This window comes from Melospiza georgiana, chromosome 1 (assembly GCF_028018845.1).
Source record: "Melospiza georgiana isolate bMelGeo1 chromosome 1, bMelGeo1.pri, whole genome shotgun sequence".
In the NCBI taxonomy this organism is placed as follows: domain Eukaryota; kingdom Metazoa; phylum Chordata; class Aves; order Passeriformes; family Passerellidae; genus Melospiza; species Melospiza georgiana.
This window is the reverse complement of record NC_080430.1, coordinates 39917275-40061453: the sequence shown is the minus strand read 5'-3', so window position 1 is coordinate 40061453 and position 144179 is coordinate 39917275. Positions and strand designations below refer to the sequence as shown.

Genomic DNA, 144179 nt, shown 5'->3' with positions numbered 1-144179 from the left:
CACTATGATTCTTTCACTCTAAGTAGATTATCATAAAGTGATATTGGCAATTGCCAAGGCAATTGCACAGGGTACAACTCTCTCCATCAGCTGAGCAGGCGTAATTGGATTGAAAACCTGGATGCATTAGTCTAATCTAATACTATACAGAAATGTACAATCAGTTATACATCATATCATCTCAGCACGGTGTCAAATCAATATCTGTTTTCATCAAGAAAAATGTGCAGGTTGTGCTGGAGATATGACTAATGGGAATGCTATTTGGAGTGTTTGGAGTGCAGTTTGCACTGTAAGGAATGATGACAATTGGTTTCATCTGGAGTAATTACAGCTCAGTGCCCACCAGTTAGGCAATTACTCAAAGGAAATCCTCTTGAGGGAAGAGTATCTCAGCTTTGACAAGAAAACATAACCAGTATAAATTCCTTATGTGTGGTAGAAAAAACATCTATTCTTCCAAAAGATATAAAAAGCAATGTAAGAAGAAGAATGGATATTTCACCAAACCCCACAGTATTTCATGTTTTCTGTGTGAAAAAAATTCCTAAATCTCACAGTGTCAGATTTGGTCTCCCTGAAACAATTCTTGAAAAGATAGCAAGAGAGGAAAGGCAGTTTTGAGAAAGTTCTCAGTCATCTGCATTTCTAATGCACCATGTCTGCATTGGGTAAGGTATGCATGTGGTGACTATGATTTATGGCATACACTTCATGAAGCAGTGTGGCAATGTTGTCTCTTGAACAGTTCTGACCTCCAGGAAGGCCACTTTAAGTAGGAAAACCATATTTATTTCAAGAACATGCCTAGACTATGAATTCAGGATGTTACCAGAGTGGCAATAGAGGTGTTTTGCATGTGGTACTTCAGAGTGCAAGTCCAGAAAGAGAGGCAGTAGGAGAAGGATGGTAATAATTAGATATGTTTGAGAGAGAGCTCTCTATTATCAAAACCCCCTTGTTAAAGAGTAAGGAGACAAGAAAGATGAGGAAAATAAACTCCTGAACAAAAGAGAGAAATGTAGTGCCAGGTGGTGTTCCCAAGACTGTTCCTTGGATTAAAAGACCACCTCCCATTTCGGTCTTCTACAGTCATGAGCAGAAGCCTGGATTCCAGTCCATCAAATCTCTGCAGAACTACACTAAGGAATTAACTGTTCAATAAAGCCCTGTTTGCATTGCAGGATTCAGCCTGCAGAAATCAAGTCTTAACAAAACCTATTGACAAAGCTTGCAAAGCAAAGACATTACTTTGGTTTTGTTTTTAGTTTTCCCAAGACTACCTTGAAGTAAAATCACAGTTATGGCACTGCATAAATAACTACTGATGTTTCTTCTACTTGTAACCCAGAGGAGGATCAATTCACAAAAAGGAAAAAAGCTATCTTTTGTGAAGTGCTTTTAATAGCTGTGGAAAAATGAAATACCTGACACAAAGAGACATAAGGGTACTTTATTGCTGAATATTAGTACCTATTGTGTGCATAACGGAGCTGTGAAGCACAGACTTTTCAGACAAGTCTTGGAAGTTTCCAGACATTATTACAGCAGGGCTTATTGAAAACTTCACCCCCTCCTCTGGGGATGGCAGAGGACTCTGACATGGGGGGGCTTCTGAACTACTGAGTCAAACCTGCCTTTGATGAAGCTTCATTTCTCCCTAGATAGCTCTGAGGTATTATCTCCATCCAAAAAATAATTTTACATTTGTGTAGAACTTTTTAAACTGCAGAATCCTCTGTTTCTTTCTCTATTTTATATGAAGAGAATTTTAACCCTCACCAAAAAAGTATGATGCGTATTTTCAGTAGAGTTGAAATCCACCTTCAAGAATTACTGCTAAGATTACCGTGTGTATTCAAGCTCCCAGAAAATAAAGACCATTTTATCACATATATTTATTATAACTAAATCATGTCTGTTATATACAGAACACAGTACCTAATATGTGTCTAACTACAGATTAAGTCTAACTACCATAGCATTTTTCATTGGCTGAACTACATTCTTAATAGAGATCATAATTTTGGCACTGATGGCAGTAGTAATTTCTTCAGTAAATCACAATACACTCCCTAAGTGGAAAGAGCTTTGCAATTGCCCAAATAAATGGAAAAATAATTTTGCAGGATCAGTAAAGGTAGCAATAATTGTTATAAGGCTTATTGTAGTTATTGCAAAGAACCTCAATTGTTAAATATAGCCAATCAGAAGTAAAACAGCAGAGTGGAATCCATAACAAACATAAGTGCAGCACAGTTAAAAGAACAAATTTTTTTTATTGCTAAAAAACAGGAAAGCACAGAAAGTGATGACGTGACTCCTTCAGAAGCAATGAAGTGCAGAATGTCGGGTCACATCATCATGATAGAGGTATAAATAATTTTGTCCAAGGTCCACTTGGAATTAGGCTGTAATTTATAAGCACAAAAGGGTTTTTAAAAATTTTTCTAATTAAAAAGGCCACTGATGTTCCAATACACAGAGATATTAAAATGTTCCAATACCTGTATGTGTAGGTGCACAGTCCCTTTATTATTCTCCACATTGTTGCTTACTTTGAAGGCAACATGGAATCACACCAGCAATACTGGAAGATATAAACAATATTTAGCCATAAAGCAGTGCATATTATTATAGCATGAAAATTAAAATATTATTCTAAATAATTTCCTAGTCTACATAGTGCATAACACAAAAAGGGAAGCTATATATGGCTCATTGTACAGCCTTGAATGTATAATATGAAAATTTAAATTATCTCTTGTGTTTTTGCCAAATGTGTTTCTGAATTACATGGCAGTTTTCATTTTGTCATCCTTGAGTGCACAGAAATGTTGAGGAATTTCTCTGCAACGTGGTTATCTCCAAACCCCTGTAAATTAAGAGCCTGAAAATTTTGTTCTTATATTAGAAGCTGTTTTCCTATTTCATGTATGGAAGTCTGTATTTTGGAATAAACTAACATTCTTCCTTTCCTCCAAAGTTGTTTCATATCTCTGAAGTTTATATTTCAATCCAACCATGAATGCAGGACTAGGAAGAATATTTTACTTTTGTGAACAAACTTCAACATTTAAAAAAAAGGGACTGAATATAATTTCTTTTAAGGCAGCACTTCAAATAAGTCAGTTTCAGTTGTACACAAACAGAATTTAATGAACAGAAGAAAATAGAAATATAATTTTAAATTTTAAAATTAAATTTTATGACAATGACTCCATTGATGAGGAATTTAGATAAGGGCATCAAATGTACATTGGAAGAAAATTAGATGGTATGAAACAGTGTTTTTATGAATGTTCCTTATTGGGTTTTGGGGGGTATCTTGCTTTGTTTTGGTGGTGATTGTTTGGTTTAGGGATTTGTTTTTTGGTGTTTTGTTGTTGTTGTTGTTATTTTGTTTGTTTGTTGGTTTGGTTTTTTGGTTTTTTTTTACAGCTGGTTGTCCCTGTGGCTAGGAGTACTTTTGTAAATTTGTAAACTTTCATTTAAATTTAAGAACCAGCAATTCAGGATGCCAGTGCAATATCCTTCAAAGAGCGCAGGCAGCAGTTAAGTGAGATTTCAAATGCAAAGTGCTGCTCAGGATGACTTTGTGTTGTCTTTGTCTATACGCTCTTGCTTTCAACATTATAATCAGGAATGAAACCATTTGTCTTACTAGAATAAACCCATAGTGAATTGAAGGTGTTCTGGTGTTAAAAGTGACTCACAGTAGAGCTGGTAAACCTGACCACTACACTTTGTGTAGATAACTGGCTCTCTTCTAACATAACCTTTTACCATTTTTAAAAAGGCTCTTCTGCCAGCTCCCACATTCTCTCTTTCAGTTCTCTGCCCTTCCAATTTTCTTGATTTAACAGTGGGTAGTGACCTGCCCTTAAGCAGGATCAATGAAATTAAGCTGGTTGGAAAAAATCTGCAAGCCTGTTCACTGGGGGAATGACAGCCCTGCCCTCCAGAGCTAGAGCTGCCTGCAGGCACCTGGCAAGGCTGGGGGCTGATTGAGGGACAAGATTCTGCACTGACCAGTGTTCCTGGAGCTCCAGTGATGGAGCAAACAGCTGGCATTCCCAGCACCCTCAGCTTTGCTCAGCCCATTCAGACTGCTGCACCTTGGCTTTGACAGGTAGGTGAGAATGCCTCTGAAGCCCTCTGGCTGTTGGCTTTTACAGGGAAACCTAAAAGGGTTGTGTTGGTGCTTCCATGTTTCCCACCCAGTTGCTAGCTCTGAAATGCTGCTATGCCAAAAGTGCACAATTGTGCTTTAGACTACACATATTTTAGACTAAGCCATCACAGTGAGCCTGTCACTCAGTGTAAGTACTGAAAATGCCCTCCAGCCTTTAAAATGTTCTGGTAACTGCTGTTACCAGCAGTCCTGACTTCTCTTTGATAGTAGCTGAAATTATGAATGCTTTTACATTAGTTAATGTCAATCTCTGCTGGTTAATACTTGATTTAATTACTGACACATTGTTCCAGGTAGCAGCACACCCTGACAGGTCAGTGAAACTATAAAAGCAGTGAAGAAGGATAGTTAGCCAGGGAGTAATTAGCTGATTTTATTTTGGTAATAAACATGTTTAATTGAATAAATAAAAGAGGATAGAAGTGATCTCACTTGTTTCTCTCCAAGGAACAGTATAAAGGCTGATCATGCATTTGGTGCTGGGCACTACAGAATGAATCTATGAGAAAAGTAACACCTTAGTCACAGAATAATCACATACTAGGGAGAAAGTACTGTGAGTGAATCACCCATTTAATCTAGCAAGCAAGGGTACAGAAAGAAACATGAAGCTAAAGGACAGCACATTCAAACTAAAAACAAGACATAGGTTGTTCTGGTAGGAGTGATTGACACAAACTGTCTAGTGAAGTGATAGATTCTCCATCTTTCAATGACTTCTAGAACAGGCATGTTCTCTGAAGATGTGTCATTTTTTGGCAATGACAAGTTACCCAGAGGGCAGTCTAAAGAGCAGTAGATGATGAGCTAAAGATCCCCTCTGGCCTCAAACTCTCTAAACATGGTACACTGCCACAGATCTTACAGGCAAGGCACAAAATACAAAGATGCTACAGCTTTCTTTTGCCAGCTACAGGAGAGAAGAGGAACAATAAGGACCACAGTGCAAACTGAAGCCTGAGAGAAGGGAAACTCCTGTGCAGGTATGTCTGACACAGAAGAGGCCGTGGGATGTAAATAGATTATAGTCCCAGGGTGCAAAGAGGATGTATGAGCTTCTCTATGATGCTTTACACATGAGATTAGCTTAAGTGTACATTAATTCAGATGGAATATGCATAAACCAGAGCAAATCCACAAAGCTGCAACATGGAAACAGCTGCTGTACTCTTTAATTACAATGAACCTCTTCCATATGAGATGCTGGGGATTTGGGATGAAAATTAGAAACAATTCTGTAAAATGTTGTACTGGTACTTGTGCATCTGCAGTCCTGAAGGCTCATGTGGCAGGTGCCTGTCTGCATATCCCCATTTTGCTGGCCAATTCCCTTATTTTTCTAAGTGTAAGGCTCTGACAATCATACAACATATTCATGTAGTGTGTAGGAAAATGCTTGGTGCTTTAGCACTGGGAACTAAACGTGCATCATTTCAAGGTCTTGACCTAAAGACATAGGTCATGACCTAACCACACTGCAGGGTTGGTCACATCACCTTCATCTAGAGGAAAATACTGATTTCCAGCCTTGTCCTTGCACCCACATAGCCTCCCTGTCTGTTTTGGGAAGATGTGTGGGCAGTTTCTGGCATGTGCTGCATTTTTATGCTTCTACAGAGAGACAAAGGTGAAACAGCAAAGAGGTGGTACTGTCTGATTTTTTCCTTGAAACAGGAAAATGTACATGTGGAAACATCTACAAAAACACAGCAAAATGTGTAGCTACACCAGGTAGTTGCGCTTCTAAACACTTTTTTGCAAAAAAATCTTTACAGGATATCTGGGTGAAAGTGAGGGGGCAGAGGAAGTCTCGAGGGACCATTTCACAGATCCCCCAAATCACCAAGGTTTTAGTCCAACAGTAAGATTTGTTTCCAATTTCATTCCCAACTCCCACCCCCTTTTTTTTAACAGAGCGTTTGTTACATGCTATTTTGCTTGTACTGCTAAAATAATCCTTTTTTTTTCCTTTCTAAACAGGAGTAAATGTGATCATTATCTTGCAAAGGCTCAAGTCTGTCATTTCCTTGGCACTGCCATTACACTGATGGTATCAGTTGAAGAGAACGAGCTACTCTGAGCTATTAAAGATTCATCATTAGTGTAGAATCCTATTGATTTTCCACATCTTTTTTCTAAGGCTAAGCTACATGGACAACCTATAATATAATCCCTGACCATCAAGTTTAAATTGGAAGTGCTATAGCTTGTTTTCAGCTGCCTCAAAGTAGAATGAATAGCAGAAAATATTTGCAAATACTCAATATGTTTGAGTGCTAAAAATGGTTTTCTGTTCCATGGTGGATAGGCATTTTCAGATTGGTGTTTTTCAAGGGGAGTTAGAGATACAAAGTTGTTTTGGTTTTTTGTCTGCTAGACATTCAAAAAGCAAGACCTCTTCCTAAAATGTTCTATTCTGTTCTCTCCTTAAGATCCAGCCTCGATTACCTGTAGGTGGCCCAGAAGGAGTTATTTAGGTATTAGTTAGGTATTTTCCTCCAGTTTCCATCTCTTTCCTTTGGTATCAAAGGTCTGCTCAGTGTTAAGTATGTCTCTTCTTTTTGTTTAGCGTTATGATGAAATGTGGCTCAGTGGCTCAGTATGCTCTATTGCTTCTTGGATTAGCCAAGTTCTGAGTGGATTGTTCTTTGAATGTTGCCTGCAGATTCATGAGTACATCCTTCCCTGGGATAATTTTCTCCATAATCTTCTTCTTTACCATCAAAGGGAGTGTAATTACAACAGAGAGTGGTGTGACAGATGTGGGTATTATAAACAGGCTATCATTGCTTTCTGAATGACTCAGGCATTCGTTTTCCCTCCTACCAAACACTGATGGAATGTTCCCTGTATCTCTGTATTGTAAATTAGAATCTTGGTATAGGTGCTCATTCATTCCAACACTGTATTTTAGCCAAGTACCAATAACAGTACATTGCAATGTATGATCCCACCTCCCTTCCTCTGTCTGCTCATTTGTTTCTGCCTCCCTTCCCCTGATTTACTTGCCACTGGGAGCCTTTATTTATTTTCAAATGGAAATCTGTCTAGATTTTCTTTTACCATGTACATCATCCAATCTTTCATTTACTGCCTCTTTATGCATTTCTTGGTGCTGTTTTATTTTTCTGTTAATAGAGAACTGTCTAGAACTTTTGCTCCTTTTTCTTTGTGTGTTAATGTAGCTGTTCAAATCACACAGCCCTTGGCTCACTTCTCCTCAGAGTCCACTTTTTTATTATTACAAATGTGTAGTGAAATTGGAGAAGCAATCTGCCTTGCAGTACGTTTTACACTTACATGAACATGCAGACTGAAGGCATTTTATTCCTAGAGGTGCCACTTTCTTGTAATTCATTTCGTGCTAAATAAAATGAAGGGCTACCCATTTTACCTCTGACTTGGAAAATGAAAAACACAAGAAAGCTCCAAAATAAAATAAAATCTCCATTGACATTTAAATGTCTTCTTTTAAAGGGAAGAAAAGAACTGTAAGTATAAATTTTTTTGAATCCAAATGGAGCTAGAGGAACCCAATGTCCATGTATGCTTTAAAGTTATTCTGACAAATCTAGTCCTGTTTTTTATCCTTGTCCAATTGAGTATACTATATAGTGCCACTATAGTATGGAAAGTATTCATCAATATTCTTGCATGTAGAGGCAACTTTCCTAATGCTTTGGAATTCTCGCTTATTTTATATTTATTTTCTCACTCAGAAATTCAAAGTCTGCTGTCTGGGCAAGTATCCTGGAACACTTGGTTGTTAAGCACAGAGAATCCTGTTTGCTATTGCAGAATGAGAAGGATGTCTTCCTGCCAGCACCTGAATGCACAGTGCCAGTGCCTGAGCCCTCAATGAGACCTTGGAGGTTGAAAACCACCTTCACAGGTAACTGATGAACCAGCCAAGGAAAAGACAAAATTTGAGTCTCTCTTGCCTACTCTGCTTTCAGTGTCTCTTGTCTCCAGATTTGGGCTTCCAGTTCCCAGGCACAGCCCCAGCACTTAGAGGGTTTGACAGACAAACTTTTACTCCTGGCTGGAAGGCATTACTCTCTAACAGAATGTCTCAGTTTGGAAAGACAGGAGTCTGCTAAGGAAGGCAGCAGCCTCCCCTGAAAGAGAATGTAAAAAGAAAGAGAATGGAGAATGTAAACCCTCCCCACCCCTCCAAATTGCTATAAATTTTAAATTAAGGGGCTCTCAGACAAAAGATATGGGAGCAGGAAATAACAGTTCTTCAACAGGGAAGAAAACAAAAGGATAAAATAAACAATGCAGTACACTAGAACAACACTGACAGAGGTCAGAACTCAACCTGACGCCCTGTTGGTCATGGTGTTGGTAGCAGTCCAATTGGAAATGTGGCTGCAGTCCTCCTGGAGTGTCAGGTGTGGTTCTGCTGGAGCACTGATCCTGTAGATAAGGATGTAGTCTTCCTCTGAAGATCCAGTGGAAGAAGAGGCAACTGCTGTTCTGCTGGGGAATTCAGTGGAGAAGCCGTGCTGGTGTTTCAGAACCCAGACTATATCTGGGTAGGAATGCTTGGCTCCTCCCTCTGGGCGGAGCATCTCATGATGGGATGTTATAGTTCTTATCAGTCATGCAGTGACATTCAATAGCCTGTTATCAGCAGATGTCCCCTCCCAAGGGAGGTGTGATTGTGGTCACTCAGAGACAGATAAGGAAAACTGCCCACTTGGCAGGAGACAACTGCCATACAGATGGTGATGGAATAAATCTTGCCTTGCAATCTGGAACACAGAGTTAACAACACATGTGGGCAGCCCTGGGCTGGAACACCTTCAGCTTCTACAGCCTGTAGGCCTGAGCCTGGGAGTCTTCCTGTTCAGTACATAATAGGGCCATGAGAGCACCGAGGAGAATCCAGCCTCTGACTCCTTAAAAACAGCAGTGCTCAGCCTTCTGTCTCTGTATGAATCTGGACCTTGGAGAAGTGAATCTGAGAGCATAAACCAAACAGTGGCTTGTCTCTACCTTAAGCTGCAGAGTTGCTTTGCCAGTATTGCCTGATCCTAAAGCGCAGACTGAAACTTAGTTGGAGATTTTCCTGCATTTCTTGCAGACATGTCTGTGTATGTTGGCAAGAAATGCAAAGGATTTGCCAAGTAAAGAATTCCCTAGTCCAAATCTTCCTCTAGCCCCATCCCAACCCTTGCAGGGCAATGGTCCTTGCAGGAAGCAATTTTGTAAAGGCCTTTTCACAATGTGGAGAAATAGGCCATTTCCCACAGCTCCTGCCATCCCAGTCCTGTGCAATGGGATCCCTCAGGCCCTCCTGTATGAGTGCAGACATGGAAATGTGGGCTAAGTCTCTTTTTGATTACTTGTTTTTATTGCAACAGTTTTTATGGGAAATGTAAACATTATGGACTCCATCCCAAACTAAGCCATGCTCCAAGCAGTCTTGCAGCACTGGTCTGCCATACACTTCCCTATAGTCAGGAACAGCCTTTATCAGGTGAAAAATACCTCTTTACCTGGCACAGGGGACATGGGACATACCATTCTTTCAGGGAACAGAAATAAGAGGATACAGCTCCTGGTTCCAGTCCTAGCAGCAGCTTTGTGAGTGAATTGGTGAGTGAGATTTGTTTGCAGTTTTATAGAAAAATTGTGAGCAATAGTCTTGACTGGAGAAGAAAGACCTGCATTTGCAAGGTAATTTATTTGGGATAAATCACATCAGTGACTCCAGCCTTCTTCAGTGGAGCTGTTTACATGAGGTGCCACCGAAACAAGAAACAGGAAGGAAGGACAACTTGAAAGGAGGGAGGTGATCAATTTTCTTTTTCAGTGGCTGCTGTTGCTGGGTTGGCTGCATAAGTGACTGTTTAGCTGTGCAGTCTGTTAGAATGAATTTCATCTCAGATCCAAGCATTTTTTCCACATTTTGGGTTCATATTTACATTTGTTAAGGTTAATAGACCTGACAATTTCTTCATGTTCTCACCAGGGAGCAGTCACTGACAAACCGTGGGAGAGACTGAAACAATATTCTCCACAGAAAGGAAAATCTGTGCCTCACAAGGCTGTTACACATTCCTCCCTAGTCACAGTCCTCAGCTCTCAGTGGTGAAAATCCATGTAGTGCCCCTGAATTTACCTCAGCAGTGCCAGTTGACACCACTTGTAGCAGCTTATCCTTGTTACTTATCTTCCTCAGTGTTCCAGCAATTGCAGTGGAGCCGTAGCATTTTCTAAACCCATTTTTTTCTTTTCTTCTAGAGTGTTTTGGCCAACTCTTCTGTGTTTGTGCTACAAAGCCCCAGATTCAAGTGTTCTACCTTGCCTTTTAGATGCCATCTGCAAAAAGCCATTTTTTAAAAGAACAGGTAAAAAGTAGACATCAGGCAAGAGGCACCTTTGGGCACTTGTAACATTACATGCCTTTAAAAAGAAAATAGAATAGGAAGCCAGGAAATTCCTTCAGGAGAGAACTGAATTGAATTTTTAAGGTTAGTAAATAATCTGGGGAAGTATGAATCTGCATTTTTCCTACTGCCATCAGGGCTCTTAGGATATCTGAGGCAGGGACATTACTGTGTCCAAGAGCCTCTCCTTTCAGCTTTCTTCCCCTTCCCAGACTCCACAGAGAACTATCCAGGCAGACTTTAAAATTCAAGAAGGCAACTAAGACCTAAGCAGTTACCTCTTGAGCTGAGCTGAACTAAGTGGCCATATGCCTGCTCCTAGACTAAAATAAATGTGGGCTAAAATGCATTAGCTAAATGCAGCAATTTAAGGTAAAATATTTGATTTGCATTTAAAGCAGTATAAGTGGGGGGTATAGGCAGGTCCTGTGACTGAGCTGATGTGTACTACCCTGATGTGTACTACTGAAGGAATCAAATCCAGTGCATCCGTCCACATAGAAAGTACTCACTCTTCTCCTTATGCCAGCTTCAGTACAAGGAGGCAGGAACTCCTTGTACTGAAAATTGGTAAAAGTGTTTAAAAGTCCCTACTTTGCAGACTAGGTTTTAGGAAGACTCATCCCCAAAGCTCACTTGGTGTTTTATAAGATGGTTCCATTGCATTCCTTCGTGCTCTTGCCTTTAATGAAGTCTGGCCCAATCACTGCAGTGCTCACCAGTAAAAGATCTCCCATCACAATGCCTTAACTTTAGAGATCTCCATGATAAATTTCCCCCAAAATGAGAGGATAGTTAGAATAGCATGGCATGGTCAAATTCTTGCTCTTAGCAGCCTTGTGAGGAGAAGGGTGAGTTGGCCCTGGTCAGCACCTGCTATTAGCTTCTGTGACAGGCCATACTGCTCTTTCTGTGGGAGTCCAAGCAACAAAAGCTGCACATGACCAAGTACTAATCATAGCTCTTTATTTGCAGATCATCCTTCCTTGCACCAAGCCTATCTTATTTCTCTGCCTCCAGCTCCACCCCATGTATCCTCTGGCATTTTGGAAGCCCAGGAGCAGAAGGCTTGCCATCAGTACACCTTTGTAATCTGATGTCATATTTTGTTTGCCCTGTGGTTTTTGTTTCATCAGGAAGTTCTAGTGCACATCCTGTCTGCAAAGTTTTAATTTAGTCCTTTGTTGGACAAATCTCATATGGTGACTAATGCAGGAAGAGAGATTGGGTTAAAGTCAAATAATGTCTCAAAGATTTGGCCCCAAGTGAAATAATGCTAAATATAAATGCAAATAGGAAAGGTAGACTGGGAGAGAGAAAAAGTGCTGGCTTGCATACAGCTTTTCTTCAGAGATAAATAAATTCAGAACATTTTTAGATACAGGCTGAATAGAGTATAATGCTGTATTTGTCCTCAGCTTTTATCACAACTGAGAAGAGTGAAAAATTGCCTCATCTGTAAGGGCTTGGAATATAATGAGCAAGAATGAGCTTCTCTGTCAGTCCTAATAGCTTTCCCTCTGAACAGATAGCTGCAGTGGGGGAGATGTCACTTCCTGCAGTAACCAAACAGTACTAGCAAACCACAAGTTTGCCACTGCAAACCACTGAGTTGCATTGCAACACAGCTGCCTAGTAAGAAATACTGACCCCTTCCATGGGATGCTCTGGAGCATCAGCTACAGGCACACAAATACAGCTACAGATGCACATAAAGAAATGCGCACATAAATGCATAAAGAGAAGAGAAAAAGGCTAAAAAACATGTACCCAACAAACTGTTGTGCTCCATAATTTTAAATACATGTCATAAAACTTTGTTGCAACTAAACTTTACATAGAATAACACCAAATTTACTTAAAATATCACTCTATACTACAGCTATACATACATCTAAAACCAGAATATATATGTAATAACCATATATTCACATATGGCCCATATACGTATTCACAAATTAATATGGAGCAGCACTGAAGAGGTTATTATAAGTCCCTAAGGTCCCAAGCTTTATTTAACATCTAAAGAACAGTAGTTCATGTTCTTACATACCACTAGATGGTGACTTGTGTAATGAGTTGTTGACTTTTATCCTACAGTACCAATTTCTTTTTTTATTGGAATGAAACAGAATCACAACATTACTGTCTGTATTGTTAATAATTTGCCCTGAAATACATTTCCATAAACATCATGCTGGTTATAGGGGGTCTAAGGCAAAGCTATGGAAAGAAAGGTGAACATGTTCCCTGCTAAACTCTATTTGGGATTTTTTAATATCTTTGTACAATTCAAAACTTTTGTTTTGTTAATTGGAGCTGCAGGATGTCACGTACCAATGATTAAGCTACAATTCAGATGTCTCCTGAGACAAAAAAGCATCCAATTACAATTATGTAATGCCATGTGCATCAGCTTGTATAAACAGTAAGCTTTCACACATCAAGCAAAACTGCCTCCCCCCACGTGTGCTGTGTTCCCACTCAGTGCAACCTCTCATTTTAGCTATCTGCTATTAAAAGGCTACTTCAGAATCATACTTGGCACCTTTCCCTGCATGGCTGCAGCTCCCACATCAAACAAAAGCGCTTTGTTTGGCAGCTGTAGTCTTGTTCTTCAGCTGGGCAGGGGATCAGAGTCTTATCAATAACAGGCTGTACCAAAGACTCACTCACCACTTTTGTCCAGTGACACTTGTTGCTATTATTACCCTTTATTTGGCATAAGTGAGGACAGCCTTTAGCCGCAGATAAGTGGTGAAAGTTCAATGCTATCAATGCACTGAGTAAGGAAAAGTAATATTTCTCTCTCTCCCCTTAATGCATTATTGAGAGTGGAAGCTATTTAGAGCTGAGCTTGTCTTTTTTGTGTTGCATATTTTACAAAACTTCCTTCAAAGAGGAGACCTGTCTCCAGTTGTTTCACCCATGCTGCCAATCTTTGTCAATAGCAATGCAAGTAATAGTAATAATAATAATTCACTGCAATAAGAACCAACTTGTAGTTTGGTTGTTATTTAACAGACTGTGATCTATACAGTGTAGCTTTCAAAAACAACTGAAGAATGAGATTGTCTTGAGGACCTTGGATCCTGAAAATCTGACTCCTAAGGAGACTTAAAAATCCACAATCCATTTTTGGCCTATACAATAGACTCTCTTTCTGAGAGTACATGATTAGTGAACAGTGTGTAATGGCTATTCCTGTAATTTGTACCTGGGGGGAGAGCAGGTACCCCCTTGCTTTGCCTGTACTGTCCTGATGGATGACTGCACTACACGGGTCTTGTTCTCTCCACCAAATCAAGTTTTCTTTTCTCATCAAGCAAACTTCAACCTGTGAACTAGCAGTTCTTTTCTGTGAGCATTTACACAAGCTAAAATTTTCTTGTGCAAAAGGGAAAGCCGAAACAAATCTTGGCTGAATCAAAATGTACTTGAAGAACCACAAAGGCATCTGAACATCCTTCTGGTCTTCACCTACCTCCACTATTGATTTGTTATAGCAAGGCCTTGTGCGTGGCGGGGCTCCTAGCATTTCTGGTTCAGTGTTTATTACTGCCTAGCCAAGATGAAACATTTCTGAAACAAGATTAGCATCAAGTATTTGCACCATTAGTATTTACAAGCAGAGGGTTAGCTCTAGAAATAGCTCCATCAAAAGATGTCAGAGCAGGCAGCTATTCATGGGAAATTACTTGCAAGGGACACATTCTCCCCTCCTCAGTTGTGCTTAATGTTTTCTTCCTACCATCAGATTCACTCTCCAGTTCAAAGCTTAAATGAGGAAAATACATAATTGCTTCCTAGAGTACAGCTCTGTTTATTTTCTGCTACCTCTCTGCTGCAAAACTGCCTATTGATTTCCTAACGTGTGTATTTCTGTCCTAATGACTAATGACTAAGCCTTAAGCTGTGCCAACCCTGGCAAAACAGGTTGTGTCTGTGCCACACTGAAGAAGTGGACATAAGAGGAATTCTTTTTAAAATTTAATTGATATAATCCCTGATCATATTTTGCTAAGCTGAGACTGCTTTTATGTTCAGCTCTGTGGGGACAAAAGGGATGGGAAAAGTCCTGGGAGAGCAGAAGCTTTGGAGACACATGGAATTTATGCTGAGTCCATAAACTATTGATCCAAGACTATTTATATCCCTTGGAATATCCTAAATATGAACATGTTTTTTAAATCTAGCTTTCTACCCTGACAGGGTGTGTGTTTGAGAGATCCAACAGTCTTTGGTTTTTCATTCTGAGAAAACAACAGCCAATATCCTGGCTTTCAGAATGGATACACAGCCAAGCCTTCTGAATGCAATACAGCTAATTTGCAGTGTCCGGCTGGGAGCCTGGTGATGCTGTAACCTGAACCTTTGATGTGACCAAAACAGGCCTCACACAGGGTACATTTCTTTTGAAGCAAACACACAAAAAGCAATAACAAAACCAAAACTCAACCCCAACCCAAAAGCAAGTAAAAATCTTGGATAAGGGGAAAACAAAAATAAAATTTAAAATAAGACTATTCCTTATCTGGTTTGAAACAAGAGCTTTTTCTAGACCCTAATCTATATTCTACCTCTCTTTTCACTACATCTTGTCAGATGAATTTTGAAATGCAAGTAAAAAATTGGTAGTTTAAAAAAATTGCTCCCATTAAACTATTTTAGAGGGTTATAATCTAGTCAAAAATATGTTCTAAATCTAGCTTACTTTTACTTGCTAAAGGGAGTTTTGAAGAGTGACATGCAGTAGCAAACTATACATGCACATGCCTTGTAACTGGTATCAGCTGAAGAGTTAATCCTTATAGAAAACATACATAACATCGACTAGAACTCCTGTGATTTTCTGTTTTCCTGTTGAATAAAGTGTCTGGGAACCATGACTGTGATACATTGCTGCTACTAATGCTGTAGCCTGTCCCTTTGTTTAATTACTGCAATTAATCTTAATCTGTCTTTGTTTGGCAACAGCTAGGTTAGGAAGAACCAGCTGAATGCTTTTCCAAGAGACTGCTGTTTTGATCACTAAACTCAGTCTTTTCTTTGGCAGATGAAAATATCCAGCATTTTATTGCAATCCGTGTATGTGCTGTATGGTTCCCCAAAATACAATTGTGTATTACTTAGAGAGTGGGAAAAATATTTACTACAAAGGGATTTTTTTTGTATACACTGTAGAAAAATGAAATTCAGTGTATCAAGAACATTTTGTCCTGTTCTGTCTGTAAAAATGACAGCTGTGTTTCACATTGTATGAACCACTCACATAAGCATTTAATTCACTCATTGTAAATCGAGCTACATAAAGATGATGTAATAATTAGGTCTGAAACAGATGGAAGTCCTACTTTAGATAATACACTCACAAAAATAGCATTTGCTTGCTTCCTTCAATTCTATACATTTTAGTCTGTGAAGATGTACTTCTAATCAGATGACAGTAGCTGAAAATAATAGAATAGGCAAGGTTTGCAGAAAATGTTCTGAGACAGATCTTCATTTTTTTCAGTACTGCATTTTTTAGGCATCACTGTATATATGCAGAACACTGTGTATGCTTTCTGGGCTGTGATTCTAGGAAAATACAGTGAAGGAGTAGCAATCTCATGGAAACAAGCTTAAATTTACTGAGTATAACTTTACCCCATATAGGCTGAAGGACTATGAGCTATAGTAGAGGTGGCCTTTGAGTCCTAGTAAAATATTTGTATTGTACTTGAATATCTGTAAGTAAAAGGAAAGGGGGAAATATAGTACTTGAATATCTGCATATAGGCCTTGCCCCGGTAGGTCCCAGTTGCTCTTGATGGGCTGCAGCTGTGATGTCCTTAACTGGGTGGCAGCTGTGGCTAATGAAGATAACTGGGATAAAAGGGGGGTGGGTTGGCCAGTCAGGGAAAGCCTTGGAGGAGTCCTGGTGAAGAAGCAGGAACAACACTGCTGTGAAGAGCTGCTTGTGAGAAAACCACCCGGAAGGTATGGGACTCTAGAAATATGATAACAGCAATAAGATAACAACAGTGAGCTGCTGTGGTCTTGGCTGGGCAAAGATCTGCCCCATGGGTCATTTGGTCTTTCCCAATCTTTAATTATGTGGAGAACAAGACCATGCACGCATAGGGAGAACGTGTGGAACACACTGGCCAGATAGTCACAAACAAAGGTAAGTTCTTTGTTTCAGATGGGCCTCCAGCATCCCTGTAAGAAGCAAAGGTTCTTTTGCTCTATTTTCAGAGCTCATTTTTATGAAAGCCCAATTAAGCAAAGTTTCTGCTGTTTTCAGCTCCTCTGGACATGAACAAGAGGTGGAATCCCATCTGCCACAGGAGAACTTCACCTGGGAGAAAACTGGAACCTAATGCAGGATTGTGCAGAGCAGGCATTGCCACATGAGTGACCAGGTAAACTCAGCTTCTGCAGGTTTCAGTGTCAGCCTTGGTAAGAAAATACTGAGTGTGGGACAAAGGCATCAGGTATTGTAAGCACTCCAGAATAAAATTGGTCGTGGTACATTTGCCATTTCTGTGTGGTAAGATCTGGGGATATAGGGACATGCCAATGTTTATGACATCATTACATGGCAGTGGATAGTGTGCTCAGATCATGGGATCTGGACAATTTTTTTTTCAGAGTGAATATATGCCTGACCTCTGCCCCAAAATATTTTAAACAGGAAAAAACCACCTGGATTTTCTGACCCTCTGCATATCTATTTTTCTTCAGCATGGAAAAGACATGGACCTGTTACAGCAGGTCCAGAGGAGGGCCATAGAGATTATCAAGTGGCTGGAGCACCTCACCTATGAAGACGGGCTGAGAGAGTTGGAGTTGTTCAGCCTGGAGAAGGGAAAGCTCCAGGGAGACATGGTACCTTCCAGTAGCTAAAGGGGGCCTGCAAGAAAGATGGGTGAAAAACTTTTTAGCTGGGCCTGTTGTGATAGAACAGGGAGCAATGGTTTTAACGTGAAGGAGGGTTGATTTAGAGTAGCTATAAGTAACAAGTTTTTTACAATGAGGGTGATAAAACACTGGAACATGCTTGCCCAGATGTGGTGGATGCCCCATCTGTGGAAAAATTCATGGTCAGGTTGGATGGGGCTCTGAGCAACCTGATTAGTTGAAATGTCCCTGTTCACTGTAGAGGGTTTGTATGAGAAGACCTTAAAAGTTCCTTCTAACATGAACTTTTCTATGATCTCATCTCTGTCCTACTGATGGCCAGTTGTCTCACACAGTTCTGCTTGCTGTGAGGTGACCTTTTAATGTTTACACATTGTGCTACTTCAGCCACAATAACACAACTCAGTGAAGAGTTGGGGAAAACTGAAAGGGTTGCATGTATTTGTTTGGAAAATAGATCAGTGTCTGTAAAATCTATGTGCTGAGGTTTTATGTTGGTGTGTGATTTGCTGTTGTCTGGTTCATGCAGGTAAGGCTGAAGAAATCCCTCTTTGCACCTATAATCCCAGTCCTTTAACAAAGGGCTCTCTGCTCCAGGGAGTGCAGTCGTGTTTCAGACCATTGCTCAGACTCAGTATGAATGAGAGCAGATTAAAGAAACAGCATTAATACCCCTCAGTTTAATCAGCACAGAGTCACCCAGCTGTGTGTGGGCAGCCACCACTTGCTCCCTGGAGGCCCAGTCCAGCACTAGGAGTACACATGCTTGTGCTTTACCAAACAAGTTTCAGTCTGTGCTTGCAAGATGTTCTCCACAGGGATACAAGTCTAAATCCTACAGATGTATAGAAAATGACTCCATGAGTGATTGGTTCCAATCTAAGGATTTTAAAAGTGAGACATGGTGGTTTTGTTCACTTGAGGAAACATTCAGCATTTATTTATTGTTATAAAAAAACCACCAGCAGATTATGATCACTATTTTCTTTTCTTATTACTCTGGCAATCAAAAACACTACAGAGAAGACTGTCTTTGGCCCAAAGAGCTTACAAGTCAAGCATGGGACAAGAGATAACCTGGATGCCTCCATCACTTTTATCAGCTGTCTCAGAAGTGAAATTAAAAAATAGATGCTTTAATTTTGTTGTTAAAAAAAATAAGGAAGGAAATAAAATCTCAGAATTTAATATAGTATTTGCACCTGACTGTGAAAGTGAGCTTGTTGTAAGTGCCTGAAAAAATGGAAAGGAAATGAGGAGCTGGATTTTTCACAGAGCTGTTATAAATTCCAGTGTTGGTATTTCTCTGATCCAATGACTCACAAATAGGCATCTTCTGTCGAGACTCTTGTCTCCCAGGAGGAGAAGAGCACAAACACACTGTGAGGCTTTGTACTGTTTGGGACAAGGGTGTTATTCATGAGAGGGGCTGAAATCAGACATCCAGATCATGCCAAAGAAGTTTTCATGCATCCTGTGTGCTACTCCATGGCACTTCTGCTATATTTGTGATGCATGCTCTGTAGAAAAAAGTATTTTGTGTAAGCTTCAAAAAACAGTTTTCTTCACTGCTGCCCTTTATCTTCACCTGTCAGTCACACTGCTAACTGCAGGCAGAGGCTTGTTTAGCATACTGCAGAGATGTGTCCCTTTGTTCAGTTTACAGATTCTGCACCAAGGACTTGTTTGTTATTTGGCATTATTAAGCAGCTGATTTTGCAGGAGTACATTTGAGCCATGGATTGTTTGCCAGCAGTTTGTAATAAGCCAAGAATGAGCAACAACATATAATCAAATCCATTATGACTACATTAAGATTACAGTAGAGAAAGGAAATTGAACAAACAAAAGTATTGCAAAAGTACAGCTAAGAACAATGAAGATATCTGAGCAATGCTGTAAACACTTATTACTACTTACATAAGGTCCACATGTCTGTGTACTCTCAAGCCTGAGACTGAACAGACTTTCCTTTTAAGGCTGTGCTCAGATAAGGTCAACCACTGTTAACATGGAATCATATCAAATACAAATTTGTTTCTCAGCCGCTCTCTTAGGAAAACTGAAACCATTCCTTAAGTGGCCAAAATCTCTCTTCAGTCCTGAAAATTTTTATTATTGAAGAAACAAGAGAAATGCAGGTAAGATGATAAAATTCCAGAGGAATATATCAACCTTAGGGTAAATAAATATTTAATATAGACAAATTTAAAATAAAATAGTAAACACAATACATAATGGAGCATCAGTATTTAAGACTGCAGATACATTTGTTGATGCAGAAAACAAATAATGAAGTAGGTGTAGTGACAGTTCAGGCCTAAATGGTCACCCTCTTCTTGATGTGGAGAGGGAATGGAAGGCAGAAAAAGTAAATACAGGCCACTAGCAGAGAGGAGGTAGAACACCAGACTCTACAGAAGGTGACTGGGAATAGTTTTGTAAGTCAAATGTGTTTTGCAGTTCTCCCTTATATGACATTTGCTGTGGGAGAGGCGTTGGAGGTGGCTGACAAGAGCAGCGTCTGCCCTGCCCTGCACACAGCACGCGCTGCTGCCCGGCCCACGCGCTGCCAGCGGCTCTGGCTGCCACAGCGCACACACCAGGGGCACTGCAGCAAGGGCCAGCCGGCCACACAGGCATCCTGGCTACAGAAAAACATTGTTTCTAAGGGCATGGTCTCATGCAATAACTGCTACTGCATGACAGGCCAGAAGTCTGTTTTTCCCTGCCAGCATCTTTTGATGAGAATTTTAATAGCAGATTTTGGATTATTTGGCCATTAAGTGGATTGAGACTTAGCTCAATCAGCTACTCTGCCATTAAGATCAGTGACTTTCCTGGGACTGAATTTATCTAGAAAAGAATTATTCACTGTGCTCTCAGAAGGAAGGATTGTATTTCAGTATTTTGGTAGAGAAGACTGCTGAGGCATAACGAGAACACAGAGAAAGAAAATATATAGCATGCTGTGCAAATGATATGGTCCTCCTTTCTTCTCTGCATAATTCAGTCCTTGCCAGATTTTAGCAGACAGGCTGCACTCAGTTTGCCTTTCAGAAGCTGATGATTGGAAATGCCAGCGCTCCCCTATTTCCCTGCAACAGGGGAAATGCACCTCCAGACAGAGCAAATGACTCCCTCAGAAGGGAGACTGAATAGGTAGAAATCATTACTTTTCCCCCAGGTTTCCCCTCTGATCATTTTGTCATTTAAGCTTAGCATTGTAGGATTAAAACAGGAACTATCTTCAGGATGCAGAGGCAAATTAAGCTTATTGAGACTGAAGAGATGATCTCTTTTGGTCAGTACATTTACCCTAAAGTAAAGCTGGTGGGAAGCAGTCATGGATCTGTCCCACTAGGACAGACCTGGTTGTATCTGGGGTGGGAGAAGGGAGAGGGAATTTCTACCCTCTCTCTGCAGAACTCTCTGCTCTCATGTAACTAGGCAGTAAAAATTAGTTGGAGGGGAAATCTTATTCTTCTTAGGCACAGTCCTCTTGATTACAGCCAACATTATCACTGCCTTCTGGCAATTAGGTCAACGCCTTTGAAAATTAAATCATGGGGAAGGTTGCTGGGTTTCCACCAGTTCAAGATCTGAAATGCCTTTCAGGCTTCACAGAAAGAAAACAACGGAGCTTTTCTTCATACTCAGAGAATGGCACAATTGTGACCTTTTTTTCAGTTCAGTGTAAACCACGGGAAGATCAGCTTAGAGCATGGAGCTGAGTTGCCTTGGAGAGAGGCTTTGTTGGTAAACTCTGCATGGGGAATGGAAAGCCATCAGCAGTTTTATGTCTGGGTCTGAGCTCTATTCACCCTTTAAAAAGTATCTGGGCACAGGTTCTCTGTGCAGAGAAGAGATGCAGGGACTGGACAAGTAAAGCCCAGGACTGTGCCATTCCCTACCTCAGTGTGATCAGGGCATGAGCAGCAGCCAAAGCTCTCATCACAGAGATGAGCTAAAGGCATTATAACAAAAGGGCACTGGAGATTATGGGGCTCCTGCTGAGGCACTAGCCCACATTGCTGTTCTCTGTGACTCCTTTACCATGTATTCTTGATGATCTATAAATTAGATTAAAAGCAGATAGCTAAAGCCTGCTCTATAGGATCTATAGGCTGCTGAGGCATCTGTGCTGGTATCCTGCTCTGGGATCAGGTGCTCTGAAAAAAAGGCTCACAAGGCTCAGTAAGTGACATGCAAATAAAGAAACTCCTCCCTGGTCCCCTCTCACAGAGACTTTGCTCAGATTCAGCTTTGCTGCATTTAGAGGCATTCAGAATTCCTTCTTTTATTTCAAGGGGGGAATTTTTGTATAGCATTAAAAGAGCAAGTGGTTAATGAAGCATTTTTATGATGAAAAGTAGTTTGTGCTTATGTATGTGCATTTTTTTGTAAATATGAAAATACAGCATCCTCCTACATGTATTTACCTTAACATCAGTGTATACACATACCAAATATTTGCTCAGTTTCCCCCACAATTTAATATGGAGATCTCTAAATATCCCTTTCTTGGTGTGTCCTCTCTTCCCCTCTCTCATACCACTTCAATAAAAAGTCAAAATCCACAAGAATATAATAATGCTGTACAAACATCTAAAATGTGAAAAGAAGTGAGAGAAAAACAGTTTCCCTTATACAAAACTGTGAGGGATAAAATGAAGGCTCATCAGCTCTGTGCAAAGAAGCAGAGATTCAGGTCAGGTATAAACCTTCTCCAGTGCTAAAGCAGATCAGGTTGTGGAATTAACCACCTGAAAAGATCACTGAGTCACATCAAAGGAGGGATTGTGGAGCTGGAGGCTGTGGAAATTGCATTGGCATTAGGATGCAGCGACAGAGCCCCGGTAAGGCTGGCTCAGCTGCCTGATCCTGCCACCTCCACCGGGGGTCAGTTTTTATTTCATGCACAATTTAATGTGACTTTTTGCCTTATCTGCATGTAACAAGCTTGTTGTGCAGCTCCTGGTGTCCCCTGAGCGAAGTCTCAGGCTATGGCTGAGCTTATCCAGCGTCCAAGAGATGGGGAGAGATGACTGGCCCAGCTGCTGGGCTTTGCGCTCTCTGGGAGCCCTGGAGGGCCAGGAGAGCTCCCTTGTGGGCAGGGCTGGCAGCAGTGCAGGGAGGAGTAAGAGCTGTGGCTCACACCTGCAGCAGGTGAGATGTGAGACCAGCAGCGTCACACAGAGCTGTGCCCCATTCCACTGCTGCTCGTGTTGACCACAGCTAATGAGCTGGAGAGAGCAAACAGCAGAGATGTTGGAAAGCAGCTGGCTTGGCATGGCTGCAAGCACATCGAGCACAAACACTGATCTGTCTCTGCCACTTCCACATTGACCAGGTCACCAGGTGCCAGCAGCCAGGGCCAGGGGAAGGAGGATTCTTGCTCCACCAGCAGCAGCCAGACCTGCTCTGGGCTGGGGACAGGGAGTCTCTGTGTGTGCAAGCAGACGGTGTCAAGGACTTCACGTGTTTATGTGCTATGTATTATAACCTGTGCTCCTCTTACTCCAATTTCCTTACAGATTTTTTCTGCTGTGTCTTTCTCATTTCCATGACAGTACCACATTCCCAGTGACACTGACAGTTGCTTATCCCTGGGATCAAGAGGAAAAAGGTCCCTGGTCACAGTAGTGGTGTACAGTGATCCTAGCTGAGCTGTAGTGTGATGTCTTTCACTTGCCCAGCCTTTTTTCAAGCAAAAATTGGTTTCACTGAATCACAAAATCACAGAGTGGGTCAGGTTGGAAAGGACCAAAGTGGTATCATCTGGTCCAACCTCCCTGCTCAGCTAGGGTTGTCCTAGAGCAGATGGCACAGGACTGTGTCCAGATGGTTCTTGTGTCTCTCCAATGGGAGGGACTCCACATCCTCTCTGGTCAACCTCTCTGAAGTTTCCCCTCTCTGAAGATCCTCCTCCAATCCTGGATCAGGATGCACTCAAGTATCAGTGACAGACAGACTGACTGTGTTATGTATGCATAGTGGCTCTATACAGCAGTTTGGAATTAAAAAACCCCAACCCATGGTGAGTTTATCTGTCATTACGCACAAGGGCAGTGTGTAATGTCTCCTTCTGGGACCCAAGCTAGGAAGGATACTCTAAGGGGTTACAGCCAGGCACTGGACAGGCTGCAATGAGAGAGCTGTGCCTGGGTGCAGTCAGCATCACTCCCACACGAGCTGAAACTTGGCACTTCATCCTGGCTGCTCTCAGTGACACTGTCCCATCCCCAGTGTAAGGCAGCAGAGCTGGAACTGGTTTTAGACTGATGGCAGTGAGGTTTTCCCAAACTAATGTCCCAAGGACTATGAATGCTTAAAACAGAGATCTTAAAGAACTCCTCTCTTTTTCAAATCCAGTAAGTCTTTACTACAGAGGTGAACAGAAAGACAAGCCTTGCAGGTTGAGCACATCTGAAATGGAGGTTTGTAATGAAGGTAGTGGGTTCCTAATCTGTGTGTCAGGGTGCTTCAAGCTTGTTTTTGAGCGAGCCACCAGTGTGTATACAGTCAACAAGGAGGGCATAGGAGGCTGTAATCTGTGGTTTGCAGTAATCGTGTGTTCTGTGCACTGCCAGGTGCTGTCCTTCTGCTTAGGGAGGTGTTGCTGTTGCTGTAGCTGTAGCTGGTCTCCCGGCTGGACACTCAGCAGCTCTAATCCTGGAGAGATATCCGTGCTCAGCTTGGTTGTGTTTGCATGAACAATCATTGTTATATCAAAAGAAGATAGATAAATTGCTAGTCAGAAAATGATTTGAAAGGAGTTTCTGGGAAAAAGGCTGTGCTAAAAACAAACACCTATTTATGTATATGCATAGTGTGAGGATTATCACATAAGGAAAGTAGGATATAATGCAGTTAAATGTGTGTAATGCCTCTCCACACCTCCACACGCTACTGTTGGAATTAAGTTCCTTTCTCCTATAAACTCCTCTCTGCTCTGGCAGGAGAGGGTCCGGAAGGCAGCTGCCTGCCACTACTAAATTAATTGCACAACCATTGCCTACATCCCACTGGTCTGCAGAGACTTTCTATTTTCATATTTTCAGTTTTCAGTCCTATAAAAAAACACTTTAAAGCCCAAAGACAGTTGACATGCCACAGATAATTACAGCCTCCCTTGGACATAGCTGCATGCCTTTCCTATTTATCCTACCTTGCCTAAGGGGAGTATCACTTGCTATTAAAACCAGGCCTGAGTCTGCCATTAATATCATTTACTAGACTAATGTGCTGTTCTTCTGCTAAAGAAAACCCAAAGTCACAGAATCTCCTGGAAAACAAAAAAAAATATTTAACATATTTATAGATCTCTCATCATTGCTTATTATAGGCTGTTGCCTTCTGCACAGACTCAAAAAAAGCAGTGTGCACAAACATTAAAGTGAAAAAAGCATGTAGTATCTTGCATGCTTCTTTGGTTAAAAGGTTGTTTTTAAAAGCTGAAACAAGTATATGTTCTGTGTGTGAATATGGAGCAGAACAAATATGGAGCAGAACAGTACATCATAATTTCAACTGAGATTCCAACCAAGAACCCCCAGTGTACTACCTGAATAAAATACCTCATTATATTATGCTTGAAAACACTTTCAGTGCCTGTAACTAAGATCTGTGTATGCCAAGTTTTCCTTCATTTGAGGAGTAATTAAATTATTCCCACCTTCCTGGAGATAGATTTGCAAGTCAGATAAATTACATCAACAACCAGGTAATTAGACAGAATGTTGTCATTTACAATGGTATTTATTTAATCTACAATCTTCTAGTTACAGCTGACTGGACATTAAGAAGGGGGATATGGACTCACAGGCTGTTTAAAAGCATTGTGTCCATGGTGCCTGAGTAGATCTAAATTGATGTAACAATTTTCCATTATATTTCCTTCATATTTCTTGCTGTCATGCTTTGCATCAGCTCCTTGCATGTCTCCCACTTTCATTAGGCAGTGCCTGAATCACTTTCTCTGTTCCCTGCTATGTGATTTTTCTGTCTCCCATTCTCTAGCCAAACCCCCTTCTTTATTTCCTCCCTGTGATTTGAAAAATGTCTCATCCCATGTTCTGTGCCGGAAGGTGAGTTTGGAAAGGAAGCCACAGGTCACAAAGCCTGGATAATTCACATACAAATATATTTGCACTAAAGGTTAGATACTTGCATCATCCACTGTTCTACCCTGGGGTGCCAGATAGCTAATGTGTGCAGTAGCTAAATAGCAGCTTGATGTTTTTTTAAAGGTTACATTGCTTTTAGCTTATCTGCATTATGCTGGGCATGGTGTTACTGGCATTTCATGACACCAGCCTTACCTTTATTCTGACAACAATACAGAAATACCCAGAAGCTACAACATGATATAAGCCCTTCATGATGGTTATGCTTAAGGTAGCCTTACCAAAAATTGCAGATTTAATTTCTGTCAGAAAAATAAACTTTTCTGAGGGCTGTGGTATAAAAGTGAGCTCTCTTCTCATTCTCCTCTACATCTTAGCAGTCATTTAGCTCAGTCTGAAAAACCAAATGAGATGATAATAATAAGATTTTCATGTCATATTTTATTCAATCCTTTTTATTGAACTGAAAGGAAACAGTACAGAAGGTAGAACACTTCTTCAGCTGTAAACTAGAGGAGGGAAAAAATGCAGTTTCTCTCTTTGCCCAAATGGATAGAAAAGAAAAAAAAAAAGCCCAATGTGCCCCCTCACTCCCATTCTTATTCCCTAAAACACAAAATTAATAAAAGGGAAAGAGCCAGAGGGCAGATGAGCATCTGTCTTTTTTCTATGTCTGTGAAAAAAAAAAAAAAAAAGATTTTTTTTCTTTTGACTTAAAATATCTGGTTCAGCAACAATTTTGGATGTTGGAGAAATTACCAACAGACTTTGATTCAGGCCAGCACTTTGAGCCACATCTGGAAGGCAGCTGAAGGCCTGGTAAATGTAATGAGTTGAACATTTCTATGCTTCTAAACTAAGCTGGTTTTATCTATGTGGCAGTGAGAGCTTCAGATTACACAAGTGGGACTCTGCAATCTGCAGAGTTCGGGAAATGCTGTACCAGGGCTTTCAGCCCATCCTTCCTGCTCCACAGATTATGGGTCATTTGAGAACAAAGGAGATCTGTGGAGATGAAACAGAGAAATTTGGCATTAATGTGTCACTACACATGAGAGAACAATTGTTTGTTTTGATTCTGCACGAAATCCCAGTGCAGATGATGAGAGCATTTCCTCCCCTGGAATTCACCAAGACTTCTGGAAAGAAAAACGTGGCAAAGGACACTACTGAACATGATCAAACATGTAGTAGTCAAATAAACCACAATTTTGATTGAGATGGCAGATGGAGTGAAGTACTAATATGGGGGTTGTTTAATGTGAAATAGATTTTAAAATAGCATTTCCTAGCATCAGGATTTGAATGTGAGGCTGAGAAGGAGCATCTGAAATTACATGAAGATGAGACTACAAGAAGATTTGTTCATTATTAGAGTTAGGTCAGGTAGCTGGACCTAGAAGGAAATTGTAGGAAATATTGATTGGTGAAGAAGTAGAGAATCTCCTGTGGGAGTCCTGTTGGCCAACAAGCTGAACCCTAGTGCCCATTTGTGCTGCTACAGCCACAAAGTCAAACCAGATCCTGGGCTCCATCCTCAGGGACACTGAGCAGAGACAGAGACATGATCATTCCAGCCCATTCAGTGAAGGAGAGCATTCCAATATCTAATGAAGGTTTATTTTGCTGTAGAATTGAAGAAGGGAACGATAAAGAAACATAGCCGTGGCTGAAAATAGGTAAGAGAAGGGTTTAGGTTAGACAACAAGAGAAGTACCAAGACTGTTGTATGACTCTGACTTATGAAATTGCTCCATACAAAATGTGGCAACAGGTGTTGCCAAGAAATCTAAGGGAATAATGCCTTAGGAGTTAATACCACTAAATATATTTGTCTGGTTATACCTGTTTGAGTTCAGACAGAAAAGACATTAGTGGTCCTTCCCATCCCTTAACCTATTGTCTAGTACCAGTACAGTGAGAGGGATGCAGCCATCCTGCTGTACTGTGTGCCAGGTTAACCGGGGACAAGCTGAAGTCCATGAAGATCTCCCTTTAATGTCACTAGGAAGGTTTTTCCACTGGTGCTAGGAAACAGCTTGCTTTACATTTCAACCCCATTTGTGAAGCTGTTGCTTGGATGTTAAATAAAAATATGGTACCTTATAAAAAAAATAACTAGCTCTCTGTTTTCCATTTAGAGCATATTATATTGTCAGAATAGCACAAGGAATATATTGCCAGAAAGGGGAAGAAAAGAGCCAATGAACCCTCAAGGTGTATCACTTTATCTCTTTTGGTAAATAGACAATGGTTTATTCCTTGACAAGGAATATTCATTCACCTTCTGCTTTTTTATTTTTTGTTGAGTGAGTGGGCAGGCTGTGATAAGGGGTACTTAGTTTGACATTGCATGTATTTATGACCTACAAAACTTGATATAGACCAGAAAGAGTGGGCAGGGGATGGAAACTGAGAGCTGGCTTAGCAGCTGAATATAGACCTAAGAGCCAAGAAATCCTCAGTACTAATTGTACTGCCACTACTGATTTATGGAGTGTCCTTGGGCACTGTTAAAACTTAGCAAGGGTTTTGAGGTGGAAGAGAGCTATGTGTTTCTATTAAGATGGCATAATGAGGCTTTAATTAGGGAAAAATTGGCTACTTCTCTGCTGAGATGGAATAACTATTGTAGATGTGAATATATAAATACTCTACTGAAGCTGAAAAGGAAGTTATTGTTTCCTCTGACATGAAATCTTGAGAATGGGCCATAGAACAATTTCAGCATTTCAACAGAGATTGTATATAGCTTTGTATATGCCAGTGTCACCATCAAATGCAAATACACTTTAACTAATTTTAATTTATAATTAGTTTTGATGGAAAAGATTGTTTTCATTCCGGGGCAATTAATATAAGCCAATATGTACTCAAGACAGGTGGAAACTTGGCCATATTTCCTTCCCACAGGGCCATTAAGCCAACTTTGACATTTTCATACATTTTTAATTAAATCTCTATGATCTTTGCAGGCCAGTGTTTGCTCTGACAGTATTTTTAAGCTTGAAATTCAAAGGTAGATTATTTAACAAATGTGCACAAAGATTAAAAATTGAATCCCTTCAGTGTTGAGATTGCATTGTCTGTTATCTCTGTTTTGAGTAAAACAGATGGTTCATATTGCAAATGATGCATGAATAGGACTTCCCCAATGTGATGCAAATGACTCTGTGAAACTGGCATTGTATGGAGGAAAAGAGGCTGATGTTAGTAGAAACTTCTTGGACAAACATCAGTAATGAATATGTTCTTTGATTATGTTTCACCACCCGGTAAAAAGCAAAGCATGTTCAGAAAAAATAATCAGAGAGAAAGATGTCCTTTCAGAGGCTGATAGTTTCAGGGACAATAAACCAGTCAGCAAGCCAGTGCCTGGTGCTGCTGTTGGTTCCCATGGTCACCTTTGGCAAGTGCAGTCACTCGGTGTCTCTGGGTCAGCCTCTGGAACACAAGGGTTGCAGCCTCCTGCTGTTTATCATCTTTCTGATGCATTCACACCGTGTGTGTTTGGGGCAGACATTTTCCCCCAGTGGCTGGCACAACCACTGGATGCTGCTGTATTCCAGAAATTGAAAACAAGCAACAGTGAGATGGGAAAAATATTTCCCTGGGCTTGGATGACCTTCCGTGTGCACTGGCTTGTACGGAATAGATATTAGAACATAAAAAAGCCATTTCATTTGAGCAGAGTTTCTCACCTCACTGTTCCCAACAAAGTATTTTCTTGAAATACCTTATTGCTACTTTAGGTAAATGAGGGTCAGGTCTAAATTCCTCTTTAAGCTCCCAGTTTAGAACAGGCCTTAATTGAACTTTCAGTCAGTTCCTACAACTGTCAATATATGTGTTTCAGTGATTAAAACGAAATACATTCCCAGGCTGGTGTAATGCTGACCAGATTTGCATAATCTTTACAACGACAGATTCTTACAGTTTTTGAGGAAAATTCAGATCTATCACAGGAAACCAGTATGCAAAAATGGTTTGTATTATCCTTAATTATGGTCTTGACAGTGCCCAACAGCCTTGTTTTAAAATGGAGTGCCCCAATCACCATGTTACCAGCTTCTCTATTTTTTGTGTGTTTTACTTCATTTATTTCTGTTATCATAGATCAGAGAACGGTGTTAATTTTGGAAAATAGTTATTAAGTTATTTATTTGGGTGTTTGGGCCTGGTGGCCTAAAGGTTTTACAAATTTATGAAATGTCTGAGAGAGCAGCTGCAACAGGTTGAGCTGAATATTGGGAAAAACATGTTCATAAGAAATAAGAACCCCAAACTCTTGCTTGTCCTTCTATTTGCACATCAGTCTGTCTTGCAGATTTTGGTCACATGGGTTCATTTTCATGTGTTTATTGCACCTACTCCACAGGCACCCCAACATGGTCAATATGTGGCCTTGCTATTAAGCGCCATAATTGATTGCCAATTACCCGCTGGAAAACTTTCCTTTTCCCTGTTCAAATCATGTTGTCAAAGAACACTAAGCCCTCTTCTTTCCACAGCTTCTCACTTGATGGATCTCAACCTTGTTTTCTCTGTTGATCTTGATGCAGAGCACACAGGTGCAAAGACCCAAGATTGATCCTACCAGAAAGAATCTGTGAGACCTTGGGAAAAAAAGAGGATATCCAGGATCACCAGCTGGGAAGGCTTGGGCTGAGAAATTATTGTGACAGAGCATGTAAAAAAAGGAAGGTATGGAAATTTGAAATTCTAAGAACACGCAGAAGTTTGGAATGCCATGAAAATTTGCCTTGTTTTAGTTGTTGAATATTATATAATCTGTCTTCTCCTTGCAGGTGTGCCTAACTCCTGTATTAATTACAGTTTTTGTGGCATACTGGGCACTCCTGTGCATATTTGCTTCAGAGCTCACCAGCCTGGAAGACATGGCTGAGGTTTGCTCCTTGCCTAATAGAAAAGTCTGATCTTGAATAGGTCTGTCTGGCCACTGTAGTGAGTGATGCTGGCAATCCTCATAAAATGAAATGTTCAATATTCTGTGTGTAGAATCACATCCATTTTCACAACATCTGGAATGATTCCCCTGACACTTCAGGGTTCTTTAGCTTAAATGTTCCGTGAAGACTGTGTACAACTAACACTTGCTGCTTTTCTTCTGGAGTGCAAAGAGAATGTACAGTTTTGCATCCATTTGTGTGGCTTCTGGGACTTTTTCTGCTTTTAACATTCTCTGGCAATGCCTCATCCTGAGTCTGCCTTTGGCGGCAGCCACAGCACTGAGGGGCCATGCAGGCAGAATAAATAACAAGGCAGTGCTGAGAGGCTTTCCTTGATAAAAAATTGCTGTAGGCTGGGCAGAGAGGGCATATTTCTTTAGCAAAGAAAAAGCTCCCATGGCTGCTGCCGTAGGAAACGGATCTATTATTGTCACTCTCTGTTCTGGGAGGGGACAGAAGAACTTTTTGATTTTCTTTGGTTTCTCTTGTACAGTCTGCCACAGCAGTCAGCATTAGCAAAGCCAGACCTGTGCTCATCTTTTCAAAATATCACTTTTATTTCTGAATACTGATTACTCAGGCAGACTGCAAGGCAGAGCTGTGAGAGTTTCAAAAGCAGGGCAACAGATTGTTGTACTGAAGCGGTAATGACACGAAAAATGGAGGCAGGGTACAAGCAATCCACTTAAGGGACCTGGAAATGCTGTGAAGAAAAGGATTGGGGCTGAGAGACAGATGTTAGATGAAGGAAGGTTTTTACTCAGCACTTGTTAGACCACATCTAGACTACTGTGTCCAGCTTTGCCGCCTGCAACACCAGAAAGGCACCAATGACCCAGAGCAAGCTCAGCAGAGAACCTCCAAGATGATTGAGGCAGGAGCACTTGCCTTATGAGGAGAGGCTGGGAGAGGTAGGCTTCTTCCATCAGGAGATACAAGGGCTTTGGAAGGACTTAACAACAGGTGTCTGATGAGTACAAGGAAGTCATGGAAAAGATGGAACCAAGCTGTTCATATTTGGGCACAATAGTGGAGCACAGACAGTTGAATTCTCATGAGATTTAAGGAGAAGATTTTTCACTGCAAGGACAGCCAGGCAGCAAAGCAAGGAGGCTGTGCAGTCAGTTCTCCTCTCTGGAGACCCAACTGGATAAACCTCAGGCAACGTGGTCTGAAGCTTACCTTGTTTTATGCAGGGGCTTGAGCCAGAGACCTCCTGACCCTTTCCACCTGAGTTACTCTGTGATCCTGATTACCAGCCCCTCCATCCTAGTAAATATAATAACTGCTCTGCACAGCTCACTACAGCTCAGTCATCACCCAAAACAGCCACTACATGAACTCTTAACCTCAAGAAAAAAATGTGCAAGCCCCCAGGATCCTTGCAATATTATAATTTGTTTAAGAAGCAAACCTTGAAATGTTGACCTCAATGTCTTCAGTAGAGTTACAGCAGTTCAGAGCTGTGGAGAGTGTGAAACAATGGTTTCAACTCAGAAATGTGTTGTATAAAGCCTGAAATCTCCTGCTCTCAGGCCATCAAGGTAAGTTAGTGCTGGGTGCTCTACATGGCTTAGGGGTCCAGCAAAGTCAAAGACTGGGGTACCAGGAGAAGTTTGAGATGTTCTTTTCGTTCAGAGTGTGACAGAGGAAATGGTGTTGATCTTCTCATGCCCTCTGGTTTGCTGTTATTATATATGTATGATGGTTCTCTGCTTTGAACCTCACACTTTCAGATGTAAATATAAACCACAGGGCTGGTGCTTTGTATCAGTGTTAGAGAGAGATAAACAACAGCTACCAGTTGGAACTTAGCACTTGAGAAAACACAAAGGAAGGTAAAGAAGTTACAGAAAAAATGGTCTGCCAGGTTTAGCATAAGAAGGACTTTTTGAGTCATAGTACAAGCAGATGAAGTAGTAAAAGACTACTTTCACTTTGCAAAGTGAAAATAGGACCATTCATAACTTCAATAGACAAAAAAAAAAAAAAAAAAGAAATTGACAATAGATATTTGTATTTGGAGAAAAGCAGGCCATAAGCCTATGCCACTTCAAATGTTTTCCAGTCCATTGAAAAGTTAAAAAAAATTACCATGTATTTAAGAAGAATGTTCATAAATCACCAGACTTTCATCAAAATATATAGCCAATTGCTTCAGTCCTTTGGTGATGGTACAGTAAAAAGGAAAAGTGGGTTTGTATGGACAACCACCTTGCTATCCTGATGTGTGTCTCTTGCAAGATAAGAGAAAAATAAACAAGATTTAATTAATGAAGATGTAAATAGATGTAAAAGGTGTGAATACCACTTCATGACAGTCAATATGATGCTGTTAAAAAACAAATCTTGTCAATACAGCCTGATTTTACTATGAATTATGTGTTTGGCTGATAATCACTGTCACGTAGACATAAAAGATTTCTATGGTTTAATGTGTACTGTTTGCTGGCACAGAATAATTTGAGCTTTTCAAAAATGAGCAACTGCATGGCAAGGTTGCAAAAATGAGCAATTAGTGTCAATAAAGCTTGGATAAGATTAATTTAGAACTCGCTAAATGGCAGATTGCAAAGCTGTTGCTAACATAAAATTTTCTCTGAATGAGTATGTTTCTAGTGGCATCCCATGGTGGTATGTACTAGAAACAGTGCTGACCAACCAATTTCATCAGTGATCTGGAATTAAATGCAACAATCCTGTTGATTTAAAACAAACCGGTGAATATCACATATGCTGCTGGAATAGAAATTATAATGCCATGACAACTATATGAAATGGTGCAGGGAGTTTAGGTGTATGAGTGTAATCAAATAAAGCTTTTTCATGTGGCTGAGACTGTATCTGCAGAGTTGTGGAAGCAGTATTGAAAAGGAGAGTCTCAGAGTTGCCACAGTGCAAGCAGAGTATCCCTGTGATGCTCTGGCAATACAAGCAAATGTAATGCTCATCTAAATAAACATGAGATAAACAAGTAGGAGCAGGGAAGTCATTCCACTGGAACTGAAATATTGCATGAAGTCCTGATGCAGGCATCTTGAAAAACATTTTGGAAAATGAAAATGTGCAGAGATGATTTGAGGCCTGATGAGTTTGAAAAAATAGTTTATTTGTAGAGGGCTTGATCTATTTATTGTGAAGTAGCTTGATAGCAGCTGAAATAGGGAAAAAAATGAAGATAGGGGACAGTGAATACTTAATCTAGTGAGAGGATTTCAGGAAGAAACAAGAACAGGGTTATTAAGCCCAAATTTTGGAAGCCAGAAAGGGTTGTAGGACAAGAAGATCCACTATTTTTTAACATTGGGGTATGAATCTTTGAAAATAAATTTTAAAAGGGATGGTAAATCTGTTTCTGAATCTTAACCTCTATTAAGAAGAAAATGCCTTGAAAAATAGTTTTTAGTCAGACAGAGGTCACTTGGTGTGGTAAAAGAGAAACTCAACATTAATTTGGTTAAACAGACAAGAGTCACTCTGAGACCTTCCCTCCTGTTACCACTTAAGTCTCAGAGAAGTCCAAGGATGGGCATGTGAGGGTAATTTTGTGTTTGTGCCTTTTTTTTTTGGTTTAAATGCCTGTAGGGTTTACCCTGACCTGTGGGGCACTCTGTGCTCTAGCAACACTGGTCATACTCATCCTTTTTGTTGCATGTTGAATGGTTATCACAGTCTTTCTGAAACGAGAAGAACTCTCTGTGTCTGTCCCCAAATTCCCTCCAGGCAGGGAAGGAACACTAGGAAAACATCCTGCCAACAGAACTTTTTTTTTCTGAAACTTGTAAGTAAGAAACAATTTGTGAAGGAGGTGTGAGCCATTGTGTTTTCTCTCTGGAAGGATCCCTTTCCATATTATTGAGATTGGTCTTATTACAGCCATCTCCAGCTGGCAGGAAAGTTATGTATGTACTCAATATCAGCAAACATCAATGAAATGAGCCCTTAGAGCCCCTTACTGTGCTTGAATCACCTTTATTGATGCAGTGGGATGCAAACTGCATTTCCAATAACTGTAGCTGATGGACCTCAGGACCAGATGGAGGAAACTGCCTGCGACTGGGGAGAGCAAATTTAAACTGCTCCCAAGTGCCCCAAAATAACCTCTCAAGCAGTCATGGTTACAGGAGCAAAAACAGAGCCAGCACTGCTACAGACATCACCCAGCCAAAAGCGCTCTTCCAGAGAGGCACTTCATCTGCCTGCATAAAGCAGGGTTGGGAGTCACTCGCCTAAATGTAGGTCACCTGGGCTGAGTGGTGACCAGGAGAGGTCAGTGCTGAATGGGCACCAAAGTGTGATTCAGCCCACCCTAAAATAGACATCTAAATTAAGGCTCCACAGAAGTGTCTTCTCTCTCTCTTGGCTGCTCAGGGAGTTTTCTAAGTGGCTCAGCTACAGACTGCTCTGCTGCAGATGTCTGCCTTCATTAACTTTTAGGGTCTTAGGACCAACTCAATTTCTGCCACCTGTCAGCACAAGGAAAGGGCCCTGATGGGCCACAGCCACACTTGTCGTGTACAGGAAAAGGAGCAGATGTGATTTTATTGTGTTCCACATGCAAAAAAAAGCACATTCACACTGGCTGGTGAGCACTTACTGCAAGCAGTGCAGGGAGGCATTCTGGGCTCTGGTTATCCAGTCTTTGTTAGCAATATTTGGACACTGCTTATAAATGAGTGAAAGTGATTTCTCAGCTTTTTCCCTGCTTGTTACACATGAGGATGGATCCAACCTTGATATCAAAAGGTAATGCTCATTCCACTTTCCAGCTGAGGGCAAACCAAAAAAGCCAGTTCAAACTTTGCACCAGTGACATGTGGATAATATGGTGGTGCAGTTTTTCTGTGTTTTCTGATTATAAATGGCAATCTGAAGTTAAGGTAGGGCTTCACATTCCCAGAACCAAAGTGCCACCAGTGGCATTGTCAGAGGGCTGCAGAGGGAGTGATGGGCTGGGTGCTGTTGCAGCTCAACGCTAGGAGATGAAAACAGCATTACTGGAAAATTTGCACAGAGCTCTGGGGCTTCCCATGTCCTGTTGGATGCAGAGCTGTTTTTGAAAGCTATAAAACCAGTCAAGTTACTTGAAAACATCTCATTTTGTCATTCACTGGGAAAAATATTATCTCTGTTAGAGATGGACTGTGAAGCAGTATAACAAAAGCAGAGATTAGTTCAAGATTCCTGGCATTTTTTGAGTGGGATATAATTTTACTTGTGTGACACCATTTCCCTGCAAATGGAAGACTACAGTTACAATGTGATGGAAAAGAAGAGGGGAATTTGCTAGACTAACAGAGAATAATCTGATACCAAAGAGAAACCTCTGACCTGTAGATTTACACAGTTCAAATAAATGAGAAGCTGGCCAGTAAGCCTCTTAAAATGCCAACAATGCTTGAAAAGGGCTAACGAGCAAGTTGCCATGTAAAAAATGGCATTGTAGGTGATGTCAGAAGCAGCTCTGTGAGCACCTTCAGAAAACCCAGACTGCCATGAAGTTTTACATGAAAGAGGACCTTAAATTCCTAACACACATAACATGTCTTAAAATAAATATTTTTATCTTTCCAATATACATCTTCTGTCTTTCATTGTGGTTCTTGCTTTCACCTCTTGGCTAAGACCAAATTAAGAGACAATAGTAAATATCAGTTTCCCATTCTCACATATCACATAGGCCAGAAGACACTGAGCACTGTGCCTAAAAATATTTTCAGGGACTAGACACAGAGGATGTGTGATGGAAAGGACCTGAGGACATGCATTATTTCTGTAGTGGAATAAAGCCTGCAGTAGTACTAGCAAAGGGAAGCATCCTGGTGGTGGGACCAAATAAAATGGGACAAATATGTATGGCAAGCACAGCATGTCTCTACCCACACTCTGTCAAGTGAGACCAGTCAGCAGGCAAAGGAGGGTACACACAGGCAAGTCAGGATCTGTTCCAGTGGAAGTGGATATTGGGCTGGGCCTTGTTAAGTGCAAGCACAACTGATTAAGCAAAATTGCACTATTGTGAACCATGGAAATTGCTAATGCCACAAAGGGGAACGGTCTGTACCATTTGTGCTTCTCCCAAATGCATTTGCTGGAGCCAAGATGCTGCTTGTGCATTTGCAGTGCTGCTTCCCTTTGTGCTGGAATTGTTTCACTCTGAGTTCATGCTCCCGAAGCCCTGCTCTGCCATTTGCCCTCAGTGTTCCTCTCTCCCCCGAGGTTTTGCTGTATCATTGCTCTGACATGCCCACTATGATCATACCCAACATTATCCTGTCTGATTTTTCTTCCTGACAGCCACTCACAGGAAATTCTCATCTGAAGGAGGATTTGTGAAGACACCGTTGCCTCTGTGTGTTGTCTCTGACTTGTTCCCTTTTTGCAGTTCCTGTCATAGCTCCTTGCTGCTCAGTCTCAGTTCTCTGATGAATCTAATCTGCTCCTTGACTGAAGATACCTTCACAGCTGTTACCACATAGCAAGGGAAACAGCTCCATCTTATTACTCTCTTTTAAAAGCAAGAGCCTCGTGCAGAATGTTTGCTTTCTTGGGGGTTGGACTAGATGATCTCCAGAGGTCTCTTCCAACTCTAATAATTCTGTGATTCTGTATTTCTTCCCTTTTAAGTCACTCCTTCCTTTGCAATCTGAGGTGAGGAATTTCTCAGCCCAGCTTTGGACCCTGGGGTTTGGAGAGAACTATCATCTCTGTCAACTTTCACTCAGTCATCAAAGTCACCTTTTTAATTTGGAAAATGTGTTCTCTGTATTGGTCAACTTCAGTAAACACCTTTAATGTGACTGTATGTGTGTGTGTCCATTCACACTGAGGTAAGAGCTTGGAGGCAGCACTCAGAAGATCCAGCAACCTACCCCCACATCTCTCTCTTTCCAACACAAGGCTTCATGAAGTCCCACATTTTTCTACAGATCTACCCCTTACCTGTGGTTTCTCTCAGGTCCACTGGACTGAGTGTCCAGCTCCTCCATTTAATTTGCTTCATCCAACTCCAAAGAGTTTATTAGCATGAGCTAAATAAACCCCTTCAACACCTTCATATTATTTCTCATTGAAAACCCCTCTTTTTTCCTTCTAAAAAGGAGATGCTACAGACACATTTCCACCTCCTAATACCCCAGCCCTTGCTTGGCAACTTCTTCCTCAGAATCAGTGGAATTTTTCAGTGTGGATGTGAAGGGATAACCACACTCCTCAGGGTCATATGGCCCCTAGCCATGATGTGCAAATTCCCCTCCCAGCTCTGCTAGAATGCTGACACATTCATTACAGAGCTTGGAGTTGAACAGCGAGGGGCAAAAATCCTGCTTAGTGAGGTGCTCTGTGAACACATTTTTCCCTGCAATGAAGCAGAGAACAGGCTGAAATGTGAAATGATCCTCACCACTTGTACTAGGGCTTACAGTGTAGTTGGACTTTATTTTTAGCTCTTTACCACTTTCTTTTTTGGCCATTTATTATTTATTTCACATCTTGAGAGAGGCCACTCTTGCTCATCCCTCTCTGAACTTTCAGGTAGTCAATGATTTCAGCTCATGCCTTAGAATAGATATGGTCCAATAAGCCTGACTACTGCTGGCAGACTCCCAAAGTTTCATTTGCTAGAAAATAAGCCTAATGCCCATTATTTTATCACCAAGGTACTTCAAGTTTCCAGACAGTTTTCAAATTTGAGATTAGGAGGATAAACAAGCCAGTTGATTAATTACAAGAGGTGTTTTGTACATCTGACAAAAGAGTGCCTGTTTGCTCATGTGGCTACTGTGCATGGGAACAGGCGGCTCTCTTTGAAATTCCTGTTAACAAAGAAGAAAGACTTCTAATCTGAGGAAGCAATGGAGAATGAGCAGAATGAGGACATCCCCACTGTCCTTGCTGGTGGTTCTCCACCTCTGGATCCTGGATGACCACACAATGAACCAAGCTGCCTTTCACATGTTGCTTTTTATTTCTCACTATTCATTTTGATGGACGCTAACAAAGTCCCAGCATCAAATGAGCACAGCCAGAGCTCATCTTCACCAGAGGGAGGTTGGGAAAGCCTGTCTCCTGCTTTCTGTGAAGGCACACTCACCTATAGCAACACCAGTGATTCCCAGGATCTGTGTTGTTCCCTTGCTGCCTTTGTAATGGTCTCTCACCCCAAGCTGCTCAACCTGCCCCCACCTGTGGCAAACTCAGCCTAACCATGGCATTAGAAAGGGCATCATAGGAACCCTTCAGTGTCTGCCAGGTTTGTGTCAGAGATGCCAGGGTCCTTGTCTCTCCCTCCTAACTTGGGGCTCCACAACTCCTGATAGCACTGACTTCATGGGGCTGGGACACCTTTCCTTTCCATGCAGGAATGCTGTCTTTGCAGCTACAGTCTGTGTCTGCTGCCCTTCCTCCATCTCACCAGCAAAGGTCCCCCTCTCTTAAGGTAACCCCAGCCCCAGACTGAGAGATACAGAAGGAGAAGGGAGGAGTAGGCCTGCAAAGGTTTTATCTCTGGCACCTTTCTAACAGCATCCTATCAATTTCAGCAACTTCTTCCAGCATTTCCCCACGGACAGAAGTTTTTAGTTGGCTTGTAACAAGATAATTTTTTCACTAAGTGAAATCGGTCTTGCTACCAGAAACAGAAGCAGTGGCAAATTACATCTGCTAATTCCTATCCCTGCATCATTCCCAAGTGGTTAAAAGCTCTGAGTGCACAAGACAGCAGGGAAGGGGGAAGGGTAACTAAGTGATGCCACAAAAAATGAAAGCTATCTTGAAACAGAACATTAGAGTATAATTGAAAGCAGCTGCACTTTTGAGTTTAATGCCCATCCTAGATACAAAATGAAAACAGTAGCTACAATTGTAATGAAATAAAGGCTTAAAACAGTCCTAATTAAGAGTGAGATCTCACATATCACAGACCTGGTCTTCTCCTGGCTTCTGGAGAAAGGAACAGGGGTCACTTGGCACTTGCCAATGTCATATCCTGACATTCTAAAAAGTTCTAGTAATATACCATTCAAAGACTACAATAGCTACAAAAGGTGACTGAAAATACTATGAATGACCAAAAGTTAAAAGTTGGAGATCTCAGAATAGATTAATGTTCTATGCATAATAGTGGGACATAAATAGAAAACTCAAGTACTTGAAAATGAATGAAGTAAATAAAGTTCTAAATCAAAGAAGAGCTTGCAGTAAAACCCGTTCTCCCCTCCAACACCCCACCCTGCTCTGCTGACAAAAATGCCTAAAACCCACGCACACTGAAAAAATGCTATCTCCTCTAAAGCAAGGCAATAAGATAGACATAGAAGACCATGGAAATGAAGACAGTGCATCCATTTTCAAGTGTTTTCATGACTGATGATGACAGATCCTTTCCTGGCTGTGAGTGGTATAAGAAGGAACTAATAATTTTCTTTGGCTTTTCTCAGGCATACAGAAAATAAGGCAATGAAGCATAGATAATATGGTTTGGCAAGTGACTTCTCTGGGTATTGAGTAGGACAGATCTTTAGCTGGCATATATCAGCATAGGATCATTGCCTTCATATTAATTTAACATCTGCCCCAGTTTATTAATGCTTCTGTTTCTGTTCTTTCTTAATGGACATTCATACATATCCTAACAAAGAAATCCCCAAAGGAGCTGTCTTAAATGAATGGAGCAAAACAATTTACCCCAACAGTGGAAAAAATATTGGAATGATATTCAAGAATTCCAAAACAATGTGAGTAACTCAGCCTGGGATTTGTTTGAAAGAAAAATGAAGATTCAGGGCAAGGCTAAATTTATTTCTGCCAGGACATGGCTGCCCATTCTTGTACCTCTAGCCTCTATGCTTGTATGCTTCTGTCTGCTAAACTAAATCCAGTGCTAGTGTCCAAAACCACTCCCCAATACAAGGACTGCCTAAATTAGATTAACCATCAAGGAGCAAGCATGTGTCTAATCCTGTACTTGGATTCTTCTATAACTATTTCTTTGTTCAGTATTCTGTCCAAATATATTCTAAATATAAAATACAGTGTTTGGTGTTACATATGAGGAATGGCAGGGGAGAGTGGGGGTTGTCTTACCTCTCAGTCAGCAGCTACTAGCTCAACATATTCTTGACCATCTGATTGCTTCTCCTTGGACGTGAGAGTATTTCCTCCCACAGGCACTGAAATCTGTACATTTGGAAGCCAAAGCAATAGGAATAAACCCTTTCATTGTTTTTTTGGGTATTGAAGCTTGCCTCAAAAGTCCACATCTGTCTCCCCTGTTTATTACCTACTTAACTATTGGCTGTTCTCTGGCTCTCCTGTCCTTCAGTCCACTGGCAATTCATCTGCTCATAATGAGGTGTCAAAAATGATTGATAACGCCTCTGTAATTATCTCTGCCTGCTCTTTAAGAACATTCAGGTGAGACTATCTGTCCTTGCTCATATGTGAGCATTCAGTTTGTCACCATCATTTTCTTTGTTCTTTTTCACCAGCCCAAACAACTGCTTCCTTAATTGTTTTCTCACTTTCCCACCAACTGAATCAAAAGTACAGCTCCAAATGCAAAGCAACAACTTCTGTACTTGCACATATCTTGCTTGTGAAATCTCAGTGAGATCGGTGATAAGTGCAAGATACAAATCAGAGCTCATGTTAGCCTTAGAGGAATGTGCTGTATGCTTCAATCTACTCCTGGTTAATATGTTTGGATCCCAAATTGGCTTGGATTCCCGTGCTTTCATCTGATGTGCCAGTCTGGGGGCCAAGTTTCTGTATTAGAAGACAGATTTTACTCTTTGATGGGGGTAGCCTCTGAAGGCTTTTGGTTGAACTCCATGCCCAAAGCAGATGGCAAAGTCAGTTGTACAACCCAGGACCTTAATTTGGTGTGGATGAATGCTCTAGAGCACCTATATTACAATGAAAATATAAAATTATTTGTTTTTGAGGTACACAGGGACATTTCATCCATTTATTCAGATTATGGTGCCTTGGAAATCATTACAAATTAAGACAGAGGAATGACCAGGACTGATAAAGCCTGTTTTCACTGAAAAATGAGTGTAAAATAAATACTGATGTTTAGAATGTCAGGAAACTTATCGTGAATTTTGTCTTCTTAGGAAAGATTCAGTGCATTCTAACAAACAAAAACTAATTTTCTGCAGGTACCCTTGATTGTAGGTGAGAATCATATGACTGCACCATTTTTTCCACTGATTTTTTAGGAGTGTAAAATAAATGACAAATTGAAGGCAATGAAACTGAACAGCAAAAGGTACATGACGTAATTTTAAAAGTATTATTATAATTCTTCCAACAGACTTTGGTGCACAGATGAACCCATCATATAGATAGATAGATAGATAGATAGATAGATAGATAGATAGATAGATAGATAGAGGAGGTGGTTTTTTTTTTGTTGTTGTTGTTTTTTTTGTTTTGTTTTGGTTTTTTTTGGTTTTTTTTTAAATATATATACCAAGGCATGTACAGTGAGCTCTTCATCCTGGTATTAGAGAGGAGGCTCCACTGAGCATATTTATTGGGTACTCCTCAAGAAGTCTGGTCTCATCCAATCTTAGACATCTAAAGCAAAGACTTTTATAATAATTAATTGCTCCCTGTAGTCTCCTTCCAGTCAATGGAAAAAACAAAGCATGGCCTATCTCTCACTTAGGTATCACCCTCACAAGAGGAGGAATTGTACTCTAAATTGTGTCTTTTTCTCCCACTTGGGAGATAACTCCACTTCAGCCAAAGGATCCCTTCAGAGTTTTCTTCCTCTGCATTCCCTCGGATTTGATGAAAAATCTGGCCTGGTCATATAGAGATGGGTTTCTCCACAGTTGTTTCAGAAGTCTGTTTAAGGTCAGAAGAGAGATTTGGACAAGAGACTAAAGGTTATGGGTTTTATTGCCTTACTTGTGGAATAGGAGAGTTTCTACTGGTATGAGATGAGAGCACAGCCCCTAGCACCCTTGCTGCCATTCTGAAAGGGAATCAGTACTAGAGCATGTCCTGCTGTTTCCTCTGGCTCAAGCCTAATGGAATGTGCACAAAGTTTATTAAACTGATCCTTCTATCTGTTCCTTTTAAGATCTGTTTTTGCAGTTCTGATGGAGTGCTGTGAAGAAGGGCTACAGTTTCAGTGGCATCATTATTTTTTTATTAAGTTCGCCCACATCATGCAGCAATTGGGTTTCCTGATTTGGAATCCTGAAGGTTCTCAATATTCTTTCAACCTATCCATCATGTTAATGTCCATACCAAAGACATCTTCTCCAGCCACTGGCACAGATCGTTATGCACCCTGCACTTCAGCCCTAGGCAAGTCCCCTTCTATCCCAATCCAGTTATCCTGGCACAGATGGATTCTGCAGCTATTCTAACTCTCAGTCAGTTAGAAGAAAAGATCTAATGTTGGCACCAATGAGAATTTTACATACATACCACTTTTTGTCCCCAAACTGGAGAAAGCACACTAAACTACCCCTGCTGGTTGGGAGAATGACATCCTGAAAACAGGATGCTGCTGTGCACATTGCTCTGCATAGGCAGTGGGACCCGCCCAAAGTGAACAGCTTCCAGTTTGGGTAATTTTTGTGACCAGAGTGATGAGCTCTATACAGTTATCCATGCTGGAAACATAAACATGTATATACAAAGCACTGGAAAGATTATTTTTCAGCACATCAAGCACCTTGTCTAAAAGAAAGTCAGAATGCTTTATTCACATGAAGCCAGGCCTGGAAACATGTTTATTCAGGACAGACATTTTAAATCCCATTTTCAATGCACATATCGCATGGTGGTTTTCCTTATTTTGTTTTCTCTTTCTCTCCTTTTCCCTTTCCTTTCCTTTCCTTTCCTTTCCTTTCCTTTCCTTTCCTTTCCTTTCCTTTCCTTTCCTTTCCTTTCCTTTCCTTTCCTTTCCTTTCCTTTCCTTTCCTTTCCTTTCCTTTCCTTTCCTTTCCTTTCCTTTCCTTTTCCTTTCCTTTCCTTTCCTTCTTTCTTTTTTCTTCTCTTTTCACAGTGGGGGGTTTGTTGTTTTTGGTTTTTTTAAGTGCATAAATATTCAAATTTACATTAAAACTTTTAAACCATATAGCTTAATGCCTAGCTTAACCACTTAATGCTTTCTTTATTCACTTGGGGTTTTACTCTTGAAGCAGACATCTTGGGTTGCAAAACATCTTTCCTTGTGTTTTTCAAAGACATTTAGATGAATCTGAGCCTGAGCATGAAGGCACAGTACAGATTAAATTGGCGCTTGTTAAATCTTCAATAAAAGCAACAATGTTCTGGAGCATCTTAGTCCTGAAGGCCAAACTGTGACCAAGGAAATGCCCAGCAGCAGGAAGCAAAATTACACACATTCATAAAGAGCACAGTGAAATCCCCTGCACAAACCTGTTCACTCAGCCCAAAGCAGCTACAAACTACCCTGTGTTTGGCACTGGTCATGACACCCACACAGTTACTGCAGGTCCCCTGCAGGATGGCAGCTAATGAGGTGCTGGTAATGCACCACCTCACCAAACTGGAGTTTTCAGAGTCTCCCACCCTGGGAACACCTGTGTGGGGAAGGTGATTGCACAAGGCACAGCTCTGACCCCTGCTCTGGGCATGCCCTTGGGCCCCATTCCTGCCACTCCCCTGGCCAGGGAATTATTACCAATATTTTCCAGGTGCAAACACAAACACAAATCCTCCCTGCCAATTGAAAATTATTTAGCTTTTGGCAGATTGTTGCTGCAAAAAGAAGCTTTGGAAGCATTAGTGGTACAGTAAATAGTGCTGAGAAGGCAAGTGTGTAACCCTGAAAAAATAGCATGTTATTCAACTATCAGGAGTGACTGACATGTTGTTTAACTGCAGCACTTTCTTGTTTTAATTAAACATCTTTCTTTCTTTCTTTCTTTCTTTCTTTCTTTCTTTCTTTCTTTCTTTCTTTCTTTCTTTCTTTCTTTCTTTCTTTCTTTCTTCTTTCTTTCTTTTCTTTTCTCAAAGGTACTGTCTGGTAACTTTTCTCAAAGGTACTGGCTAAGGAGCATAATGATTAAAATAAAAATTGATTATTCAGATTTGCTGAGGACAAAGAAAGAATTCTTTCTCAGTAAATTTATGGTCTTCCAGGGACAAGAATCAGCACTAAGTGAAAAGAAACCCAAGTAAGCAATTAACAGCAGTGACAGCAATACCAGAGATGGGAGCTCAAAACACCTTAAACATAAATGTTCTTGAAGTGCTGTGCTGTTTTAGTTCAAACTGGCTGGAAAATGAGAGCAGTGCACTTCTTCTTCAGAAACTGACTTCAAACACTGAATTCTTAACCCTTGCCACATAACTCACCCCAACCTTATTCTCAAGGCATAATCTTAGACACACATCTTCACAATCAAAATTGTAATTGTTTTACATTGTTGAGAAATAGGCAATTGGAGACAACATTCCTAACATGTCAAATTCAGTGCCATATTTGGAAGAAAAAGGATTAATCTATTACTAGTACCATTTTCATCCACTACTTACTGTTTTGTTCCTTTTTTCCTCTCAGGGCCATTTCATTGTGGGATCCGAGAAGTCATGCCAAGTCTGGCACAGCTCAAATTTCAGCTAGAAAATCACAGGAATGGCACTTTATAGGTAAAGTGATGCAGAATCGAAGATGGAGCACAAGAAACTGATAACCTTATTTTGATCTTTGGTCATGGTAAAATACAGACCGAATACTGATGTGGAGAACTCTGATGCTTGAATAGCCTGAAATGACAGTGGCCCATCCTAGTGCAAGAGCAGAGAGAGGTTTGGGAAGAGCTGTTCTTTCTTGAAATGTAAGTTTCTTTGAGCATATGAAGTTATCTCTATAAATCATGTTGGAAATATGCTTAAAATCTGCCACACTTGTGAGTAATTCCAGTTTTACACTGCCATAGATATATCAGTACTGCTTATTTTTAAGGATAAAGTATAATTATTAAAGACAAAAAATACTCTACATAAAGAAAGTTATGTGTTACATATAATAAATTAGATTAGAAAAGGTCAGATGACAGCAAAGCCTAACTATGTGCCAAGACTCCCAAATACTCATTCAGCTATTAACTGGGCACTTCACACAGAAGAGCCTTGGCTCTTGGCCATTACATTTGACAGTACAAACTTGGTAACTCCAAGTGAGTGCTCTTTGAGGGTCAGATGGTTGCTGCTTTGGTTGGCTTTCCACATTTGTCAGAAGCAGCCAGTCTGACTGCAGACAGAGACCAGAGCCACATGCGTGGCTCCTCTCCACTTCTCCAACATTTGGCAACGCGTAGCTGGCAACCACCTTGTGAATCAAATGACTTCTGTCAGACTTTTCAAGAAATGCAGAAACTGGAGATTAGAAAAGGAAGGCAGCCTTTTGTGTTCCCTCCTGGTGGTAAGGATCCTTCTTAGAAGCAGAATTTGGTTTTCCGGGAAGTACTCCTTATAACATTTTCCTCTCAACAAACCTTGCCAAAGTAATTCATGCACAGCATTCACAGTAAAATAGGATCTTACCATTAATCACCTCATTTAAAAAGGAAAGTATCCTCCTTATGTGCTTGAGGATTTTGCCTTTGTTGGGGTTAACCCACAGGTCTCCTGTTAGCATTTTCTGCTCAATTAATTCTTTCAAAGGGATTATTGAATCTACACAGATATTGTGTAATCTAGGTTAAGTCAGGAAATAGCATAATGAGAAGCAGTTACATGGAGAAGGGAGGTCAAAAAAAGCAGCAACAGGAACTCAGAAAATATGAGGATATAAATAAAAGGACAGGTGCTATCTTCAGTCCTGTAATGTGATTTGGACTCAGTAATTGACCTAAAAATAGAGGAGACTAAAAGAAAACATTCTGAAAAGCACAGTAGAGGCCATAATCTCAGCTGGTGTAATTCAATGTACTTCCAGAGGAATGAGTACAGAAGTGAATCACTACAGCAGAATAATAATAACCTATATATTTATAGAAGAAGTGGCAAAAATAGCACTTGTCAAAAAACATTACTCAAAGCTAAAGCAAAATGCTTATCGAAGTAGACCACATTCTGTGAAGAGAGCTGTGATTACTATATTATGATTACACTAAAGCCAGGCGATGCATAGACTCAGTTAATTTTAAATGCAATTTAAGCAAGAAATACTTGGTAACTATGATACAGATGGTAACAATCCCAAAAAGGAAGGGATCATGTTTATATTTTCCTCCATGGCAGTATTTTTGGAGTGACAATGGCTAAGTCAGAACAAATACTTAAGTGGATCCTGCTCAGCTGGGTATATATCTGATCACATTTCAAACCTTGCCAGTTTTGCCTTGGATATAATTATCTCAGGCTCTGAAGAATTACTGAAGGAATTTTACTTATCAGTGGCAACTGGCGATTTTAAAGGAGGGGCATTCCCCATCAGCCTGCGGGCAAAAGGAAACCAAAGGCTGAGATTGCCTTAGACAACATAAACCTGACTTTTACATTTCTTGCTTTGAAATAAGATATTAGATCTTCAGTCTTCCCTGTTTCAAAACCACCCTGCTCAGCTCCTAAGAAATTTTACTGTTGAGAAAACTTGAGAGACAGAATAGATGAGGAAATGCTACTTTCCTCTTTGGTTGATTTTTTTTTTTTTTTTTCACTTGAATAGAAAACTTTCATAAGTTGGAAAAATTCCGCTCCAAGAGGAGTAAACAGGAGGAGAAACATGCTTTCTGGCTGGCATCCTTCAGGCCAACAATACTGCTAAATCTGTGCTTTAATCACTGACATTTTATGCAACCGTCTATAATTAAAAGCAGAGTTTTCACCCAAAATGTATCTTATGCAAGCAACATATGTTTTATGCAAGTGAGCTTAACTGTTCCCATGCACTGAAGGAGCAACTCCATTCCTGGAGAGCTGAGACCAGCCTCCTTCCAAGGCTGCTGTGCTCCAGGAAGCCGAGCATTACCCGTGCCAGGCTCGTGGGGAGCGATGCCCTCGCTGTTGTAAATCAGCGCAGCACGGTACTCACTACACTGATTTAAACCCCCAGAGACTGTGACTCCTGCAGGAGCAGCACTGTCTGACTGCTGAGCCTTCACGCAGTGCCAGGATAATTGCATCCAGAAGCAGTTTTCACCCACAGTGGGTAATGCAAAGCCCCGTGGCAGAGCCGGCTCCACAGATGCGCTGCTGGGTCGCTGCATCCATTTCACACTGAGCAGCTCCCATGAACCATTTCAGGATGGTGCACCTCAGCACAACAGAGCTGTGACAGCTGCAGAAAGGGCTCTATTGTCTCTTTCAATAAGGTTAAGGAATAATTCAATAGCACAAAAATCACACTGTTTAATTGAAAGTTTTCATAGCTTTTAAAATGTTAACAGAATGGCATTCCAGCCTTCCCAAAGATCAATGAAAGCTGCATGTGTGTGTTATTTCTTTGAGAACTAGCACAGTCACGAAGTGTTAGGGTTATTGGCTTTAAATGGAAGCCAACAAATTATAAAACATCTAAACCAACAGCTTTGATTCACACTACTTGCTTTGCAGCTGAATAGGCTAAAATGAAATAAAACTAGTATATATGCCTCAAGGTTAAAATATAATTTTTCTATGGAGTAGTAAAGTAAGACACTTTATTTTAAACTGAAGAATAACATCAAAAAACAACAACAACAACAAAAAAACCTCAGGAAAAGTTAAACACTACTTGGACCTGTTCACAAAATATCAACAACTTCTCAAAAAGTAAAGAAGGCAACTTTTCCACATCAGATTGAACCAACTCTTCTCAAATGCTTAGAAATCTCTTCTAAGAGACAAGAATTGGCACCAACTTCAATTTCGTGCTGCAACATCACAAAACACAGTTTTGTAGGATAATAGAGCTCTTCTTGTTCTCTTAATATTTTCTCCTTGGCTTCTTTTGTGCAGAAATGTCCTGAAGATTCTTTTTCCATTACTTCTGTTTTGCTTGAAATACTGATCTGTTGCTGATGTACTCTGTGAACCCATTACCTTATCCTCTGACTAATGTGTCGCTGGCTGTCCCTGCAAAGCTGACACGATGGTGCCAAGATGCCTGTAGAGCAGCAAAAATGTTTTCATGGTTTGATTATTTATACTTAATCACTTTAGAAATACCAGAAACCGTGCAACTGGTCACACGTTGTGTCACCACTTCTATTACATTCTATTAATGTAGATTTTGTTCAGGTCTTTTCTAGAGTGAACCTGTGCTTTATGTACATGAATATACTGAGTATACTGTGCCTTCTGTGCACAAGAGGCTTCTTGTTCCTCACTGGAAATTCTGACACTAGCCTTGCACATGGTCACTTAGGATGGTGCACTGGCACTGAAATGCTCAGGAGGTCTCACCGGGTGATTTTGCTCTCCCAGCAGAGACAAGGGTGTCTGGGGCTGTGCAGTAACACAAATTGCAGCCCAAATCTGCAGCAATGACAGATGTGATTAGCAAATCTGTCCAAACTCTATGCAATAATAGGCAAACTCTTTCTGATCATCTAGTGACAATCATTACATTTGGATTGTTTGAAATCCCATTTATTCCATATTTACCAATTAATGTTTTCTCCAATTTGCCAGAAGACTCTGCCTTAAATGTTGTCAGTGGGCTGGAACAAGATTATATTGAAAAGTGGACAGTGGTGTTGGGGCTGTTTTAAGACAGACTTATAAAATAAGCAGTTGATTGCTAAACCAAGTAGTCTCTTCTATGACTATCAATATTAGTGAGATGATGAATACTATTTGCTCTCAAAAGTTGAAAACACTGTATCCATTTAAACAGCAACAGCATTGTTTTAGCTGTCATAAGGCCTCTGGTAAAATACATGGGAGAAGTTGACATGTTTTTGTAGCCAACTGACATAATAGGGAGAAAAAGAAATGAGCAAGAATTTTTTCAGTTTCTGCAGTTTGAAAGATCTTGTCTATTGGGTCCCCCCCCTTTTTCTCAGCTATATTCACAAGTCTAAGAAAAGACAGTACCTTTTACTTTTATAACAAGTACATTAAGCAAGGGGGAGCAAGTGAAAATGTGCTTGAGGGCTTAAGAGTAATGCAAGGTCTTTGATAATTCAATTCAAAACCAGCCAGCTGGAAAACCTTGAGTGAACTTTAGAGTTCTTTAATGGTAGATAGGGATGATCAGGAAAAACATATGGCATCGCCCCATATATAAAATTTTGCAAATGTTTTGCTGAATGTCATACCCATCATCATCAGTGGAACATCTTAGCAGATGTTCCCAACACTGACAGGTCTCAGGTGAGTGAAAATAGTTTAGACAGCTGGGTGTATAAGGAGATAACATAAAACACAGTTTATTCCATCATAAAATTCTGTCACAGAGTATATTTTTTTAATCCTAGTCTGTCTCAAGGTTTCCTGTTGTTTCCCCAACCCCCTTTCCTAGGATAACTGCAAATACAAGACAGGAAGGTGAACTCAGATACTCCATATCATGTAACAAGCTACAGAAGTTTGTCTCTGAGCAAACAAGCCATTCTGTTGTCAGCTACTTTTGAAGAGGTTGCAGATGCACAAATTGATCTTCATGCTGAATTTGATGAGCAAAAGTGGAAGCACTTCAGTATGTCACATATTTCTAAAGCCAGACTTTCCCAGTCAGATGATTAATTAATACTCCATTAGGATATGATATCTGATACCAAGACCTTTAGTTCTAATGAGTAGCCAAGAATTTGGATACTCTGAGCCCTTCATCCTCATTCAAGACGCTGAAGTAAACAGTTTTCCTCTGGCAGTAGTCTTAGAAAACAGGATATAAAAGCAATGTCCTCGCTTTAAAAGTGGTTACTAGCAAGCTGCATGTGTTTTGGAGGAGCGCTTTAGGCTTTGCTCTTACAATGCCAGAGTCCCTCGTGCCCTGTGTGCAAGAGATACAGACAGCACATTGCCTGTAGGAAACAGCACTCTCAAAACGTGAGACTCCTTATCTAAGCACACTTCCTCCCATCACAGGAATCACAAGTGGGGAAGACAAACCTGGATATATCTGCAGATTGCTCCCCAGCCCTTGGGCCCTGCTGGGGTATGTCATTGGTCTGCATTGACACAGAGGACTGAACCTTCCCTTCAGTGAATGACAGGAAGGAAAAAAATCAAAGTGGAAAGGGAAGAAACACTTGCCTCAAACACCCCCACACCTGGGGGGTCCCATGGGAGATGATCTGGGTGAGCACCACAGCAGTCCCATGCATGGTGGGGAAGGTTCCAGGCATGCAGGCAGGAGCAGTGCAAACTCTGGCTGATGACCAGGCTGACAACGCACCAAACTGGTGAAGCCATGCCTTGCCCTCACCCCAGGCAGAGCCAGGAAAAGCAGCTCCCATCTGATCGATTCTCACCCCACCCATAGCAATATTCCAACATACCCTCACTCAGATCTGTGAGCACCAAAGCTCAGCACAAAAAGATGGGGTCCTGGGCTTGTCTTCATTCTCCCAGGCTGCCCTGCACTTTTAAAATAAAGAATTCTTTTTATTAAAGAAAAATGCTTTGACTTCTGGCTTTTACCATCTTCCTAACAGGCATTTACAATCTCTGTCTTCTTCAAGAAGATGCTAAAGGATGCCTCCTTATTTAAGAGAAATTTTTAATCCCCTTGACTTCCAAAACAACCTGAATAATCCAGCCTTAAGTCTCCTCATCAAGGCCAGATTTCTAAACACAATCAGACTTTTGCTTGAGGTTTTGCAAATTTGGTTTTTAGTTTCCGTATACTTAGAGCTGCACAGGTCAGTTTGAAACTCTGGGAAATTAAAAGAAATTAAAACCTCTACACCAAATATTCCTTCCATTGTAGCTGACATGCGTGAAGATAGATATTTTGTATGAAGCTTGTCTTCCCCATCAATTTGGTGGCTAAATTACAGCTGCTGGGTCAAGGACAGATGAAGAGGATAAAGCTAAAACCTTCTTGGTTTTACTCTCCTTTAGATCAATTTGAAAGATAAAGAGTTTAGTCTTTCACACTTTCCATGGTTTAATAAAGGATGCATCAAGGACGTTCAAGTTCTTGCATCTTCATGAAGGACTGAAATTGATATTAGAGACTTTACAATCTCTTTTATCTGAAGTTAATTAGCCGCTGAAAAATAAATTAGCAGAGTCTAAGACAATTTGACTTAAAAAAACCCCTTTCTTTTATTAAACATCCTCTCATTTGGCTGTGGCAATTCACTACTTTTCTATTTCTCCAATCACTGTAAAATTTTGCAGGACTTCATTTCCAAAAGTGAAAAGAAGAAAGAGGGAAACAATAAAAAGTGAACCATCTGTTTTCTGAACACCTTTCCAATCAAGCTACACAGATTCTTTCCTTCAAAAGTGAGCTTCACCCAGGTATAATTGTTTAAAAATTGAACAATATTCTTATACCAACAGGAGTTTCTCAGTCTTTTTTGATATCAAACACCCCAGCAGACCAGCCTCCCATCTGTTCCCATCTAAGAATTATGAGGTCCTAGGGCTTACATTCATGGTGCTTGAGTACATTTAATAGAATTAAGGGTAATAATAGACCTGAGAAATTCAAATTTCCTTGATAATGGTGGGGATCTTAGGTAGAAACAGCCACTGTATCTAAAATAAGTTACATAAACCTGCAAAATAAGGTTTTTTAAATGCAGGATTCCTGCTTGTAAACTATTTATCCATAAATTCCTCATGAGAGCAAGTGATATAATCTTACATTATAAACACTAAGCTTAATAAAACTCTGGTTTAAAAGTTTTTAACTTAAAGCCTGAAACTGATATTTTAAAAGTAACTTAATTTTTTAAAAATCTTGTTGGGCAAGGGAAATGCCTGTAAACTGGTAGGGAGGCATGTCTTCAGTCAGCTGAAGAACAAATTTGCTTTTAGTAAAGTCTGCTTTACTGGTCTTGCAGTATAGCAACAACATTTTCAGTATAGTATTAGCTTTGAAACAATAATATTGAACCATATAATTCCAGGAAAAAGAACAGGAGTTATATTGGCCTTCACAGGCTTTGGGATAAAACAAAAGACAGGTTTGCTCCTACTTTTAAGATGGAAGAGTTCATGTTTCTTCTTGCCCTTCTATGCACTGATGAACAATGTGATCTTTTCAAAATTCAGTGAAGATCCTAATTAAAATTGGATTCTCTTATCTACAAAGCCTTGAAGCTGTCATAATTTGAGTGCTATTCTTCTTGATCTACTGAGCCCTGACAGCTTAAGTCAATGTTGAATTAAACTTGTGCTAAACCATCCCCTTTATCAGCATCTTTTTCTCTGATAGGAATCCCTAGGCACAACTGAAATAGGAGAACCTTTAAAGTAGACTGGCTAAATAGTCCCCCCAAATTACCATGGATTTCTTTCCCTCATGCTCAGGGAGGATGCTGGCAGTTAAAAATACTTTCTGCAAGAGGACCTTTACTGTGATAAATGAGAACTGCTCCTTTGATTTTAATGGAATTACATTAAACTACTGCAGGTAAGGATCTGACCCTCTACACCTTTGGATGTCACCCAGGCAGGCATTACAGCAGGGCAAGTGGTGTCCCAGCTTAAAATTTTTAAAAATACGTACAAAGCAGATAGAAACATACAAGGGATGACTTCGTTATATACACTACATTTTCCCTGTGTTTCAAAGGGCACATGCAGCTGGTTTAAAAACCTTTCAGTGGGAAAGCAGAGAATGGACATTATTTATGATTCACCTCCTAGAAAGAAAAACCCTCCTCAGCCCTTGATGAAGGCTGGGCAGGGAAGAGCCAGGTATCAGCTTGAAGAGGAAAGCTGTAGGGTAGCACTACGGCAGAGGCAGATCAACCCAGCAGCCACCAGAGAGGCTGGAACCTTTTCTTCCCCGCCCCACTCAGTGGGAAACAGCCTCACAGCAGTGCTGGTGTGGGATGCCTTCCACCAACCCAGCTCTCAGGAGCTCCAGCTTCAGGAGTGTCCAGGCAGAAACACTCTGGCCAGCCCAGGTGGGACTGGCTAACTGATCATCAGAAGCATAAACCTCCTAATACCCCTCCTAGCTCAGCTCTGCCCCAGACAGCCTTTCTGGAGCAGAGAAAGGATCAATGGTGTTAAGGGAGGTGGAACACAAGGCATGGTGTCAGCAAGGGTTGGGGAAACTGAACAGGGGAATTCCCTGCATCTCCCCTGCCCTCCCCAGCACCTGCCTGAATGAATGCATATCTCCATGCAGAGCATCCTCTCCAGGCAGGCATCTTACCTCAGCTTCTCCCTCCTATTCCTCCACTCTCTGCAGAGAGTTCAGGGCTTCTCCCATACACAGATTGCCAAATTTCTGGGGTTTATTGACTTTTCCAGGCACTTCTGTAACCCCTTGCCTCAAATGAAGTTCTGCTTCATCCACCTCAGCCACTCTTTTCTCCCTGGAAGCATAACTCACAGATTCTCATCACCCTTCACCTATCCCCTCTGAATGACATCTTCACTCCAACAAGAAATGAAGTTTACATGAGGAAACACACAATGTTGGAGAGATGAGTAGATAGTTTGCCTCTGACAGACACAAAGAACCCCCAGAATGTGGCTGCCAGGTGAACAAGGTGTGTTTTGCTCAGTTGTGTGCCCTGCAGTCAGGCAGGGATGTACCAAGAACTTGGCTGACTCGTTCCCTGGGGAGTCTCCCAGAGAAAAGTGAAGTGACAGACTCTGATGTGACATGTAACATACAGTAATTAAGCGCTTCTTCATTACAGCAGAAACATTATGGCATTACTGATAAGTGAGGATTTAATTACTCCTTCGTTTTTACAGAAGAGGCTCCAGTATTAAACCAGTAAGAAAAGCGAAAACAGAATATACACGAACCACTTATATGAATACTTCAATAGCACATGATTATGGCAAGTACCCTCTGACCTTCTCCCACCCACTCTCCAACAAGTGTGCAGAGAGCTTCCCGGGGATATTCTTGCCATCCAACATTATCAACTGTACACACAGTAACTCACAACATCCAGCACAGAAATTCTGCTCTCCCACTAGCAAGACCTAGCTGAATCAAGTGTTGCTGGACCCACAGAAGTGCACACACACACACACAATCTCACACACACACATGTGTACGGGAACAGGGAGCTGGAACAGCTGAGGTCCATGTGTCATGAACCATTGTGGTTTTCCACAAGGGATGAGAATTTGTGTTTCAAACCAAGTTCATCAGGAACAGCATCATCGGGCCTGCAGCGAGGGGTGCCATCTGCCAACTGTCCCTGAATTCAGGCAGCCCACACTGCTCAGGCATGTCCTCAGTTTGTGTGGAGAAGCTGGTTCTCCGTGGAGCTCAGTGCAGCACCTGCAGCAGAAGGAGCACACTCGTCAGACACCCAACACTGAGCTCACGTAACGTGAGCAGTCGTCACCCATCCGCCTCTGCAGCTAAAACTGACTGCCGTACCCAGAGCTGCCATCACCACGCTGTGTCAAAACAAATCCACTGGCAGCACATGGAAAGGCATTTCAAGACTGATTAAAGACTTGCCTGCAGGATTTTCCAAATGTAAAGCCTATTTAATCATTGCATTTCTGTGTGCTTTCAGGAAAAGCAACTCGGCTTTGAATGACTCACCCTTCTCAGCCCAAACCATTTGTTCTCTGTGCTAAGTATGGCATCTATTTACTCAGGCAGTCAGGGGCCAGGCATGAAATGTGTGTCAGGTCTCCTCAGGTCTATGATTATGTACTGTCCTATTTTTAATTGAGGTAGTTTCCATTAAAGACCTTTTTTCCACACCCTCAGGACAGCTTGGAAATTCAGAGCTCGTTCCTCCCAAATCACCTCCAAGTGGTGCTCACAGAGGGAACACAATACTGCAGAAACAAAAATAATTGTGGAAAAATACTGGAACACAAGCATTTAAGCAATAGTGGTGGGTATTTTCCAGAAGCCTGCTGACTCCAGCGATTTTGCTATACAGTAACTTTGTGGGTGATGGCTGCCTGAAATGTGATCCATTACTGGAAGCTAATTACATGCAGTCAACCCTCTTAAATCCCTTTTTCTTCACTCTAAAAGCCTGTCCTCATATACACATACTTAGGAGATTCCAGAGGTCTATGTGGAGCCAAATACAAGAAAGACACTACATGCCTTTTGTCATATAAACAATAACAAATTAAGGAAATTGTCATGACTATCTGCCACCAGGGTAAGGAAAGGATGGTTCCTCATTGCCATGCTAGAAGTCTGAGGGTGCACCACTGCAGAGCTGTGTGCTGTCATTATTTAGATGTTAAACCCAAATCAACCCTTTCAAAAGTACAAAAGCAATTGCCAGTATGGTGGCTCAGTTCACCCTGAATAATAACACATTTATTAAGGAAATGCTGATCTCACTGAAGGCAATTTCAAAACTTCTGACTCACATACAGTCCAAAGTACATTCCTGAACTTGGGAAGAAAGCTTGCTAACTAAGAAAGCACAATTTCAAGTTCAGCCAGGAATTTTGGTACATTAAACAGGGTGAGAACCAAATGGAGAGATGGATTTTCTTTAATTATCAATTAAAAATCAATTAATTATTATTATTTTCAGCATTGCAATTTACATATACTATCCTGCAACTACAGTTTCAGGGTTGCCACAGCTTTTGAAAACAAAAAGATGTTTCCATGTACTTCAGAGCTTCTTGTTTGAAGGAATACCTTTTCACCTCACCCAGCTCTCCTAAACAGATCATCCTTTTTTACTTCAGAACTTTAGAATAGAATCAGCAAATTTCACTTTGTTAATTTCTTGATTAGCACTGTTTTTTAAAAAAGCTTGTGCATACATACATCATTTACTCTGTAAAAATCCCTAATATATTAATCAGTTAAAAAAAACATGAGAAAAAACCAAATCTCTGCTGACCCATGAATGTATTCACATTTCCCAGTGAGGTTTATCATTAACAGCAATTGGAAATCTTTTCTGATTAGTGAAAACAAGCTTGCTTGAAGATTCAATCTGAAGAGCCATGAAGTTTATTCAACCACAAATGTAACACTAAACAACAAAAGACTAAATACAAGGGAAAATATTCTAGTTTGAGTACAGCTGCAATGTGGTTAGACACCCTTGTCTTGAAAACCAAACAGGCTGTGCTGGTCTTTTTCAGTTTATAGTACTGGAAAGTTTGATGTACCAAAAATAAATTGAATCATTCTGAAGGAAAGCAAGATACCTATGGTTTTAAATTATGAAGTCTCTGGAATCCTGGTCTGTGATGCATCTGCTACCAGTGGTAAGACAAGTCCCTTCAAGAGTGAGAGGCTTCACAAATCTCATCCAAACAGCAGTTTCCCTCGTTTTACAAATGGTCTAAACCATCTCAGCTGGCAGTTCTGAGGTGAGACTCTGAACAGACTGCTCTCAGTGAGGGTGGCATTTCCCAGACATGGCATTCCCCAAAGCCCTTGTCCTTAAGGATTACATGAAGACAGGGACAGTGGGTTTTGTGTCCTGTAACAGCCACCAGACCCAGAGCTTCTGAAATACAATAGTGAAAAGGTGTGTTGGCTGTCCCATACACTGTCACATTAAACACACTAAAGCCAGCATCTACTCGAAAACCTGAAATCTCTCTAGTATTACCTTAATTCAACAACTGCTTTCCTTTGCCACTAAATTTAATTAACAGGGTATAGAGATACTGTCTAGAGGGCTTATTTGTTGCAGTCACAGGGGTTTTTTTCAGACAACATTATATGTTTCAGTATCCTCTGTAGCTAAGAACTCCATTTATAAGAGACTTTGCTGAAAGTGAATGCTAATCTGGCTTAAGGTACCGAAATAAAAAACTGGTAAACCATGAAATGTAGCATTGAGCACAAAGCTAATCCTCAAAGAAGAAAAAAAGAATAGGTTTTGATAGGGCTTTTTTTTCCTCTTCTTTTTGTCCTGCTTTGATGCCTGAAGGCAACCTGAAAGTTCTGGGGTCTGTTCTTCCTTCCCAACTTTTCCCTTGCTTTTATATATTAAAAACTTCCAAAGCATATTTGAAAGAACATGATTTTATAACCACATCTATGTACAGAAAATGTGTATTTTTCTAATATATACCTAAAGGTTTTTTTACATATGTGCAGACAGGCATAGAAACAGACCTCAGTGCAGACAAGGTTTAGCCAATATGTTCAACTTCAATCTCAATTTAAATATGAGTGGTGTCAGCTCATAACTAACAGTGTTAGGGCAGATGTATTTAAACAGAGCTATTTTTTCCAAATTAAAACAGAGCTATGAAAAATTCAAGAGATCACAAACTCTTTCATTATTAGGCAGTGACTACTAATTGTGAAAGATGAAGATACCTAAACAGATGGTTTAACGTGGACTTTTTGTTTGGTTGGTTTTTCTGCTTATCTGGGTTTTGTTGTTATTGTTAGTGGTTTTGTCACGTTGGTTTGGTTTTGGCGTTTTTTCTCCTCAATGTCCTGTTTAATCTGTCCCTAACAGGCTTTGGATATTGCTGCTTTGTTATGAAATCTGCTTGCAGACTGCCCCACCAAAGCAGCAGGATGCTTACAATGTGCTTTTAAAACCTCAATCAGCACTAAGAATAATACAGAAGTTTGATTTCCAAAAACTTAACTGCTTCTCAAGTTTCCTTGCAGTAGGGAAATCTTAAAACCATCTCATTTTTCATTCTGGCGTTTCTTTTGGAATTAGCAGCTGTATTCAGACACACAGCCAACTCAAGGAATTTCCTCCAAGGGTTATAACTATCTCCTAGGAGAAAAACAGAGCCAAACACATTTGTAATGCCAAGAACCTACTCATTTACAAATGCAGAAGAGGAGAACTGATCCAGGAACATGAGCTGAAGTTGCACTGTCCAGTTTTCACTAACAGGGCAGTTCCTTATGAGCTTGAAGGCATTACATATCTTGCTTTCTAGGAAGTTGTATTGCTTTCTGAGCCAGCTGGAAAACAAAAGGTTGCTCACAAACGTCTGTAACAGCTCGATATGGTAGGCAATGGATGTGACTAAGGATCTCAGAAACAGCATGAGCTGTACCAATGTCGCCTCATTTTCTTCCACACTCTGTGTAGCTGGTACTGGGATCAGGGAGCATTGCAAAAGGCTGAAGATGGAGGTGTACTTGGCTTAAATGCAGTATGAATCATGGCTTTGAAGCAACAAAGTAACTCTTTTCATGATTAAATAGGGCAAATGAAAGCATCCAAAGGAGACAGTGTTTTATCTGCATGCGTGTGTATGTATAGCTAACTGAACACGACTAACACAGGGAAATGTGACTGAGCTTGAGAGATGTATACCCATACATCTGCACATGCACCTGTACATACTCATGGATGCACTGGCATGCAAAAAACACCTCCTTCACATATTGCTATGGCATGGCATGTATATGCCTCTGTCTGATGCTTTTTGGTGACTTTTGCTCCTCAGACTGACTCCAGAAAAACAAAACCAAAGCTTCCAGGCATTTCCCTGTCATAAGTGGCACTGGTGAAGTACTTGTATTTTCAAGAATTCAGCACACCAGTTTTCACTTGAAGAAACAACAATGAAGGGATTTCTTTGTGAAAATCAAGTCCTTAACTTTGTTTTAATGAAGAACCTGCAGAGAAATTTCCATCCTTTCTAGATGGACCACCAGGTGAGCTGTAAGAATAGTACCAATTTACGTAAATATGTCAAGCAAGGTTTGAATTAATTTTTCCACAGATCCCCAGCGGAAAGCTGTCACTCTTTTCGTTAACACAGTCTTGGCACAACTGGGCACAGAGTGCTTGAACCTTGTCCAGCAGTTAGTGCTGCAATTCACAGTGAGAAGACACCAACACTTACATGGGATTTTTCTTTTCCTGGATTTCATTCCCAGCCTATGCACGGAAACTCTCCTTGTCTGTGCTACAAATACCAGCCTCTCAGGAAGGCAGCTTGATTTTCATCCCTCTGGACATATGAGAGCATCAGTGCCATACAAATCAAGCCCACCTTCCCTTCTCCTCAACAAACACCCACAACAGCATCTCAGAGAGTAAGAGAAGCACAAAACTGTAAGCATTTCCTAGGGAAACCATCCCTGCTTCCTAGGATGAGCAGGGACTTTCCTTGTTGAGAACTGTATCTATATAAATTTAGCATTGTTAACTATTCACAACCTCGACTTCCAGGAATTTGTGGAGTCCTACCTTTGAATATGTTTTCTTCTCTACAATAACCTGTACTTCATTTAAATGCATGCTCTCTACAAAAATGTTAAAAAAACCCTAGCATCCACTGCCTGATATTGTCTAACCAAACTGCTGTTTTCTGTTGCAAGAAACAGAGATCAGAGCTTCTGAATTTCCCTTTTGTTTACTACTCCAATTATTACAGTGAGTTCTAATGTCATCTCACCTCCATGACTGGGGATGTTAGATGTTTTCTCCTATGGAAACAAACTTCATATCCTTGATTATCTTATTATCTTTCTCCACATATTCAGTACTTCAGAAGTAAGTTCATTTTCCTTTAAGACAAGGAAAACTGAAATGCAATGCTCCAGATGTGTGTTCATCACAGATTTTATTCAGTGGTTTATCATGTCAATCCACCGCACTGTTTGATTATTTCCCTCCTAATAATTTCTGGTGTTTGTCATTGAAGAGCTTCCCACTGTGCCTCCAAGATGTTTTTTCCATTTGATTACAGCCAATTTAGAGAATATCCTCATGTTCAGATGTGCCATCTGCAGTACTTTGTAATTATTCACACAAAATCCAATTTTCTTTATATCATCATCTGCCAACTTAGAAATGTGAGAACCTTCTGTATTTCTTCACAGTTAGCTGTAGGCTGGACTGCCCTCCATAACAGTTTATAACCCACAAATGTTATCAGCTCATTATCAATTCCCTTCTCCAGGAATACACTGTACAGCACTGCTCCCATTCTGATTTCCGTGGGACACCTCAGAAATTTCAGTAACCATTCTCCTTCAAGTCAACAGATTATTTCTTCTTACTTTTGTTTCTTATCTTTTAACCAGTAACTAACTGATAGGTGACTTTTTCCTTCTCAAATGCTAGCCTAGTTTCTTTCAAAACATTTGCCCTACCTATTCACAATGCTTCCTTAATACCTGATGAACTCTTGGCTCTTGCTCTAGTTGGACTCTTGTTTCTCACTTGCTTAGGAAAAAAGGTTCCCATTTGTTTTGCCCATACTACGGCTTTACACGTAACCTCGGAATTTATATTCTCCTACATTTTGCTTCTTTAGATTTCCCTCCTAAAGTTTGAATATTTACTCTTGTTTAGCTCCTTTTCCAGGTGTGGAAGTAGAGTGACATCCTTTTTAAAATTGATTTAGATTCACTCCAAGACCTCACTGCACATTTAAACATGTTGCAAGACTCCATGACACCTTCAAGTGTTTAAGCCTACAGCTGCTCCTTTTACTTCCTTTTTTTGATTTCTAATGCTTCTGATTTTCGCCTTTCAAGCTTAGAAACAAATGTGGTAGATTTTCTGCATGGCATCTATTTGGTAAATAAAAATTCTATTCTCTTCTTTTTTTCCTGGGAAGACCAGAACGTGGATCACCACATTTTCTGTTCATACTTAACCCCTGAAATTCATGGCAATTGCAGTGCAAAATCTTGCTACCAAAGACTTAAGAATATAATGCACATTAACAGGGAAGAGATCTGTATCTAACAGTGTACCAAATTAAGATTAAAATAAACACATAAAGCCTGAGCCTTAATACACACAGACCAAATACACTACCACAGATCTTACCCACAGAGCATAACACTACAAAACTAGCAGAGAAAAATCACCATTATTTTAAAGAAAAAATAATGTTGACAGTTATCTTTTACCATTTAGAAACAAAAATATGGATGTTTTCTGTAAGAAAATCAGGGTAGAGAAATTAATCACATTTAAGCCATTAAGTCCCAGCTCTACTTTTCCTGAAGCATCTTAACAGAAAAAAAAAATCACAGTATTATATATATCCCTTCTTATTTTCCACCATATGCTATCTCCTGTGAATAAGGAAACATCCATTTCCGCTCATCTGTATTTACATGCTAAGGTATTATAGATAAAAATATATCAAATTACTCATTTCTCAGCAAAATTTGTTTTGTAAATGAAATAACTCCTTGAAGGGTTTAACTTCGATAAAAGTCTAAAAGTTTGTGCCATTGACTTCAAAGGGCAGCACCTAGGCTTTTCTAGAGACAGTAGTTTTGGAAAGAAAAGTGTGAAGTAAACGCAGTAAAAAGAAGCACCTTCTTATCTTTTTGGAACCATCCCTCCAAAGCATTTCTACACAGTAATGTTTAACTTTGTTTACATTTCTTTGGGTCAGAATTTGAAGCTCGAAAGCCAGAAGTTCATCTGGGGTAAGACTGTACCAGATCCTGTCTCATGGATCACGTAATAAAGAAAAAAAACCAGAAAACCTAAAGATAATGTATTCATATTTTTCTTAGTCAGCTTTGTGAAGAGGGGCTCTTTTTGAAAATGTTGCTTGCAATTAAATTTTTAAAACCTGCCAATTGTTTTTAAAAGTGTTTTAAGACTTACCAGGATTTCTTAAATGTTGTTTAAATAATTCTGTTCAAATTTTGTGGAGAAATTCCTGCATTCAGCTGTGAATAAACAACACCAAGTTCTTGATTTTTAGTACCTCCAGCTCAGAGTCATCTTTTAGCTAGTTCCCCCTGCTTTTTCCCACAGTAGCATATTAGCTGGAATCCTAAATATTGCTTGGGGAACACAGTGACAGAAATGAGACCAATTTTACTCTGAAAGAATTTTTAGAGAAATTAGGGGAATTACATCAGGAAGTAATTTTGCTCAGCCTACACAGAGAGACTACATGTCCTGTTCAGTAGAGTTTGTTATATTGCCACTACAGTGTAACATTTTATCTGCTCTCTTCAGACTCGCATGTGTATTTAACCCTACTGCTTTTGGGTCCTGCAGGAGGCCACACAGAGTTTGGGGGGCTTGGGTAGATAGTCACATAGAGCTTGGAAACAGGAAAGCATAAAATGTTAACTAAGGAGGATGTGTCATCAACAAGAGTCTCACCTTAGACAATAGTATTCTTACTTAAGGGATTTAGCGGCAGGAACAGAAATATCAGACAGTGGATGTTTTATGGACAGACAGTCCCCTTTACAAACATCAACATTCTCTTAATTTGCTAAAAACTGGTCATGGAGGTATGCAAATGGCTAAGTCAGTCAAAAGGACTCACCCTATGAAGGGTGCAAAAATGACATAAAAAGTTGACTCTATGTCCATTTAATTTTTTTCCTGTTCTGTTACTTGCTTTGAAACAAGTTTTAGCTATTATTTTAACAGTGTTCTGAAAAAAAAAAATAAGATAAACAAGCTTCTGCCCCTGTAACAGAACTGTAACAGAAATAATAGATAAACTAATCTGAGAGATTGCTCTGGAGGGTTTTTGCATATTTTTAAGGCTGACCTTTAACACTTTCTCTTGAAAAGCAGTGTTTTATACATTTTTTAATCCAACCTTCCGTAATACATATGCCAATGTCAGTTAGACTGAATCTATAGGGATGCAGAGACAAGCATGATTTCATTATAGTCATAAAAGACAGGAGGAATATGTTCTTGTGGATTTGTTCTCTTTGAAAATTTTATCTATGAAAAGAGAGAAACACTGCATTTTTAAAGACAGCAGAGATATAAAATATCCATTTCATATGCAAGGCTGAGTTTAACTTCATGTGGACTTTCTATTGTCCCGAACCTTTAGCCACAAAATCATACAAAAACATACATATATACTAACACACAATAGAATATGCCTAGCCTATATATTAATTTACTTCCTTCATTTTTTTAGAAGGCTACTTCTTAAAAAATAGAAGCCACGACTACTAATGAAGTAATATACAGCTTAAACCCACCAGATTTTTTTTTTTTTAATTATCACTGGTGATATTCTAGTTTGACCAGCATATTAAGCTTGCTGTTGCCTTATTGCTGTACTCCCCAGTGCAGAGGTCATGCCTGGAGCTCATGCAAGGCAGTAAGTGAGTGTAAGACAAAAACCACCACATGCCCCTGGCTTACCTCTCTTTGATGTCCTGAGGTGCAGCTCCTCCAGGTTGCCTCCTCCCCAGCACTGCCAAAATGCCCTCTGGGAGGTTAAGCAAGCATCAGTCCCTTACGCTCAGAGTCTGGGCACTCTGCTCTGCCCACACTGTGCCCCTTTCCCCTTTTTTGTGGGCTGTGGCAGGCAGCCCACAAAATGGGCCACCATTCACCAGCTGCTCACCTTGCACCCATGGGTGGGATGTGCCCTTTGGTGACTCTCCAATCCTGTACCTCTCACAGCCAACTTCATCATCACTCCTCTCCTCTACCTCACGGGCACTGAACAAGCCAAAAGTGCTCTGGCACTGGACAGGTTTCTGATCAATAAATTACTCTGCTTTACATGGTTCAAATTTAAGCTTTTATTTAGTTTTTAAATTAAAAAAATAAATTTCATTATTAAATAGTGGAATGGGTCTAAACTAATGTTTACATATTAATTCACTTGCTTTAGGATACTACCAGAGAAATAATTGAAATTTACCACCCGGACAAAACTTTCTGTTAGAAAGCTCAACAGTGGCGTAATTCAGTTAAACAGGAAAAAAAAAAAGCCCCAAAAGTCTTAATGTTTACAATGAACGTTAGAAGTAAACCTCTGGGTTAGGCGTCATCCGACTCTAGTTTCCATCACAAAGGCAGTCATTGTATTCAGAATACTATACCACAGTGCTAATGTCATCGGCTTCATCTGGTTTCTTTTGCCTGCTTGGCAGGGATTTCAAGTACTCCAGGTGCCTCCTTGCATCCTCCTGGTTCTGTCGCACGTAATAAACCACGTAGGAGATCACCATGGTGAACCAGCCAAACATGGTGACCAGCATGGCGTAGTCAGTAGTCTTTTTAGGGAGGTTGCAGAGGTCGGCGTCGTTGGCAGCGTTGATGAAGGGCCTCCCCGCGTGCTCGTCCAGCACAGAGGTCTTGCAGATGACGTTGTTGGCCGTCTCGTGGTTGGAGGCCATGCTCCGCAGCACCTGCTGCAGCGTGCAGTCACAGTGCCAGGGGTTGTTGGCAATTCTGGCCCTGGCCTTCAGGTTGTTGAAAGCGTTTTTGTGCACGCTTTTAATCCGGTTGTCGGACAAATCCAGAGTCTGCAAGGTTTCTGCCACCCCTTTAAAGGCATGTTCATCGATAAACTCAATCCCGTTTTTTGATAAATTGAGTACTCTCAATTGGTGCAAGTCCTTAAAAATTTCGTTGGGGATAGATGTTATCTGATTGGAGTCCAAATAAAGTAAGACTGTTTCTGAAGGAAGATCTCTGGGTATCTCCTTGAGGTTTGCATTGCTACAGCTGACGTTCAGACCCCCGGAGTGGGAACAGAGGCAGCCTTTTGGGCACATACTGGCAGAATGAAAGCACAGTATCATGAGGACAAAACTTTGTAAGAGCAGACACATGGAGAGGGAACGAGTTAACCACGGGTCTACCAAATGCATGCTGGGCTGTCAGCATAATCACACGACCATTTCTCATTCAGCCGACAGGGTGGGAAAAGGATCGGCAAAGCTGAAACGTGGCTTCATTTTCTTCAGCAGGATTAGCAAACACTGGTTACTAGCACATGGGCTTCCTCATGGTCAATACCCTTCTTAGAAGCATGCCTACAGAGAAGAGGGGAAAAAGGTTTTTTTATACCACAAACTCAAATTCTAACTTTGTTTTCATTAAAAAAAATAGAAATAAAAAGATGTTAAAGGGAAATGCCACGCTAAAGAAATGATTTATTATCTTAAGTAACTCCTATTAGCATTAATCTGAGTTTAGTGCATAAATCCCCAGGACATTTTTAAGAGGATAGAGTACACTTACTACAAATTGCATGGGTTTGGTCTTTAATACTTATTAGAGAAAGCACTGGTTTGCTTTTATCACAGACTCTTCTAAAACAGCTATAAAACTAAATTGCTTTTTCCCTTGCTGAAGTAGAAGATGCATCGATAGGAGCTAATACTTGTATCTCCAGCAACAGTGACGGGTTAAGTGAGGAATCTGTGGTGGTTAATGTGAACTTATCTCAAAATTATTTATGCTATTTTAAGTCCAGATCCAAGTACTTCAGCAAGGAAATATTTTTACTATATCAAGGAACAAAAATCAGGTACAGCAAATGCTGCTACAAAACACCACAATCACCTGCCACCTCCTTGTTTGTCTCCCTCTCCTTCTCTTTCGCTTTAGAATGCTGGATTCCTTGTATCTCCCAGCATTTGGTGAGAGCCACAAACACAATTTCTACCTCCAGTTTTTTTGAAAATTTTCTTTTCATGTAACAAAAAGAAATGGAACAATTGCCAAAAACTCACATACCCCACCTCCAAAACAAATAAAACTCACAAAACCTATATACGAGCCAAACACTAAAATATCTTATTCACGGCATGTGATTTGCTAATAGGACATATGAAAAATACTGTTTCTGTTTCTCCCCCCTCAAGCTGGATTTAAAATAGTAAACACCCAGAAGCTTTTCCATTTTCTCCTTTAATTGGAATACAAATACAGAAGTCTGAAATGCTGACCTATATGGTTTCAAAGACAACCCTTTCTCCCCACCACCACCCCTATTATGGTAAACTATGAATTTAAAACAACAACAGGTCCATTTGTTTTCATGTACATGCTCTCTGTCTTTGTAGAAGCTCAGATATGTGTAGCCTTCAGGTTGTATTTACATATAAATGAATTATGTTTTTTTCTAAATCCACACTGTAGCCCACTGAACAAGAAAATCCCTGCACGGAGGATATGTGTGATTTTACATGAAAAAGGAGAAATTGCATTGCAATCACTTTTTTACTTGCAGAACTGACATACCAACTGCAGTTACTGACACATTGCAGTAATGTGGATCGGATGTGTCAAGCATAATTTCAAACTCATAGCTCAAGTTCTATTTAACCCTTTCTGCTGAGGCTCAGAATGCCAGTAACCCCATAGGAAAAGAAAAATAAAACAACCCAAACCAATCTTAACAGCATGTACATTACTTGTGATTACTCCATGGCTTGGGAATGCTCACACAAGCTCAGCATACTCTCACTGCAACTACTGGAGTGTCACCACTAATCTTCACCTTAACTATTGTTCAAATCAGTGATTGCCCAAGAACCTAAACAGAAAGCTTGCACTTGGATTCCATAAAACTTCTACTCTAAAATTGAAAAGAAATGTAGTTGTTCCAAATGAGAAATTGTGAACTTAACCCTGGAAATGTGAAACTGCTTAGAAGGGAACTAAGCAGAGCATGAAAAGTTCCCTTTGAGGAAAGAGAGGTGAGGCAGAACCTCCCAAGTCAATGAAATCCTTCATGACCTCTGTGGAAAAAACAGGGTTTACATGAAAGAACCCTGTTGCGGTGGGTGCATCCTTCCCATTTCTCCCTTTGGTTCTTTGGTCACTGCAGTGCCTGCTCTTCAGACCAGCTACAGGAGGGGATAAGCTCCAGAAGTTGTTTTTTCCCAGCCTGCCCAAAAGCGCTAAGTACTTGCTAAAATGTGCAGCCCGTTCAGAGGCCAAGCTGGAGCTGGCAGCTGCTCCCCCTGGCACTCGGAGCCGGCAATCTGCTGCTCCCTCCAGCAGCCCTGGGTGCTGTGGCAGGACAGCCTGTCCCCTGCAAAAACAGCACCTATTTTCTTCTCCCTCCATGTTCATGTGTCTCACTACTGTGCTCCTGCACCAGAAGAGTAGATGAGTGGTCCAGCTCATCACCACAGAAGGAGCATCATCTCATCACCTACTGCTTGTACTCAGTGGCTTCCCATCAGTGGCACTGGAGCTCTACTGCAGGAAGGGACTGGGGGGAAAGAGCAAAGACCTGAAGTAGTCTCGGGTGTTTCATTTTATAGAATTACAAAAATGATACTGTTCTCATCAGAGTGTGACAAATGAATATCAAATTCGCTTCATTACAGGCTAAAAAAACCCAGTCAACCTGGAAATACAGCGTAGACTCTGCTGAGTCCTCCACAGCACTGCTACATCACCAAATACCATGTATCAGAGACCCCAATCCCCTTTGTAGAACATCCTGATCCCACTGAAGACAAATTAATCTATTTAATGCATTAATGTGTTTAGAGAAAGAAGTAGAGTCATTACAGACTAAACAGGATAGTGTTTAATGAAGCAGTGCCTCTTCCAAAGGCCTAACTAAGTAAATTAATACAGAGAGGAAAGAACTCGCAATGTTTTAAGTTGCTAAATAGAGCAAATACAAGTTTAAACCTGCAATTAACAACCCACTCAACAAAACTTGTCTCAATAAGAACAAAACTCAGCAAATTCCCAGTAAATTAACCAGAAGAAACACAACGGGACTGAACATCAGTCAGGATAAACAGAGCTTTGTTTGCTTCAGAATATGCGATCGAAGGGATATCTGAGGTTTGTTTTAAACAATAAACTTAGAGCAAGAACTTTCTTTACTTATAATGACTGCAAGAAAAGAAAAGAAAACTAGAATTCACATATTTCTAATGCCAGTAGGAAGATCTGTGGCTTCTTGAGCTGTATCTAATTTCCTCTTGCTTGGAACACAATAAATAAAGAAGGTGTCAAAGTTGGAACAAACACAATAGAGATATACCAGAAGACACAGTAATGACTACAGACAAAGGGATGAAAGACACAGAATTAAAATAAATATGTGAATTAATTATAAATCTGCAAATAAAGCAAAAAGAAAAAAAGAAATTAAAAAGTGAAGGAAGGCACAGGGAAATGACAGCAATACCAGGAGCACTTGCAGCACTGTGGTATAAAAAAGCTTTTTGTGCACATTTCTAAAATACAAGTACAAACATAGAATGCCTAACACCAAGTCAAATATTGCAGGGGAATAATACTACAGACAAAAGATTGCACAGAAGAGCTCTTTACAGTCTTGCAATTTAAAGGTTTCCAAGGCTCCCTCTTCTCAAGTTCCCCCAAGACCATTCACTCAATGCCTACATCCAACAATGTAGGAAAATGTACAATTCCTGAAATCCTCAGGGAAAACACACTGCTTTTAATACATAGTGAGATTTCTACTGAGCTTCAGGCGTCAGGTACTTGCAAGTGTTTGTCTTTACTACAAACAAGGTGCAGAGACTGTATCTCAGCTCCTGAATGCAACACTACTAAATTGTCTAATTGAACAATAACTTCTCCCCACAAGAACCAGTGATGTGAGGAAGCACTGGTGCCTCCAACTACTGACATGGAAAAGGCTTCAGAGACTCAAGAAAGTCAACAGAAAGTCCAGGACAAGACTGCCTGCAATATTAATTTATCCTGTTTTGTCTTCAAAGAAAGACTTAGGAGGATAGGAAATCCTATAACCATCACACAGAACAGCCAAAAAAATGACACAGGCTGAGATGTTTTTATGTTTAGGGCAATACTAAGACGACAAAAGATGCAGAAAAAGACAACCCATCATATATGTTTAGCTCAATATGTCTGAGTAGGGGAAGGAGTTTCTACTGCAGTGTTGAGACTGATTTCAGAGTCCACATGGCAGCTTTGGTCATCACCCAAGTACTCTCACACCCCCTGCCTCCACAGGAGAGAATGGACCAGATCCCAAATCCCTGCACTTGAGAGCCAGCCACTGCTCTCAGAGGACTCAAAAGCAGAGACTACAACCAACCTTCAGAGGTATTCTGCCTACAGTATGTTGAACACACACAACTACCCAAGCCCTCAGGTGAAATCAGTGGTGCCCTTTGTTGATGACACTCTACCTGCAAATTTGTATCTTTCAGATGCAAGAGAGGGATTTACTCCCTATTTGTTCAGCAGATGGCTTCTCCAGGCATTGTGTATCTACATTTTAGTAGGGTCCTTCAAAAATTACTTCCTAGCACTACAAAAATAACCTGTGACAGTAAAATATCTTTGTTTAAGTTGTTCCAGTAGGACAATACTTCTACTTGGAATTTCGCCTGAATTCTCAGACAGCGTCAGGTAAACTCCAAAACATTTTTTTTGAGGAAAAATCAAGACAATTATCCTTCTCCTGACAGCTCTTCATCAAGCAAGACCTCACACATAATGACAAAACCATGAGCTAATGTATTTAATATAGATGTTTTTATGGGAAGATTCCTGTCATAAATCACATAATGAGGGCCACAAATTAGGTCTGTAGAACAGGATCACACAGGTATATTCCAACACAAGAGCCCCCAGACTCACACACAGCATCCTCACTTGTTTTGCTCGTTTGTCAGAGCAGCAGCTCTCTGTTCTCTCTTCAAAGCCGGACTCACTGATGAAAAAGATTGCATCTGTAACTCCAGCAATGTCAAAGGGGTCACAGTTAACTACTAATGCTCAGCAACTGCACACACAGCTTGTACTTAAGGTTACTGAAGGCTCCTTTTTTCCTCCAAAGAGGAATTTCTTTTGATTGTAGCTGATGTGCTCAAACGAGCAGGCAGGATCAGAACAGGGAAAAGGAAGAAGCCAACGGATCAACCACAGGGGGTGAGCTGTTGGCTGCATCATGACTATACTCAATCTGTCTGGTCTGTCACTTTTCAACCACCAGAAAAACTGGAAAAAACTTATGCACAATCCAGCTTCCTAAGAATGTGGATCACGGGAACTGATGCACAATTCACCTGCCTAGGCTTACCATGCTTCCAAGGATATACTGCTGTAAAGCTTAAGTGACTAACTAACTTGCTACTAACTTTAGGCATACTACTACCCAGAGAAGCCCTCATTTGAAAATGGATCCCCAATGGCACTGCAGGCTCCACAATCCCTGGGATCACTGTGTTCTCAGTTAATACTGAAGGTATCCCTACAAACAACTGCAGGCCCCCCACATCAGAAATGCACTGCACCTATCAGGGTGCCTCCCATCCTCCTCTCGTACAGCCCATACAACTCACATATGAACCTAGAGACAGCCCATACAACTCACATATGAACCTAGAGACAGCTCCAATTTCTATGGGCAGCTCTACTGTCTTCAAAAGAAGCTCTCAACTCCCAGTAAGCCCTCAGGAGATCCCTGAAAAACAGCTCAATTTTTCAAGCCTGGTCTAAGTAAAGTCCTACCCTTCAGTGTAACAACTTTCTTGCGTGCCAGCATCGGAATTTTGATACAGAATTAGAAAAGTCCAGGAAATGAGACTCCTACAGGGATCTTTTTTTAGACATCTTTAAAGCAAACTTGCACTTTGAATAAATATTAAAATTTTATAACTAAAAATCCATTAAATGGAGCACTGAAAAAGATCATTATTTTAACTTCCAGAAAATCACTGAGATGCTTTATAGTTTTGAAAGACCTGACATTATTATAACTTTTTTCCCTCCTTTAAGACATCAACTATGTTGGTTTATAGAAAAGATGCTCATTGATAAATCTAGTTTTCTATTTTCTATTAAAACAGGTCTTTACCTTATTGAATATTTTTGGGTTACATGGGGTTTAGCAAATTAACCATTGAAATAGAAAATATGTCCCTTTCTAATACATTGCTTCCCATGAGTTCTGCTTCCGGTAATGCCAGTCTGCTTCTTATAAAACACACACTCCCCACCCTGCTATCCCCCATCCACAGAGCTGTGGTTGATGACTTTGTACCCCTCTTTTTTTCCCCACTGTCATAAAAAGCCACATACTACTACAACTGCAAAGTAAAATATTACTTTGCAATTAGTATTGACAAGACAGCCATAAAATGGAGATTATAGGCTAAAATTAACAGGTGATTTTCCAGCCTGAAAAGTCCAGTTAGCTAGAGGACTAAGGACAGGACAATTTTATCTGAACCCAAAGAAAGAGATTTGCCACCACTACTCCCAAACAATTGCTAATGGCATATTTAGGAAGAGTTAAAACAGAAAAGATATTTGGAGAAAGAACTATCTACATGCCTCCTATGCTTAATGAATCTTACACTCCTGGTAAACACAGACTTCCCAGTAAGCTGCACACTGGGCTGTCCTGTGCACCAGGTTTGAGGGATCTGTGCCTCTGGAAGCCAGCAGAGTCTGTGCCCATTGGGGAAAAACCTCCATCAAATCCTGCCTGGCTCCACCAACACCTGCAGGCTGAATCAGCCCACAAATTTTCAAAACACAAGATGTAAAAATAAAAAGTTGCAGGAGTTTTTTTACACACCTATGGACATACGATAAAACTACACCATGGCAATGTGAGTGACCGACTGACTGAATGGGCACTGGGCTGAAAAGTGATCACATTTGTGAGCTGGAGCTGGACAGGAGCAGTAGGACCCAAAGGGGAATGCAGCAGCCACTTCTGACTTCTGTGCTGTCTGTGCACTATAAAACATCACATTGCATGGGTACCAAGTGAATTCCTCCAAACAATCCAATCCTTTAAAACAATGCCACCTCTGTGCTGTTAGCACACCAGGACCAAGGGCAATCTCACTAGCTGCACAGAGGGACTGTGAGTCAGGCAACTCAATCCTCTCCATGGCTCCAGGACAACATGGAGAAATTCCATTCAGCAGATCAAACAAGAACCTGGTTTGGACTCCCAGGACAATCTGTGAATCTCTTTCACACATCTCTCCCTGTCACCCCTCAAATGTGGAGGCCTGGCTGCTCCACAACTCAGCCACCTTGAAGGCAGCTAAGATGCTATGAAGCACCAAACCAGAGAGGTGCCACGACCTGCGTGCAAGATGCCAGGTCATTTCAATTCCCAGATGAAAGTCTCCAGCAGTGGAAGAGTTTCAGGATTTCAGAATATGGCAAGATGAAAAATCCTAAAGCAGTAAAAAGAGAAATTAATAGAAGCCAATGTCAAATGAGGTAGGAAAAAAGGGGTGCAAAAGATCACTGGTTCTATGAATAATTGAAATGTCATGATTAATCAGTGTGAGCCTGAACTTAAACTACATAATGGATTCATTATCTAATGAAACACCAAATGTACTCAAACTGAAATATTCTCCCCTAGGACAGGACTCAGAATGCCAATCGACATTTTCCCAAAAACATCCAGTACAGGCATCTATATATAACTGCAAACCTTTTCCAGTTGTAGAAGCAAAGCGTGTAGGTAAAGGTTTATAGATCCTAAGCTGTGAATGCCTTCCCTTACCTGTCACAGAGTAATAAAATGGTTGAGGAGAGCCAAATGAACATTTAAGCTATAATTACCTTCTGATTGTGAGATCACTGAATGTATCACTCCTTATTACAGATTAACATCTTAATTATACTGTGTGGGCAAATGAATCAGCACTTTAAGACTGATGGGTTTGGTTCATGTTCAAAAATGCATTTGACTTTTTTTTCCTTTTCACATCAAGTCAGGAACTATTTTGCAACTCTCAGCTGATAAATAATTGTGTGAAACTTAGCAGATATAATAACAGATTGATGACAGAAAAAATATTACCAATCATCTCCTATGAAGCTTTGCTCTTGGAAGTCTTCTGTGGCAACACATTTCCTGGAATGAAATTTGGTAACTTGCTGGAAATTAAAGAAACAGCTGCTGGGGATGCTGTTAGACCTTGTTCTTTTGAGCCTTAACAAAGATTGAATCAACTGCTTTTTAGAAGGTATTCAGTGCTGCCTATTTCTCTTTGTTATCTCCTGACATAGACTACAGACAGCTTCTGTCCCTTCCCTGAGCTATACCCTGATGGGAAATATAAACAGCATTTTGCATGCACACCTATGCCATTTGAAAAAAAAAAAAAAAGTTACATAGACTTACACTGCATATGTAGTTGCAACATAAACCAAGTTAAAAATGAAAGGCACAAGATGTAAGATACATGATAATCTTTAAGATCATTTATCACTACATTCAGAAGAAATTGTCTTGACAACCTATAGAAGAAATGAACAAAGATCAAGATGTGCCAGTTACTACTCAGCAAACACATCTGCAAAAAGATTTTTACCACTATATAAGAACATGAAAAACCACATTACAGATGCTAAAGGAAAATGCTCCAACACACATAAACGACTACTTGTGAAGAGCTCTCCAAAGCCTCATCACTTTTTTCTAGATTATTAGTGTGCATCAGAGTTTGGGATTATATTCTACCAAGTCTCAGTCACATTTTCTGAGAAAACATCAACAACCATTCTATTTGGCAAGAAAATCCTTTCCAGTTGCAGCTGAGTCAATCCTCCACATGATCCATAGTAGGAAAAAATATACTCTGAAAGCTTAAAATAACCTGAAGTGGAAATGCTTCATCTTCCTTGGGTAAAGAGATCCAGACTAAAGTCCCTTCTAAAGTCTGGTTATGAGGAGAATACTTAGGAGCCTTTCATGAATAAGGAATGCTGTAGGTTTTCAAGAAATCTGATACAACCCAATGGAAAATGCTTTCATCATGAGATGTCAATTTCACAATATTTGCCGATTTATTTTTCTCCCATATTATAAAATAACATGATCAAAGTGAAACAGACAAGTGCCCAGTTGGAGCCATACTCTTTCCAGTAGCTAATGATGGATGCTCCTTCATCTTAATTAGGCAGATTCTATCAGATCAGAGAAAATCTTGTCTTGATCTCAAGATAATTACACTGATTACCTCAATGATTACCAGCATAATCAGTGGCAAGTCTTGTAATTTAATCTTGATAACTGCATCTGGTGACTGCAGATGGTGTCCTTGCCTAGTTGAAGACCTCATTCTATTTTTGCAAAGTGCAAATCTAATCCCTGCTAACAAACCTGTGTTATCAGAAACTGACAGGTCTTTAAGGAACTAAGGCTATTGCAAAGACAAGCAAGATTCAGACCACCTAGAGACCCTTCTTCCTCTTTTAAGGGTGTTTATTTGGTTCTGTGTACCATGATCTTTGGGCTCATTTGAGGTTCACCCAAATGCTCCTGCAACTTAGTAGAAGACAGAGGTTTTAATTAGGCTGGGGAGGCTGTGCTGATAATGAAGTCAGCAAGGCAGAAATGAGCGCGCTGACCTGAGGGGACTGCTCAGCGAGGGACACGCTGGTGGCTCTGCAAAGCTGCCATCAGTGCCCAAAGAAGCAGCAGGACAGCAGGACAGCTGCTGGCAGCAAACACCTGGGCACCAGGGAATGCTGCAAGAGGTGCTGCACACTCCAAAGCACAACAGGGAGAAGGAGAACAAAGCAAAGAATGGCTGAAAGCTGCTTTTCCCAGCTGACCCTCTGTCACAGAGCAGCTTCCCAGGACAATGGGTCACCACAGGTGAAACCACTTCTTGATTTAGACAGCTCAACAGGAAATACAGATGCGAGCAGAGGAAGTGCCACAGAGACACTTCAGCACACACTTTCACAAACTCTTGCTTTTACTGTGTCTAGATTACCCTGCTGCGTTAAAACCCAGGAAGCCAAGGCTGCTTCTCTTCCTGCACCCTTCTCTTCCTGTCACTCTTCCCAGCGACACAAACACAGAGCAATAATTCATGGCACAAAGAATTTGAAAGGAAAGAAGCCAGCAGAAGCTATTACTAAAATGAAGCAACTTGAATAATAGTACTACACAAGATGAGACTAGCAAGAAAAAGAACATACTTCCAGAGCAATTACCCTGAAAAAATCTTAAAGGGGAGAAAAAAAAACCCCACAAGATAAATTAGCAAAAGGGGACAGCAGTTAAAATATAGTACCTCAGCAGTTATTAATTCAGCTCCTTGTGCTTTGAAATATGCTACCTGTATATTAACAGGACCTTAAAGAAGCATGCAGAAGTAGAGTAACTCATTTAGAAAAATGCAAGAAAAATAAAATGTGTACCAGCATATAAAAGAAACCAATCAAGTTTGAAAGTTCCAATTAAAAGCTCTAAACTTAAGAGTGAATACTCAAAACCACAAGCTTCTCCTAATGAAATCAAAATTGTTATTTATATATATATAAATATAATTCAGAAAATAGCAAAAGAGACAGCAAGTTTGGAATAATTATGAGATCAATAAGCAATTAAGCAACTTTAAAAGACATTCAAATAACCTACAATCAAGTGACACACTGAGCTGCAAGTCATTTGACCTTGCCAAAGAAAGAGGCTGATAGTGATGCTGGTTTTGCTGTGCCAATGGTTATTACACCTGCACACTGCCATTTGCATAGCTGGAGAGCCAAGAGCACATCTACAACATCACACTTCCATTTCTGCACCAAAGGTGTCAAGCAAAGAATAACCTACTGTATCAAACCATCCACCCAAAAACCACAGCCCCACTTCTAATATTTTAATCCATGAACAGCTTCAAATAGCTGTAATTTCTTTTTCATTAGCTTGCCAGGGAAACTTACCCTTTTTTTTCCCTGTCCTAATAATAGATTTTCCCTCCATATTTAGGTATCATTATAACTCTAAAAGCTCAGCATGTGGTAATTTGGAATAGTCAGACAAAGGGATTTTGTACTTTCATGAAAGCAAGACTACCAGGTTCCCATCAGGACTCACTTTTAGCTCTGCTGGGTGCTACTACCATTAGAAGCTATGGAAAAAACTAGCCCAAGTACAACTTCTGCAGCCCTGCTATAGGTAAGGATCTCCCAAGAAAGCAAAATCTAACAGTGTAAACCTTCAATGCCATCTTGCACTGGCAGCACTTCCCTAATTAAGAATTTAAGGCCAGATGGAGCCATTAGATCATCTAATCTGACCCCCTGCCTACCACATGACGTGTCGTTTTACCAGTAAACCTCACATTGAGCCCAAAAATTTAGGTCAGACTGAAGCATGTCTGAACTGAGAAGACTTCTGTGTGCTCAGGGCAATACCTTTTGTGCCCACTGTTCTTTCAGCACCCTGTATCAACAATCACCATAAGAGTTAAACTACTCCAGCAGACATATCTGCTCCACCAGGATCCAGACACCAAGCAAGAGTGTTTGTTTTCAAAAGAAGGGCTATACTGGAAGATAACGTTCCACTGTTCATCATCAAGAGCTCTATGTTACCACTTTCTTCAAATAAAAGTTAAACAAACTGGCTATTTTTTAATCTGCTGGTGAGTTACATCAGGCCCTCAGCTGCCATTAAGGAATGGTTCAAATTACATGTGTTACATCTAAGCAACAATCAGCATGTTTTCATTTTGAAATAAGTGCTCTGGAGCATCCCCAAGGCTTCTCAGGAAGTCAGGTAATTTTTATTTTTTAAGAAGTCCATGTAGTAGGACTTCTCCAAAGTCATAATAAAGCTTGCTGTATTAAGTTTCTCTTCTGAGGACATATAATGATAGCAAGTCATTATTACAACTTGAGGTTGCAGGCTGAAATCCTTTAAGGGTTGGTTCTCTGACCCTTACTCAGCAAAAACCTTTAGCCTGTTTGCAGCTCATCAGCTTGGTAAGGGGCAAGAGAGCCTTCAACATTCACCACACTGAAATAAAAGTTATCACCAACTGCTAAATGAAAGGAACAGCTCTAAAAAAAATAAATCTGCTTTTCTCAGTGGAAATAAGCACCAGCCTTTATTAGACATGGAGCCTAGCTGTGCAAAAAACAAAAGCAAGGCACAGCTGCTTGACACTGAGTGTGCAGAGATCTTCCAGTTAGTCGTTTTTCCCAAGGAGAAAACAAAAGAAAGGAAGAGCCAAAATGAAGTGTTGCAATGGCTACCTCCAAGAAGAGAAAAAACCCTTAAGGTCACATTTTCACTAAAGGAAAAGAGGTCTTTATCAGCAGCACTAGAGCACAACAGAAACTTGGTTCAATAAAACCCTTAATTTAAAGACAAGAATGTATCAGCTCTTTGTGTGTCCCCTCTGAGGTTATACAGCCAAGTTGACTTTGGCAGACCTAGGTGATACAAAAAGCAGGAGTTGTGAAGGAAAAAAAAATCTTGATTAGCTGGGCAATGATCCAATAAGCAAGACACTCGAGGCTGCAAGTTCACAGTTGAAGAAACTCAGGTAGAAATAATTTATAGCAAATTAAGTTAGGTCATGATAATGAAATTTAAAGACATGTGGGGCACAATTTATTTTACTAAGGCTTGTTGAAAAGTGAAACCCAAGCAGAGCAAACAGGTAGGCTAATTTAACTCTGGTTACTGTTGGCACTGGCACTGAGATAAACTTCACTTGACACACTTGGAATGGGAAAGAGAATATAAGAATAGGATTTTTAAAAAAACTTTTTAACACCATTTCTCCACATTTGATCCCGTGAATCATGGCAGCTCGTTCCCCAATTTTAAAACATCCTGGCACACAGCCCTCAGTGGCAAGTGCAGTGAAAACAGCTGATTGCAAGGGTTGGGAAAGGATGGATAGCAACATCTGCACTGCGAAGCCCCTGCCATCAAGGAGCAGGAGGGAGGATGGAAAAACCTAATGGGAAAAGGTCTCCCAAGAGGTGCAGTCCCCTTGCAGGTCACTGGAAACCAGCAGAAATGGCAGGAGGGATGCTGTCATCACTGAGGGCTCTGCAAGGTACCTCAACAGGTTATCTGGCAGCAGCCTGGGCTTTGGCTGCACTCGGCAACAGACGAGGTCCGTGATGTCCTCAGCTGTCCCTCCTGCCACCCACGTCCCCCACGCTGTGAAAAACGCCAGGTGAGGGGGAAACGAGAGTCACGATAATGGATGAATGCAGCAGTTTGCAGGAGGGGGGAGGGACAGAGTAATGAAAAAGTGTTAATATTGAAGTAATAAAGCTTGTGGCCATTTTTCAGTCTGAAACCCACAACGCCATAAAACAATGCTTAAAGGTATTCACTTCTGTTCTAAACCACCTGCACGTTAAGGCACCCTGCTATTAGCCCATAAGTTGTTTACTACCAGTCTTATTTCAGTCAGACTCCAGGAGAGCCATAAAGCTGAATTTCTTCACTCAGTACAGGAGTCCAAGTGGCCTCAGGTTTTCCTGGGTATGCCAAGCCCCAGCGTGTCACCTGCGATCCCTGCCCAGTCACTGACCCACTCCTTTCTAGTAAGATGTATAAAAGTCAAATCAAAGCAAGGGGAATCTGTGCCTGGCACATGGCACACACACACCCTCCTTTTTGCCTGCTTCTCCTCGAGCTCCTGAAGCAACAGCTACTCTCAGTGAGATGTGTTCAGCACAACTATGATGGTGGCTTTATCTGCCAGTAAGCATCCCATGTGTTACACTCTCCCAAAATGGTCTGGGCACTGGTTGGTAAAATGAGACTTCTATTTCCTCTCCTGAAACAATTTCTTAAAAAAATGTAATGGAGAAACAATGAAATATAATGGCAAAGCAAATAAATAATGGATATTCTTCTGAAATTAACACATTTTCATTTGTTTATTTGTCACTTGTCTCTTTTTTGTTTGTTTCTTTGGTTTGCTCTTTTGTTTGGCCCAAATAAAAGCATGTGAGCTCAAAGCAACTCACCCACTTTTTTTCCTCTGTCAGAAGCAAATATTACAATTCAACGACTCTTACAGAGATGGCCCAGCTACAAAGAGAAGTCTTTGTCTCACTGAGAGGACTACTAATTCAAGGACAAAGAGATAGAGGCTAGAAGAATTGTGGTACCTACACGAAAGTTTAAGGCTGACAGAAAAGCCTGTGGAATTGCAGGAATAGTGAAGAATAAAGAGAACCAGAAGTGAATCTCAGGCCTGTGCTGGCACCATGAAGGGAGGAAGCCAGATGTGGGAGTTTCACATGAGAGACCACAATGGCTCACAAGCCCACGGGTGAACTCCTTAGAGCCTGGAGCCCAGTGAAACTGCCAAGCCTTAACAAGTTCTGTAAATTACACCATCTTTCTGGGAGCTATATGACAAACCATGAAATAGCCCAGCAGCAGCACCATTCTATTGACTAATACAATAGAGAGAGATACACTGGTATGGTGGAAAAAACAGTTTTGCCTGTATTTACACACCTTCAGAATGAGTCAATAATGAAAAGGACCCTATTAACTGCCCTCCTTTTTTCAAAGGCACCTTTACCTCTTAGGCACTCAACTACCACATCTCAATACAAGTCAGGAGTCCAGGACATACAAAAAAGTCCAAATGGCCTAAAAAACACTGTTGAGTCCTGGGTTATGTACTATGAAGAACACCACAACAACAAGTAAACTAAACTGTATCACTTGAGAGCAGCATTTTCAAATCTTTTTCCTTGTGCTTCCCATCACAGGAAACATTATCTTACTCATTCTTCTTTCCTTAGTTGCCAGAGATGCAGTGCCACAGTGCTGAAGCAACATGCAGCCATCTTCATAAGCTGGTTCAGATCTGAGCACAGCTGCACTCCTGATGGCTTCCCATCTTGCTTTCAGTCTGGCAAAGATATCCTCCAGTTCCATCCTGCCCTTCCCCACTGGACAGTGAGGATAACAGACTAGCTCAAGCACAGCAAAACAGATTAAGCTTCTGTAATGAAGAGGTGCCATACACCTTTCAGTGTCACTCATTCTGGTCCAACAACAGTTTGCATGCACCCCAAAAGGATGCTTTCAGAAAATGACAAATCTTCCATCTCTTCCAGCCGCAAGGAGAGCCCATCCATGCAATCCTACATTTAAAACCATTGCTAGCCCAAGGAACAGCCCAGTGTTAAACCCCAGCCAATATAGTGCTGTCAACCCATCTTCACACTGATCCATGATATGTGAGCAGCAGTAGGGTGTTCACAGTGCTAACAGCCACATGTTATTGAACCAGGGCTCTCACAGTGCTCTGTGCTCAAAAGTGTCCCCAGAACATGAAAGGGAGACAGCCACAGCTATGGTATCAGGGTGTGCTACCAGCCACCACATGGCTGCACCACGGCAAGCAAGGAGCCTGCAGGCTGGCAGGCCTGTGGCTCCTTGGGGAATGAGCCTCAACAGCCCCAAAAAGCTCCTATGATGGGTCTGCTTTCCTTTTGATTAATATATTCAACCTCTCCTTTCTCTTTCCACCAAAAAACTGTCATTTTGCAAATAACCCCTCTAGAATTCTTTCAAGTTGCACATAAAAATGCACTTTGGCAAAGACCTCTGCAAACAGGGAAGAGTGGGCAAGTCAACCATCAATCCAGGAGGTGTCTTCCAAGTTCATCTACCATACTAACCCACCACATCATCGTTTCTTATTATAAAGTTACTTTCAAGGCTGTACAAAAGCTCCATTAAGAATGAATTATTAGTTCTCCATCAATGACTTTAACATCTGCCTTAGTAAGGCAATAATTTATTAACAACAAAATAAATAGCTAGGCTTCTCTTAGAATAAATTTTAGTAGTAAAATGAGAGAAAAAAAGACTCTATTTATAACTTGTTAGTATACATTTTATTTAAAGTTACCCAAGTATTTCCCAGGCAAAATGCTAGACCCCGCCTTTACTTAGTAAAACATGGCCTGAAGTTTAATGAAGAGGAAAAAAAAATTAATATCTTTTCCTACAGAGTGGCATTCTTTCATTAAGTAGTTTTTTATTTCTGCTGCATTTTTCATAGCATCCATATTAATACTGCTACTAAAATTTTAATGGATATGTAGTGTTACTGGAACATACATGTTTTCTTTATTAAATATTAATTTTAAAAACATTTGGAAAAATTAAAAACATTATACAACATGAAAAACTTCAACTAAAATACAAAATTTAAACCACGCTGGCATTTTTCTGTCTTTCTAAAAATATGGTACTTTATCAGTTCCTCCTTCTGGAGCTTTCAGTCAGCTCTCTTCAAAACAAAGAGAAGGTGCTTCTTTGGTACACTAAAGGTTGCAGCTCTTTATGAACAGGTGAACAAGGTGGCCCCACTGAATGCTGCTTGGCTGGGCTCACACTCATCAGCTGAGCAATGATCTGAAGCAGAAGTTCAGATGGTGGTGGTGAGCTCCTGCAATGTGTTTTCACAGGAGACACCTGATGTGGGCTATGTTATGAACAGTCCACAATGAACAGACACACACATTGCAATTGTGACTTCACAAGATGTGATAACAGCAGCAGATATGCTGAGGAAAATAAACAACCTTTTTTTATGTAGCAGTGCCAGCAGAAAGCAGCCCAGAAGTTGGTACAGCTACTCTTGGGAATAATTACTGCAACACTTCCAGCCTCCCACTAATTTTGAGGCAGTGCCACAGTTCCCATGCACAGCCATTCTTGCTTCCATGCAGGAGGAGGAGCAAGCCTGGCAGATCTCCATGTACTGCTAGGCTGAGTCCTAAGTGCTATGCAACCCTCTGAGAGTCACTGGCTGTTTCTGGAATCTAAGAAAGGGAAAGGCTTTTAAAAAGTTATGATGAACTTAAATCTGGTGGAGTCGTGCTGGAAAGGTAAACGAACACTGCTGAGGACGAGTGGCTCCTCAGCTCTCACTCCATTCAGTGTGGATGCCCCATGTCTCTCTGGAGAGCAGGGCTGACCAGCCTCTGCTCCCCATCAGTGACACATGCTCAGCAGCCAAGGAGTGATCTGTGCTTTGCACCCCTTAGCCCAGACTGCTGCCAGGCTTGGAGCTCAGAGGAAGGCAGGAGCCAAAATCCTGCCTCAGGCTGATGGCTTCACCCAAGAAGCAGCATTTTCTGGTCCCACTGAACTCAGGAGCTGTCAGGTTCCTGCTGAGCTGGAAATAAAAGCTTTGCTTTTTTTTCCCTCTTTCTTTCTCCCCACTTGACAACTGCACATAAACACTTGTAGATTGGGACTGTTACACCCCTGCAAGCTTAAAACAACCTTGCTCAGGCACGGACGACAGCTCTCGATGGCAACATGAATGTGACTGGAGACTAATTCCCCTTGTTGTTCTGACACATGAAAACTACCTCTGAAATTGCTGCACTGTCTGTCGTCACTCCTGTTACACATCTCTGCACAGTCAGCACTCAGCCAAGCCAACACAGGAAAGAAGCACACAGAAAAAACTATCACCTTTTTGGTAGATTCATTCTGCTTTGTGCAGAGTTCTTTCTTAGTGTAATCATGGAAAGACATTATTAGCTTAATTTAAATACAGGTCTATCAACAGACTCTAAATTTTTTTAATACACGCACTCTGCACAGGACTGGTTTGTGTCTAAAGCACATTAAGTGAATCTCTGTCTCTGGAAAGACAGACTACTAGGAAAAAGGGTGTCAATTGAAAACGTACTTCTTCCTTCAATATTCTATTCTCAGAAAACCCAGGGCCCTGCAACCAGTGAGAAAATCTGGAGCCATAAAGGCTTGTTGTCAGCAGAGGAGGACCCAGTGAGGGGACATTTAACCACATTGGACATACACAAGTCCAAGGATCTGGGGAGATGCATGCATGAGTGCTGAGGGAGCTGACTGAAATTTACAGGAGGCTACTCTAAACCATCTTTTGAAGATCATAGGGATCAGATGAATTTCTTGAGGACTGCATGAAAGCCATTCCTATTTTCAAGAAAGAGGATCCCATAAACTACAGGCAGGTCAGTTTCACCTCCAACCCTGGGGAGGTGATCAGCAAATAAATCTGGGAACAATTACCTTAACATATGGAGTAAAATTAAATGACTGGGAATAGTCAGCATAGATTTATGAAGGCAGAAATCACATCTGACCAACCTGATAGTTTTCTGCAATGAGATGCCTGCTGAGATGAGAGAGAAGTGGATGTTAATCTATCTTGACTTCACCAGAGCTTTTGATGCTGTCTCCCGTAACATCCTCACTGACACACTGATGAAGTACAGACTAAACACGGCAATGGTGAGGTGGAGAGAACACTGGCTGAACTGCTTGGCTCAAAAAGGCTGTGCACAGCAGCATGAAGTCCAGCAAGAGGCCCATCACAAGTGGAGTACTCCAGGGGTCAGTACTGGGACCAGCATCATTTAATATTTTCACAACCAGCTTGGAGGGTGGGAGAGAATCTCCAGCAAGTCAGCTGATAATAAAACCAGGGAGGAGCAGCTGATGCACCAGGAGGGTGTGCTGCCATCCAGAAGGACCTGGACTGGCTGGAGAACATGCTGGCAGGAACCTCATGCAGCTCAACAAAGGTGAATTCCAAGTTCTGCACCTGGGTCTGGTTAACTCCATGCATCACTACATGCTGGGGCCTGATCAGCTGGAAAGCAGGCTTGCAGAGAGCAGCATCAGGGTCCTGACAGACACAAAGTGTGTGCCCTCACAGAAAGGTGGGTAACAGCATCATGGGCTGCTTTAGAAAGGGCATCACCAGCAGGTTAAGGATGCTCCTCCCCCTCCACTCAGCCCCGTGAGACACCTGCACAGAGCTGTGTTAGTCCTGGGCTTCCTGGTATGTGCAAAAGATGGACTGGAACAAGTCAGCAAAGGCCGCAAAGGTGATAAAAGAACTGGAAGATCTGGTGTATGAGAGGCTGAGATTCCAAGGACTGTTCAGCTTGGAGAAGGCTCAGGGCAGGTCTCATCAGTATGTATAAACAACTGATGGGAGACAATAATGAAGACAGACTCTTCCCAGTTGTGTGCAGCAAAGGGACAGGAGTCAATGGACACAAATTGAAGTACAGGGAACTCCATCTGAAAGTAAGAAAATAATTTCTTTTTCTTTTTTCCCCCTCTTCCTACTGTGAGGGTGGTCACACCTGGAACAGGTTACTGAGAGGGGTTGTGGCATCTCCATCCAAGTCTGGTGGACATAGCACTGAGCAACATGCTTGAGCATGGCAGTGGACCAAACAATCACCACAGATTCTTTCCAGCCTCAGCCATTCCATGATTACTTCCAATCCAGTTAAATAGAACAGCTGAAAGAACTACAGTTCAAGAAGAAAATACTCAAAAGCAGCAGAACTTAAGACAGAGGTAATTCTAGGCTTTGCAGCATAATGCTTAAATCCTACAGATGCACATTTTTATTTCCTCTTTATGTTACACAAGACTGTACAACCTGTGTGGTCTGAAGAGATGCAATTCATGGGGTTCTTCACTTGCAACAGAGAGTTAGTTATAAACACATATTCCAAACAATCACTTGGCTGAAGATGTTTTCTATCACTCAGATTTTATGAAATATCTTACCACTGAGTACAGTTTCCACTATGACTACAGTAAGTAAGCAGATCCAATTACAGATGTTCTCTTTTAAAAACACTTATTTGAAAGGAACATGGTGTAAAGCATTAATTGAAATGAAGTTCCTTTCCGCAAGAACAGTGCTTCCTGAGAAATGGTTATATTAGCCAACTAACACTGAAGAGACACAATTACTGTGTTGCTCTGTGACTCTAAATCAAAATAGTATTCTTCTTTTTTAACTCACACCAGCATCCAAAAGCAAAGGACCAAAACTGCAAATGTTTATTCATTTTTGTAACTGAAGTCAACAAACTGAATTATTGAATTGATAGCATGACAATATCCCCAGTAAATATGCATAAACTTATCTGTAAACTCTTGAAAGGAGAAGTTTTCTAAATGACAACAAGTCACACACAGTCAATTTATTTAGGTAAATAAATTCCTAAGAACCTAATGGACCAATTAAGTGATTAACTGAATTCAATGCATCAAACACCAACTTAGGTGCCTACTCTCATACAAGCTGTTTTAAAAACACTGCTCTTAAAGAAACCAAACAGAGTGAAAAAAAGAAGTTTGAGCCTTTTTTTAAAATGCTTTTGAGCACCAAAATGACACTCAAGCTGGCAAGAAAACAAGGGGAAACTTTCATTCTGTTTTCTGTACACAAATTACAGAAGATAATCCTCAAAGTGTAGCTAGAAAGCTTCAAAATGAAACAAGACCACCGAACAAGCTTTCTAAAATTCCAAATTTTGTTATTAATTTTGTCTGTCAAATGGATTGTAATAGAAAATACATTTTTCCATCCTTCATTTACAATACTCTCTTAGAACATCTGAGGCCAATTCACAACCCTCTACAGGGATATGACATTTGCCAAGAGAAAAAAACCCAACTCTGCAGGAACAAGCCACCAAGGTTTTCCCTGAAGCTTCCTGTTGGGATTTGTAGCCTTAAAAGGAAAAAAGGCTTTTTTTGTGTTGGTCCTCAGCTTGCCAAACTAAGAGCCCTCGGGTGTGCTTGGTGTCTGTCACTGCATTTGCTCAGGGATTCTGTGTGGCTTTCTCTTGCTATCTTCCAGCAGATCCAGCACAGCTGTTTTCATCTCCTGGCATGATCCGAACCCTCTATCAGGCTATTTGCTAAACCCAGAAATCCCAGAGCCCCCCAGCAGTCCAAGCTCTGCAGGGAAGTTCAAGCACCAGAAGACACTGCAGAAGCAAGGCATACCACCTCTGCCCAACACTTCTACAGGTCCAGATAATCTGGAGGTGAGAAGGGGGGCACCTCTGCATGACCAGACTTTTTCCAAAGCCACCAAGGGAGTCATCCATGAGGATAACCTCTGCATGTAAGCAAAGGACCTACAGGATCATGCAGTTCCTTCATTGGGGGAAAAAAAAATCAACTACCACCTGAATTTTCAAGTTCACAGTAACAGAAATACTTTTGAAATTCATGTAGTAATAGCTCTGACAGCAGACAAATTCCTCTTAAATGCCCCGAACTACTTGGTTTTACACTTCAAGACAAGAAGTTGAGTTTCTACTACTGTTTTACACTGAAGAGAAGCTCCCTTAGGTACTAAGCCTAATAAAAAGGAGCCCACCACATACTTGCCCACAGTCATTAATTTTGAGCACTGAAAACCACTACTCTCTGCTTTTCTCATGGTGGAAAAGAGCCATGCAGAGGAAATTCAAATGCCCAGATAATTCATAAAAATACTATATAATATGGTACATTTAAGCATGGCTACATAAAGTAAGCAAAACTAAACAGTATGGCAAAGAGAAGAAGTAAAGTAGAAACATATTTTCCGTTATAACACCAAACGGAAGTCACATTCATTTAAGCAAATATTTTTCTATATTGATAGAAGCCAAATACGTGGGGTAAACTGCTGTGCTTTTTTTCTGTTTGCTTCATATAAAATCACACAGAAAATTTATGTTCACATAACACTAAAAACAAAATGCTCTTTGCTATTTTACAAGCTGTTTGTAATGAACATTTTAGTTCTCTCAAAGGTGAAGAATAAATCAGCCAAACTCTTCATGCGTGTCCTATGAGGATACCCATCCTCAGTAAAAACAAATTTCACTAGCCTTAGTCAGCAAGCTGCAGTGGTTATGTGCCAAAAGTATGACACGCACCAAAAACTTAGAGACTTGTTAACTGGTAGCAAGATACAACAGAATATGCCTACTGAAAACTACCCACATTTCCCAAATGGCCTGTGAATAGCTTTTCTTTTTGAACAAGAACTTGATGGTTCACATTATATCTGTGCACATTATTTTCTCCTTCTTCCCTGAATTCTAAACATTTTTCTTACATTTACTTTTTCTGAGATTCAGTAGTGACAGTTTCTTCTTTACACTCCTACATATATTTTGCACAAGCTGTTAAACAGAATTAGTCCATGCTCCTCTTTCACATTTTTCCTGTGCTCTGAAGGAACCTAATACACAGACTTTTGAGAAATCCCAGCTTTGACCCTTACCACCTAGCTACTAACTTGTGCAAACATGGTTTGCCAGGCTGAAGAAAGATCTTGTGGCTGTAGTCATGCAGACCCTCCAAATGGCCACAAGAAACATTTACCAGGTGAAAAGAGGTCCCAGGTGGCTGGCTACAAAGGGGCATGAAGACATCCTTTGGAAGATGAGTTGAACATGCTGAGTGTAAACTCTACACTGCCTTTAGCTACCATGACACACCTTACAAACAGATAATCACAAAAACATTGCCTGGTATCGTTTCACAGTTTGCACTCTGCACATACAATAACCCAGGTTAGTTCTGCAGAATACCATCAGCAAGAGGGATGGCTGGGACTTGTACCTAAATACAGAAAGAGATTATTCATTTGCCTTGAGCATAAAGGTACTCACTCCTCAAATTTCATGACAAGTCTTTATTGCAAATTTCCCCTTATCATTCAAAATCAGCATGAACATGTTAGAATCATCTAGAGAAGTGAAGCCTTGTGGTCTTCACAGACCTAGCAAAACAGAAAGATTGATATAAGTGAATTCCGTCTGCCTCTTCAAAAAAGGCAAAATTACACCCTGATAATTCTTTCAGTTGGAGTTCACTAATTGTATTTTAGTTGGAAATAAGAACAACCAGTTTTGTGGTAACAATCAGTAGCCTTAATGCTTGATTTTTTCTAAAATAAAAATAAAAGTACCAGAAGAGATACTAGGAAGAAAGTGAAGCAACAATGTAAAACTCTTGGATTCAGGAAGACTAAATAATTCAAGTGTGGACATCCTTTCTTCACCATGTGGTAGGACCACGTGGCAGCAGGAGCAAAATCATCATGTGCAGTATCTGAAGCCCATGCCACAGAACAGAAAATAAAGGTGGATAATAAAGAATAAACCTATTATGCAAGTGCTGATATGTTTAAATCTGGAGGCACACCAGCACTTCCTGCTGAGCTTTTTGCCAAGTACAGAATCCTTGGGGAAAATGGCTTAATCCCCAGCAATGACGCAGTGTGAGAAGCCTATCTGGGACACACTTAATGCCGTCCTCCACACGGAGGGTGCACTTCCAGGAATAAAGAGTTAGTCACCATGTCTACCTCCACCACCCATCCCCTCATCTTTTGCATATCCTGCTCTGCAGAGACAGGCATTCACACCTACAGGATGCTGCAAAGTCATGCGGGGACATGGCATGCAGGGAACTGCTCTTCTTAAGAAAATGCCTGCAAATAAAATGGACATCTCGCTAGGATTTCTTCTTTCACACGGAGTCCCACAGGTGGTTTTGCTACACTCTGTTCCTGAATGGAAGCAAAAATCTGCTTCTGCACACCTTCTCGTGAAGGGGCAGAGGGCAACTTCTTGCATATACCAAGACTCAAGGGAGTCATATGAAACAGATAATTAAAATGGTTTAAAATCACAGAATCACTGAAGTTGGAAAAGACCTCTAAGATCGAGTCCAACCATTAACCTGGCCACATCCATGTCTGTCACTAAAGCATGTCCACAAGTGGCATATCCACATGTCTTCTGAACACTTCCAGAGATGGTGATTCCACCACTTCCCTGGCAGCCTGTTCCAATGCCTAGAACACCACTTCAGTGAAGAACATTTTCCTAATATCCAGTCTAAACCTCCCCTGGTGCAATGAGGCCATCTTCTCTGGTCCTGTCACTTGCTACCTGGGAGAAAACAAGGAGTCCCATAGGTATAGATTCATCTCCAAGTTATAGGAAACCCATTTTTTTTCCCCCTTAAGTTTCTCTGTGGAATTGTGATTTATGCTGAATGCTGTAAACATTTCTTGTTAGCTCATTTCCAAAGCTCATCTCAGAGTGGGATAAGATCACATGCAGCAAAGCCATGAAGCAAAGGAATGAGTCATCGGTCTGAAAGTTAAGGAACAGACAAAATTGTAGATTTGGACCAAGGTAAGCACAGTAATGAATGAAACACCAGTTCTAAATTACATCTCTGGAGAGAGCAGTCTAGAACAGCAACTCATAAATAGACCTACCTAACACAACATTAAAAAATACATATAGGGTCACCAGTGGGATACTTAAGATAAAGCTCAATGGAATTCAAGGAAGGGGGAAAGTCTCCCTGAAAAATGCTTGAAACAGCTGAAGAAATTCAATAACAGCAGCAAACACTTCTGTAACTAAGTTGGTCAAGTTTGTGTCCTGTGTTTTTACAGGCAGGCATGAAGACTATGGACTATGAAAATGTCATTTTTAAACAAAGTAAATAATTTCATTTCCAGTGAACTCTATTAATTTTAGTTCTATTAAAAGCAATACAATTTTCCACAAAGAAGAAAAAAAAAGGCAATAGTGCAAATGCTCTCATTTTGAGTACAAGTGGTTTCTTCTTTGACTAAACAAAGAGCACTCAAAAAATGAGAGTATGTCTCATGAACCACCCTGACAAAAAAGGCTCAAAATCTGTTTATGTGATTTTGCTAGTCTATATGCAAGTAATCTAGGTAATAAGCTTAGACTTCTACCACAGTAACTGAGACAAAGCATGTCCCCAGAGATCTATAGCCTGATTAGTGATGGTAAACTGAGATAGCACAGCCCCAGCTGCTCAATATTACATCAAAAAAAGAGGTGGGCAGGTTCAGAGAAAGCTGCACATATTGGTTTCACTCCTATTAACAATTTACCCCTACTATCTCACTCACCCACTCCCTCTTCACCAAAGCATGAAATGACAGTTGCTTAGATTTAAGCTGTTCAATATTCAGTTTACTGTCATCACAGATTACAAAACAAATTGACAAAATGCCACCATTCCACACAGCAATTCCCAAATATCATGCTAGCCCTGGGAATCTTCAGATGTTTTGCTCTCCTGAAGTCTTCTGCTCTGTCTCCACTTAACCAGCCACAGCACTGAGCTGCAGCCACAGCTCCTTCTCCTTCTCTGCTCCAAGGCAGCACTGAGGATCACCGAGGGTGCAATACACATCAGGGGGATTTCACCTGCACCTGAGCAGTACATCCCATTAGTTTCCCTTTAGCTCCTGCATGCTCTACAGAGATCATATCTACCATCTCCAGGGAACCTTACCCACATCTAGTGCATGACTGCCTGAGCTAGTTTAGCCCTCACTGAGAGAAGGAAAAGAGAGTGGGAAGAAGGAGAGCCTGGGAGTAAGGCCTTCAGCTCAGCTCTTCAGAAAACTTCCCCACACAGTGACTCTGTTGGCTCAGGTGCACCATTACAAGTTTAAATTGTGGTGGCTCTCTCCCCACTAACACTTCAGCCCAGCCATGCTGCAACATCCTGAGCACTGACTGCATCACCTAGGCACGGTGAACACGCTCCAAGTGTCCGGCTGAGAAGGGTGAGGACCTCATCAAGGAAAGCAATACCAAAAATGTATTAAGAGGAGGATGAGTGCTCAAAACAGGGCAGTGCCATTTAAAAACTTCCAACATATGCTAGAATGTCCCAAGGATGGAATACTACCAAATTTTTATATTGATAAATCCAAACACATGATTCAACAACTTAATAGGAGGATAAATTGGAAGATTGTAAACACTACATCCCTTCATCTCCAATCCGGACCTGCTTCTTCACTTACTGATTTTTTCAAGGAAGCTCAGCTTCCATCTCTATTTCATGGCTTCTAATTAGCTTATTTCTCATTTTAAGTATTTACAGCTTGGGAGTTGAAAAAGCAATGGGATGAGCAGAAGGAACAAAAATTGGCTGTACAGGATAACCACTCCAGGAGCTGGACCACCTAACCTGCAGGCAGGATGGAAAGCAGCTTGGGTATGTCTCCTTCCTGTTCATGAAAACACAAGGGGCTGTGACTTCCCACCAGACTGCAGCTGCAGCACACCTACCACGCAGTGACTCAGAGCACCCCTGCCACACACACAATTAAGTTCTGTCAAGCCACCACTGACCACCTCTAGTGCACAGCACATGGCACGCTTTAATTTAGCATTAGCAAAATACCAACAGCCCCTGGAGAGACTTGGATTTAATTCTACTTCAAAAATATGTTCACTGTACTAGAAGCAAAGTAGCACCAATGAATAATAATTACTAACTGTCAGCTCTTTGAACATTTTCATACCTATACTGAAAGTCTTGGAAAGGATGGCTCCTCTCTCCCAACATGAATGCCAGAAACAGTATTTTTTTCTGAAAAGGAAGACCACATCAGATTGCAGATGTTAACTCTACATTTTCTTTCTAAACAGTCCAGCTCCTGAAAGCAGAAGAAACAAGAATAAAGTATGTAAAACTGCAGCTCAAATGTTTTCAGCAGCCCTGTAAAATCATATTGCACACATTTTTCGTGAGTTAAGAAACAGATCTGCTGTGAGGCACAGCATGTATTTCATGGCAACAGTACAGACTCATGTTTCTGCTTCCTGGGAAGTCACTGCTGTGTAAAAGGATATGACTGGCTTCACAGGGCAAGGTAAAATTTACTGTCCTAAAACAGACTGAAAATGGAAAACAGGTGTAGCAGTCACAGATAGAAACACACAGAGTTATCAGAAGGGGTTGAGGAGCAGGATACATCAACACCAATTTATACAATTTAAATACCACAGGCGATGCTTTTCTTCTCCACCTGACAACTTCACTTTTTGCTTTCCATTTTCCTTGCTTTTCAGCCCTTTGGAAACCTCACTCACAAGGGAGAAGATGTCACATTTCCCCTGGAACAAAATTGGCTTATGACACATTGTACAATTCCAAAAATACATCATGCATTAATTTGACATACTCCTGTCATCAAGACATTAATTTCTAATATTTTCTTTTCCAGATACTATTAGAAAATTCCTCTGCCTCAGTTACCTAACTTGTAATACTTTAGGAAGCAAAGGGTCTCCTTGTTCATCCCAAGGTCCTTCACCTGGAGGAATCACAAATCTTCGGGGAAGGTCTGCTTGAATCTCTTCTTGAACATACAATGTTCTCACCTAGCGAGTGACTGCTGGTGAGCTGCTTTTCTCACCCAACACATTGTATTTTAATTCCTGTATTTCCTTCACTAATTTCACCCTTCTGCTTCTGTGCATTAATTTCTCCCCCTACTCTTTGTTCCTATCAACTCTTTCCTTTCACTTTGTTCTGCTGTCCAGACCTGTGTGCCCTCTTTACCACCAGACTACCATGAGTGCTACAGGTTATCTCAAATTCTGCAGAGGAGTACAGTCATGATTTCTGTGCCATACCCTACAAGCTTGGGAGTGTGTCTGGCAACTGTTCAAACTGTTCAGGTAGAACCCTAAAATTTAAGTGGGACATTTTCCGTAAAATAGATGTGCTTCTGCTACATAAACTTTATGCCCTCCTACCTTCTCTAGAATTACAGCTGCTTCACTCTTGATTGTAAAAAGGCAGGAACAGAGAGAAATAGGATATAAACACATGCTGAAATGCTTTATAATGTCTTCTGATGGACAATTAACTGTAGTCTGGGAGTCAGAAAACCGTAAGAGATCTACCTCTCACAATTTTGTGACCTTTCTGCTTAAGAGTTATACACCAGCTCAGGTAAGTTGCCATTCCATCTTCACAACAGACCTCACCTGGTTAAATACTACATATCTCTTGCAGATAGCAGAATAATTACATGCACACACTAATCAGATGATGTAGCACTATGTATTTTTCACAGAATGTCCAAAAGTCCTATTCCCTCTCCATAAACCAGAGATCCACCCTAAACTGTATAGTGATGTTGCAAACATCAATCTTGTCTCTCCAAATCAGCCCTAAATTAAAATATAAAAAGGATACTTCACAGAGATAATAAATACTGATAGCTATTTTTCACAGCCTTCAATATACACTCATTTGCAATTGTGAAAGACATTACAAAACCTTACTCTGACTTTATGCATCACCAAACCGAAACAGTAAATGGATGTACCCACGTACTCCCTTTGCACTGCTCTCTGTGACTAGAGAGTCTGGGAGAAATGCAAACCAATATTGATAAATTAAAGAGTTCCTTTCTGTGTGCTATCCCACTGTTTTTGTTTAATTGCTTCTTTGTCTCACCATCAAAATCAGAGTACCATTTACTGTCACAAAGCTGTCCTGGACATAAAGGAAAAGCAAAGTTCTTATTTTTGAACCCAATTCCTTAGGTGGGAGCATTGCCCAAGCAAAAGCAGCCTGGCTGGGCTGTGTAAGAGGGTAGGAGGTAGGGGATAACAATCTTAATATTTTTGGATGCAAGTTTAGGAAAGAAAAAGCAAAGACAGATGCTGTTAACTGCAGAGGATACCTGAGAAGTTGCTCCACAGCACTCCACACGAGCCAAGGCTGATCTTACTTTTCCTTCCCACATACCTGGGCAAGCAGCCCAGCTAAAAGCACACAGCACCAGCAAGGAGACTCTGCTCTGAATGTGCTCTTTATACCACATACGTTAGCCAATTTGACCAAAAACACCTATAAATTCTGTCCAGAATAAAAAAAAACCCTCACCCAACCAGAGCCAAAGCACCACTGCCAAGCTGGAGAAAATGACCCTGACTTGGGGAGCAGCACTGCCAGAAGCAGAGGGGGAAAGACTGGAAGATGTCTTCTTCTGTTTAAACATACTCTTAGTCATGTCTTTGTCAGTAACTATTGTTTTTCTGCCAAGTTTGCATAATCCTTTGCCCAACAAGGTATGTTTAACACATGATCTTATAAAAATATATTTTTCAAAAAGAAACTATTTCTGCAGCTATGAAATCTAAAATCCTTCAGGTTACAGATTTTACTTTGGTCTACTTCATTACACACCTCGTGTGCAGACTTATAACAGGAAAACGTTACCTAATTAAATTTATTATGCTTTGTGGGGCTGTTTTGTTAACTTAGTTAATTAAAAACTTCTCAATTTATGTAATTTATCATGGCATGACCATTGTTAATGAAGCTGAAAAAAGATACTGTTGGATAAATTCATGCAAAGGAGATGAAGCAGAGCAGAATGAAGGATTATGTTCTCAGACTTGCGAAGCAAAGAAGCCTGAAATAAATGGAAGTTGTGAGTGTTTGGAGCAGACAGTGCATTTATTGTAATTATTTCAGGCTGCATGCTGATTGGAAAAGATTAACATAAATAGGAGCTGCTATTGCAGATGTTTCTATTCTTGCTAGGAAATCCCTTGAATATAGGAAGCACAGAATAAAAATGCGAAGATGCTGTACTACAGAAATGTAAGTTTTTTTCTATTATTTTTTCTATTCTGGACATACAAGAAGAAGTATAAACAAAGCTGTTAATCCCTCAGGACTTGAAGGAAAAACATCACTTTTCTCTGCTAACATGATAAAACCTCCAGATGTCATCTGACTACCCAGCAATAAATCCTTTGCACATTCCCTCCTCCCTTCCAGAAGTGTCCTTAAACTGCATGGCACCCAGGTCACTGCCAGGTCCCATGGCCTGCAGCTACGACCATAGTCAGTGAAATAAAATCCACAGTAATTAACAGCATTTAAGATCCTTGTTCCTCCGTTCACAGCAGCAAATTGGATACATAAATAATTCACATGTAATTCTGGTATTTCCGACTTCCTTTCTATATTAACCAATGGCAAAATTTCCATTCAGTCCAGGAAAAAATACACAGAACTCTTCTTCTGAAAATTTTCCACCATTTAGAAGTAGATAAAAATACCCAATGACAGTCCTGGAGGTGTGTAAAATACCTGTCATCCTGTCTTCTGTTTACCTTCCTCACAACTCATAATTTGTTTCCTTGTCTCCCAAGGATCCCAAGAAACAGAAACCAAGAATTAAAGTAAATGACTCAGGGCAGGACTTTTTTGACTGCAACTTCAATCTGCTCAGGTCACTGCAACACTTTCAAAAAGAAGTATTATACAACTATTCAAACTCTTTGGCTCTTTGTGGACCAGCTGCATGAAGTATCCTCCACACTGGCAAAGATCAGCTTGAGTCAAAGATGCTGTGTCAGTACAGTATCTGCCTGGACATTATTTCCTGTGGTTCTGCACTAAACATGAAGCAAAAGGATCATATGGGCCCATCCATACACCAAGGTACATCTCCTTTACACTATGTTTCACAGTCACAGGGCACTCAGCTACACCACCATGGGCCAGTACCCAGAGCCAGAAGACCAAGGGGGTTCCTCAGACCTGTGCTTCCTCCAGCCTGGATGATGCTATGAACGTGTCAGACCTATACACAGTTTTCTTGGCTCAGAAGAAACATCTTCTGCTGCCTGGGACTCGCTCTTGTGCAAGATCAGGGTCCACCAAGATACCCCAGGGTGCTGGACACCACTGCTGCCAACCCTGCTAGCAGATGGCCCTGGCTCTTTCCCAAAGGAGATCAGGCTGTTGAGGAGGATGGTTGCATGGTGACCAGTGGCTTGAACGCTGCCAGGAACCAGAACCCCACTGAGGACGTTTTTCTCACAGCACAGACACTGCCGTGGCACCCAGCTATGACAGTTTCAGTGACAAACTCCACTGACAGCACAGCACATCTCATACTCCAAATCTGTCCCTCTTTTTCAATGTTATGAAACAGTATCATCGACTGCAGCTCAGGTGCAGCTTTAAAGTAAAATGTACTAGAACAAAAACAACAGCCCTGTCTAACATTTACAGAGCGACTTTCAGCGGAGCAGATCTCATGGGATTTCTTAAGCCTTTCCAAGCCAAGCATATAATGCCACAGGTTTTCACAAGTGTAGCTAAGGGCAGACTTTGGGTGTCCATACATTTGATTTCTTCGATTCACTGCCAGCTGGAAGGGATCAAACACCGACAGAACACAGAAGCAATTCTATGTAACCACACTGCAGAGGAATGAAAGCATGGCCAGCGGCAGAGGGAATCCACCACAATTGCTTTGATAAAGGAGGGGGGGGAAATGCTGTTTCCTCAACACAGTAGGGTGGCAACAGGAATTCTACCCCATTTGCAGGGAGAGCGAGGGATTTATGGGCACAATTATGTATTCTGCAAATCGCTTCCAAAGGACTGCCCTTGAATGACTGAAGTGAGATCCAAATCTGCCCAGACTAACTGCCTAACAGGGCTCAGCAGGAGTGAAATGCATTGTACGACTGTCACTTCTATCATTTTGAGCAGAGTCTTGTTTTAGTAGTCTGTCAGATGACAAGGGTAGATACGAATTCAATAGATGGTACTAAAGTCCCAGAAACAGTTATTTCAAGTATTTTTATATTGCAAGTTAGGAACAATACCTCACTTCCCATCTGGAAATATCCTCTGTTCAAATCAGTACAAATAGCATCCATCCTCAAGGTGTTTTCATTATTATTTTGCATAAGTCTGTAAAAAATTGAGACATCATGCACATTATGGACATAAATCTATTATGCCTTACACCCACATAAATCAAAGCAATTCCACCAAGCTCAGACACACGTTTACCTGAAATCTTTAAATATGAGTGATTTTCAAGCAAAAAAAGGAAAAATAAATCCACGATACTGATGCTTCCAAGCTAAATACCAATCTAATCACAACCTCTGTATAACCCCAGTCTCAAGTCTGAACCCAGGCACATTCCTGCGGCCTCTTCTTCTCAAAAAATCCAACTTCTTTCCCACCAGCTCCAGCAAGGGTACAGGAAGGCCAGCTCCAGACACCTGCACTGAAAGACCTTTGCTGCCCTGTTTCATGCAACCTTTAGCACACATAAAGGGTCAAGTTGGTGCCTTGGAAGAGTCCTCTGTAGCTGACACCCTGAAGAGAGGGTAAACAGCTTTTTCTGAGAGCAGCAGCACTGAAAAGGTAAGACAGCAGGATAAAAAGATAGCTCTAGAAAGTTTAGGAACTGTAAAGATTCTCATTAGTATCAAAATACTTTCAAGGAAAACAAAAAAATTACTTTTTATTAACTTGCTACAGGTCTATGTTCTAATAAAACATCTTCTCCCCCTTGATTGGGAAACACAGAGATTTTTTACTTGTTTAAGCATTTTGAAGACTCTTCTGTCACCTGAGAACACTTTACCTTCTTATTTAGAAGGACCATTTTCCCCTAAGAAAGGAAAAGAACTATTCACCTCCCATTTCAGACCTCCTAAGCCTCTTCCAGGAAATTTTTTCTTTGTTATTCCAATATATTTCCCGGACTTGGTTCTTTAAACATCACTTTGGTCCAGAGGAAAACTAGAACAAGGTTTTAAAAGTACTGGGGAAGCAAAAAAAAAAAAAAAAACAGAGGAGAAATGCCTGGCAAGTTAGAAAATATTGCAAACCCATATTGCAAAAGTCACATGGGGACTCTCTTCCACCGAGTGCTGAGAACACAAATCTCATCTACCCATTTCACTCCTACACGATGCCACTCATTTGGGAAAAGGAATTGAGCCCTTTTGCTCAGTAAGGTTTTGGGAAAGCCCTCATGTAGTTCTCAATCACAACCCTGGAGGCCTCATGTAAACAACAGCAATTTAAAACACTGCCTACTTGCACTGACAATACTCATGTTAACAGTCAAACCGGTATTTTAGAGTGAAGTAAGTGTAACTGAATCTGGCAGCAGCAGAACTGCTAAAGGTACTAAAAACTTGCCATAATTCCTTTTTCACCCTGGACCAGCCACCCAACCTATAAAGAAACTCCACTTTTGTAGAAAAGCTCAGCTCTCGAACAAACCTTTAAGGGATGCCCACCACTGCTGACAGGTGTGAGCCCAGACACTGAGCTCCTGTCTGAGAAGCCTCTCTGGATGCATTAGGAGCTCCATGACTTTGCCTTTGCACCAGGGCTCATGTCTCAGCCTTGACAAATCCTCATGACCTTTGCATGTCCAAAACACTTTTCTCGGGGCCCAGCAAGATGCCTCCATTGGGGCTGCCAAGAAAGCAGCTGTAGGGTTAGCAAGGACATGCTGTAGTATTAGTGATGTGTTTTATCTTTTACCTCTCACCAGAAGTACAAACCTTAAAGGAAACGTTTCTGCAGGTGCTGATTACTCTGCCTTTCATCTCTTCAGATGAGCCTTCTTACAGGGATATTTCATCTGGTACATCCCTGCCAGGTCTTTATAGACATCACTTCCCTCTCATTTAATTTTCCCTAAATCCTGACACGCAAACCCAAGCTGAAGAACACCAACCCCGTCACACCTGATGAATTAGTAATGACAGCAGCCAGTGCTTTTGCTTAGTCTGTTTGGTTTGGGTTTTTTCTGCAGGGTCAAAGAAATCAAGTTCACCCTCCAAATGAACCAAGGGTCAAATCCCTAATGAAAAATTAAAGGCTTTCACCATTATGGGGAGCTACAGCACAGCCCAGTGTTTTCTTTGCTTGTTGCCACAGCCACGGAGTAGCGATGTTCTCCTTATGGCATCTGAAGAATACAGTGTTTCTTTCTAACCTGGAGGAGTACAGGCAATGGCACAGGAAACAGGTTTCAGACGGTTTACACAGATGGGCTTTTTCTTTTTTCCCATGCTGGTGTGAAAATGTTGAGAAGAATGTAATTATTTATGTTGCATTTGTTTTGTAAGTGAAGATACAGATCACTTGCTTTTAATTTCCCTTTTCCAGGTTCATCCTTTATTTAGTAGGAACTATAAAAATTCATTTGAAAAAGTAATATATTCAAGACTAATAAAGTTCAAGTGCAAAATATTTTTAGAGGCAGCTTAGGTACAACTATTAAGTTGTCAAATAAAGCCATCTAGTCTAAGTTATACCAGAAAAGGGTCAAAGTTTATGGCTAATTTCTCTGATTGAAACTGTTTCCAGGAGCAACACTTCCATGCCAAATGCTGCTAGGTAATTCCAAGAACAGTCAGGTGTATGAGTAAAAACAGTGAACCCGAGTTATACCAATGTTAGCAAGAAGCTCACCTCTCACCAATCTCCAATTTTCACTACCACAAACTTTTCACCGCTGCATCAACTGACCACAACAAGCTCAGTATCTGTAATTAAAAACAAACATGGCTGTTTTTTTTCCTAGATGGGAATACTGAAGTGTACTTCCCTGATAGCTGATCCTTAAAAATTCAATCTTTCTCTGTCAGCTGTGGTATTTAAAGTCACTAAAATGTTACCCTGTTAGTGCCCTTTACCTGTAAGTGGCTGGTCCAAAATGCAGAAACAAGGTGGGAAGGGCTGAGACCAAATGCTTTTCAAGTCACATTAACTCCTCATACACACATCACATCTACATTTACAGAAATGTCAATTCTACTTCAATAACAACATTTATTAAATTCGATGGTCAATCCTTACATACTTTTAGAAGAAAGGCAACAAAATACCTTTATAAAATAGTTTGTGGAAACTGTGGATGCATAGGAAATGGAGGAGGCTACTTGGAGGAGCCAAGTGAATGGAGAAACACATGAGGTCACAGAATCAGCCCCTAGCCCACCAGTGCTTTACATTAATGAAGAACTGCTCTGCAAGCCTGATAATATTTTAGTCTCCCTTTGCAAATGCCCAAGGATTTACTCGGTATTCAAAGCTGCACATCACAGCTTCAAGAACCAGAATTTAAAACTAGCAGTCTGAGCTCACTGATAAAATTCTGCTGCAATGAAACAAGACACACTAGCTCCAGTCAACAAGACTCCTTTTGGGACTCCGCAGAACACCTACTCTGCAAGCCCACAGCAAGGGGAAAATAAAGGACCTGTGTAACCTCACTCACTCTACATTATTCTAATAATTTCCCAGTTAATTCAAATGTCCATAGGCTTTTAAAATCCATTTACTTATTATCAAAGCATTGCCTGCCAAGTCATGCATGCCACAGTGAAAAATACCACTAAGATGACAGTGCATGGAGCTAACACTGCATAGAGATTGTTTCTCTCAGGGAAGTTCTTTGGAATATGGTCAGGGTCTGTAAAAGTATGTTTGTGGAGATAATACAGTCATGGAATGTCCAGACTGGAATGGTACTTTTATACAAACTAATCCTGAAAATGATGTAAAACATACTTTAATGTATCTGACCTGTGGTCAGATTTCACCTCAAGAAAGATCCCTAGCATGACAGCTTTTTACATGGAAAAAATAAATACACATCTGTGAAATTAGATGTGTATTTATAGCTGAAATCAGTGACAAAGGTGTAACAGCAAAAATCCCTTATGGCAAGCTTGTGAGAAAGGGCTGTTCTCAGAAAACAAAGCCTGAATACAAGAGGGTACATCAATTGTTGCTGCACAAACCAGACTGAAAAAACAGCACACAGCTGATATGTCCATAGTTGTTCAGACAGCATAACAATGGGAAGGGCTGAGATGGCATTAGGCAACACAACAGCATGCATTTCCATTTTTAACAGATTCATGCAATTTTTTTTCTTTTTTTGCCCACAACCAAGGGAAGTTGCAATGCCACTGACACTGCACTGACTGTTGCTTTTCAATGTGTTGAAAAAAAACTACTACAATTAAGTAATTGGTTGGCCTCTATCCATTTCATTCCACACTGCTGCCTTGCCTCACACTTGTTTAAGGAATAGAGAAAAAATTGTTGAAAATATGGCAGATAGTGGGAAAAAACCCCAAACTGTTAAGCTTGACTTGTTCAAATTACGTGGTATTTGTACAGATGGAGCACCTGCCATGACTGGCAAGAAGAACAGTCCTGTCGCTTTGCAAGAAACATTTTTGGATCGAAAGTTATTGAAATACCATTTGTATCCATCAGGATTGTTTCCTGAGCCAAAGATTTAGGTTTCTTGCATGTCTAAATCCTGTCAAGTCCTACTCTAGCAAAATAAGTATTTATAGAATCACAGAATCATTTAGGTTAGAAAAGATCTTTGAGTCCAACTGTTAACTCAGCACTGCCAAGTCCACCACTAAAACATGTCCCTAAGTGCCTTATCTATACATCTTCCAAACACCTACAAGGATGGTGACTCAAACACCTGTTCCAATGCTTGATAACCCTTTCTGTCAAGAAATTATTCCTAACACCCACTATGCATCAGAGATGCCAATAAGTACACCAAGTAACTGATGAAAGTGATGAGCAGAATACAGATTAAATGTTTTCTGTCAAGGGGCAAAACATGTGAAAGACACTGGAAAGAGAAAATGACCAATACATTTTCTGAACAGAAAATATTAACCCTTCAATGACAATGGTCTTGCTTATAACCAGGAAAGGATCACAAATCCAGTGTATAGGGACATGACATGTCAGCTCTGCAGCCTAAAAACATGCAGGAAAAGACAGGATTACCTGGATTGCACGCTGTCATCCATGTGCTGCTTTTCAGTCAAAGCTGAGATGTTCTTATTTTATTTGAATTGTGTGCTTTGGTTATATGCAGTGTGTTAGAAGTGACAACTAAAGGTTTAAGAAATACTGTGATCTGAAGTTTGAGGAGTTATTTCACTCTAACTTAGAAGAGCCTAGAAACCAAAATTTCCCACTTATATCTCATTTTATAACAGGATATAGACCATTCCTTTGAAAAAGGTTTCAGTCTGAAATATCTCAGCTTTGAAAAAGAGGAGATGTCCTTGTAGCAGCAGAGTAAAACTGGTACTCCCACCTGAAGAACAGGACCAGGAACACCCAGAGAACAACAAAGTTGAAAATGAGGACTTAGAAGCAGATCTCCTCTGATACAAGCCTTCCCTTTCAGTGCTTGTGCAAACTGGGACTGACACACATTCATAAACAGTAATACTCTATTACAAACTTGGTTAAAAATAGACTGTTTAAAAGTCACCAATTCTCATCTCAATGACTTGGTGTCAACAAAGCCGAAAACAAGGGCAAAAAGAACATTTAGAAACACTATCACACTATTTGAAGGTTGCAATGGCAGAATTAGCCTGTTAACTTCATTTTATGAGAAAAGAAGGGTCACTCTTTTGACATTTATAACAACAATTACATTTAATAAAATGTAAGAATCAAGATAAATTTTAAAGACCATTTGCAGTACATCTAGGGAAAAAATCCCAACAAAACCAAACCCAGCTCTAGCAAGATTTACTATAAAGACTGACCCCTGGGTTTATCAACTTCCAGCCTTGCAAACAGTCAGTCTCCTGCTGTTGAGGGCCTTCCCTCTTCTGCAACTCCAATTGATTCCACAATTTTTGCTCCTGGCAAATGTCTAAATCTTCACATGAAAAAAAGCACTACAGAGGTATTCTCACAAGTGTAAGAAAAGGCTTTCCGGGTTTTTTTATTTCTTCTTTTTTTTTTTTTTTTTTTTTTTAATAAAAGAGCGTATAGAAAGCAATATACAAACACTGCTATGTGAAGAATTAAAAATAAAAATAATTGAAATGGAAGTCTAAAGAGATTGTGCCTATTTTCATTTACAAACAGACTAGAAACAGGTTCAAAAGTCAAGAATTAAAACACCAGTAATGTAAATTTGTTTTGGTTTTAATGCTGATAAGATGACATTTCATCAATAAGGTATATAACCACTATTGCTTGCTTAACCATATATGACCTAACAAGCAATTTCATAAAAATTTTTTGTTGCAGATCCTCTTTAAAGAGGAAGAAGCATTTGTCCCTGCTTTTAAAGATGAGGGAATACTAGCAGGAACTTAACACTGTTGACCCAGTGCTTTTCCTTTTCTTTTCATTGCAATGCCTTTACAATGGCAAGCACCATGGATTTATTTTCACATCCAAAGGCTTCACGTTTTTGCTGCAAATTATTCACAAGCACACAAAAATGTATACTTTTTAAGCATTACAAGAATATTTTGCATGAAGCAAATTCCACCAGAACAACAGACATTTGTAATCTACATATGGGAAACAGCCTTCACATGCTTTTCATGTATCCCACTAACTCCCAATGCAAACATTTGTAATGAAATGCTGAATACTTACGATCATTATTTACAGCGTATCTTTAGCGAGTACAGTTGCGCAAGTGTGTAACCCAATTTTGGTGAACTGCAAAAAATACTTTGTTTAAAACCAATGCTATTGTTTGGTGGAGGAAGCAACTTTGACAGAAGTGACAGCACCATTACAACTAACAACATCCCCGAAGTAAGCTTCTTAAGAGAGCCCGACACCTAAGACATGCCATCTTTAGAAGCACCTGCCCTATTAACTGGGGCTGTGCATCCAGAGGATGAAGTGGGAACATCCAGGAGGACACTGTGTGCTAAACTTCCACAATTTGAGTGAAATACTGGCTGTTATGCAAGTACCATAATATGGAGGTAATATTTTCCAACTGAAAACTCCATAGAAATCCTAAGTTCATCCCCTGACCCTTTGCTCCCTTCATGTCCACCTTCTATTTTCTTTATGCATTGTTTTCTGTTCCTAACCTTTTAGAATTCTGTTCATCGCTCCTTTTGCTGTCACTTGAGAACTGGACTTCTCATTTATTGTTCCTTAAATAATTAAATAGTGTCCATTTGCTTTCCTGCTTCCAGGCCAGAGTAGCATCCCATTTATATATTTATATTGTCACTCACTTTTATCACTTTTCATTTTTTCTTATTAGCGAATCTTTATAGTACTATTTGGCAAGCAGAGGTTAACTTCTTTCTTCTTCTCAAAGGATAAGTTAGCAGCTTTATGAAACGCCTATTAATGAAGTGGCAAATTAATTTAAAACACACACACTAGCTAGCTGAAAAGCAGAGGTAAACCTTAATCAAGTACATCAAGATCTGTAGTGGTAATTTTCATCTCTGTTTAAGTAAAAAGTCCAATTATCCAGATCAATGTATCTCTGAAAAGGCTTTTTACCAGTCCCATTTCCTCAAGAGGCATTTTTTATCTGCTTTCTGTCAGTGGAGCTGAGATACAAAAAGCCAAATTCAATTCCTCAGCAAGGCTTCTAGTCCCACTGAGATCAACCAACACATCTTCTCTGAAGGCCCATGGCAGGGCCATGGCAAATCCATGGCACAGCATGGAGCCGAAGCAGAGGGCTATGGTACAGCCCAGATCACCTCAACTTCAAGACTCAAAATACTCAGATCAGCCACTACTTTCCCCCTCTTGTAATCTACTTCTGTTTTGTGGGCATCAGGCCTTCTTCATCTGTTCCCATTCGTCTACCTCTCTTTTTTTCAGCACTACGAAAGTTCATACCCTCCAGAGAAAGAAACACCATTTATATTCAGCCACCATTGCCTTTTCCTTGCTGATGGAAAACAGAACTCAGGAGCAGGGATGATCCTTATGAAAAGGACTTTCCCACGTCCACTGCAGAAGTCAGTCAGAAAAATGCCTGTTTTCACAAACATCTGCTTGGTGAAGGAACTCAGCGGAGCCCAGAGAGAGAAATAAAAGATGCTCTGTTGTTTGGTAACAGTAAGCACTGTGTTTGCATTTCCAAGCTCAAAGTAAGTGTGTAAAGCCAAGCCAGCGCTGGATACAGGTGCTGATGGAGATAAGCAGTGCAGGTCATCAGTGGCAAGTACCGACACAGGCACCAGTCACCCACAGAAATCCCCATGAAGCAGGATCATGCATCTTTAAGCATTGTGAACTAATGACATCCTCCTCCACAGCAAGTTCTACAGCAACTATTTATCTGATGCTCTGATGATGCAGTGACTAAAGCCAATACCACATCACACTCCTTTTCCCCCAGGATGCACCCACAAGTCTGCTGTGCATCCAGACTAACAAACCACACCAGAATGACGGAAGCATGGAAACTACTTATGAAAAGAACTGGACTGAAACTAGAAGCAGAGATTAAATTCACCAAAACATCTTTAAATTTGATGCTACTTCACCCACAGCATATTGGATTTAAGAGCAAAAGATACACCTTGTTCATCCATGTATTCACAGGCTGTAATCCCTTTAAAAATACTTATTGAAGGTGCTGAGAAATTCCTAAATCCTTTCTGCTTGTACTTTCAGTAGACATACTGGCATTTGATTCATACCAGTATTGAAGTGTCCTATCAAAATTGCACTTTCTAGAGGTTACTTTTAGTAAATAAAATAGCAACTTAAAATGCGTGGCCAAACAAGCCAAGGTAAATGCTACATATTCTATGAACTCAAATAATTTATTCTTGGCTCAAAATACCATCATTTTGAAATAAGGTTCTGCTTAAAATTATTATAAGTTTCTAAATTGCTTCACAAGAGTTTTCTCTAAGCTTATGAACAAAGCTTACTGAATGAGGCAAAATTAGGGGCATTATTTTGCTAGCCACAGAACACTAATTTAATTTGCATTCTCTAATGAGCGCTGATCCAAGGACCAGGCATGCAGATGACAACAAGGACAGTAGTTACATGCAAATCCTGTAAGTCATTACAAATGCAGTATTCCACTCTGAGAGGAAGTACCTTCCTTAGTTCATCTTCTGATTAACTGAAGTGGCAACAAGAAATATTTCTACCCATATTCCTTCTTGTTTAAATCATCCACTTCATTAAAAAGTTTAAAATCTTCCTGCCAGTGAGCCATGTATCCTTTGCACTACTCACATAAATATTCCTAGTGAAGTGACAGGAAATATCCTTAAAAACAACACTCAGAAGCATCTTATTATTTAACTGAAATCTAAAGGTGCTTTTGAAATGAAGCAATACATTTTTTCTCTGGCTTTAGACACTTGAGTTAGCACTTCTGAATACAGCTGAATTTTATAAATTCCAGTTCTCCTGCTGGGAGGATATTTTTTGAGCTGACATATCATGCACTTGCTCTGTTACTCTAGTTACTCTAATGCTGTTTCAGTGTGAGCAGGAAGAATTTCCTACCTCCCAAAAGACTTGAAATACAGGTCCATAAAGCACATGGAAAAGACAAATCACACCTGTACCCTTAAGTCTTGCTATTCCATTTATATACGGCAAAGCTCTCATGGACTTTATTAACTCAGGACTGGATCCAGAGCACAGACTTATATGCCTATTAAATGATACTTCTCTTTCAATTAATCTCACATTTGAGGCAAAACACATTGATTCTTGATAGCTGCAGGTACAATCCTCATTTACTCAGGCCCTGATCTCCAAGACACTCAGCAGCTTCCACCCGCCCTAAGGCAACTGGAAACTACAATCACACAGGAGCTCATTTTGGCTGGACTGAAGTCAGCGCAAATTTTACAGCAAACCTCAAGGATGGCAAGATCAGGGTTCAGTGATCCAGCCAGCAATAGCTGACTAAATGCAAGAGATCCAGACTTAACCACACATTCTTCTCTTGCCAAAGTCCAAATCATCTCATTAGCGCCAATGGACCCAACCCTACACGGTGCTGCATGCTGGAACTCTCTGACCATGGGCCTCATCCTGCCATCTTGAGCCATCAGAATATTACCTGTAGAAGTCATCCCACAGAAATCCAGGCAACTTGCACAAGTAAGGGCTGCCACAATCACAGTTATAATTAATTCTGAGCAATTTTACTATTCAGAAACTAAACTGGAAAATTAGACTCTGAACGTAGCAAAGGTTTTGCAAATTAAGTTCATTCTACAGCTTATTTTCTTTCCCTTTAAACCAAACTGGGAACTTATACTTTTAAAATAAATTACTAAGAATAATATCAATAGGTAAGCCATATGAACACTGTGGTGCTCTATATCAAAGCCTTCAAGCTACCACTTTCAGGAGGGCGTGACGCACACCTTCCAGTTTAAACCTACAAATTATTAGGCAGGTTACCGTAAGAAGAAATTTTGACAGGTCTTTTCAACATTCAGAAAAGGCTACCCCAGTCAGAGTTTTCAGCTTGAGGAAGGGTTGTTTTCCCTTCCTTACCAAATCTGTAACATTTTCTCATGGCTATTATATTTTAATTAATTCCAATAATCTCAAAAGCTTTAGCTTATTCTGTCATTTTCATAGGTATGTAAATAACTCTAGAATTACTTATTTGAGGAGAGCACTAAACGTTGTTTGCCTGGTTGTCATTCTGACTCTTTAGATAGTTGGTCTATTTATGCTTTTCAAGTCGTTGGGCTGTTTTCATTCTGTAATTACACGATTTCTGCTGTCTAGGGACAATTAGAAAGATGGGATGTTAACCTGCAGCCTCAATCACCTTCACATTTTCTAACCGATAGTCTAAAATCTCCTAATTTTTTAAGGCAGAAGCAAAGACGGAAAGAAGAATTCTCGCTGGCACATCTGAGGCATTTTCCAAATTTTTGGCGAGGGAAATTCTGGACGTGTAGCTCGCCAGAAAGGCGAGAGAAGAGCCCGCGGTTCCCACGGTACCCAGTGCCCGCTTGCTGCAAGAGATCCCCACATTTCTGTGCGGGCTCAGAGGTCGCGACCGTTCCCGTCTCGGAGCGCCGGGTCGCACGGAGCCCCCGCGGCCGCGGGATCCCTGAACCCCCGTTCGTGTCCCGGGCCGGGGGCACCCGCCCCCCGTCACAGCCCCCCGGGACAGCTCCAGCGCCACCCGCTCCGGTTCCGCCCGGTGCCTCCCCGGGCAGCGGGGGCGTCGCAACGCACCTGGGCGCAGCGCCGCTGTCCTGCAGCCCGGCTGCCGCCCCCGCTGCCATTTGTTGCTCGCGTTCGGAGGGAGATGCTCTCTTCCCCCCTCCCCCCGCATCGCGGCCACCGCCGCCCGAACCGTAGCGACTGGTCCTGATAGGTCTCAAAGTGGAAAAATCCTACGGCAACACACACGGCGCCTTCCCTCCCGTCCTCGCCTCCGCCGCCCCCTCTCCCCGGCAGCCCCGCTCGGCGCCCCGGCCGCCGCCCGCACGCTGAGCAGCGCGACCGAGCTCCGGCAGCCCGCCCGCACCCGGCCGGGCAGGGACAGCGCCCGGGAACACATACGGATGGGAGGGGCGCTGGATTTTCCACCCCTTTTTCTGATGTTGCTCCGGTACGGGATCGGGGGCCGCGGGTCTCAAATTCCTCGTTTGCTCCCAAACGAGAGGGTGTTAACCCCCTTCCCAGAGCCTCCGCCTCTGGATTCCCTCCCCATCTCCCGCTGCCTCGGCGGAATCCCGACCCCGTCACCCCCCAGAACTCACGGACACCGGAGGTTCGCCAGCACGGGCTGGGGGAGGGGGCATCGCCGGTGGCCCTCGCCGATCGCTGCCGGGCAAGGTGGCACGGCACGGCACGGCTGTACCCCTCGGAGGCAGCAGCGCTGATCGCCTTCCCCCGCTCCCTACCCGTCGAGTTTTCTCCCGGTGCTGCCGCCCCCCACCCGGTGCATCGGCGGGGCGCTGCAACTCACATCGCGGCGCCTTCCCGCAAAACTTCTCGGCGTGTGGCCCCGGCGGCTCCGCTCCGCTCGGCTCGGCGCAACAGGCAGCGCGGCTCACCTGGCGCGGGGCCGCCGCGCCATGGGAGCGCCGGGCGGAGCCGGGGGCGGCGCGGCGGGGCCGGGCGCTGCCAACGCCCGCCCGCCCTGCTGCTCCGCCGGGCGCCCGCCGGGAGGCTGTGCCTGCCGCGCCGCCGCTCCCCTGCCCTGCGCTGCGGCTGCAGGCTCGGAGGCAGGCGGGCACGGAGGGAGGAGAGAGCGGGGCGGGGAGCGAGAGAAGGAGGAGACCTCCCTCTCGCTCCCAGCGCACGGCGGGGAGGTGCTGCCCGCCACGGGGGATGCTGCCCGGCTGCCTCCCGGGGCTGACTGTGCCTCTCGCTCCCCAGCTTTAGGAGCAGGGCCGGGGCCGCCCGAGAGAGATAGCCCGGCCTGTCGGGAGCACCGTGGGGTGCTTCAGAGGGTGCTTCTGCTCCCCCCAGTGCCCGCCAGGTTCCCCAGCAAAATACGAATAAGGTTAATGGTTTTGCTCATCTGAGTGAACAGCTGTCATTGCCAATGTATAAAACTTGCTACGATAGGTGAACTTATGCTATGCTCAGCCTCACCAACCTTTTGTGCTGATCCAGTTATTCACATCCTGCTTCGGGTTTACCACAGTTCTTGCGAGGGTGACTTTATTTTCCAAGAGGTGCTTCTGTGAAGTGTGCTGTGTTGCAGCAGTCGCATGGCCTGTCATAACGCAGACTTTAGGAAACATCACCAATTGGTTGCCTCTCTCATTCGAACACACATTCTCTGTTGTGCACTTTTCTACTCTGGCTCTGCAAAGTAAACTTTCTATTCATTTTGTGCAGCAAAAATTTTGTTGCTTGTCTCTATTTGAGAGCACCTGAGCAGATGGGTTTCAGAAAGATCCATCTTAGCTGTTTTGCTTTAAGGTGAAAGCTGCCTAAGATGCTGCATGGAACAGAAAATGAAGTGGCATTGATTTCCTCTGGACTGTTTTTTTGCCTCTAACTATACAAAACTGTTTTATCTCCATATCAGCCATTGTCAAAAGGAGACTTCTAGATCAGAAGGACCAGTGCTATGGCCACAGAGAGGTGATCTTTTGAGAGAAGAGGGAACAAAAGAAATGCATTGCCATTGTAACTGTCAATTTACATCATTAAATCTCAGTCCTGTGAGTTCTTATCTCAGTAAATATTTACCTCCCTGAGTAATCTATCTGAATCATATTAGCAAGATAATGCAGGACCAGGCCTTGGTACTATAGCAAAACCCACTGGTTTTTCTCCTAGGAATATTTGCAAACTGGTTCATGAACACGTATATGTATGCCTATCATTTTAAATTCTTATTAGTAAAAGAGAAAATAACAAATACAAAAAGCAACTTGATTAAAATCACTTTCATTAGTCCCTTGCACGACTCTCACACTGACTCAACCCAGCTTTGAAGACACAATCAGTTAAAAAATAAAAACCTAGTACATGAGCATGCATTTCTTTTTGTAGTGTGTTTGTGTCAGAAAGCTGATGAAACTGACTAAAGCCATGACTGCATTAACAGCCCAGTATTATTTGCAATGGGAAACAATTTTCAGGCTTTGTGAGTTTTATTCCTTTAGCTGAAACCAACTCAGATTCATTTTAAGGAAGTAGAAAAATATTAATCATTGTTGATAACCCAAGTCCAAGATCTAATGTGCAGCATCCCTTCCTTCAAATACAGCTTGTGTTTGTATTTTTCTGTTTGGTATATAGATATATGGCAGCTGGATGTAGTACCCAGAATGGATGCTCTTGGTAGCAATACACCACATTACCAGCATTGCAAACTTACTTGTAGTGATTTGCTGTTGATGAATATTTTTTAATGAAAAAAAAAGAGTTAGCAAATCTTTTCATTTGGCTTGACATCCACTCCCCCCCCCCCCCCCCCAAAAAAAAGGTATATAAATGCAGTCATTTCTCTTTAAAATTGAACCTCTAGTGGTACTTTGTGGAATGTTTGCACTGTTAAATATCACAACAGTACAAGAGAAGGCTGATCTTAGCATGCATAACTTAATTTACTGCATTAGCCATTCATCCTAATGATTTTAGTCCAATTGCCAAGAAAAACAACTTCACAAAAAGATAGAAACACTTTTTTGTTGTTGTTGAAATTGCACCTAATAAAAAGCTTTTTGGCCAGCTGCACCTGGTTTGCAGGTTTGTATTGAAAGACTCACTGCTGAGAGCAGATAAGCATCTTCAACTTCAGTTGAAAAGTAGCCTCTCTGAAAAAAGGAACACAGTACTTCTTCTAGGGAAAATTACTGTGAAGGGATGCACAGCTACTTGCTGGTAAAAATGTCACAATTTTTGAGGACTGAAATACTGCTGATGTCATGGTGGTTGTGTGCAGAAGAAAGACTATATTATCATTCTAGGTGAAGGAAACTTTGCTCCATGAGCAAACCCAGCAGCAGATTTGCTGACTGGCTTACAGGCATCGCCTGTCCATTTTACAGAAGTGAAAGAATTAGTCCTCTGTTAGGATGGAGTGTAAGTTTAAAGGATAAGGAGAAGATAATTTGGCTGCCCTCAGATAAGAAAGAAAATGCTAATATTTGTTGACTTCTACACACAGTTAGGAAAATCAGGGAGCATTAAATAACAGGAGATAGCAGATGGTTCTTCAGTTTCCCTCATAAAATAATTTTGATGAGTGTTTGTAAATATTTAAGGGCCTGGTAGTACTGATCTTTACACAAATTTTTTTCTAACGCAAAAAACCCTACATAATTCAGCAAGGCTGTTTGTGAGTAAGAAGTATTCATATAAACAAGACTTTACAGGATTAGATCCTTAAAAATGTATAAATATTAACAAAATATTTCAATGGCTAAATTAAAGACTCATCTGGTACCATCTATTCCCTTTATTTTCAGATACATTAATAGCTTTTTACAAAATCAGCAAAGAATACCTCTTCTTCCAGTGCTGAGATAAATTGAGTGACCTTCTCTTTATCCCTTGACTAATATTCCTTTCATTACAGGATCAATTCTTTTCATAGCCAACAGTAGTATGAAATTAATATTCTAGATGTAGGTACATTAAAGAGCTAAGTCTCACAAGGTTTTTAACTCTAGTAGCACATGCTTAGGAGTTTAGAGGGAATATTCTGTTCATGGTCTAGAGTATGTTGTTTTTTTTGTAGAGAGCAGTGCAAAGACATGTCAGGGGCACCTTCTCCCTGGGATTACTCCAAACTCCAAGGGAGGACATGGGCAGGGCCCAGAGCAGTAGTCCATGTTGAGCCACAAGAACAGCAAAAAAGCATGAAATTTTGCAGCCTGGAAACATTAAAAGCAACACAAACCACAATGTTTACACTGTAGCTGCATTCCTAAATTGTGTATCTGTTTCTGCTCTCTCTCTAGGCTTGGTGGTACCAGCAGTCCTCATTCTCCTCTCAGCCCATGGGTACTGCTGCTGCATGTATGGGTGATGAGCTATTGCCCTGAGAAGATTAGTAATGAACCAAAGGCCTCTTTACAGAGGGCCCATACAAATCCATTGTGTCTCTTAATCTTTTTAAGCTCCACACTGGCAATGTGCAGACCATCTAAGCACAGCTACTCTCTCAAGGCTTTGAGGACTGGGCATTAAACACTCCCTTCAAGAAGCACTACTAGTTTCTCTTGTTCCTGTATTTGGCAGATTCCATCATTTGAAAGAACATTTCATTGTTCTTTGACTTAGTCTCTTTATAGGAAAGAGATGAAGTGACTTTTAGGAGAGAGTTTCTGTTTTAAATAACAGAAGATCCTGTCAGTAATTCATTAACTCTGAGAGAGAAACAGTGGTTGTAAATAAGTTCAACTAGTTCAGCTCATACTCCACCTAGCTCTGATTTATAGAACAATATAAGTAGGGAAGTATATTTTTCTGCTATGTGCCTGCCATCCATTAGCTGAAACTGATGTTTTGGTCTTCTCACAAAATAGCATGTGTTTCTGGGATACTTAAATATGAGAAAAAGAATAAATCTATTTAATCCTGGTCAAAACAGGTTAGTGGCAGTTCTCAACACGTACACTTGTGGAATTTTTGGTTATTTTGAAGATTTATATAAAAGATTACAGGTCTGCAGGAGAAAAGCAGTTGTATTGATAGGAGGTACTTGGATTTCTGCAAGGCAGTTAATACCACATGATATTTTGATTTCAAGTCTTGCATTACATGGAATTAACAGGTCACCTATTGTGAGGATTAAGAAATGTCTCACTGAGAAATTTCAAAATGTAGCCTTTTAATGGAGAGATTTCACTCAATGTGAGGAAATTTCCAAGCATCAGAAACAGTCTTTGCCTGATACTGTTTTCTTTTCTTTTCAGCGTTTCGGGCCATGAGGTAGAGTCTTTGCTTTAAAGGCTTGCATATAGCACAATAAACAAAGAAGATATATTACTTCTGCAGTAATTTGATTGGCTAAATGATCACTGTCCAACAGGCAGCACATTAAATTCATTTCACTACAGTCCAAAAGCTTGTAGGAATGGACACTGTCTCAGAGAGCAGAGACTCAAAAAGTGATTATGCTAATCACCCCTTACATGAGATCTGAGTACATTGGTGAGGAAAGGATTCAGCACAGTCCTTGCGTGTTTCAATGATATCAAGCACAGTTCTGGTGCCTACACTTTAAAGAAGATGAGAAAATGTTGGAGAAAATCCAAATATTTTGTATGTCAAGTACAAGTCTTGATATAGGAGGCTTAAAGAGCTGGACATATTCTACTTAAAAAAAGAGTGGGAGAATACAGGGAATAGATAACAACAGTGAGCTTTTTCACTTTTGCTGACAAAAGCACAACTAAATCCAATGACTGGAAGTTTCAGGTTAGATGTAATCAACCTTGAAATCAGATGCAATTTCCTAGCAGTAAAGATAATTAAACTCTGTAACAGCTTATGAAGGGAGGTGGTGCACTCACCATTGTTTGATCTTGTCCTAAAAAAGGCTGTCTTTCTTAAATACATCTTTACTTCAGCTTCTGGGAGAACTTGTAATGGACAGAGCAGGCTCAGGGAGGGAAGGAGGGTCACATCAGGCTACATCCCCTGGTGATCCCTCTGGCCCCATCCATTAGAACAATGCATCTGTGCAACTTCTTCCATTATGGCTGGAACAAGATGGCTTGAATTGCACCCTGCCCACTCAGACATTTTCAGGCTGGCATTAAGGTAATAAGTATAATCAAATCCCATACTTGAGAGCTCCAGTTGGCTGCCTACAGCAGAGAGGAAGAATCTCTTCTCCACTCCTCTGAGAGATATTTGGTCTCATATATTCTGCAGAAGAACTTTTTGCCTTCCCTTGAACCATGTATTATTTATCTTGCTGTAGCCAGGAAGAGATTAAACCAATGCAGAAAATTATTTTAGAAATCTGATGCTTAAGCCCAGTCCAGAAGCAGTAGAAATTGTAATAGCTCAGATGGGCAAGAATGGTGGATATTTTGCATGGATTTTTTTTCTGTGGTTGTCTGGGCATGCCTAATCAGTTCTCAAGTATCATAGGAAGCTCAGGTACTGTTTTAGGCACTATTTTAGATTGGTTTCTCAAGGACTAAAATACTACGGGCTAATGAAAGTGGTTCTCTCAGCCTTGGCATACATGTACAACATTTAGTAGGCACCTATATGCAAGACAGATCAGACAGGCTGATGATCTCTCTTGGCCTTAAATTGTAAGAAAATTTAAATCTTGTACATAACAACAGCCTCCAATTTCCAGAGCTCTCAGACCATGGTTACACCATGAGCCACAAGTGCCACTGGCCAGAGATAGAAGAACTCAGTGAGAATTCAAAAACCAAGCAATTCCCACCAAAATTTAAAAATATGCAAACACAAAATATTGCCAATTGCTTGCAGGTCTTTGCCTTGCAAGCATCAGAAGAAGTTATCAGAGGGATCTGCCTGTAGTAGAGGAGACCTGTCGTCACAGCCTCTGCCATCAGTAGTCCCATCCTGCCTACGCTGACAGATAACTGCAGGACAGAGTGGCAGCTTGGTTATGGAAAAGCTCTATTGAAAGCAGGTTTCTGAAGACTTGCAGTCTTAAACTAGGTGGTGTTCCATCTTCATGACATGAGGGTGCTCAGCATCCCTGCATGAAAACTTGGATATTTAACACATTCTCCGGCAAAACATTTATAAACATACCATGGTGTTTTGGTGTGGTTGGAAGGTGTGAGTGGCTGCATCCAGGAAAACAATTACTGAATAAATATAAATTAGCTGTTTCTCTGTGTAGACTGATATAATTAGTGAAAACTTGTTTCTAGCATCTTGAAATCAGATGCAATCACAAAAAGAAGTGAGAGAAGAACAACTCAGACTGGTGAAACAAGGTAGAAACCATATATCTATGACTTACTGCCCCTGAATAATATACTTGTAAAATAAGTGTTGTGTGTTTCACTAGTCAGTACAATGAACAGTGTGACACTGCAAATTATTTAAAAACAAAAATGGTATTCTAGATCCCCAAGATGTTTGCACCTGGAAGCCTACAAAATCACAGTAGGTATAGCTTCGTATAATGCTTATCATTACAGAAAGTGGATATTTTTTGTTGCTGAAGGGTAGGAGAAAAGGACACATTATAGCCTTAGCTCATCAATATATTCTTCTCAGTTTAGATTTATCACAGGTTTCTCTTAAACTACAGTTTTATTTAAGAAATAGGCTTGTGTCATTGAGTGTATGTACAGACTGCAAATTATGTTTTCCAAGCAACTCCTCTGTTGCATAATCTTTGCTGTCATTTTTAGTAGCTGGATGGAAAAGATGTTTCCATAAAGAATTGTTGTTTATGATGGGACATATAAGAAACAACCAGCACTATCCCAGAAGCAGATTGCAGGGTGCCTGGGCAGAAAATGAGAAACTTTGGTGGATTTATTGTCTTCCTTAAACAGAAAAAATAAAACAACTTTAAAATGTAGTCCAGCAACAACTGACAGTAGTGTAACAGCTATTCATTTCAGCCATCTGAGATGTGGACATTTGAGACACTGTTCAGAGGATATTGAAGATATTTCTTTCTTTATGTACAGTATCATGAGGACTTACAGAATTTGATTACTCTGGTAGAATTCACATGGTACCCAGGATGTGCTATATTGAGTCTTTCAGAATATTTGGCTTGACTGTCTGGGTTTAGGTTGAATTTTTTAAATTATGTCTAGTATTGTTATGTACAAAACTCTTAGCCAAATTTGCTGGAATATTGTGCATATTTACAGAAAATGCATATTTTCCCACATTTTTATCTGGTATTTTTACAATAGTGGAAGTGTGGTGTGCCCCAAAGAAGCTGCCAACCTAAGATAATGATCCTGCAGGTATTTACACATTTGCTCACAATAATGTGCCAAGAGTACTAAGAGTACTGATATTGTCTTCAATTGAGCCTTTTAAAGGTTTTAAAGTAAACTATGTGCCTAAGTTTTGTGTTGAATGACAACACAACAACAATAACAATAATTGTAACAATACCTAGAAAAACACTGGGAGAACAAAATATGTAGGTTAAATGATACCTCATGCTTAGGCACCTAGATAAAATGGGAAAGTATATGCAATTTACTTTCAAGGTAGATCTTGCTCACAAAATGAAACATGGTCCATAAAAGCAGTTATTATCATGAGATAGCTACTGTTTTTGGAAAAAAGTGCTTTTATCTTCCTTGAAATTGTCTCACGAGAAAATTATGTTTTGGTGTAATAACAGGTGTGTTCTGATATAGACAAATATGTTATGGTGTAATAACAGGTATTACAGGGGAAATTACATGATCTGTAGTAACATGTATATATATATATATGTCCTATGTGTAAAGATTTCCTTCTCTTCTCAGATATTAGCCATCCCTTGTTATTACTTTTCTCTTGTGCTAACAGTAGGGAGGACCAAGATTGAAATCCTAAGACTTCTCCACGGTAATAAATCAAACTCTGAAAAGAAGCTGGTGGTGATAACACAGTTTGTGATTCTTACTATCACCTTTCAACAGTCTCCTATTTGGAGAATTTTGCAGAAAGTCCAGTGTGAGCCCCCCACTGAATTAAGTTTTGCTAGTACAACCAGGATGGAGAAGCACCATAAAAGAACTAGTGGTCCAGAGAAAATAACATGCATGAACATTGTCTTTCTGGTTTATTAGGAAATTGGAGAGGCAGGACTTTCTGCAAAGAAGCCCACAAAGGGATTTTTTTGTTACAAGGCACTGATCTTAGGCAAATTGCCAAAGCTGAAGTTACAGACTCATGATAGATACACAGTGATCCACAACAACAACGGTAAAACAAAAGAAAAGATTTTCAAGTAACCAGAAATCTTTGAAGCATAATTGCTTCATTTCTTCTGGATGTCAATAAGATCAGACATTTTCACTCTTGTTTAACTAATCTAGTTAACTAACACAAGTCCTGGCTAGCCTTCTCATTCACTGTTGTGTTAAAAGGCACTAAAGGTTGCCATCCAGAGTGTTTAACCCAAAAAACCACTAGATCCCACTTTAAATCAGTGGTTTGCCAAGAGCTCTTTCAGATTCAGTGGAGTATCTGAGTCTGTTAGCCATACTGATCATTAATCAGAAGGGACAAATTGCCCCAGATTCCCAAAAGGCCAGAGAAAATTCTCATGTGTTCAGGGTTTTTCTGATTGCAGGAAATGAGCCTGGTCACAGCATTTGTCTGAGCTGTGTTCCTCTCTGAAAAACAGCTGGAGCTCAGACCCTCTTTATTTTCCTATTATATTTTAAGGGAGTCAATTATTCTGTGGCATATTCATTTAAATTGATTTAAATTGCAAATAAGCAAACAGGATTAGACCAAGGATTTGGCCTGACTCTTGCTAGCTTGGGGCAAACAGTAGGACAAGGTCTCCAAATCATACTGCTGTCAGCTAACAACTTAGTTCACTAAGAGAACAGTCTTATGATGAAAATCATCTTAAAAGTGCCTAAAATCATTAGAATTAATTTTAAAATGGTCTCTGGGAAATAGCTGGGCAGGGACTTAAAGGAAGATAATGAGAGCGAGATAGAAGTGAGGACATTAAAAGAAACTGATTAATAAAATATGAACACAGATAAAGCTGTGCAGCTGGGGTTTTACACTGCCATTTAAAAATAGCCATACATATAATTCTGACACAGAGCCTATATCACTTTAAATCTTTTAAAAACATATTAAAATTACTCAGAGGGACCATTTTCAGAAGCTCCCTGGACTTATGCATGATAACTAGAAAGAATTTCATTGTAAATCCCTCTGTCTAGTTCAACAGTATTATCTGCTTACAGACAACCTCAGAGGACAAAGTCACAGCCTTCATCTGGCAAAATGATTGTCCAGTGATGACACATTGTTTGTGCTTGCAGAAATGCAACATGAGCACAGTAATATTGGATCTTATATAGGATGCTACATCGTCAGGACAAAAACATCAACTACATTATTGTTTTTACTAATAAGACATTTCTGATATAGCATTGTTTGTCTAAAACCAAAGAGATCCATTTCAAAATTCAAGGAGAACAAGTAAAGAAAGAGTCAGCTGTACATCAGTTTTCCAATTTAGGACAAATATTCTCTAGATCGTATGGAAGCATAATACAAATATGTGTAAAAATTTGAGGAAAACCTTGAAAACATTTTGATCATAAGATCTCTCTGTATACATGAGATCAGAAGATCGTGATCTTGGAAATAATATGATTCAGTAAAAAACAGGGTGGAAAGAAATTCTTTAACTCATTTGGAACTGTATACTGGAAAAGAAAAAATTAACTGAATTTGAAGTTCTTATTAGTCATCACTGAGTCAAGACATGTATCTATCTGACCTACAAAGAAGCAGATTTTTCATGCAGCATTCCTCTTTTCCCTGTTGAGCATGCTAAACAGCGCCAGGTTTCAGAACAGCATCCACCCCTGATGCAGAAAGAGGCCTGTGCAATTTTCTTCCATTTAAGCCTTCAAGACAGAACTGAAGTGGAATTTTTATCTTTTCTAAGTCAAGCACTGATTTACATCTGGTTCCTTGTTTCCCGTCTTACGTTTATATGCACTGAGGAATCTCCTTGTGGAGAGATTTAGTGCACAATTACTGTGCATGCTTTGGAGGGTGAGTCAAAACATGGCCCCTGTTACCACAGAATGGCAAGGAAGAAACAGATTCATTTTAATGAGGGGTGCATGGGCCTTTCCATACTTCTTACAGGTTGGTTTGAATTGTTCTCATTATGAGCCTTTTAGTTCAGGAGTTTAACAGTGCCAAGCAGCTCTGCTCTAGGCTAGTATTTGGCACACTATCCACCAGCACAAGAGTGGATTATTTGGACAGTTTTCTAAAATTAAATAGCTCAACTCTTACCCAGCTCAAAGACAACCAAAAATGCTAGTGGAAGTTTTCAGATTTTAGAAACTGCATTCAGATTCTACAAGGCATCTTTGTCTTTAAAAGCTAACTGCTCAAGATGGGAGTTCATAATCTGAGGTAATGCCCAGGCCAAATTAGGCAAGAAACATTGCAATATTGGCATACCCAATACTAGTTGGCAAAAATAATGTTCAGAGATAACGCAGTAAACAGTTGAAATTCCATGGAATTTGGTTTTAAGTATCTGTTGATAACAACATGCATCATTTGACATGGTGGGGTATGATGATGAATTGCACTCTGTGCTCCTTTGTAAGGTGTTTTGAGTGTCAAAGAACTCATGTTTCTCACCTAACTGCATTTAGTTGTTATTATTTAAGAAAGATAAAATTCAGTACAAAACTAAATGGTTTTGGCCATTACAGGTCTTCAAAGAAGAAAATCTTTGTCCCTAAAATTATTTCAAGAAAGATGAATTTGAAAACTGTTGCAGTGTGTGTATATATATATGAAATGCATCATATACTGCATGCATTTTACTGAGGATGCATTTTCTCTTTTATTTTTTTCCCTGTGGCAGTTATTACCTACATTTTCAGAACTAAGAAAGAAGTATATTTGGAGGTGTACTGCTAAAAGTCTTGCAACTGAAAAGTTTGATTTATAGGCTTTGAATCAAATAATCAGATGACTCATGAAAATGGTAATAGGCCATTATTTATTACCAATAGGTAATATGCTCCTTAGCCACAATTGTGGTGAAACTCTCGCTCAGAGTTGCTCTAAGTCTCAGGTCACCAAACAGGCCTTGCAGGGCAGTCACTAATCTGGGGACCAAGTGTAAACTTCCTCACATTGCAGGTGAGTGGTCACATCTGGGAAATATTGCACGATCATTTTCCCAGTCCCATCAAAAGCAGAGCAGTGAAGAGCACCAGGTGACCCTCTCATAAGCCATGCTTACCCATTGCTCCTTTATGCAGCCCTCCAAACTACATCATTTGTGGCTTCTACAAAGTATGCACATGATAACTACCTAAGTATTCCTGAGCAGACTTTGCACTGGAGCTGCCCTGGCTTCCAATCCATCAGCAGCACCCAAGCTTTCATTAATGCCCAGGGTCCCACAAACCCTCTCTGCTGCCTCTAAGTCATTGGTGGCTGGTTGTCACCAAGGGCAGCAGGCGCAGTGGGACAAGGGAAGCATTTTGTCTTTCTCGAACAAGATGGTGACTTCTCAAGATTGGGATCAAGTAGGAGCAAAAGAAAGTAGCAAGACTGCACATTTTCTTTTACTCCTCTGGAACAAATAGGGAATTATAGGGAGCTCTCTTATTTCTGCCACCTTCAGGAAAACTGACAGTCTATATGAGTATCTGCAACTGGTGTCTTTCATAAGCATTGAAACATGGACAAGACCATTGTATTTGTTGTTTTGGAGGAAAATTGTGTATTGAAATAGGTGGCAGATGTTTTATGAAACAGCCCCATTTCTACAATCTGCTGACTTTACTGTCCCTTTTGATGTGGGTTGCTGGCAGAACTGCACTCTGTGGACACGGTCTCCTCTCAAATCCACCCAAACAACGCGTGGGATGAAGGAGAACAAAGTACTCCACCTCAATTTTTTCAAAATGTATCTACCTTTAGATCTCTTTGGCATTCACAAACAGGCTCCTTTGGAATTGCTGGCAATTATATCTATTTTTAGAGTTGTCTAACACACTTCAAAAAGCAACAGGGGATGCAATAAAACCAGGGATACTATATATCACTTTCATTAAGAAACAACACTTTAATTGCCATGACTTACTACTTCAATGCTTGCAAGATGGATGGTGTCACCCTTGAGAATTTTCCAGGCACGGTTTCTGCTAAAATTTAGTTTCTCAGACTATATTTATTTCAGTTTCTTGGGAATGGGAGACCAGAGAGTGGTTGGACAATAAAAATGCAATATGGGAGAGAAGATAGAATGATTGAGAAACATTAGCTCAAGGATACACATGTGTGGAACAAGTGTATTACCTGGGAATACCTTATGCTGTAGTATCTTACATGACATGAAATCCAAAAAGGCACCTGGAAGAGTGTGACCCTGCACCAGTTTAACAAGGATTATTGCATTTTGAATATTTCTCCTGTAGATTGGCAACTCCTCATATTTAACAGGTGTTGTGCTGTCTGTGGGCTCCACATAGATACCCCCAAAAGCACTTGTGGCCTTGTAATTAATACTGGGTTTGTATATACCATATTTTTGAAACTTATGTTTCAGTAAAATCAGCATAAATGAAGGAACACTTGGAATTACCCATGGCAACTTCAGGTTTTTTTGGCCCTGTTAAAAGAGGCATTGGGATAGTCACAAATTTTCCCTCTAAGTGAATATAGGATCAGGAATAGCTATTCTGCATCTCTAGAAAGTCATGGGATTTTGATCATATGAGAAAAGAGGACTAACTAGGAAATTAAATTGGGTCTGTAGAGGAGGTACTTTAAAGATATCCTTCATTTTCCTGCAATCCAGGATCACAAAAGAGCTTGGCCATCATTGGAAGCTCTTCTGGGTTTTATCACAATGAACAAAGATTAGCTGTTATTATTCAGCATCTGCTTCAGTGTTCTAAATATCCTATAAAATTCTGAGCTTTACCTAATTGGGCTAGAAGGAGAAGCAGACCAATAAATCTATTTTTATTATGATTAAGTTATTCAAGTCTGGGAGTAAATAAATGTTAAATAAAATGCATGGGAATATTAGTTAATCATCTTCTAACCATAAGAGTATGGTATTAGAGAAGTAGACTGGAGTTTAGAACTGTTGTTCAAAAATATTCTCTTTCTTAATCTTATAGCAAATAGAATAGCCTTTTTTTTAAAGTCATTAGTGCCACCCAGGCTAGAGCTTGCCAGTGTAGTTGAAGTGATGCTTAGCCCCTTTCTTACACAGAAAAGCTGTTGAAAATGCATTGTACAAATTCTCTGAAACCACTGATTGGTTCCAACAAGCTTCTTGATGGGACTGAAGAGGCCATCTTTAACCTTGTATGCCCTAAATGGTTTGGAATTTGAGACAAAAATCTGCATTTCCATGTCCTAGTGCCACTGGGGAGATAAGCAGAGATTCATAAAGAGAAGCACTGGCTTGAAAACCTCTGTACAAGTTTAGATCTTGCTCTCAGCCATGCACTTTGTTATTGTTTGAGGCATCCTGCTCTGCACTCACTTTCCCTCTTGCAGTTAAGGCAGGGTGGGCTTCAGGACGTACATTTATGGGTGCCTTTCTTCTATTCTTACCCTATGAATTCTTAGTGCTGATGCTGGGATAGGTGTTTTGACCTATTTTCGGAGCTGGACATGTAGAGATATATTTTGAAACTGTGAATCTAAATAATACCCATGTATGATTAGTAGACAGAATGAGGACTGCAGAGTTAAAATTCCCAAGAGTTGTTATTAGACTCCTTTTCCTCAGCAATGCCAACTGAATTACATGTCAGAGACCTGTGCTGTGAAGAACTGCTCTGGCAAGTGGGCAGCTCTATGGCAGGATGCCTGGCACCCAGGCAATTGATCTCTCCTTGCTACCAACTGCACCTAAAAACCTCACCCCAGGGGTGGAAGGGACAGATTCACTTCCCAATTCTGAACCAACAGAAGGCTGTGGTCTACCAGGAAACAACCTTAGTCAACATTATGCTATGAGTACTAGTGACAGCAACACAACTTTCCGGTTTTGGTTGGGCCAATGTCTTATTTGACACCTCTTCTCTGGCAAAGACATGTTCTGTCTGAATTGGGCAGATACAAATGGCCTGGGTTCATCTTTGCACCTTTCTTCATGTGCTTCTCCTCAATAACTTGGGGTAGGGTAGTAAGACACTACTGCCAGTTATAAATAGCACTATAAGTAGAACAGACACTGGGACACCAGCTGCAGAAGGAGCAGTCCTGAACAAGATTTTTAGGTTCATAGCAGAGAAGAAGGAGGAATTCTAAAATTTTAGTCACTGAATATTGGAATCTGTCTTTTCCAAAGACTAACCATGTCATACTGTAGCACAAGCTTTCCAGCTTGGAAGACAGTTAAGAATGGATGCATCTCTGTGCATGCCATTTTAGCAGTTGAATACCAAATCATAAACCCATCACAGCCTGAGTATTTACAGCATTCAAATTCACTGACCTTGCATTTCTAAGAGGAAAAAAAAAAAAAAAAAAAAAAGAAAAACAAAAAAAAAAGTAGTTGGCTTCCAATATTGAGCTTTCAAAATATTTTCTAATGGTGACCAGGCTGTGACATTTTTGATACTGATACAAGGATACAAGGTGAATTTCTTGATAGTAATATAGGCATACTTTCAGTCACAGTACAAAAGACCTACAGACATGAAGTTACATATGTTAATAACCTAAAAAAAGTAAGCATATCAAATGGATTTTACCTTCCCTGATTTATGTAAAATCTAATAATTCAGTTGTAGTTCAGACATTAAACTTTATTTTTTGCAAGCTGTAAGGATAAGGAGATAAATTTGAGTTTAAAACCCACCCAAAACCCTCTCATTCATACCATAAATAAGTTATTTGACTGGGAATGTTTGCAGAGACTGGCTGTGAGAAAAAAACAGTCATTAAAATGAGGTCACGAAATATAAACCTTCAGAGAAGGCATCAGTATGCTTCACTCTTGTAACAACCTCTGAAGAAACCATGCTTCTCAGAGTGTTTATGTCTGAAATGATATCTGTTTGCCGGCTTCAGATCAGTGAGGAGGAACTGTAGTGCCTTCTCTTTTTTTCCAGCCCTATCTGGCTGCCAGTGTCTCTGAGCTGTCAAGGAACAAATGCTCTGACTTCATCTTGTGTGCTCTTTTCTCCGTATTCTGACAACGCCTCTCAGGTTCACAGACGTGTCAACCCCATTGTAATGATTTCTGCCAAAGCAGATGCACTGAGGAATTAAATGTGGAGATATATGTTAAAACTGCCTTTCATATTCATCAGAGATGCCAAGCCCCTGAAAGAAATTTCTAAGGAATAAACACATCTGTAATGGTTGGAGGAGGTTTTCTTTTTCTTCTACAGGTAACACTTTATATAAAGCAAGTCCTCTTCACTCTGGTTTTCTCATCTGAGAGAAGGAGAGGTCACAAAAATCAGAATTTAAAAGCTGACAGAATCTTACCATTAAAGCAGTTACAATCAGAAATCTAATTTCTTTTCAGAGGAGCAGTGGGATTGCATAAAACAGGATTACTCCATTTCCAATTTGTCATGCCAGCCTAACACCTTCAGAAGTTCTGTATTATTTGCACAGGTGTTTTTAAAGAAAACCTATGTTAATAAAGAAAATTATGTCCCAGTCAGCAAGCAAAAAAAAAAAAAAAAGTCTGAAGGAGGAATGGTTTCTTATGAATGGAAAATGCTTAGTACTCATACATACATACATCCCAGAGTACGACACCCTTCCTTAGGAAGAACTTCTAATTTATTTCCTTCAGCAAATCCTTTTGGGATCTCTATAAATTAGGTCTAGTGGGTAGGCTTTGTCAATCCAACAGTTTCCATAAAGTAAAAATTTTAACTGCTCCATTTCTCTCAAGGGGATGTGATTATTTAAAAGAGAAGGGGAATAAAAGAGTGAGAGAGAAGGGATAGCAACTCATGCTATTTAAATAAATGTCAGCTCCAGCCAACTTGACCTTCACTGCAAAGATGGTTTTTTTCAGAAGGCCACTTTACTAATTTCAGAACAAAATTTCATGAGCTTATATTTGGAGACATTTCCATAACATTTTGTAAACTACTTCTCACCATCCCTATTTACTCTAGTCATATTCTTCCTTAGTAGCTCCTGCCTGAACTTCCATTTGATCTCGTCCCTGTCCAGCCATGTAAAACCAAAAGGTCCTGCACTAGCAAGAGGCCTTAAGACCACTGATCTCTATTGCATCCAGACACAGCAGATAACTTTAGATAAATGAATTAATGTTTCAATATAGGTGCAGTACTTTTTATTCTTCCATTTAATCCATCCACCTGAAGTCAGTGGAAGTTGAATTAGCTCTTGCACTTTCAAATGACTCATCAGTCATGCATTTGCTCCATGAAGTGCATCTCCTACTGCTCTATTCCATGAAGGCACAGTGCAACGAGGGCAGTACTCAAAAAAGGAGGCAGGTGTCCAAACTTCCCATGTCCTTTTCTTACTACCAAATATATCCTCTCTAGGATCTTGCCTATATAAGTACTGTAGCATCACTGCTTGTGGCTGTCTATGTTGAGTTATACAAGACTAAGATGTATGAAATCTCAGGATAAATGAGCAATTGCCTGCTTGTAATTTTTAATTGAAATGTTAATGCAATCTCCTATGCAGCAGACAACATTCAAATCAGATTTTCTTTAAATTTGCTGTTGCTGAAAATATACACACAAAAAAAAGAACCCTTCACAAATAAGATCTCGAATCCTAACTCAGATGGGAAAATTCACAGTCCGCTCTCTTTAATTAATTTAAGCATCACTAATTTAAACTAAGTTCTCCTGAGTAATTCCGGTAACAGCACTTAAAAATAATGCTCCTGTGAAAAGCTCTGCTGCTTCAGAAAATGATCAGAATTAATATTGCTCATTTCACGAAGAAGATTGTCTTTGTTGTGGCACTTGCAGAAAGTTCTAGTCTATTAGCAAACAAGATCAAAAATGAGATCAGTAATACTGGCTGAAACAAACAAGATTTTTGATATTCACATATTGTAGGTCTTATGAGAACCTGAAGGGGAATAGGGAAAACAAAGCAAAAAATATGTGTACCCACAATGGGAGGGAAAACTATCCTTCATGATACTAGTAAACAATAAGTTAAGTCGCAAACACTTTTATCATTGTTATAAATAGTTCACTAATTCAGGTCACAATGCCAAAATTCTTTTTTCATCATGACAAGCGATTGCTGGTCAACTTGCATTTTTAATTTCTTCCTGAAATTTCTCACTGATCAACTCCCAGGCTGCTCTGATTTTTTCCCACACACTGTAAATGCCTCTGGCTTTGGTCCAGTAAGTAGAAAAGTTTTTTTAATTTAACATGATGAATTTTTGATTTTCTATGAAATGTTGCGTGCCTAAACTTCATTGAGCTCCTACAGAAATACTGATTCTGCAGGAGCAATAGATGTTCCTGCAGAATCAGGAGATGAAATATACAGATTTAAGTCTGTAAGAAGGGCTGGTCTGTAAGTGGACTTAAAAAATGTGACCAAGTAGCTACATGATATTTTAGTTGGACACACTCAAAACACTAAGTATGATGTCAAAATATTTCTTGGCTAGGTTCATTGTCAAAAGTTAGATCCATTGTTTCACAAGTTGGTTTGCTACAAAAAAAAGAAGGTATATAAAAATAACTCCTCATTTAAACTACCTGTTACCTACTATGACCATGAGAACTCAGCTAAGTGCAGGTAGGGTCCCACCTTCTTGGACTTTGCTCATCTTTGTTCCTGGTTTTTGGGGACTAGCAAAATCAGTTTTACTTAGAGGCTGTTACCACCACAACCATTATTAGATCTGTTAATTTCTTCTCTATTTCTGTTCATGGGCACCTGGTATTTATTAGCATGTTTAAAGAGGCTAGACTATACACTGGTGTAAATATCACAGACAGGAAGAAAGTATGTGGAATTCTACAGGGAAGGGCAAGATGGCTAATTTTAGATATGTCTATCATTAAACATGTAAACATTATATAAAGGCTACCTGTCTGGCACTTCATCCATAACTTATATATCAAAAGAAGATTCTGACCTTTATTTGTTTATGTAGAAAACAGCCAGAGGTCATAAAAGTGTGTGTATGTACCACTTTCTTTTTCTAATGCTACAATCTGTGTAGTGTTGAAAATAACAGCATTTGGGAAGACAAACAGACCCTGGGGTCACTATGGTCCTAACATATTTCAGTATTCCTTTCAATGTCTTACTTCACTTCTAAAATTGATTTTTGGTTTGCTTTTCTTTCTGATATCAACTAGAAAATTATGCTAGATGCTATGGAGCGAGCAAGATGAACAATAAGAATTCTGATCTTTCTCCTCATTTAGAAAACTGAGATTACTTTTCTATTGGTTTGCATTTCAGATGTGCTGATTTTCAAGTGCTTCTTAGAGCAAAGAAGAAACCCTAAAAACTAAGTATCTCCAAAGCACTTTCTAGCAAAATGGATGGCAGTACAAGGTTTTTACATTAAACTTAGAGTCAAGTACCTGAAAGAAAATGTAATATAAAAAGATTTCTCATTGAAGTATATTTCTATTTACACATTTCTGGAAGCTTCAATCCAACTAAACAAAATCTGATGCTAGGTTCTCAGTTGACTTAAACTGAAGTTGATCTATTGCTCTTTGTTAAAAGAAAAAATTACTGAGTTGCTGAAAAGATGGAGAGTATATCTTTGCCTTTTTGTATTACAGTATATGGGACTAAGCACTCACAGAGAATGTTGAGATATTAATTTTTGTAAGGATTTTCTAGAACCTAACCTTCCCTGGCTTGCACCTGATTAATTCCAAGATTGAATACTGAAATGCTTTCTTAGGCAAAACTCATAATTTAATTAAAACTTATCATTAAATTCTGAGATCGTATTCAAGAGTTTGAATCCAGATTTGCAAAGGCATTTAGATACTTAAAGGTGCAGATAGGCATCAAATAAGATTTTTAAAAAAGCCTACACAGGATATAAGACTAATTCATTTTGAGAAATAGTGCATATTAGATGTCAAAGAGACCTGGTGTTTTGGAAATATCATTGGACATTTCCATGCAAAATTAGGTGCCAACAGACTTTAGAGTTTTTATGGTTTGCCTTACATCTGGAATTCCTTTAAAATCTATCTCTCAGAATAAAAGAGTTGAAACAGATACAAGAAATTAATACATCGAATAATAAAAAAAAAAAAAAAAAGTGCCAGCCTGTAAATATCTGACAGATAAGTTCTGAATGCTCACATTATAAACTACTCTCTATGCCTATCTCATGACTATATCTCATGACTTATGAGATGGGAGGGTGTACTACATAGAGAGACTGGATTACCTGACTTTACAAAGCTGTTTATAATGACACATCTGCTTTGTCTCAGCATTTGAAATACATTTAGAGCATGCAAGCTCCTTTTCAACTGCAAGTTGAGTACAGCTATGTGAACTATTACATTTTTCTCCTGCAGAAATCCAGAGAAATGAAATTGCTGCCTTGAGCCATGTTTTGAACTACTAACTATTGCCATTTGAACCAAGAAAAGCTTTAAAACTTACAACGCAAGACTTCTTCAACAGCTACAAAATCCCCCTCCAAGCCTCCAAATCAGCTTCTGATGGGAACATTTTGGTTTTGAGGTTGCCCCCACAGGTATTGACCTTTCAAGTCAATCACTGCTGAGTTCCTTGTGTGTTGATCTTACCTGAGTACAACCATAGGTCCCTAAAAAGTACTTATAAGAAATAATAGTGTGCCTAAAATGTTAGTTAGCCATGACCACACACGTGAAACAGCCCTGAGTGTAAAGAGCTGACAAATTAATCTTGCTAACAAAGAAAAGGTAAACAAATCTTTACCTTTCAGCTTTTTGTAAACAAACAAGGAAAACCAATAGAGATTTCTTTTGTTCTGTAATTTTATGTGTGTCAGTGCCATGCCTTTCCCAGTTCATTTGTTGTGATTTATTTTTTCAGAAAGCATATGTTGTGTTGTGTAAGAAATATCTCTGTTGAATTGAATTCTCTGACTGCAATAACTGTAGATGAGCTCAGTGTCTCAATCTGATGGTTATTTCTTCTTTTTATAAAACAGATCTGTACAGTGGCTGCATTACTTACAGTAATTAATTTTTGTCTCATCCTGCAAATTCTTCAGTGTAGGCATTGCCAGAATATTTTTTTTTGTTGTTGCACATAGTGAACCAAAACAATACCCTGCAGTGAGTTTCTATTTAAATATTGTGACACAGATCAAACTCTGCTTTCATTGTAATGGTTCAGATAAAGCATCACGAAGTTCAAAAGAAAAAGGAAGATTTTTCAGCAAGACTTCTGTAAGAACCAGCATTAATACACCAAAAGATAACTGAATATCCAAGGTGGCTGGAAAAAAGTTTTTATCTGAAGATTTCTCTGGTGAAGGTAAAAGAAGAACATCCACAGAGGATGTGAGAAAAGCAGAGTAGCAGGATTAAAGGACCAGAGGTGGCTTTAGTTCCTGTAACTCGTTATTTAGCAAAGATGGGCTCTGGGAAAGTGCACTCTCACTGCAGTGTTAATATTAAATGCTAACAGCAACTGGCCAGCAGGCCGTACTTGTGTAGCAGACCAGAGAAAAATCTGAGGTTGTGTGGCCAGATCATGACTACAAATGTGTAAGCAGCAGTGTGCCCTTTGAACTTGTCAACCCCTGAAATTAGGAGCCTTCACCTAAGTAACCAAATCAGAATTAAGGGATCAGGGCAATGTAGGCAATGTGTTAGAAGCAAAATGCATCCCAGTTAAACCATGTTATACATAAATATTTTTCATGGATTTTAAGGTGCGGAAGATGCAGAAGAGCCAACAAATCAGAAAGTCTGCTTCCCTCTGGTGACAGGGGGTTTCCCTCTGGTGACAGGGGCTGCTCTTCAGCCATCCATTCCAGTGCTTGGTACTGGGCAGTCAGCCTTATTTTAAGCACATCAGGCAATGACACACTTTCCTATTTCCCATAGCCAATCCTAGAAGAACTATTCCCATTCCTAACCTTCTAGCCCTCTGTAAAAGGAAAATTTTTAATATACATGCTGAACTAATACAGCAAGGGATTTGGGGTCTGTGCCTTTTTTTTTCTCAAATTGTAAAGAATTATTTTAAATTCAAAATAAATTTTAAAAAATAGGATAACCTTACCAGTTTGAACCAAGGAAAAACTATTTTACAGCCCACTACAAGAAAGATATCTTCTGCCTGCCCCAGGTATAGTGCTGGAACTGGAAACACTGCCTTCCCATACCTTTGAATTTTTGAAGGTGATGGTAATGAAGTGACCCAGTTTATACACTTGGCTTTAGCATCCTCACGTTGCTGAAAGTGAAGAAATTATGGCTTTGGCAGCAGGAGGTTGAAGGCACGCACCATTCTGTTAGATAAACTAAGTCAGGAGATTTTTGGCTTAGTTGGTGGTATCATACTTTCATCTTAGTGTCTTTCCTCGGGCTGGCTGTATGGGTGGTGAATCAGGGTTTCCTGAGTGAAAGCAATAGGGAATGGGGCACAAAAGGAGCCCCTGAGAGAAGTCTGGAAGACCTATTGTCCAGACATGAGAGGGAGGAAGGCAGGAAGAAACAGCATGTTTATAATCCTTGTCATGGATGAGAGCAGCTCATCCTGACCCAACAAGTCAGGATGCCATTGTGCTGTGGTGGCCGGTGCTGAGAATGGGCACAGAGAAGCACAGCACCCCAGCTTTGGTGGCTGCAGAGGCCACAAGGTCCTCTCAGATCTGCTTTGCGTGAAATGCTCACTTATTTCCCAGCAGTTCACTTCTGGTTTTGTAGAGTTCACTCCGCACAATCTGCACAGTCACTGGTGGTCACATCAGCCAGAGAGACACGTGCTGTGTACAGACACTCTCCCAGGACACACACACAGCAGAGCAAGCCAGACAGGCTTGCCATTTTCCACACAGCTACTGTTACAGGCTCCCAAAATACATGAGTTATTTACTCATTATTGGCTGCCCAGTCCCAGCCCGGGTGCTTTCCAAATAACACAAAGACACTAATCTCTCCCTACAGAACACAATCCAAAATAGGAAAGATCTTGTTGGAACAGTGGTAAGGGACACCAGATCCGAGCAAAGGGCTCAAGGCAATTAGCAGAAATCACCCCCTTAAAATACTTTTGTTGCTGCAGTCATGACACAGCAACTTTATATTCTCCCAGTGCCTTCATATCATATTCACTATTCAGTTCAGCAATTTACCCCTTCTATCTGGTTCAAAACTCAGCCACACTTTTCCAAAGAAGTCAAACAATGGTTTTTTTCTCTTCTGGATAAACGCAAAAAATTCTGCAATAATTCTGCAATTTTCCAGGAAAGCTTGCGTAAATCAGAACTTCAATGAGAACTTCGGAACTCCTTCAAAAAGAGGTAATTTTAGCTGTTTATGTAGCTATCTAAAGAACAAAAGTGATTTCTTATTTGATTATATCTCTTTCTTATGAATAAGCCTCCAAATAGGAAGAGAGCTTTTCTTTTCTACCCATCACAAGTTACTTCATAGCTGTGGCACAAGCAGTGCCATCCTACACTAGCTGAGGAGTGAACCATCCATCCATGGCTAACCTGACAGGCAGTGCTCTACATATTCTGAAATATTCTGAAATTTCACTGTTTGAAATATGACCATTTTCTCAGTAATGGTATAAAATCATGCTGAAACATATCACAGTAAACAGACTCGCCTATTCTGCTGGGTAAGATGTGGAGAAAGTGGGCTAAACACTGTGGCTTGTCAGATATGCTAATAGGTGAGGTGTATTTTCAGCACTGGTCCTAAGACGAATACACTGAGCAAACATCACTTTTATAACCACTAATTGGACATGGCTATGGCTGACAGCACTTTCCTTCCTCCTCTGCCTAACCACAGAGACTGTGTCCCATTTGTTTATTGGTAATATTCATGCTTCCCCAAAGATTCACCACAATCTCCCTGCCAACAGGACCTTGTATGTGGAGTCATTATTCTGTATTTGTTTCTCAGTCTTGTCTGATCCAGCCAATTCATATCATCATGTTCATGCAGCCTTTCTGCCAGCAGAGGAGGGAGTGCAAGTCATGCCTAATTTTGTATTTGGTTATGCCACACTTCAGGGTCGTCAAAGAATACCAAGGAGGCCTACATCCAAGCCGGGTGACCTCAGGCAACTTTTAGTTTTACATGAATTTTCAAAGCAAAAAACAACCCTGGGTAAACAGTTGAAGAAGTAGTGTTCATGAGGAGATGAAAGAAAGAAAGAGACAACAAAGAAAACTAGCATTGATTGAAGTGAAACATTGGGAAACCATCCCTTCAGAAGGCCTGATAAGAGGAGATAAGGATCATCTGCACATTATGACTTCCACATATTTTTGTAGGTGGACTTGCCCAGACCCAAGCTCATGCATTAAAACACCTCTCAGCTTTCAGCACCTCAGTGGCAGGCATCAGAAACTCCAAAGTCACTCTAACAGAAACTAGGCTCAAATTTAACATTCTAGTTTAAATGCATCACTAGAAAATAAATGTAAAATTTTCTTGTACCTGCAGATAACTTCTTTTTAGCCCTGCTGGAAATGGGATAACAATGATTCCTGGGAAGTTTTCACACTTTCAGCAGATATCCCCAGAAACACCCTATTTCATCAAGACACCTGCCACCAGCAGTAGGTCTGTAATGCCAACTAAATCCTTGAAAAGTAGCATGCAGTATCTCACAATTTATGAATAGTGATGAGTATATTAATGCTCACAGACCTATGAGCTCAGCAAAAACCTCAGGTAATTTTTCATTATACTGCAATTCTCTATACTTTCTAATCAATCAAGGTTCTGCTGTGAACTTCTAAAGCTAGGTAAAATACCTCAGGACATGCAAAAATGCACAGCTCGTGGTGCAGTAGTAGCATAAAGCAGCACAATCTGTATCAGCCCAAATAAAATACACTCACTGTTGCATGATTTATAACAAAGGATTTTCAGTGCTGCAGTTGAAAGAAGTGAATTCATGAAGGTAAAATACAGATTCAAAGAAGCTCTTTATGTGTTAAAAAAATAAAATGCTATGATTCCTTTCTTCTTATTTAGGAAAAAAAAAGGCAAAAGTTTTCCTTATGCACAAGCAAAGCCAGCCAAAGCTTTGCACACCTACAAGCCATATAAAGCAGACAAAGAAAAGTGGTAGTAGCACACATCCAGATCCTTTATACCAACAGGTAGCTGAGACCTGTCTCACTTAATAGGTCAAGATGCCTGTTACATATATGCATATAGAGAGAATAACTCAATATATATACTATTTACAGTATGTTTTGAACAGGGGGGTTTTCTGTAAATACCTATACTCAGAGGGGTGGCTTCAGTCCCTGTTAAGGCTCTGCTGGAACATCAGGGTCTTAACAGCTGTGTGGTGAGACCAGGACATCCAGACAAGCAGTTAAGCATCCCCTGCCCCTCTTTTCGGGGATTCCTTTAAGCACACTCACAGCATTCAGGAAGAAATGCCACAGTGCTGCTGCAAGCAGGGAGTGTGATATCCTGGTAGCCATGGATGAAATCCTGGCTCCCCTTCATGATGTTTCATTCCTTAATTTCCCTGTAGCCAGAGTTTTGATGGGTGACTTTGATAGATCACAGCAAGGATGAAATGCCACCTGTCTCTAAAACAGCCTCCAAAGGCAGTCTGGGCAAAAGCAACAGAATGATGTAACCCCCTCAGTCTGCTGTTTGGCCTGCAGCTTGTAACTACTGCTGGCACCCTAGCAGGCTGTGTGTGCCTCCAGCCCCAGCTCTGGGTGACCACGGGGCTGCTCTGCCTCTGTGACACCCCTCAGCTGCCAGCTCCACCTCTCTGTCTTCACTCACACACAGCTGCCTCTGCTTGCATGCCTCAGGCAATGTTTCCTTTCCTTCCTTTGGCTCAGAGGATTAGCAAATCAAGCTGGATACTAACCCAGGAGGCAGCATAGCGCCTCATAAAGAGCCAACAGTGTGTGATAGCATGCTGTGCTGTGTCCCAGCTGGGTGCTCAGCGGCCCCAGGTCTGGAACAGCTCAGAAAGCATCGAGCCCACTGCCCCTGGCATCTGACTTGGATCAATGTGAACAAATTATTAACAACTACTCAAAAAACCCACATGAACCATACAAACTGTTTTAGTTCTGTATGGACAGGTGCTGGACTCAATGGTCCATGTTGGTTCCTTCCAACTCTGTTATTCTGTGCAATTCTGGAGAAGAAAATTTCAACACTCCCATTTGAACCTTTTATTCCAGAGTCTCAGTTCACCCCTTCAAGTTGAAGGTATGGGCAGGATTATGACATGTAGGACCATAAAACATGGATATTTTGGGATTCAGTTTCCTTAGGTGCTATGAGATTCACATTTTACATTGTGCTGTTAATAGCAGGTAATACTGCTTGTCTTTTTTTCCACCTACAATGTGTTTATCTCCAACAGCAACAATACATACCTCAGGCTGCTGGCCAGCTGTAATAAAATGGATTACATCTCAGGAAGATCAAGGCAGTCTTTGAAACCCTCTTCTTTCTGAGACTGGCTCTGGACCTGGCAACTATTACAGCCAGGAGGACTGAAAACAGAGCTGAAATGCATTTCTGGTACTAAAAGGTTGTTAGATTAATGGCTTCAAAGGAACAGTTTAACAGAAAGGAAAATTTTGGAAACTGTTTGGGTTTATTAAAAGAGGGATGGTCTGGGGCCTATTCTTTTAAGAGTTAACATCCCTCAGGGCCTGAGATGCTTCTGGTGCTGCTTGCAGAGACCCATTAGAGACTGCAGCATGGATGAGAGATACAAATCCTGCTCTGGGCCTCTGCCTAGAGAAGGAAGGAAAGGCCATGGAGCAGTGGGAGAGAGTAGATGAGGATGACAGCTTTTTTTCTGTATCTGAATTACCAGGGTTTTTAGGTATTGTCAAACCTGATGGTAACAAGGATGTCTGTACCTATTTCAACATCACTCCAGTCTATTACAGGCTGGACTGAGGACACTAACTTATTTCATATGACCTATACAATATAGACACCACTGGTTATATGAGCAATATGATGGCCAGCAGAACCCTAATGGTAAAAGGTTTGGTAATGTTTTATTTTGTCTCTGAGTTCCTAGAAACTTAAAAAGGAGGCAAATGTCTGAATGAAAAAAATCCAAGTAGTATTTATGAAGTTTTTTGGTAGGCAAATGCCATTACCTAAACAGACTCTCAAACACATGAAATGGTTTTAGGTCCCTCCCTATTCCCCCAAGAGTGTCTATTCACCAGTGTATGTCTGTGTGTGCTTTTAACTTCATAAAACCCCCCCAGCAGTGTGTTGCTGAAAATGTAATGCTTCTATGGGAAGCATTCAGCTCTGACTCATTATTTGTACCTAACCATAGGATCATGAGCTCAGATACACAGAGGAACCCTCATATCAGCACAAGTAGCCTACAGCATTCTTCTCCTCACCATTTTTTTTTTCACCTAGCATAAAGTTTTGTTTGATTTTTTATCCCAACCATGGCTACTGTAACAATATAAAGTAATGAACGGGTGAGAGAGCATGGGTAAGAGAGACGGGTTCTTTGGCAATGTGCTTGTTAAGCTGCTGGCAAGTTGCCTTGCTCAGGATGTGGAACAGCAGCTGAAAACGACCAAACACTAAGCCCCTATCCAGAATCCTCAGGACTGTAATGCTGTTGCTAGGGATCCTGCTTTCAAAGTGCCAAAGTTGCATAAAGTAGGTCAAGAAAATTACCATTATAATGATATTCTCCTTGCTGTTCTCTAGCTGGTCCCCTGCCTGGCCCTGTGCTGCTGTAGGACCTTCCTCAGTGCTTCATCTTGCCTCCCTGCACAGTGGCCAATCTTCACAGAAATGGCAAAAAACTCTATTTCAGCCTTGTGGGAAAGACTCAGCTTTTTTTAGAAAAGGGAGCAGTTGCACTGAAGCACTCAGGCTGAGAAGAATCCACACTTCCCAGGTGAGCTCTGCAAGTTATTGCTGTCCTCTCCCCTCCAGCAAACAGCCACCCTCTGGCACACACTACGTACTGAAAGGATGGATTTTAGGATGGACCTGTTTAGTGAAAAACCCTGATTTAGATGCCCATTAAGACACACACCTGTCTTGCTGTTTCTCTTTGGCAAACCAAGCATCTTATTCTTCACTCCTGGGAGCATTGAATGGCTTCTGTGGAGGTGCCTAGTCTTTTTACACTATCCATCAAAAAAAAACAGGCACCTATTTCTGTGGTAATATCCTAATTTAATGAGTTAACACTAATCATCTAACCTAGGAGCCCCCAGATGGCACACATCTGTCCTATTACAGCCCTACCAGTACAAGCCTGCTTTTTTTAGGTCAATTTGCTTAGGGGCTTAGCTTATGAATCAAGTAGGGCTCAAGAACAAGACAATGTACCCAAAATGTGAAAATGAGACTGAAAGACTCTGTTAGCCAGGATTATGGGCAGTTCCTCCCCTGCTTCCTTGTGGAAGTAGTGTTCTTAATCGGACTGTATCATCACAGTGGTCTGATCTCGTTAGGCCAGATGGTAGCCAGTATTTTGGAGAGTGGTGGCCGGGCCTGATTCACTTCTGTTCTTCCCATTTTCAGAAGAAACATATGTTCTCTCTGCTGCTGTGCAGGAAGACTAAGGAAGACTCAGGAAGACTAGGATCAGGTTGTTTAGTTCATGGCACAATCCGGTGCTTAACCCCCTTTCCAGCCAGCCATGCCTGAGCATTGCCAAGAAAATGACTCAATATATGACATTAAGAAAGAAATTGCTCCTCTGGTCTATCATCAAAATGAAAATATTAATATCTACTTATTTAATAACTATGAATTAGATATTGTTTGCACAGTATTTATGTATGAAAAAGAGGTAAGACTATTAACTATGAGTGCTGGTGACACATATTCCCTATCTTCATCTCAGAAAGAGCTTGTGGGCAGTGAGAGGCAGTTGTATGCCTTCTGATAATAGCAAAGCCCAAAGTGAGGAACATAATTGCACACGTATTTTTGTCATACTTTTGCCTGAGGCTGTGGACAATATTTTGGATCTATCTCTCTTTTTTTCATGGCAAAGATAAATAGATTATGCTAGTCAAGTAATTCCTTTGGTGCCCTCCTCTATTGACAAAGATTGCACTGAGGGCACTATTTCCATGAAAGAGGCAGGAGCAAAACAGAATCAATCACCATGTTCTGAGATCCCTGATTCTGCCTTCCCAAAGGGGTTTGTGCTAAATATCACTGCTTTCATTTCCTCTGATTTCTCTATTTTGTTTTTCATATCTGTTCTTTTTTTTCCTCCTCACAGAACCATTTCAGAGAGCAACTCCCAAAACTTTGCCTTTGCCACCTGCCTTAGAGAACCCTCCCCAGAGCCACAGCTTCACTGCTGCCAGGATGCCTGGTGAGCAGTGACTTCCTGTGACATCTCATCATTTTATAAAGGCCTACTTAACTGCTTCATCTGGTTAGCTCAACACCTCAGGATATGGAACAGCTGCTCCCTATAAGCAGATACATAAGTGTAACAAAAGACATGGTTCACAGCAAACAAAATTAGCTTTCAACATCAATGGAGATCTTCAGGAAAGAAGAAAAAGGCTATGAATTTCATAAATACCCAGTTTTTATCTAGAACTAGAGTTGGACAGTGTCTGTTTTGCTCTGAGGCTTGGCCATCTTGTTTTATTTTGTTGCACAGCAGTTGCAATTGTCCTTCGATTGTGATGGGCTATTGTGCTGTTTTCCCATTAATTCTATTTGAATTCATATTAAGGGTTTGATTGGACCAGATTTCTTATGTATGTTAAAGTGTTCCTTGGTCCTGCTGTTATTTATATATTTGTTCCCCAGGTTTTTTAGGTACCTGACAAGAGGACTCCAGGTACTGTTAACTGTCCTTTAAGATATTTTGACAAAAACACCAGTATCAATTAGATCAAACAATCCAACAGCGAAGTCAGCCTTGTACAGGTTCCCCATTTAAGCCCTTTCCAGTGCAGCTCTCTTCATGCACTCTGCCCTCTGCTTGCCTCCTGAGGATGAGGACAATTTCTTTAGGACCTGCAGGGAAACAGCACCAGACGCCCACACGTTCACTTTTCAAACTGCTCCAGCACAGGTACTGCTGCTGGCTACAGCTGTTGCAATGGCAAGGACAGCAGGAGAATACAGAGTGTGTCTGTAATGTGTAATTTCCTTTGGCTCCCTACACTTTCATGCTATCCTTTCCAAAGCCAGGGCATTTAACACAACACAGACACTTTGTACAGTGTTGGCAAGAAATCTCTGTATTCAACAGATGGTACTGGGCATCTGTTCTGATCCAGCTGATAGCAGAAGAATTTGGAAACAGAAGAGAGTGATCCTGTATTACTAAGGGATATCAGTACATATTTGATTACTAGAAGTACAGTCACTACCAATGATAGCACGTAGCACTTCCCACTGCTCCCCAGCTACTTTGCTCCATTGCAGAGACCAGCACAAAATAAGCTTCAGAAATACTAGAGAAAACAGCGAATTGAGGAATCATATGCAGTGCTTATAGGCATAGGCACTCCATGAGAGTCAAACCAGGCCAGGAGAACTTGTCAGAAACAGGAGACAGGGCAGTCCTTTGCTGCTCCAAGCCTAGAGGAGCTGCTGGATCAGGGTGCAAATTAGAACACCTTCAGGTGGGAAATCAACTTTGAAAGGTCTATAAACACTTCCTTAGCATTAGCTACAGCGTAAGTAGGACCAGCATCTGTAAAGAGGAGAGCCTCTCCCCTGGGTCAAAGTCCTGTCTGCCACATCTAGTGTTTTTCCAGAGTAACATCTCTGATCCACTGACTTTGAACTTATCACGTGTAAGGGTTGCCATGGGGACACACTGAGATTGTGCCATTTTAACATTTATCTTCCAGATTCCTTAAAGAAATGACTACATAAGCTTCTAGGCAATAAATATGCATATAAAAATGTGAATATACAAACCAACCCATCAAGCAGCTTCAAAGCTGCAATATACCCCCATCCTGGCGGACTGGAGTCTTAGCTGCTGTTTGCACAGTAGCTGTGGGAACACTCACTCTCCCCAGGATCCTCTATGCCATGAATGCAAAAAGGAAAAATGTTTGGGTGAATGGTTCATAAACACAGCTTGTTTTCACAGAGAGAGAAGACAGGGAACGAGGAAGCTGTGCAATATTTAAGAGAAATTTCTGAACATCATTCATAAAACTCTACCTGTGCTTTACTTATGGTACCTTTTAGGCAAATTCAACAGTCTATAGCAAGAAGACAAAATTGACATGAAGAGCTGTAATCTAAACTTCCTGCTGAACAGCTGTGTGGAAAGGGAGACAAGCCTGAGCTCTTACCCAGAAACACTTGTGGCTTCTCAGAATTTGGACTTTTTACCTTTGCTGTCTTTGGGAGAGGAATTTTTAAAAAAATTAAAAAAAAAGGAGAAAACAGGGAGAAAGATGGCAAAGAGGCAAGAAAAAGAGAGGGGAGTACTACAGTTGGCATTAGCTGATGGAGCATATGGCCCATAACCCATGGCAGGCATAGGGCTGACTTGCTCTCCCCCAGCAACCACGTAGATGCTAAGTAAGAGTCTTGCCAGGATCTCAGGTATAAAGAATAGATGAGTTGTCTAGGGAAAACTAATAATACCACTGGAGTCAGTGAAATGTCTCCAGGGTACTGTAAGGAAGAGGATACCCTAGCCAAATGGAAAATGGTCTGTTTTGATCCTCAAGCCCATAAATTGGGGGGATTTTCACACAGAAAGTTGCTCAGAGGCAGCAAAAGTTCAATTCATCATGGCAGCTTGCTGTGCCCTGCACCTGCACTACAGCACAGAGTCTTGGAATCTCCATGTGGTTTTACCCTTGCAAAAAGCGTGGCACCATCTAGAGAATATCTCTGAAGGCAAATCTTATCCATGTCCTCTCCCCACTGCTGTCTCACCCACAACCACTCTGGAGATGCCCACTCATAGCTAAGTCCTGGGGCAGTTCTGAGGGCAGCAGAAGCTGGGGTAAAGCAGCCTTTAAGCATAAGGGTCAATCAGGGTAGCTTTAGGAAATGCTTTCTGACTGTCATTCCCAAGGGATGATTCTGGCAATGGAACTGAGAAAAATCACCAAGGCAAAAGGAAGCACAATATATAATTACGTTACTTCATATTTCCAGCATTCTGACAATGTAACCTTGTAGATACTTCTTAATTTAATACAGAGATACTTTTAAACAGGTGTTTGAGTTGTTAAGGGGAGTCTAAGTCGGGTGAATAAATATTTGGCAAATTTTTGATGGCTGAATATAGTTAGAATACAAAATACTCTTGATAAATTGAAAAAGCTTTCTGGACAAACATCAAAATGGTTCTCAGCAGGGGTGAGTGCAGTGAACTACACTGAGCAGATGAGTACAGATTCAGCTGGACAGCAAGACCTAGAAAAATTTCTAATAATTACAATGGATTAAAATGTTTGCAGAGGACAATGCTATTGGAAAGTAAAAAAAATTCCTTGAATTATAAAAAGAGGAGAAAAACCTGGAAGATACTGTGTTGGTAAGATCTCAACTGGAGTGGAATGTCCAGTTTTATACCAAATATTTGGAGAATGACCTGGAGCACCTGGAGAGCTTGAGAAAGAACACCTTAATACCAGAAAACTAAGAATCATCACCAGTGAATAGTGATTGAGATGATTTTGTTTATCTCAAAAGAAGCCTTAGAATACAGACAAGACAATTGCAAAGGGGAAGGGAACAACTTGTCTGTTCAGATGTCTCAATTGCAACGAAGAAGATTCAGAGGCAAATTAGGAACTATTCTATGTCACTAAGAAAATGGAGCACAGAAATAGATATGATGGATCTTCATTACTGGAGCCTTTGACTAGGAATTATATAGTCTTTTTGAGGGTGGGATAGGAAGGGAAGGCATGTAAATAGGTCTGATTGAAGCTTTTTAAGCCCAGATGATACTCATCAGTATATTTTATTGTACAATAATTCGCTCTAAAAGGTTCTTCATTTTGTTTTTAATGCAGAAATATGACACAGAAAAATGAAGAAACCAGAGATCCAAGAGGTTTTTCAGCTCAGGTGTAGGTTGGTGCCTGTAGGTAAAGTATGAAGACAAAAGAGGAACAATTATCACTAGCTTAGTCTTGCCACTCTGGGGAAACAGTGCAATTAGGGCAAGGAGTGAAATACCAGCATGACCTGAACAACCTCATTATCAATGAGATTTCAAAATGACAATATCAATTAATAAAATGCACCATGCAGCATTAAAATTCTAGCATGAATTTGAGCTATCTATAAGGGGCAGAAATAGAAAGTTTGTAGGGTTCTTTGATTCACTTTACCTGAGAAACAAACCTTATCTTTTGAGATGTGACGAGGCAAAGACTCTACCACTTGAAAAAAATTTTACTGTCTTGTGTGTGTAGTCTGTTTCTTAAGACAAAGCATTGGTTCAGATAATAAATTATTCAACAAATGAAGTTATATTAAAGCAACTCTCTTATCAATTAGAATTAATCCTTCACTTCTGACTTTTGCAGCTAAGGTGTACAAGGAGGTAATATGATACAGCAATGAGAAAACACACTGTCTGGAGCTAAAAATATCACAACCCACTCTTGAAAGTTAGCTCTAAGATGAACAAATTACCCTTTTAATGAAGTGAGAGGCATATATTTGACTATCAAATAATTTTGAGCATTTGGTACTAAAGAAAATGCAGATGTTACTAATAATACACACTTTTTCTCATTACAAATTCTAGTACCATATAGTTAGAAAAGACAAAAGTCAGTGTAGTGAGAGGATTCCTATTAGCTCCAGTGCCTAACAGAATAAAGGGCCAGATCAGTGAAAGAGCACTAATTCCTGCTAGATAGAGCAGCTGGGATCAAGACTTCAGCATGCCAAACTCTGTTCCTGGTTTAGGGATCACAAATCAAGGAACAACAGTACAAGCAGTGTCCGTAATGCCTCACTGAACTTTCCAGGCTTTACAGGTTGGCTTGATCTAGTAAGGAAAATACATCATGGTTTTATCAACGAAAGCAAAACCACCAGTGTACAGTTCGCTGCCCTCCCAGGCACCCTAGCAATAAAATTAGCTGCAGGGGCACACAGAGTTTCCCCATAGTGTTTTGTGCTGAGCACATGGGCACACGAGCACAGACAATGAATTTGCTCAGCATCAGTTGCTCCAGACTAAAGCAGTCATGCTTTCAGTGCTGAAGGGAAAAGGGCTGAGATGCTGTGACACCACCAGTGGGCAACTCCTGTGGACAACTCCTGTGACAGTGCTGTGCACAACTCCTGAACACCAGCAGCATGCCCTGCTTGAGGAGTGGGAGCAGATATTGCTGTATCTTCAGTGACTCACTCTGTGCTGCAGCTTTAGCAAGGGAAGTCCAGGCAGCTGCAGTGCTGCCAGCTCTCATGACACATCACACTTTTGTAGTCACTGAGCTGGTGCAAATTGATTCTTGTTCTCTCTTTTTAACATAAAATGCAATTTACCTCTCAGAGGAGGAGATTTTTGGGTAAGAAGAAACAGTTCAAAAATTAACTTTGGTCAGAGAAAGCAAAATTTTAATTTGCAGTTCAAAGCTACCTATTAGTGAATGGTACCCAGAGGAGGAAAATCATGCAGCTGTCTGAAAGGAGTCCAAAATTCAAATGAAATGTTTCCAGGTAAGCCAGCCAAATTTATCATAACTACTCCTGGGTGAGCAGACCAAAGCCTATAATTTGTCTACAGCATCCTACAGCTATGTGTGTAATCAGATAAATACCGTAGGCCTGGACTGAAATCCACTGTTCAATAATTAACATAAATAAATACATAAATAAATAAGACAAAACATTAGGGTTTGGGATTTCGGTTTTTAGCAAACACATTATTTCCTCATTCAGATAGATAATTTCTTTGAAAACATGCAGAAGCTCCATTATCAACAACAGCAATGCTGCCTTTGCAAGCTCTTTTAAAAAAATACTTGTGTGTGCTAGATGCATAAAATATCTTTTCAAAAGCAATTTATGCCACTGAGAATTGGCTGTCTAAAGACCTTTGAGGATTTGGGCTTTGAGGCTGGATTTTTGAAGCCTCAGGTCTTAGGCCTCATTTTTAAGGGTAAAACTCTAACACAAATAGTTGAAAGGTTTCTTTCTTAAAGTTCTACGTTTAATTTTCTAACTCGCTCCTATCTCCTTAATGAGTTGTATTGTATTGCTCAGGCCATGGCTGCACACCTTACTTCCAGGGAATGATTAACTGAGGTTTCCCGTGCAGGGAAGGGGCTCTCAGCTCTCACTACACAGGGGCTGGCTCACACTACAGGCAGTTGCCAAGTCAGTGCATCTTTTCAGCTCTGTGGACCCCTTTTTAACCTGCAAAACTCTTGTGTTTCTCCCCTAAATGAGTTATCAGGTCTCTACAGGGAGGAAATTGTGTGAGAAAGCACAGTCTGTCAGTTCTCATGGGCAGCTTTCCTCCCTTGTCCCGTTGCACAGACCATGACACACATGTGCCAAGGCTGAGCATAACAAAATAAAGAAATTGGCATGCTAGATGGCAGCATGGAGAGCCCTTCCCTACAGCATGTCCATGTTCCTGGCACAGGGAACAGCTGTACCACAGCAAGGAGAGCAAATCTGGACCTCTTGACCGTGCCCTTAGCAAAAACCCAATCAAAGAAGTCTACAGTTGCTGTTGAAAATGAAATTATTCCTGAAGGAGTAAGATAAAAGTAGGCAATCCCCTTGCTCAGGGCCATGTTTTATTCAGACTGCCCTGTTTTGTAAGGGGGATTTATTGAATTTTCTAGTTTCATAGAGTTTGTCCCATTTAATTTTGTTCTAAATCCTAAAAAAGCAGTACCTGAAGTCCTGAGGTGGGGTAATGGGAGTTTCCTTTGTTTGTCCAGCTTTGATGAACATTGACTAGTTTCATTTACATAACTGCAATGGTAACACTTCAGCCAGCATCATATCCAGGAGAGCTGATTGGCAGGCATTTGAAATGAAGGATTATCTTGTGGTTGAGGCAGAAGAACAGGACTCAGGAGACCTGATTTCTGTTCTTTGATCAGTCACACAAATCCTGCATGACACTGGGTAAGCCAATTAATAGCCCTGTGTCCGTGTTCTTTAGCAAAATTGAGGTATGAGTGTTTTGTTTCTGATTTCACTTTTCTCCAAACACGGGCAGCTCTGGAGATTGTTTTTTGTTGATTGGTATGGTAAGGACCTCATTTCTGTTGTGCTCCTCAGTGCTTCCAAAATTCAAAACAAAAAATGCTTTTGTACTTTCATGATCTGTTTTCATGCAAATTCTAAAAAGTGATGGAGTTCTCTTCTACATAAATTAGGCCTAGGAGTTTCATCACTAGTTTTCATTATTATAATTTGCTACTATTTACCTGGCAATGATTCCAGGCCTCAGAAAACACTTGAGAAAATTATTTTACAAATGTGGTCTGTGGAAATGAGCTCTGGGTGTGAGTGAGAGATTGCATTTATACATC

General features: G+C 40.6%; 1 protein-coding gene across 3 annotated transcripts; it reads right to left on the bottom strand.

Annotated features, from left to right (window-relative positions):
* Positions 1–64096: 64096 nt before the first annotated feature.
* LRRC3B (leucine rich repeat containing 3B) lies at positions 64097–108443 on the bottom strand. 3 transcript variants are annotated; one of them, XM_058031977.1, is made up of 2 exons: positions 108327–108443; positions 64097–65357 (listed from the first exon to the last, which is right to left on the bottom strand). In XM_058031977.1, the coding sequence occupies exon 2, from the start codon at positions 65190–65192 to the stop codon at positions 64413–64415; it is 780 nt and encodes a 259-aa protein (XP_057887960.1). In that variant the 5' UTR covers positions 65193–65357; positions 108327–108443; the 3' UTR covers positions 64097–64412. The 3 variants fall into 3 exon arrangements, with proteins under 3 accessions (XP_057887960.1, XP_057887968.1, XP_057887977.1); XM_058031985.1 differs by lacking the exon at positions 108327–108443 and adding an exon at positions 108118–108290; XM_058031994.1 differs by lacking the exon at positions 108327–108443 and adding an exon at positions 91272–91441.
* Between the last annotated feature and the right edge of the window lie 35736 nt (positions 108444–144179).

Coding starts and splice junctions, on each gene's coding strand:
- LRRC3B (XM_058031977.1), bottom strand. CDS start 65,192: ATGCATTTGGTAGACCCGTGGTTAACTCGTTCCCTCTCCATGTGTCTG.